General features: G+C 38.3%; 1 protein-coding gene across 5 annotated transcripts; it reads right to left on the minus strand.

Annotated features, from left to right (window-relative positions):
• Positions 1-4,148: 4,148 nt before the first annotated feature.
• On the minus strand, positions 4,149-88,570 carry Mageb16 (MAGE family member B16). Of its 5 annotated transcripts, XM_063280035.1 has the most exons (6): positions 88,486-88,570; positions 36,552-36,608; positions 34,269-34,336; positions 32,257-32,334; positions 19,512-19,589; positions 4,155-5,716 (listed from the first exon to the last, which is right to left on the minus strand). In XM_063280035.1, the coding sequence occupies exon 6, from the start codon at positions 5,674-5,676 to the stop codon at positions 4,594-4,596; it is 1,083 nt and encodes a 360-aa protein (XP_063136105.1). In that variant the 5' UTR covers positions 5,677-5,716; positions 19,512-19,589; positions 32,257-32,334; positions 34,269-34,336; positions 36,552-36,608; positions 88,486-88,570; the 3' UTR covers positions 4,155-4,593. The 5 variants fall into 5 exon arrangements, with proteins under 5 accessions (NP_001020184.1, XP_063136105.1, XP_063136104.1 ...); XM_063280034.1 differs by lacking the exon at positions 32,257-32,334; XM_063280033.1 differs by lacking the exon at positions 32,257-32,334 and having other exon boundaries at positions 4,155-5,681; positions 88,486-88,568.
• Between the last annotated feature and the right edge of the window lie 55,609 nt (positions 88,571-144,179).

Raw genomic sequence — 144,179 nt, forward strand, 5'->3', positions numbered from 1 at the left:
ACTAGATCTAGGCCTCCCCACCTACACGTAGTTGATGTAAAACTTGGTCGTCATGTCTGTCCTAAACAACTGAAAAGGGGGCTGTCCCAAAGTTGTTTCCTACATGTGGGGCATGTTCTTCTAGCTGGGCTACCTTGTCTGGCCTCACTGGGAGAAGTATGCCTAGCCTCACAGAGACTTGAAGTCCCAGGTTTGGGTAGATATGGTTGGGGAGGGGGCACTACTAGCTCAGAAGAGAAGGGGAGGAGGATGGAAGAAGGATTGTGCCAGGGAGTGACTTGGGTGGGAGCAGTGAGCAGGATATAAAATGAATATGTAAAATTTTAAAATTAAATAAAAAAGAAAGGTGGAAAAAATTAGAGTACTATACATGATGCTTCTGAGTATGACTCTTCCACTGGGAACACTGTAAATCTTTCGAGTAGGATGACGAGAACTCCTGGCTAGTGTGTTGACCTCAAATTTTAATGAGAGCACACAAAAAGGAATCAAGAAAATACAAACATAAACAAACAAAAAGAAGATAAAGTTATTATAATGTACTAAGTAGCTGAATCTAGACAAAAGTATCATTCAGCTCCTTCAAATTCAGCTCTCAGAAACAATGATAAGGACAGAATTGTGTGTTAAAGAAGTCCATAGGAAATATTTTGATGGTGTTCAATAATTCTTTTCAATTTCTTTCCATCTAAGTTTAGTACTTCAGATTTAGGTCCAATTTATTACAACATACAGTTGTATAATGAATAATGAATAATGAATCAGGGGTTCATAGATGGGGTGGATATTGGTGTGTATCCACTCACAGCCTTGTGTCTGGGACTGAGAGGTATCTTAGCTGGTCAGCCTGCAGCTTTCCTACACCCAAACCACCAAGGGTAGCTCTACAGCACTGCCCTATTTGACTCACTCAGGTTCCTCAGCTGGGAGGTCCATACAAAGGAGGTATCTTTCCTTCTCTCAGGATCTTGGAGCCAGCTCACCTGTGCCATCACCACCAGGGCCTGCTCTACTGTGCTGCCCAGGCAAGGTGTAAGGCCTGCTCTGTTGATTCAAAGATGCAGGATCCCTATGACCCAGAACAACAAGAGGTATCCCAGTGACAAATCAGTATTTATGGTGTAGCAGAAGCCAGAGGCTTCAAACCGGATCACCACCAGGTCGTGCTCTACTGTGCTGTCCAGGCAAGGTGCAAGGCCTGCTCTGTAGATTCAAAGATGCAGGATCCCTATGACCCAGAACAACAAGAGGAATCCCAGTGACAAATCAGTATTTATGGTGTAGCAGAAGCCAGAGGCTTCAAACCAGATCAATGACTCATTGCAATGAACACTTACAGATAAAGATGTTTGGACAAAAGCATATATTGTGTGACACACTGTGACACACTGCTGTTTTCTTGGAAAGATATTTATTTTTGTTTTTACTTTTTCTTTTGTTTCATTTTGTTAGTTTTTTTTTCATTTGTTTTTTAATTTTTTTTTTGTTTTCTTTTGTTGAGGGTGATTGCAAGAGTGGTGGACTGGCAGCCAAATGGATTTGGCATGCATGATGTGAAAGCCTGAAAGAATGAAATGTTTAAAAATGAATCAGGAAACAGAAGACTGGGTAAATAGTATAGAAATGGGTCTAGAAGAATTAATATCAATGGTTCAATCTCAACCATTTCCGATACCAAGTTCTATGAGTATTAGGCGCTTCATTTGAGAGGGAATGTAGCAAATTCTGACTTGGTTTGGATTTAAAATATCACCTATGGTCTTGGGTTTTGAGTATTTGTTCCTTGTCTAGTGACACTGTTTTGAAAAGTTGTGGAACCATTCAGTGGTAAGATCTCACTGGCTAAAATAGACTGCTTTTTAGGTTATGGTCTGGCATGGTACTGGAATGTCTCTCAACTTCCTTGTCAGTTATCATGTAAACAGAAGCTGCCTTGAAAGAGCCAGAGTTGGGGCCAATCTGGGGCCAGTGGAAAAATCTCCACCACAAACCTCTAATCACAAGGACCCCTCCCTTCTCGGAAGAAAAAAGTTGATTTAGTTCCTGGAACATCTACAAGCCAAACTGTTACACAACCACCTGTGCTTCCAACTGACCCCCCCTTGTGAAAGTATTGAACTGAGTCCAATCTGAAAGTTGTTTCACCCCACCAAATGTGCATAGTACCCTGCCTAGTTACCATTGTCCAATTCTGCTCCAATCATTTGAATTCTGTCCCAATTGTTTGCAAGGTATATAACTCTGTTAGAATCTGCTCAGGGTTGCCTCCCCTTGAAGTGGGAGGACCTTGATTTGTTGGAATTAAACTCCTCTTGCTATTGCATCGAACACTGCATCTGTGAGTACTGGAAGAGTTTCAACTCGGACCTCAGCTTCATGTTCCTCCAGTCGTGGACAGAGTGAACCCACCATACCTTCCTCACTTCAGTAGATTGAAATCTCTTGTTTTTATTCTATATAACTTAGTCACACTGATGAAAAAGTAGCTAATATAAATGTTCTCATATATGTTTTCATGTAAAAGGGCATTATGAAAGCCTCAGACACAGTAGTTGGTATACTAGAGGTATTTAATAAACTGCAGGTATTAAAATAATTGTTTTGACCATTGACCTTACTCTTAGTTTACTATATGTAATTTTTAAAATAATCAATGTATCCCACAGAACATGAAGCTCTATAAGAAATGGAACATCACATAAACCAAAACAGTACTAAAAAAGCAAACCCTAGTAATTTTCTCCTGGGTGATATTACTCTTTGAAAATGGAGAAATGGAGATTCCACCTCACACCAGTCAGAAAGTCTAAGATCAAAAACTCAGGTGACCACAGATGTGGGTGAGGATGTAGAGAAGAAGAACACTCCTCCACTGTTGGTGGGATTGCAAGCTGGTATAACCACACTGAAAATCAGTCTGGCAGTTCTTCAGAAAATTGGACATAGTACTACCTGAGTACCCAGCTATCCCACTCTGTGGCATATACCCAAAAGATGCTCCAACATACAACAAGAACACATACCATTTGTGATATTTTTGTAATTGGGTTACCTCTCTCAGGATAATATTTCGTAATTCTATCCATTTGCCTATGAATTTCATGAAGTTATTGTTTTTAATAGCTGAGTAGTACTCCGTTGTGTAAATGTGTATTTTTTGTATCCATTCCTCTGTTGAGGAACATCTGGATTCTTTCCAGCTTCTGGCTATTAAAAATAAGACTTCTAAGAACATAATAGAGCATCTTTTGTGTATATGCCCAGGAATGGTATCGATGGGTTCGTAGGTCTGAGAAACCTCCAGACTGATTTCCAGAGTGGTTGAACCAGTTTGCAATTCCATCAACAATGGAGGAGTGTTCCTCTTTCTCCACATCCTTGCCAGCATGGGTTTATTTTTAATGATGTAAAATTTCCTACAATTTTGACAAAGAAAAACTCTTCACTCTTTGTCTAAATCAGAAAAAAAGTTTATTATTTCTATTTTTATTAAACTAATAAGCATTAATTAGTATATATAATTCAAATCATACTATTCTATTTAAAATGTCTCTTAAATAGCTTACTTTTTGATTTCACCCCTCCTGGATAATGAGTGCTACTGATTAATCCCGGGGATTATCTACTGAGTCATCCAGTGCCTTCTGAGTCTCTTATTGTTACCTATAAAAATATCCTCAATATTATTTGCAAATAAAGCCTTAGTCTATTAGCAACATTAGACTGCACAGTTGTAGGAGTCACAGACGGACACTTACAAGCAAAATCACAAAGTAACTGGTACAGAGTTTTACATTCAATTTTTGAATGTCAGCTGTGGGATATAGCATGTGTAGGTCTTACTAAATCCTAATTCTCTCTACCTTAAAGCTTAATTTAAAATTAAAACTCTGAGGGCATTCACATTACCTTAGCTGTATTTTTCATCTTCAGGACATTTACACTTAACAGGATCATAAGGATTGATTTACCTGTAAATAGTATGTTTCATTTGTCTTTAACTTATTAGAAGATATACTACCATAATCAACACATTTGTAAGAAAACAGACTACAGGTTGTATAATCTAGAACCCTAGGTAAAGTAAAATTATCGTTGAAAAATAATAAATGACCAAATAAAGTTTGGGTAATAAAAGAGAGCTCACATTGAGGTAAAGTTTCTTGAATTTTATTAGCCTTGGCAACTATAAAGTAAACAACTCCACATAAAGCATGAAATTTTACTAAAAACGGAAAGGTACAAAGAACATAATTAGAACAAAGTTGTTTAAAATTTAGAATCTTAGAAAATACATATTTTACTACTCTAGATAATGCGCAGATAGATGGTATCATTTCCCAATTAGTTTTATGTCATGACAAAGCTCTTATTATTAATTTATGAATGGAATTAAGTGGAGATTTTGAGACTAAACAACAATGCTTTTAAGTGCAATTACATTCAAATATAAAGGGTAAACAATGAAAGAAAAATAGCATGGTACTTATACAAATTAGAACTATGCAGATAAGACTCTCCCTTCTCTAAATATCTACTTTAACTCTAAAAATTCTGTGCAAACTATACAGAAGTAATCTATCTCTTATTGTACTAGATGTGAGGGACATTGCTGCCCATGTCACTAGAACTTTCACCAGAAGCAGAACTCGGGCCAGCTTGTTCTAAAATCATGGCAAGGGTTCTCTCTTCTTCTTCTATCAGAGCCTCTTCATACTGAGAAGGGAACACAGTAGGGTCTGACCCATGAACCTTGGCCACAAACTCTAACACTTTCATCTTACTAGTTTCAGCTTTAGCCCGTGGCCCCCACACATATTCATACTGTATGGGATCACTATTGGCTATTGGCTGGTATGCCAGGTATTGCTCCCTCACAAAGTCATCAGTTAGCAGCTCTCTGGGGTCCCCAAAGATGAAATGATTCATTCCAGCATAGATTCCCATTGGATTTAACACTTCCCAAATCTCCTCTTCAGTTGCACGGTTGCCCTTCATGAAGACTACACCCAGGATGAGTATCAGGAGACCAGTCTTAGGAAAGCTATACTCATCAGCTCTCATCCCATCATAGGTGAGACCTAATTTGATAAAGAGAGCATAGAAATGGTTGACAGGATCTACTTCCCTCACTTCAAGCCCAAAGACCATTTCCATGCGCTCAGAAGCTCTCATGAGGATTTCATGAAAATGATGTTCATCTTCTCTGACAATGAGTGTCATTATATCGTTCATGCTCATCATCTCTTTCACCTGATATTTGTACAGCATATAATTCACCAAGAAATTAACTTTCCCATCTATGGTCATCACAGGTAAATCTGGCTGATCTGGTGGAATGACTGAGTTACCCTGCATTTCTTTGTTACCAAGACCCTTGGCAGACTCACTTGAAGAGACATAGGGATGCTGAAGACCCCTAGAAGTACTGGGTGTCTCATATGCAGGATCTTCCTGGTTGCTAGCAGTAAGAAGTTGAGAGGAGGAACATGGTTCTTCCATATCCTCAGGGACCTGGGTCTCTTCACTGGTATGGCCCTTCAGACTACTAGCCATAAGATGAGATGAGGAACATGGCTCCTCAACATCGCTGGAGGCTGGTGCAACCTGTAGGTTCTGCATCTCTTCACGGGTATGGTCGTGGTCAGCTGCATATTCTGGATTCTTCTGAGACATGGTGACTGAGTAGACAAGAAGGCAGCAATGAGGAATCACTCTTTGAAAGAGAAAGGGAGGATGTGAGGGTAAACAGCTAGTAAATCACTTCCAGTTATGATGATAAAAACTACTTCCGCCTTATGGCTGAGAAGCACCTAAAGAAATGTTCAACATCTTTAGTCATAAGGGAAATGCAAACCAAAACAACCGTGAGATTCTACCTCACACCAGTGAGAATGGCTAAAATCAAAAAACTCCAGCGACAGCAGATGCTGGCGAGGATGTGGAGAAAGAGGAACACTCCTCCATTGTGGGTGGGGTTGCAGACTGATACAACCATTCTGGAAATCAGTCTGGAGGTTCCTCAGAAAATTGGACATTGAACTGCCTGAGGATCCAGCTATACCTCTCTTGGGCATATACCCAAAAGATGCTCCAACATATAACAAAGACACATGCTCCACTATGTTCATAGCAGCCCTATTTATAATAGCCAGAAGCTGGAAAGAACCCAGATGCCCTTCAACAAAGGAATGGATACAGAAAATGTGGTACATCTACACAATGGAAATCAAAAACAATGACTTTATCAAATTCATAGGCAAATGGATGGAACTGGAAAGTATCCTGAGTGAGGTAACCCAATCACAGAAAATCACACATGGTATGTACTCATTGATAAGTGGATATTATCCCAAATGCTCGAATTACCCTAGATGCACAGAACACATGAAACTCAAGAAGGATGACCAAAATATGAATGCTTCACTCCTTCGTTAAAAGGGGAACAAAAATACCCTTGGGAGGGAATAGGGAGGCAAAGTTTAGAACAGTGGCAGAAGGAATGCCCAATCAGAGCCTGGCCCACATGTGGCCCCTACATATACAGTCACCAAACTAGATAAGACAGATGAAGCAAAGAAGTGCAGGCTGACAGGAATCGGATGTAGATCTCTCCTGAGAGACACAGCCAGAATATGGCAAATACATAGGCAAATGCCAGCAACAAACCATTGACCTGAGAACGGGACCCCCGTTGAAGGAATCAGAGAAAGGACTGGAAGAGCTTGAAGGGGCTCGAGACCCCATATGAACAGCAATGTCAACCAACCAGAGCTTTCAGGTACTAAGCCACTACCTAAACACTATACATGGATTGACCCTGGGCTCCAACCTCATAGGTAGCAATGAATAGCCTAGTAAGAGCACCAGTGGAAGGGGAAGCCATTGGTCCTGCCAAGACTGAAGTCCCAGTGAACAGAATTGTTGTGGGGAGGGCAGTAATGGGAGGAGGATGGGGAGGGGAACGCCCATATAGAAGAGGAGGGGGAGGGGTTACGGGGATGTTTGCCTGGAAACCGGGAAAGGTAATAACCATTGTAATTTGAGTAAGAAATACCCAATTTAATGGAGAAAAAATGGGGGAAGGGAGGAACATATTCATAGGAGGGGATATGGAAGCAAAGTTTAGAGTAGTGACTCAAGAAATGGCCATTCAGAGCCTGACACACATGTGGCCCATATATATATATATACAGCCACCACAACTAGATAAGATTGATGAAGCTAAAAAATGCATGCTGAAAGGGACCGGATATAGATTTCTCCTGAGATCCAGAGCATGTCCAATACAGAGGTCAATGCTAGCAGGAAACCAGCTAATTGAGAACAGGACCCCCCATGGAGGGAAATTAGAGGAATTATTGAAAGAGTTGAAGGAGCTTGCCGTCCCATATAAACAACAATGCCAAGCAACCAGAGCTTCCAGGGACTAAACCACTGCCAAAGGACTATACATGAACTGACCCAGGGCTCCAACCTCATATGTAGCAGAGAATAGCCTTGTTGGGGCACCAGTGGAAGGGAAACCCCTTGGTCTTGCCAAGGTTGGACCCCCAGTGCAGGGGAATATGGGGGAGGGCAATAAGGGAGATATATAGGGGGAATACCCGTATGGGGAAGGGGGAGGGGAGGGAATGGGGGCTTATGTACAGGAAACCAGGAAGGGGGATAACCTTTGAAATATAGGTAAAGAAATATATAATATAATAAAAAATCTACTTCCAGCAGACTTGTGAAAATTATGTAATAAAGGTTTACAGGGAAGTCATGATATGGGAAAAGAAAAGACCTGCTGAGTGCTAGCCAACCCAACATGAAATTATCAGAGTGCAGAGTAGACACATATTTGGCTTTGTAGTACTCACTCCTTTTTTAAATGAAAAAAAAACAAGTTCTATAATCTCTACAAGTTTAATCAACATGAAATATTGCAGGCTTAAGCCATAAGTCTTTGCCATAATAAAACCTTTCCCCAATAAAGGTATGTATGAAATTCTATTTGTAGGTGATGAACCAGACAGATAGCTGCTAATATGGGGAAATTAAATTTTCTTTAAGGTTATAACACTTGGTAGGTTGACCATAATCTGGTAGATGGCCACACATACTCAAAACTACATGGAAAGTACAGAGTACTTAATAGGTTAAACAAGACAAAACAAGTGGGGTAGGGATGGAAGGAGGTTGGATCTAGGAGAAGTTGGGGAAAGGGGGTGAATATGATCAAAAGTCTATGAAAATTTCAAAGAATAAAAAAAATCTTCCCAAGACCAAAATTGTAAGGCCCCTGCTTATTAGAAAATCCTCTAGGCCAAAGGCAGGAACTAAAGACCACAGATTTTCATGGTCTCTCTCTCTCTCTCTCTCTCTCTCTCTCTCTCTCTCTCTGTGTGTGTGTGTGTGTGTGTGTGTGTGTGTGTGTGTGTGTGTGTGTGTGTGTGTGTGTGTTTTAGTGGTGATCTCCTCAATGCATAGGGGCCTAACTTAGAACCAAATAGCAGGTTTGTCTTCTTCATTGGAAGTTTATCTATGTCAAAAGGTGACTACTGACTCTCTTACATCCCAGTGAGCTGTTCTGACTTTGACTATCTGATTTGAGTTATCTACAGGAATAAACAGAGTACTAATCTCTTAATAATATTTGAGACCCCTTCCTTTTGTTGAACTACTGTTCTATCATACCAAATACAGTGTCCTTATGAATACAAAGGAGGAACTTAAAGCCATTCAATTTGTCTAAGTTTTTCCTTACTACAATTTGTTACAACAGTGAGACATTACTCACTTTTGGGTATCTATCTGCCTCAATAATTGTCCTTTCTTTTTCCATTGTAAGTGTCTGGGATATGATATAATTTTCTTACAGCAAAATTTTTATTACCATATCTTCAATCAACAGGAAAAAGGAATCACTATATATCACACTCTGGCAGTCTTACCCAGAATCTCCTCAGGCATGTCGTGAAACTGTGCAGTGCTATGTTAATCCAGATATTCTGATACCATTGGGCCCTTAGTAAAATGTTTTATTTGGAATACTGATTGAGCTATACTTTCTACATTGTGATAGCTATCAGTTCAATTCCCTGCCAGAATCAGATTTCCTGTCCTCAGACAACTGTGGCTAGGGGTATAAGAAATATCTCTGGCAAAACCCAGCTTACCAACAGAATATGCCATATCTTGGATATCTATGCACTTGGAAGGGTAGTTCTCTCTGATTTCTTTCAGGGTCCAGCCTTTGATTTTGGAAGTTTACAACATTTTATGCTACCTTATGTGACATGTATCTATGACAACAAACCTTTCCTCTTAAACCTCCAGTTAGGAAGAAGATGAACTCTTATCAAAACCTAACATCTTGACAATATTATTAGTTTTCTTTGGACTCTTCTCTCCTATGAGTAAAAGCCTTAGTCTAATCTGTGTTTCAGTCTAGATTGTCCTAGTAGTGCTTGTCTATAAATCTCCATCTTAGCCTGAGACTGCCATTCGAACAAATATATTAATTTCTGAGTCAGGAAAATGAAAAGAGAGTAATGAAATTCCAAGTGTCATTTGTTCAAGAAATCAAAATTTGGCTCTGTACCCAAATCCCATGGGCGAGAGACCTGGACTCTCAGAAGGGTAGACAATCTTGAGAGTTCAGGGGAGACTGCCACTTCTGCCCACATTCCTGACCCAAGAGGAACCTGCCTAGTACCCTCTGAATACAGGAAGATAGGAGCAGTCAGTGGCAGAACCCTTCAGGTTTCTGCCTGGACCAAGAGCCTAAAGCCCTTCACCAGGAGCAGAGGTAAGACCAACTCTTCTCCTCTAAATGACCTGCCGGGAGGCTTCATGATACATAAGCCCAGGAGTAGCTATCAGGCTCCTAGATCTGGCCGAAAGAAAGTAGGTCTACTAGGAGTGTTGAACCACAGGCTTACAGGAGGGTCAAGCCACTGTCAGAGACAGCAAGACAAGCTAACAACAGAGACAACCTGATAGCAAGAAGCAAGCACAGGTACCTAAGCAATAGAAACCAAGACTACTTGGCATCATCAGAGCCCAGTTCTCCCACAAAAACAAATATTGGAAATCCAAACACACTGGAAAAGAAAATTTTCAATTTAAAATTGCATTTTATGGGGATGATGCAGGACTTTAACAAAGACATAAATAATTCCCTTAAAAATACAGGACAGGGTTGGGGATTTAGCTCAGTGGTAGAGCGCTTGCCTAGCAAACGCAAGGCCCTGGATTCAATCCCCAGGAAAAAAAAATACAGGACAATACAGGTAAACAAGTAGAAGCCCTGAAAGAGGAAACACAAAAATCCCTTAAAGAATTACAGGAAAACACAGACAGGTAAAGAGATTGAACAAAACCATCCAGAATCTAAAAATGGAAATACAAACAATAAAGAAATCACAAGGGGAGACAACCCTGGAGATAGAAAACCTAGGAAAGAGATCAGGAGACTTAAAAGCAAGCATCACCAACAGAATACAAGAGATAGACAAGAAAATCTCAGGGGGAGAAGATACCATAGAAAACATTGATGCACCAGTCAAAGGTAATGTAAAATGCAAAAAGATCTTAACCCAAAACATCCAGGAAATCCAGGACACAATGAGAAAATTAAAACTAAGGAAAATAGGTATAGAAGAGAGTAAAGACTCCCAATATAAAGGGCCTGTAAATACCTTCAACAAAATTATACAAGAAAACATCCCTAACTTAAAGAAATTAATGCCCTTAAACATAAAAGAAGCTTACAGTGCACCAAATAGATTGGGCCAGAAATGAAATTTCTCCTATCACATAATAGTCAAAACCCCAAATGCACAAAATAAAGAAAGAATATTAAAAGCAATAAGGGAAAAGGTCAAGTAATGTATCTTTATACAGAACTATCAGAACTACACCAGAGACTATGATAGCCAGAAGATCCTGGGCAGATGTCATACAGACACTAAGAGAACACAAATGCCAGCACAGGCTACTATATCCAGCAAAACTCTCAATTAACATAAGTAGAGAATCCAAGGGATTCCATGATAAAACCAAATTTACACAATATCTTTCCAAAAATCCAGTCCTACAAAGTATAATAAGTGGAAAACTTCACCACACAGAGAAAAAATACACCCTAGAAAAAGAAAAAAAAAGTTATCTCCTTGCAATAAACCAAAACAAGAGATACACAAACCTAATTCTACCTCCAACAACAAAAATAACAGGAAATAACAATGACTGTTCCTTAATATCTCTTAACATCAATGGACTCAATTCCCCAATAATAAGACATAGACTAAAGAATTGATATGTAAAGAGGACCCAGCATTTTGCTGCATACATGAAACACACATCAGTGAGAAAGATGGACACTACCTCAGAATAAAAGACTGGAAAACAATTTTCCAAGCAAATGCTCCCAAGAAACAAGACATTCTAATATTGAATAAAATGAATTTCTCAAGCTAAAGTTATCAAAAAAGATAAGGAAGGATAATTCATATTCATCAAAGTAAAAATCCACCAATATGAACTCTCAATCCTGAATATCTATGATCCAAATGCAAGATCACCTACATTCATAAAAGAAATCGTACCATAGCTCAAAGCACACATTGTACCTCACAGAATAATAGTAGGAGATTTCAACACCCCACTCTCATCAATGGACAGATCATGGAAACAGAAACTAAACAGAGATGTAGAGAAACTAAGAGAAGTTATGAACCAAATGGATTCAACAGATATTTAAAGAACATTTCATCCTAAAACAAAAGAATATACCTTCTTCTCATGGTATCTTCTCTAAAACTGACCATATAATCAGCCACAAAACAGGCTTCAACAGATGGAAGAAGATTAAAATAATCCCATGCATCCTATCAGATCACTATGGACAAGGATGGTCTTTAATGACAACACAAATGACAGAAAGCCCACATACACACAGAAGTTGAACAATGCTTTCCTCAATGATAAATTGGTCAGGGAAGAAATAAAGAAAGAAATTAAAGACTTTTTAGAAATTAATGAAAATGAAGGCACAACATACGCAAATTTATGGGACAAGGTGAAAGCAGTATGGAAAGGAAAACTAATAGATCTGAATGCCTCCAAAAAGAAACTGGAGAGAGCATATATTAGCAGCTTGACAGCACACCTAAAAGCTATAGAACAAAAAGAAGCAAATGCACCCAATAGGAGTAGAAGGCAGGAAATAATCAAACTCATGGGTGAAATCATCCAAGTAGAAACAAAAAAGAATCAACAAAACCTGGAGCTGGTTCTTTGAGAAAATCAACAAGATAGATTAATTCTTAGCTAGACTAACCAGAGGCCAGAGAGAACGTATGCAAATTAACAAAATCAGAAATGAAGAGGGAAACATAACATCAGAATCTGAGGAAATTTAAAAAGTCATCATATCCCACTAAAAAGTCTATTCTCAACACACCTGGAATATCTGGATGAAATGGCCAATTTTCTAGACCAATACCAGGTACCAAAGTTAAATCAGGATCAGATAAACCACCTTAAGCAATTCTATAATTCTTAAAAAAAAATAGAAGTAGTTATTTAAAGTCTCCCAACCAAACAAAAATCCCAAGATCAGATGGGCTTAGTGCAGAATACTACATCATTGAAAATCTCATACCAGTGCTGTCCAAACTATTCCACAAAATAGAAATGGAATGAACACGACCCAATTCCTTCTAAAAAGCTACAATTATGCTTATCCCTAAACCACATAAAGACCCAACAAAGAAAGAGAACTTCAGACCAATTTCCCTTAAGAATATTGACACAATATTCAGTAAAGTTCTCAAAAATGGAATCCAATAACACATCAAAAAGATCATACATCATGATAAAGTAGGCTTCATCCCAGGAATCCAGGGTGGTTCAATATACGGAAATCCATCAATGTAATCCCCTATGTAAACAAACTCAAAAAAATGATCATCTCATTAGATGCTGAGAAAGAATTTGACAAAATTCAAAACCCTTTCATGTTAAAAGTCTTGTAACAATCAGGAATTCAAGGCCAATAACTTAACATAGTAAAAGAAATATACAGCAAACCAGGAGCCAACACCTACCTAAATGCAGAGAAACTTGAATCAATCACACAAAAATCCTGGACTAGAAAACGCTGTCCACTCTCTCCCTACTCATTCAATATAGTTTTCAAAGTCCTAGCCAGAGCAGACAACAAAAGGAGGTCAAAGGGATACAAACTGGAAAGGAAGAAATCAAAATAACACTATTTGTAAATGATATGATATTATACTTAAGTGACCCCAAAAGTTCCACCAGAGAACTACTAAGCCTGATAAACAACTTCAACAAAGTGGCTGGGTATAAACTTAACTCAAACAAATCACTAGCCTTCCTCTACTCAAAGGATAAATAGGTTGAGAAAGAAATTAGGGAAATGACACCTTTCCCAATAGTCCCAAATAACAAAATAACTCTATATGAGCAAGCAAGTGAAATATTTATATATATATCAAGAACTTCAAGTGCCCGAAGAAAGAAATTGAAGAAGATCACAGAAAATGGAAAGACCTCCCATGCTCATGGATTGGCAGGATTAATATAGTAAAAATGGTCATTTTGCCAAAAAGCAATCTATAGATTCAATGCAAGCCCCATGAAAATTCCAAGTCAATTCTTCAAAAAGTTAGAACGAGCAATTTGCCAATTCATTTGGAATAATAAAAACCTAGTATAGTGAAAAATATCCCTAACAATAAAAGAACTTCTGAAGGAATCACCATCCCTGACTTCAAGCAGTATTACAGAGTAATAGTTAGAAAAACTCTATGGTATTAGTACAGAGATAGGCAGGTAGATCAGGGGAATAGAATTCAAGACCCAGAAATGAACCCACATACGTATGGTCACTTGACCTTTGACAAAGGAGCTAAAACCATGCAATGTAAACAAGATAGCACTTTCAACAAATGGTGCTGGTTCAACTGGAGGTCAGCATGTAGAAAAATGTAAATCAACTTACTTTTATTGCCTTGTACAAAGCTTAAGTCCAAGTGGATCAAGGACCTCCACACAAAACCAGATACACTCAAACTAATAGAAGAAAAAGTGGGAAAGAGCCTCTAGCACATGGACACTGGGGGAAATTTCCAAAAAAAAAAAAAAGGTTTATGATGTACGCTCAAGAATCAACATATAGGACCTCATAAAACTGCAAATCTTCTGTAAAGCGAAGGACACTGTCAATAGGACAAAACGGCAACCAATAGATTGGGAAAAGATCTTTACCAATCCTACATCTGATAGAGGGATAATATCCAAAATATAAAGGCCTCAAGAAATTAGACTCCAGAGAGCTACATGACCCTAAAATGGAGTATAGAGACAAAGAACTCATGGCTGAGGAACATCAAAGGACTGAGAAGCATCCAAAGAAATATTCAACACTGTTAATCATCAGGGAATTGCAAATCAAAACAATCCTGAGATTCCACATTACGACAGTCAGAATGGCTAGGATCAAAAACTCAGGTGACAACAGATGTTGACGAGGATATGGAAAAAGAAGAACACTCCTCCATTGTTGGTGGGATTGCAGACTGGTAAAACCACTCTGAATCTGTAGATTGCTTTTGGTAAAATGGCCATTTTTACTATATTAATCCTGCCAATCCATGAGCATGGGAGATCTTTCCATCTTCTGAGGTCTTCTTCAATTTCCTTCTTCAGTGTCTTGAAGTTCTTATTGTACAGATCTTTTACTTGCTTTGTTAAAGTCACTCCGAGGTACTTTATATTATTTGGGTCTATTATGAAGGGTGTCGTTTCCCTAATTTCTTTCTCGGCTTGTTTCTCTTTTGTATAGAGGAGGGCAACTGATTTATTTGAGTTAATTTTATACCCAGCCACTTTGCTGAAGTTGTTTATCAGCTTTAGTAGTTCTCTGGTGGAACTTTTGGGATCACTTAAATATACTATCATATCATCTGCAAATAGTGATATTTTGACTTCTTCTTTTCCGATCTGTATCCCCTTGACATCCTTTTGTTGTCTGATTGCTCTGGCTAGAACTTCAAGAACTATATTGAATAAGTAGGGAGAGAGTGGGCAGCCTTGTCTAGTCCCTGATTTTAGTGGGATTGCTTCAAGTTTCTCTCCATTTAGTTTAATGTTAGCAACTGGTTTGCTGTATATGGCTTTTACCATGTTCAGGTATGGGCCTTGAATTCCTATTCTTTCCAGGACTTTTATCATGAAGGGGTGTTGAATTTTGTCAAATGCTTTCTCAGCATCTAATGAAATGATCATGTGGTTTTGTTCTTTCAGTTTGTTTATATAATGGATCACGTTGATGGTTTTCCGTATATTAAACCATCCCTGCATGCCTGGGATGAAGCCTACTTGATCATGGTGGATGCTTGTTTTGATGTGCTCTTGGATTCGGTTTTCCAGAATTTTATTGAGTATTTTTGCGTCGATATTCATAAGGGAAATTGGTCTGAAGTTCTCTTTCTTTGTTGTGTCTTTGTGTGGTTTAGGTATAAGAGTAATTGTGGCTTCGTAGAAGGTATTCGGTAGTGATTCATCTGTTTCAATTTTGTGGAATAGTTTGGATAATATTGGTATGAGGTCTTCTATGAAGGTTTGATAGAATTCTGCACTAAACCCGTCTGGACCTGGGCTCTTTTTGGTTGGGAGACCTTTAATGACTGCTTCTATTTCCTTAGGAGTTATGGGGTTGTTTAACTGGTTTATCTGTTCCTGATTTAACTTCGGTACCTGGTATCTGTCTAGGAAATTGTCCAAAGCAATCTACAGATTCAATGCAATCCCCATCAAAATACCAATCCAATTCTTCAAAGAGTTAGACAGAACAATTTGCAAATTCATCTGGAATAACAAAAAACCTAGGATAGCTAAAGCTATCCTCAACAATGAAAGGACTTCAGGGGGAATCACTATCCCTGAACTCAAGCAGTATTACAGAGCAATAGTGATAAAAACTGCATGGTATTGGTACAGAGACAGACAGATAGACCAATGGAATAGAATTGAAGACCCAGAAATGAACCCACACACATATGGTCACTTGATTTTTGACAAAGGAGACAAAACCATCCAATGGAAAAAAGATAGCATTTTCAGGAAATGGTGCTGGTTCAACTGGAGGGCAACATGTAGAAGAATGCAGATCGATCCATCCTTATCACCCTGTACAAAAAGCTTAAGTCCAAGTGGATCAAGGACCTCCACATCAAAGCAGACACACTCAAACTAATAGAAGAAAAACTAGGGAAGCATCTGGAACACATGGGCACTGGAAAAAATTTCCTGAACAAAACACCAATGGCTTACGCTCTAAGATCAAGAATTGACAAATGGGATCTCATAAAACTGCAAAGCTTCTGTAAGGCAAAGGACACTGTGGTTAGGACAAAACGGCAACCAACAGAATGGGAAAAGATCTTTACCAATCCTACAACAGATAGAGGCCTTATATCCAAAATATACAAAGAACTCAAGAAGTTAGACCACAGGGAAACAAATAACCCTATTAAAAAATGGGGCTCAGAGCTAAACAAAGAATTCACAGCTGAGGAATGCCGAATGGCTGAGAAACACCTAAAGAAATGTTCAACATCTTTAGTCATAAGGGAAATGCAAATCAAAACAACCCTGAGATTTCACCTCACACCAGTGAGAATGGCTAAGATCAAAAACTCAGGGGACAACAGATGCTGGCGAGGATGTGGAGAAAGAGGAACACTCCTCCATTGTTGGTGGGATTGCAAACTGGTACAACCATTCTGGAAATCAGTCTGGAGGATCCTCAGAAAATTGGACATTGAACTGCCTGAGGATCCAGCTATACCTCTCTTGGGCATATACCCAAATGATGCCCCAACATATAAAAAAGACACGTGCTCCACTATGTTCATTGCAGCCTTATTTATAATAGCCAGAAGCTGGAAAGAACCCAGATGCCCTTCAACAGAGGAATGGATACAGAAAATGTGGTACATCTACACAATGGAATATTACTCAGCTATCAAAAACAACGAGTTTATGAAATTCGTAGGCAAATGGCAGGAACTGGAAAATATCATCCTGAGTGAGCTAACCCAAACACAGAAAGACATACATGGTATGCACTCACTGATAAGTGGCTATTAGCCCAAATGCTTGAATTACCCTAAATGCCTAGAACAAATGAAACTCAAGACAGATGATCAAAATGTGAATGGTTCACTCCTTCTTTAAAAGGGGAACAAGAATACCCTTGGCAGGGAAGAGAGAGGCAAAGATTAAAACAGAGACTGAAGGAACACCCATTCAGAGTCTGCCCCACATGTGGCCCATGCATATACAGCCACCCAATTAGACAAGATGGATGAAGCAAAGAAGTGCAGACCGACAGGAGCCGGATGTAGATCGCTCCTGAGAGACACAGCCAGAATACAGCAAATACAGAGGCGAATACCAGCAGCAAACCACGGAACTGAGAATAGGACCCCCGTTGAAGGAATCAGAGAAAGAACTGGAAGAGCTTGAAGGGGCTCGAGACCCCATATGTACAACAATGCCAAGCAACCAGAGCTTCCAGGGACTAAGCCACTACGTAAAGACTATACATGGACTGACCCTGGACTCTGACCTCATAGGTAGCAATGAATATCCTAGTAAGAGCACCAGTGGAAGGGGAAGCCCTGGGTCCTGCTAAGACTGAACCCCCAGTGAACTAGACTGTTGGGGGGAGGGGGACAATGGGGGGAGGGTGGTGAGGGGAACACCGATAAGAAAGGGGAGGGGGGAGGGGGATGTTTGCCCGGAAACTGGGAAAGGGAATAACACTCGAAATGTATATAAGAAATACTCAAGTTAATAATTAAAAAAAAAAACCACTCTGGAATCAGTCTGGAAGTTCCTCAGAAAATTGGACATTGTCCTAACTGAGGACCCAGCTATACCTCTCCTGGTCATATCCCCAAAGGTTGCTCCAACAAACAACAAAGAGTCTCGCTCCACTATGTTCATAGCAGCCATATTGATAATAGCCAGAAGCTGGAAAGAACCCAGATTTCCTTCAGAAATGGATGCAGAAAATGTGGTACAGCTACACAATGGAGTACTACTCAGCTATCAAAAACAATGACTTCTTGAAATTCTTAGGCAATTGAATGGAACTAAAAAAAAAATCATCCTGCATGACGTAACCCAATCACAAAAAACACATATGGTATGCCCTCACTGATAAGTGGGTATTAGCCCCAAATCTCTCATTACCCAAGATAAAATCCACAGACCATATGAAACTCAAGAAGAAGAACAACCAAAGGGCAGATGCTTAAGTCCTTCTTAAAACACGGAAGAACAATATTCATAGGTGAAGATATGGAGACAAAGTTTGGAGCAGTGACTGAAAGAATAGCCATTCAGAGCCTGCCCCACCTGGGTGGTGTGTGTGTGTGTGTGTGTGTGTGTGTGTGTGTGTGTGTGTGTGTGTGTGTATTAATAAATTCAAGAAGTGCATCCTGACAAGAGCCCGATATAAATGTCTCCTGAGAGGCTCAGGCAGAGTGTGAGAAATGCAGAGGTGAATGGTCACAGCAAACCACTGAACTGAGACTGGGGTCCCCATTGGAGGAATTAGAGAAAGGATTGAAGGAGCTGAGGGGTTTGCCACCACATAAGAACAATAATACCAACCAACCAGAGCTCCCAGGGACTAAACCACTTCCCAAAGACTACACATGGACAGACCTACAGCTCCAGCTGCATTTGTAGCAGAGGATGGCCTTGTTGGGCACCAATGGTAGGAAAAGCCCTTGTTCCTGCCAAGGCTGGAACCCCCAGTGTAGGGTATTGTCATGGTGGGGGCGGGGCAGGAAGGGGGTGTGGCTGCGGAGGAGGGCACCCTGATAGAAGAAGGGGGAGGAGGATGGGATAGGGAGCTAATGTATTGGAAACTGGGAAATGGAATAAAATTTGAAATGTAAATAAAAAAGAACCAATAAAAAAGATTAGAAGAGAATACATAGTGATAATAATAATAGCACGAATCTCCATATAATTTAAAGGAACAACTGTGACTATGTTTTTCTGATGTTTAAAATTACTACACAGTTCTACCAGAATTAGTTTCAATATTTAAACCAGCTTTGTGATACCCATAGAGAATCTAAATAAAGAATATTGTTTTAGTACCTAAAAAAACAATTCAAAATCTGAAGACCAGAATGAAGCATGTGAAGTTACTAACTATAACAAATTAACTTCTTCAATTTTTATTCAATGCCTACAATCACTTAGTAAGCAGAAGGCTCTTTGCTGTTGCTAGTCTGTTATTTTCTTCTTGTACTAACTGCTCATGTATTAGGAAACAAAAGAATGTAAAAAGGCATCCTTCATTATGTGTGTTCCAGTATCTAAGTTCTAACATTATAGGTGCATATTGCAAGGCCACCTGTGTTCTAAAGTGGTTAAGTCTTTAAATGCTAACTTAGAATACTTACCTTAAATTTGGAAAGCACCTTGGTGTCTTCCCTTTTAATTGTCTGGTTCTAGTGCTTCCAATCAAAGGCAACAGCTCACTGAAAAAGAAGAAAGAAAGTTATGGTATAAAGCATGTTCTTTGTAGATGCTCCTTCCAGAGTTCTTCTAGGGTTAAGCAAATAGCCAAAGAAAAGTACCTTGGTAAGCATTTCTTTTTGAGAATGTAGTTCATGTGGATTTATATCTTTCAAACAGAGTTTCCTTGGATATTCACATGGCCTATGGTCTTAGTCTAGAACTTATAATCTCATTATAGTGTATCATTCCAAATAAATATCATGAAATAGTTGTCCCAGTTTGCTTCTTGAATGCTGTAATAAAATACTGACCAAAGGCAATTTAGGAGGAAAGGGTTTATTTCATCATGCAGGTTAAAGTACATCACTGAAGGAAGTCAAAGGATGAACTTAAGGCAGCTATCTGGAGGCAGGAACTAAAGCAGAAACCAAGGAGGAATATTGCTTATTGCCTTCCTACTTCTGGCCTTTTGATGGTCTTAATCAAAATGTCCCACACAGATTAATGTATTCCAATGCTTAGTCACCAGGGAATGGCATATTTGAAATGATTAGAAGGTGTGTACTTGTTAGAGGAAATGTGCCATTAGGGATGGATGGACTTCAAGATTTCAACAGCCCATGACAAACTCATAGTCTCTCTCTGACTATGGATCAGGATGTAACTCTCAGCTACTGCTCCAGCATCTGCCTTCATGAAGCCATGCTTCCCACCATGATCATAATGGATTAAACCTCAGAAACTTTAAGCAAGTCTCAAAGTAAATACATCTCTTAGAGGACTGACTGGGTCATACTGTTTCTTCACAACAGAATAGTGACTAAGTCATAAGGTGGTACTAGGGAATGGAGTATTGCTATGTCAGGCTTGACCATGCTGCTTGTTGGCAGAATGTGGACTTTGGGTCTTTGGATTAGAAAAGTAGTTGAATGTTTTAAAGGGAGCTTAATGGATCATACTAGTAGAAGCATGGAAGACAGAGATGCTTAGACCAGGGTAGATTATGATAGCCTGGTTCAAGATGTTGCAAAGGAGAAAACATTACTAAGTGCCTTGAAACAAACCACTCTTGTGATATTTTGACAACAAATGTGAATACATTTGCCCTTGTCCTAAAAATGCATTTTGTATTATGATATGGCTATAAAACGATAGGGCAGCAGAACATGGAGGTTTAAATAAAAATGGTACCTATCTATAGGTTCATATATTTGAATATACAGTTCCATATTGATGGAAGTGTGTCTCTGGGAGTGGCCTTTGAGGTTTCAAAAGCTCATTTCAAGCCCATAATCTCTTTCTGCCTATGCTTCAGGATGTAGCTCTCAACTACTACTCTTGTGAAGCAGTAGAGGCTTCTTGCCATGATGATAATAGAGTAAATATGCGATACTGTGAGTCAGCCCTAAAGAAATATTTTCTTTTATAAGAGTTGCCTTGGTTATGGTGTCTCTTCATAGTAACAGAATAGGGAATGAGTTAGGTCTGCTCCAGGAATAATACTACTTAAAATGGGATGGGACATGCTATATCAATTAACCATTAATAAAATGCCACACAGAGGTATTATAAAGGAATAATGGGAAAAATAGGGTAGTAATTTTATCTGGTAAGGGAGAAGAAAAGGCAATACAGAGGGAGAGAGGGAAAGAAATGAGAAAAAAACATTAAGAGGAAAAAATGAAAATTACACAGGGAAACATTATTTTATGGTAACTTAAAACACACACACACACACACACACACACACACACACACAAATTTGAATAAAATTATGCTGTTAGGTTGAAAATGGTTACTCCAAGAGTCACAAATTACCTTACAGACCATGCTCTATTTTGTGACATATAATGCAGATAACAATCACTCTAAGAGCCACATACTATCTAAACCCTAGTACTGTGCATGTAAAACCTCTCTGTGAATTTAGGTGAAGGAGGTCTATGAGATTCTAAAACAACATTATTCTCATTTCTCCTTTCTCCTTTCTCCTTTCTCCTTTCTCATTTCTCTAGTCTGCTAGTACTTGAAAGTAAATCCTTATTGCTAAAAACACTACACAATTTAGATGCACAATATGGAGGAATTGAGCAGCATCTGATCTATAAGCCTCCTACTTGAGGACTAATTCTCATGTTATCCAAAGGTACAGTGCTAGGTGCCAAAGGGTAAAAGCAATTGAATAGTTCTATGTAGTTGTAAATTCTAGGAACTTCAACAATGACCAGCATCACAAGCTATATCTAAGGGTGCAATAGTGACACATATTTTGGCAGTAGTCAATAGCAAACTAATAGGACAAAAGACTACTCAAAAGGAGGGAATTTATAACTGGTATCATAAAGCTTGACAACTACCCATAGCTGGTGAGGGTATGGACCCTAGAAGATTAATTGCTTTTCTTCCTTGGTATTCTTACTAGTGTCACTTTCCTAAACCACTAAAATTCTCAACTGTAGTCTGTCTATGCTTATCCCCACAGGTAATTGTACCACTTTCCTTGATTTTACAAGAGAAAATCAGAGAAATCCTTAACTGGCCAAAATACATTCATACAAAATGTCCCAAAACAATTCATAGTGTGGTGTCTAGCTCCAACTGATACATTTACAACATAATCAATAAACCTAAGCCTCAGAGAACTTTGAAGAAAAGGAATAGAAAAATTCTAATAGACAGAGATAGAAGGACTCTCTTATGTTCAAGACTACCAAGTTGGTCTACAGAAGCCAAATATAGGCAATCCCAAACTACAAGGTAGGAACCTATCAAAAACAAAACCAACCAACCAACCAACCAACCAACCAAACAGGGAAAAAGCCCTAAGGAACCTATCACTATTTGAAGAATTATTGCTAACTATTGCTAACTAGAGATGGAAAAGTCAGTTTTCTTCTGGGAAGTGGGCCCTGAGAGACCATATCCATATTTCAGTAGATTGTCCAACACTCATACACACATGGGGAGCATGAACTTTGACTATTAAAATGATGGAGAGGTGCTATGTTACAAGAAGTTTGAGGGCAGAGGTATAAAGTAAGTTCCTATTGTTTAAGACAGAATGCACTTCACAAGGACCCAGCAATGTCATAGCTGGAATAGACCTGAGGACTGGTTTTCATATTGCCAGAAGGCCCCATGCAATTATCCAAAGGGAAGGGTAAACAATAGTCCTACCCTGCTATGATGCCTATGAACCACAATCAGCACAAAATGATACCCCTAAATGTTCAGTAGTGGCACATATACTTTACACTAGCCAACAGCTCTCTAATTGAACTTAAGGCCCACCGAACAAGAGGAAAGCCAGGCCCGAAAACATAGAAAATTCCCCAGTGATAGTGAAGTCATCAATATTGGAAGAGAACATACAACTACTTGTTTACTAAGCTAGCATAATTACTAAGAACAATTTTAACATTTCTCCTTATACAGACTTTAAGTGTTATCTTCATGCATTAACAAGGACACTTATTTTTGCAATATATGGAAAACAACAATACAGAAAACTCCAACCAATGAAAATGCAGAGGTGTGGCACTTAGTGACAATATAAACATCTATAAACACTCCTGCACCTAAATCTTAGGGAGCATTGTGGAGGAGGGGAAAAAAGACTCTAAGAGTTAGAGGATCAGAGAGTTTTCTGTAGGATTTTATCTCTTACTAATGTCAGAGAGCCATAATTCTCACCAATATGACTGCTCAACATGAGCTGAATAAGGATGACACCAAAAGACATACAGAAGTGAGTGAAGAAAAGCCTATGAGGCCCCACCATTACACAAAGAACTTAAGGTGATAAAGGAATGCTGCACAAGAGAAATCCTCTTCCCCAGGGAACAGTGTATTAATTGGTTTTCCAATTCTAATCTGTAAGTGCTGAAAACATACAAACCAAGTAACACAGAGATTAAGTAGATTATATGTTTTGGAATGCATATATATATATTGCAGTAATTAACAAAAAGAGAGGCCAGGGATTTGAAAGAGAATGAGGAGTGTTAAATGGGAAAGTTTAAAGAATGGAAAACAAGAAGTTGGGAGGGAAAAGTGGTGATAGAGATGTGAGCAGAATTAAGTGTTTGGGTAATGGGAGGTAAATTTGACCTAATCATATTATATCTAGCAATGAATGTTAAACAAATTTTTAAAAAACAACATTCAACACCTCCCCCAAAGACCATAATTCTCTAATAAACTCTGGAAAGCTATGTTGGAGTGATGATTCAGTGGTTAATGAGTAGTTTTTTCCTAGCACCTATAGAGTTTGTGAGCAAAAGGCCTATGTAGCTCTATTTCCAGATCTGACATCTCTTTTGGTATTTGCTGATAACTACACACATATTCATATATATATATGACATCCATGCATATAAAAGTACACATCAACAAAACACACACACACACACACACACAAAGTACACATAATTAAGATTTTTTTGACTTGTTTTTTGTTTTGTTTGGTTTGGTTTTTGTTTTGTTTTCGAGACAGGATTTCTCTTTGGAACAACCTAGGCTATCCTGGAACTCAGTCTGGACAGGAGGCTAGTCTTGAACTCACCTGCCTCTGCTCCTCAAGTGCTGTGATTAAAGGCACTTGCCACTACCACCTGGCTAAATAAATCTGTTTTAAAAACAACAAACACTAAAATGTCGTTTTGAGACATTAAGTATACTGAACAAACCAAATCAGAGTATATTGTGGCTACTTCCAGCAGACATAACACAAACTATTCACTTCGGGCAGTATCTTGACTTCTATAATCATTAAACCTCCTATTCTCCCTTAGTTGCACCCATTACTGATTTCATCTGACTAAGGCCTCCGTTTTCTCACAGTGCATCCTGCCCCAAACACTGTCCTGGCTACACTATTACCATGCAAAAGCAGATTCCTTAATATTTCCTCCAAAGGTTCTTTCTAAGGATAGATACGTCCTTTGTTTGAAGCAAGATCTCCAAGTCAAATCACACCTCTAAATTTGTATTTTATCCCAGGCCAAAGAAGGCTGGATGAGGTCTAATGGCAAAAGCGAAATTCTCATCTGTGCCTTGAAGGTCTCTGTTCAGTGTGGTATAACCCCCTATACCCTTATTTAGAATCATATTTTTAACAATCAGCAGTACCTGAGACAACTCTTCTTCTTTCAACTTTTCTGTATACCAGCTTCGGTAGTCACACTTCGTAACGTCACATCCGGTTTGCAGCAACATTAATACGCATGCTCCTGGGTTCCCTAACAGAGATGTTCCTTTTCTTCTGCCTTATCACATGGGCTTCTGAAAAGCCCTAGGATTTTATTTCTGTTAGGCTGGGATTGGCCCCTTGTGCAAGTATATCTGAAAGGATGTTTGGACTCAAGAGTCACTCTGTAGTAATTTACAAAGGAGACACAGCCATGGTAAGTCACTGGCAGATTTCTTTATATGTCTTTCTTTGATAATGGTAATAATCTTTAGTTCATTCTTTTAATGATTCTTCATTGTGCCTTTAACTTTTTTGATCTTATAGGTAGAGATTAATGGGAAATGCAGCTTCTCCCTTCTAACAAAGTTTTGACTAGTTACTCTATTGCTTCAGAAATTGTATTGTCAACTTTGGCCACAATTTGAGAAGGGATAGTAGAATAAATAGGTAGACATGTACCATGATAGTGGGGGAGTATCATCTACAAAATATACTGATATATTTATTCATTCTTTTCATCTTCCATATTTACTCCTTTGTGTAAACTTTATTATAAACATACTTTTTACAGGTTGAAGACTGAGATAATGATTTTATGAGGTATGGTCATTTTTGCTAGTGATTTCCCATATATAGATGATCATCATTGCATTTAGTATTTTCTCTCTTTATTATTCATTCCATTAACTTGTTTTCTTTTTCCTATCACCCTGGGCTATTTCTAAGTTTAGTTTTGAAAAATAGGATTAGCACTATACATATATTTTTACCCCCAGACTTCAATGAACATCATGACATTTCATATTTTTATATTTTAATTATTTTTCTAATTATTATAATTGACATATTAGAAAAAGTAAATTGCAACCTAACATAATACACTTTTATTATGAGGAAGGGATAGGGACTTCACAAGAAGCCTACAAAATCAACTAAAGTGGACCCTTGGGGGTTCTTAGAGATGGAACTGCCAAAGAGTGAGGATGGGCTAGACCTAGAACTCCCCCAGCATATATGTAGTAGACTTGCAGCTTGGTTTTCATGTGGGTTCCTCAACAACTGGAGTGGAGGCTTACCCTGACTGTGTTGACTATATACAGATCCTGTTCCTCTAATTGTGCTATCTTGTCTGGCATCAGTGGGAGAGGATGTGCCTAGTCCTGCAGTGAATTGATGTGGCAAGTGGGTTGGTACTGATGGAGGACCTCCCCCTTCTCAGAGGTCAGGCAGAGGTGGGCAGTGACCATATGAAGGGGAGACTGGGAGGAGAGTGGGGACTGCAATAGGGATGCAATGAAAATTAATTAATTAATTAATGTAAATAAAAAAATAAGGAATTAAGGTAGAAAATAAGTTCTACACATAGCAGTGAAAATTGGAAACACATAAAGCTCAATTTATTGTAAGAGTGAGCACAAAAACCTCAATATATAAGACATTCTATGTACTGTCATGAGTGATGGGTACCATAACTAGTTCATTCTTCTTTTTTAAAAGATCTAGTTATCATTTAGATGTCAGAGAATCTATAAATTTAGTATCAAATATTATTTAATAAAGGACTTATCCGAATAAAGATGAAATACAAATTTAAGGAGATTAACCAATTAACTTAGAGACATTCATGAATTGAAGTGAGAAAAATAATTCATAAGCTAATCAATTTATAGTAAATATGTTTTAGGCACTGGAGAGATAGTTCAGTGGTTAAGAGCACTTGTTTTGCTTGCAGAATACCTAAATTTGGTTCACATTACCCATATGGTGGTCTATAATTACCTCTAAGTTCAGTTTCAAAAGATTTGCTGCCATTTTCGGGTCATTGGGGTCACCAAACTCATATTGTGCATACAATTAATATGCAGATATAAAATTCATATACAAAAAGTAAATAAATCTAAAAAGAACATAAAAGGAATAGAAAACAAAACAAAAACCCATGACACTCATATATTGTATAGAATTATTTAAAATTTTTGTATTAAGATTTAATAGTGGCGGGGCTGGGGATTTAGCTCAGTGGTAGAGCGCTTGCCTAGGAAGCGAAGCGCAAGGCCCTGGGTTCGGTTCCCAGCTCCAAAAAAAAGAAAAAGGAAAAAAAAAAGATTTAATAGTGGCTAAAGACATGTCCTATCAAATATTTACATTGAACATTTTATGAATATAGGGAATTAATATAAAATAGAGGTAGGCAAAGATAATATGAATTAGAAGAATCCACACTATCATTAAACTCAAATAGAATTTATTTGCAGACATTATACTAAAATCTATTAATGTATTGAAGGCATTTTAAACATTATTGTCTTTAAAATCTGCACACAAAATTTAGTGTTTGCCGAAGCAATACATAGGATAAAATTGAATTTATAAATATATAAAATATAAAATCAAATAGGGCAGAACAAGTGTAAGAACTCTAGAACAATTATGTACCTTATATTTAAATTACTAAAGAACTGACAAACAGGACAAATGTTACAGATTTCTAGAATGTTCAATAAACAAGTTAGACCATACCAAATTTAATCTGGTGATATCCTTAAAATCAATATATTGTTATTTGAGAATACTTTTGATTAGAATCATGATTGAAAACTATCTTTACAACACATAAATCTATTACAGGTCAATTCAAAACCTAATTTTATGTTATTTCATCTAAAAATTTATATACTTACATTAATAGGATATAATGCCACATTAAGAAAAATATGTTAACAAAACCAAGCAACCATTATTTATTCATGTTTAAAAGGTATGTAAACAAATCAGAAAAGGATATCTATGAAAAGCTATATGAAATATAATACATAACATGGAAATACTGCATTGAAGATTATCTTTCTAGTTAATATTATATTTCTTCTTAATAAACTAGCAAACAAATGAAATGTGTTATGTTTGAAAAACACATTAATATAATTTGTATATTTATATGTATAAGTTTATATGAAGAAAATATATTCATGATAAATAGTTAATAATGAGAAGACCTGAAAGCATAGAATCAATATGTAAACACTTGGGGACAGCAAACAAAATAAAAATAAAGTTAAATAAAATATAACATCCACATTACTATAAAAATCTGGTGTTTAAAACTAAATATACTAATATAATCTTAAATGTGTTTGTGATGAAATGACTCCAGTATTTTTACAATCGAACCTGAGGGGAATTAAAATTAAATAGTCTACCTGTCAACAAAATATTCCTCTATTTAGAACTTCACTGATTTCTTCATTCCTTAGAAATTTTATCTATTATTTTCACATACTTTTATTTCCTATGAATTGGTTTCCTCTGCCTACATAAAAATATTGTCAAACATTTGGTGACTAGCAGCCAGTGGTGGAGCAGGTCTTTAATTTCAAGACTTGGTAGGCAGAGGCAGGCAGGCCTTTGTGAGTTCAAGGCCATTCTGGTACACAGAACAAGTTTCAGGACAGCCAAGGTTGCACAGAGAAAAAAGAAAATAAAGCAAAGATACATACATACATATATACATACATACATACATACATACATACATACATACATACATAGATTACTGAAGCCACATGAATGTTTTTCCTTAGAGTTCCAGAATTTAGATATCAAAAAAAAATTTAAAATATGAAAATGAAAATGTTAGTTGAATTGGATCTTTCTTCAGGCTCTGGAATAGAATCTATTGCAAGCTTTGTTCATGCCTTCCCATAGTTTGCCTGTATCTATTCTTACACCATTTCAAGCTCCTAACTAGTATACATTTTAATAATTTGAATACCTTTTATAATAAGCCAATTCTTCTTTCTTTGTTAATAAAGCTGGTATTTGCTATTCTTGGCCATTCAAAAGTCAACATAAATTGTAGACTTGGCTTATATGAACTAATGCATTCATGTCATATGTATAGACATGTACAAATAAACCTCTGTCTCCAAAGTGCTGAAAATAAAGCCATGCTCCACCACTGCTTGCTAGTCACCAAATGTTTGTTAATATGTTTATGCAGGCAGAGGGAACAAATTCATAAGAAATAAGACATTATGAGCTTATTCTGCAGATCTAAACTTGCCTGAACCCTGATAAACTTTTCTCTGATGTCTGTAGTGAATTGACTTGTGAGATAACATTTAGGATCATCTTCTGAAATTGGTCCCCTTACTCTGCAATTAAAGGGACTCAAGGTGTCTTTCATTGCCTTCAAGAAGTCCATGTTCTTCCCCACTGTCCAGTTGAGTTTTCCTGTCTCGTAGTGGCAAGCAGGACCCAGTCTCCACTGCAATAGCAACCAATAACTCTGTGGAAGCTTTAGAAACTCCTATCATCTTTACCAATCCTACAACAGATAGAGGCCTTATATCCAAAATATACAAAGAACTCAAGAAGTTAGACCGCAGGGAGACAAATGACCCTATTAAAAAATGGGGTTCAGAGCTAAACAAAGAATTCACAGCTGAGGAATGCCGAATGGCTGAGAAACACCTAAAGAAATGTTCAACATCTTTAGTCATAAGGGAAATGCAAATCAAAACAACCCTGAGATTTCACCTCACACCAGTGAGAATGGCTAAGATCAAAAACTCAGGTGACAGCAAATGCTGGCGAGGATGTGGAGAAAGAGGAACACTCCTCCATTGTTGGTGGGATTGCAGACTGGTACAACCATTCTGGAAATCAGTCTGGAGGTTCCTCAGAAAATTGGACATTGAACTGCCTGAGGATCCAGCTATACCTCTCTTGGGCATATACCCAAAAGATGCCCAACATATAAAAAAGACACGTGCTCCACTATGTTCATCGCAGCCTTATTTATAATAGCCAGAAGGTGGAAAGAACCCAGATGCCCTTCAACAGAGGAATGGATACAGAAAATGTGGTACATCTACACAATGGAATATTACTCAGCTATCAAAAACAATGACTTTATGAAATTCGTAGGCAAATGGTTGGAACTGGAAAATATCATCCTGAGTGAGGTAACCCAATCACAGAAAAACACACATGGTATGCACCCATTGATAAGTGGCTATTAGTCCAAATGCTTGAATTACCCTAGCTGCCTAGAACAAATGAACCTCAAGACAGATGATCAAAATGTGAATGCTTCACTCCTTCTTTAAAAGGGGAACAAGAATACCCTTGGCAGGGAATAGAGAGGCAAAGATTAAAACAGACACAGAAAAAACACCCATTCAGAGCCTGCCCCACATGTGGCCCACACATATACAGCCATCCAATTAGACAAGATAGATGAAGCAAAGAAGTGCAGGCCGACAGGAGCCGGATGTAGATCGCTCCTGAGAGACACAGCCAGAATACAGCAATACAGAGGCGAATGCCAGCAGCAATCCACTGAACTGAGAACGGGACCCCCGTTGAAAGAATCAGAGAAAGAACTGGAAGAGTTTGAAGGGGCCCGAGACCCGTTATGAACAACAATGCCAAGCAACCAGAGCTTCCAGGGACTAAGCCACTACCTAAGGACTATACATGGACTGACCCTGGACTCTGACCTCATAGGTAGCAATGAATATTCTAGTAAGATCACCAGTGGAAGGGGAAGCCCTTGGTCCTGCTAAGACTGAACCCCCAGTGAACTAGATTGTTGGGGGGAGGGTGGCAATGGGGGGGATGGGGAGGGGAACACCCATAAGGAAGGGGAGGGGGAGGGATTAGGGGGATGTTTGCCCGGAAACTGGGAAAGGGAATAACACTCGAAATGTAAATAAGAAACACTCAAGTTAATAAAAAAAATATAAATAAATAAAAAACAATATCAAAAGACTATACATGGATTGACCCAGGGCTCCAACTGCATATGTAGCAGAGAATAGCCTTGTTGGGTCACCAGTGGAAGGGGAAGCCCTTGGTTCTGCCAAGGTTGGACCCCCAGTGCAGGGGAATAAGGGGGGCAGTAAGCAGTAAGGAGGAGGTATGTTGGGAATACCCATATGGGGTAGGGGGAGTGAAGGAGCATGGGATAGGGGCTTCTGGACAGGAAACCGGGAAGGGGAATAAATTTGAAATGTAAGTAAAGAAATATATCTAATAAAAAATTAAACAAAAAAACAAAAAACAAAAACAAAACAAAACAAAACACTCCTGTCATATGATACCTGGTATCAACAGTTCTGTGGGGAACTTCTCTATCTGGGCCTACTTTTGGATTTTTAGTCTGCACTAAAGGTATTCACCTTGGGCCCATGTAAAGTTCCAGTGCCTTTGTTGATCAGTGACTGCATCTTTGATGGTCATCATTTTTATTTCTTTTATTGAAATTAGGTTTATTTTTTTCATGCAACAATTAATGATTATAGTTTCCCTTCTCTCTACTTCTAGTTTTTTTCTCACCCCCCACCACCACTTCCCTCTAGATACACTCACTTGCTTTCTCTCATTAGAAAAGAGCATGTCTCTAAGAAACAGCAACCAAACATCTCAAAATAAAATAAGATGAGATAAAACTATCGTATTAAAGTTATTTATTTGGCATCCCAACAGGAGAAAACATGTCCCCAGAGACAGCACAAGAGTCAGAGATCCACTTGTTCTCATACTCAGGAGTCCCCCACCCCCCCAAAAGAAGCCCACTAAGCTAACAGCTATAATATATATGTAGAGGACCTGGTACAGATCCATGTAGACCATGTGTTAGCTGTTTTTGTCTCTGAGTTCATATGCATCTTGCTTAAGTCTTTCAGTGGACCTTATTCTCCTAGTGTCCTCCATCCGTTCTGGTTCTTACACACTTCTGTTCTTCCTCCCTGGTATTCTCTGAGCTCTATGGATAGGTATTTAATGGATACATCCCATTTAGATTCTCTCTGAATCATGTATGGTTGGGAGATGACTTCCTGAACTGCAGGCACTAAGATCCACAATTAATCAATGATACTGATGAAATTGCAAAGCTACTGTAGAACAAAGGACAACATCATTCAGGCAAAGTTTCAGTTTACAGATTGGAAAACCAACTCCAAACCTAATAGAGATCTATTATCCAAAGTATATTAAAAGAAACTCAGATAATTACATATCAAAGAACAAATAATTCAATTAAAAATGGAGCATACTGAGAATTCACAATAGAGGAATCTCAAATGCCCAAGTAACATTTAAAGACATGTTCAACATCCTTAGCCATTAGTGAAAGCCAATCAAAACTACTTTGAGATTCCATCTTACACATTTCAGAATGGCAAAGATCAATAACAGGTGACAGCTCATGATGGTGAGGATGTGCATCAAAGGAAACATTTTTCCATTGCTTGTGGGAGCACATACTTGTACAACTACTATGGAAATGAATGTGAGGGTTCCTCAGAATGATGGTAATCAACTTACCTCTAGCCACAGCTATACCAGTCTTGGGTATAAAACAAACTCATCTTACCACAAGGACGCTTGCTCAACCATGTGCATAGTGGGTTCATTCCTAATACTCAGAACCTGGAAAGAACCCATATGTCCCAAAACTGAAGAATGAATAAAGGAAAATTACATACTATCATATTGTGTAAATCAGCTCCATGGGAACAGATGTAGAGTCCCTCAGCAAAATACTAGGTGGAGCTCAGGGAGTCCTATGGAGAAGAGAGAGGAGGAATTGGAGGAGCCAGAGGGTTCAAGAACACCACAAAAACATCACCCACAGAATCAATGGACTGAGACTCAAGCAGGCTTACAGAATTCAGGGAACCTGCATGGATCTGACCAAAGCCTTCTGTACATATTGTTATTGTTATAGAGCTTGGTGTTCTTGGGAGATTTGTAACAGTAGAAGCCAAGGCTCTCTCTGACTCTTTTGTTTGCCACCAGGATGCCTTTCCTCCTCCTCTATTGGCTTTGAGGTTAGAATATGGGCCTGGTCTTATTGTTGCTTGTTATTCTGCATTTAGTTGATGTCCATGGGATTTCTGCTTGCTTTCTGAGGGGAGGTGGAGGGACCATGGACCTGGGGGAAAGGGGATGAGGGACAGGGAGACTAGGGAGTGGAGAAAAACAGAAACTGCAGTCTGAATGTCATGTATGAGAGAAAATTAAAAAAGGGGGATAGAAAGTAAATTTAAAAAAACAAAAATGTGCTAAATTTATACAATGGAGTATTTATTACTTAGTGGTTAAAAAATGACATCATGAAACTTGCAGGCAAATAGAACTACAAAAAATATCATCCTGAATGAGGTAACCAAGACCCAGAAAGATAAATATGGTATGTATTCACATATAAGTGTATATTAACAGTTAAACACATAATAACCAAGCTACAATTCATAGAACCAGAATGGTTAGATAAAAAGAAAGGGACTGGGGGAGACACATGGATCTCCATGGGAAGGGGAATAGAATAGATTTTACTTGCAGAGTGGGGGAAGGTGGGGATAGAAATGGGAGGATCTGGTTGGGGAGATATAGTGTAGAGGGAAAGAATTTGGGGGAATGAATGGGAATTAAGGGGCATCTGAAAGATGATATGAGAATCTACTGCAGTGAAAATTTTTTCCAAAATATATGAAGGTGATTCTTGGGGTCTGTTAATGATGGAGTATGCAACGTCACAACAGGCCATCTCTTGTCACCAAATGAGACTTTCACTAGTAGGATGAGTTAAATTGAATTGATTTGTTGGGCACAGGGCCCCATGGAAATCCCTGAAATAACTAGACTATTGCTAAGACAAAGAGCTGCTCTCTGAAACCTGACAATGGGGCTCTTTTGTGGAGGACAATACCCATACAACTCATTGAACATGGAGAAGTTGAGCTGATATGTAATGGATCCTTCACCCCTACATTCTAGTTTCTTTAGTGCAGGAAGGTACTTTGCAGGGTACAAAAAGAGAAACATAAACACCAACCCAGCACAAAGCCTTTGACCTATAATCTGTACTACCTGCAAAATATGTTAGGGTTGAACTTGTGGTAGTAGGCAACACAGGTCTAATTTGACATAAGGCCTACTCTTCAAGAAGGAACCCATTCCAGATACTGTTTGGGTAACTAAGAACCAGAAATGAGATAGCCAAGAGACCTACTGTAAAAGCAAACAAATACTATGAATCTAAAAAAGTAATAATAGAGTAACTCCAAATGATATCCTACTATCCTCATAGATTAGTGCCAGTCATCATCAGAGTTGCTTCCTCTGGCAGCAGATGGGAACAGATGCTGGTCACCTTTTAAGATATGATACAAAGAAAATAAAAGGATTTTCAGACACAGTACTAGAGTAACAATTTGTTGTTGTCTCTACTCAAACTGAGACATCCATTAACTTTCACTGAAAGTTTCTGATTCACTACTGTTTTTTTCTCCTTCTCTTGGCCAGTGGCCTAATCCCTCATATTAAGTAAGGCCCATACCTTTCTGACAAAGCTCTTTTATCAATGTGATGTATTTGTCTCATCTGGTTCTATTTCTCCCCGATTTCCAATACTCATAAGAGTAGATATGTCAAATTATCATATGGTTTCTTCTGTCCTAAGACAGAAAAAAAAATAAGGAGCCAAAGGTTTTACCTGTTTGATGACTGAAAAGGAAATTATCTTTCTCTGCCAACTTCGAGGAATTTAATTCAGCAAACAATCTAGAAGAGTTTCAAAGCAGATTATTATTCAAATGATTCACTATGATTTGCATCTCTACCGCTACGACCATTTTAATATGAAGAGATTCCTGTAGTTCATCTAATTTCCACAAATTATAAAATAATAATATATTGTTTCAAGTTTCTAATATTTATGATGATTTTTATAGTACCAACAGAAAATGGAAATATTCCATTTCAAAAAAAACTTGCTTAGTTATAGTAACAGACAATCTACATAGTCAGATTATATTCTGTCAATATATATTCATAAAGATATATGTGATGATGAAATGATGACTTCATTAAGAATGTATAGTAACAATCTTGTAGCAGTGCATATTGGTATATACCTGGGATTGTAACACATAAAGAGAAAAGAATGATGAATCCAAATTTGATTATAGCCTGTACTACATGGTGAAATTCAAGCTGGTTTCATTGACCATCTCTTCTCCTTATCCAATTGTTTATCTTTCTTGCCCCATTTGTCCACTCCCATATCACAGTTGTCTCCCTTAAGCGCCCATGTACACATATTCAATTTTCTACCCCTGCTCTTTCATATTTCTTCTCCTTACCATACTCACATTCATCTCTTTTAACATTCCCACGGATATATAGACATGTACACAGACAAAAAGATGGCTTTGATACACATTGCGATCTAGGGGCTGCCAAAGAGAAATGGAGGAATGGGGGAAGAAGGGATGGAGCAGGAGGGAGAGAGAACATGCAGAGAGATAATGGTAACTAAACAGACACAACATGAATATGAAAAATAGGACACTATAGAGATACCTCTAGAAAGTATGGTAATATTTGACAACTGTAGTACAGGATAGGAGAAAAGCTGTAAAATGTTATCTTGACATGACATGTCTGTTACATACTCCTTCTTACAGAAGCTGTGATTACTTGCACAAGACTTATGTAATATTAGCCAATAAAGATTCCAGCATGGGGGCTGGGGATTTAGCTCAGTGGTAGAGTGCTTACCTAGGAAGCGCAAGGCCCTGGGTTCGGTCCCCAGCTCCGAAAAAAAGAACCAAAAAAAAAAAAAAGATTCCAGCATGGATACATGGATAGTGGAAGGCCTCATGACACTCCACCCTAGCTGGGAAGCTTGCCAATTGATGGCTTCAGGGGAAGGAAAATCTCTCTTTTTCTCAGACATGGGCAATGATAGATTCCCCATATACCAGTAGATAAACTCACAGCCATATGAACAGCACTACTTGGAGTCAGTGGGCTTGAAAATAGATATTTATAAACGGAGGAAATGCAGTTGGAAAGGAGACATGGAGGTTTCCTGGGAGAAGATGGAGATGGAGAATGTGAGGTAGTAATGATCAGTAATTATATGTATGTGTGAAATTTTCAGAGGATTAACAGTGAAAAATTATAATAAAGTACTAATAAAAACATTTAAAAAGTAAGAAAGAAAGGCATTATCAATTCAGAGAGGTGGATTTTTATAACAATTCAGTATTGAAGATCCATTAGAGAAAAAAAACTGAATTGTAGCTTAACCCTTACATCTTTTATATAATTAAATTGAAACAGCATGTATATCCATGTAAAGCATTAAATTACAAAGCTTTTCCAAGACAATATAGGACAATATTTTGAGGACCTTTGATTTGATGAAGAGTTTTTAGACATATACCATAAACATACCCCATACAATTGTTAACAAAGACTTCATTATTATTAGAACCAATTTTTTGCTTAGTCTTCTCAACACAAAATAAAATCAACTGGTTGTGTAAAGATGTTTCTAAGCTATGTTTTAGAAAAACCCTTAAAATGGAAGAGGGAAAACAACAAATTAAAATGGGAGTGTAGTTGAGTGAGTGCTTAGCCTGAGCTATTGTATATGTTCTAGGCCAAGCTTCACTACCCACACCCTTCCTCGTGGCAAAAAAGGCAAAAGCCAACAGCAACATTTTACTGAAGAAGATATATAGCCAGAAAATAGACACATGGAAAGAAATACAACTCTATTAAATAGCAGATAATTGATAATTAACAACAATTATGAAATGCCACAGCATGGATATTAAATGTAAATAAATAATAAAGATATAATGCCAAATAGTCAATAATAGTACAAAGAAATTAGATTACCAATAAATGTCAGAAATATAATATTGTTCAGTAAAAATAGTTGGAACTTTTAAAATGATGAAGCAAACTTCAAACATCAACTCACCAAGCAGCACAGCAGTTGCAGTTCTGTACGCTTAGCCCAGAAAATAAGACCTTATATCTGCAAAGAAAAAAATCTTCTACATAATTGTTCGTGGAAACTTTGTTTATAAAAGCACAAAGTAGAAACAAGCAAGATATTTCAACAATGGGCGAATGATTTAGCAAACTGTAGGACATTCATACCATGAGATAAGAAGAGACAAAATGTTGGTACATGCAGACAAATGTTTCAGTAAAATCTGGGACATTCAGACCATGGGACAAGAAGAGACAAACGATATAAAGCCAAATTGTATGGAGCTCAAGGCCATCCTACTGAGTAAAAACAAACTCGTTTTCAAAAGTTCCTATACACTTAAGATTCCATGTTTTATAACAGTCTCCAGAGGATAGAATGATAGAAATATAGAACATAATTTATGTTTGTTACATAATAAGCATTGGTGGGAAGAAGGGAGTAGGTGTTTCTGTTAGAGGGGTAGTATTTGGGACTTGTTAAAAATTTTTAATGAAATGACGGTCATGCAGATAAACACATGAGAAAAATTCCTTGATCTCAGCAAATACATTTTAGTAATGCTATTTTCTTTGTTATTTTAGTTCTTTTTGATGGAGTCTCTGACATCAAACTAGTGGAAATCTCCTTCAGCTACCCATGCCTCACAGGTATGAGACACTATGGCCACCAGTTTCCAGGATTGGATACTATACTCTAGTTAGGAATTATGCTCTAGTCAGGCTTAGTTAACAACCTATCATCTTGTGGGACTTGTACAAAAATTCAGAACTCTCATGCTGTAAGTTAGACTTACAGATCTGTGAGATAATGCATGATATTTGTCTTAAGACATTACGCTTATGCTATTTTGTTATTGAAACAATTGAAAATTATACATATATACAATTACTTCATGTTCTTATCTCATAGTACATGAAACATAAAATTTATTTAAATAAAAATTGTTTCTGCTTAGTGTACATTTCTGCTATAGAATTTGTTGAGCCAAAAATTGTATTAACTGGGGAAACATGGCCATACTATTTTATATGTTTGTATGAAAAAAAATTTATAAACCCAGTATAATGCACAGTGAATATAAACCAAGAATAATCCTATTCATCGACCATTTTTCTATTAACTAATGAATACAAAATAAAATTAAAGTAGATTCATAATATCATCATCATTATAGAATTAAAAAAATAATATTTTAGCAATGATTGCTGAAATGAAAAGGAAAGACAAAGATGATACTAGAAAATTCCCTATAATCTATTTTACCCCAGCTACTACTATTCTCCATCTTCCACATGCTTGTGGGTATCTCCACTCTTGTTCAGAAAACTTTAGGTAGAACACTAGAGCTGTTTAAAGTGTAAAGTGACTGATAATCTGTTTTTTGTAGACAGGCCCATAGTTAGTGCCCATATAGTGTGAGATTATGCAATCATTGTTTTCTTGCCTAGAGAAACAAAGCAAGGAAACAAACAAACCCACCTTTTGGTATAATTTAAGTTCCAGTGAATCCTATAAAATCAGGTTTAGACCAAGACATTGACTGAAATGTCACCTTTATTTCTTGTAACTGGTTGGTGCCTTGCTTACCCCAACACACACACAGACACCCTCCCCTCATTTTCTAAATTTACAAGCATTTTAGAAGATAAATTTTATAACACAAAATTCTCATTTTTACATTATGGTAGGAAAATGTATAATTGTTCCTTATGAGAGGTAGCAAATGATTGAGCCAACCAATATCAAATGGTTATTAAAGAATGAAGAAAACTAAAAATTCAAGTAATGTCTTACTTTATATATTGAAATATAATTAAAATGTTCAAATACTTTTAACAAAAATACAACTCAGTTACTGAAGATAACATCTAATTTCAGATGTTACTCAGAATAAAAAATAAACAATGCATACAAACTTTACTTGATCATGTTCTTCTATGGAGCACAAAACCAAGGACAGCATGTTTTTGAGTTAAGGTGACTTGTTTTAGTTTTCAAATCATGGAAGACCCAAAAGGGTCAAAACCACAATGCAAATACTGTTAAAATGAAGATGTTGCCTTTTTGCATATATGACAAATATGTAAAGCCCCCTGGCCTTATATTGCCTTAAAGATTGGAAAGAACCTGAATCTTCAAGGTTTTCATTATTGTTGTTGATTTTTTCTTTGTTTTTTCCACAAAGGAGCATTTTGACCATCAGGAAATGTAGCTATCAAGATACAACTATAATGTTCTTGGTTACATCACATCTTATTCTCTGTATCTATGGTAGCAAAAATATAGAAGATTGTGTGATAGGGACTTTAAAAATATAATGGTAATGGCTCTGGACTAGCGATTCAGTCTAGATACTGAGTACCTAACATGTACTATCTCATTTCCAGAAATCAAGTTCAATCTTCGTGAAACAAAACTATGATTTTAGTCATTGTGTGGGAATTATTCACTTACAGATTTGCTGTAATACTCTGAAAATTTGTAGAGCAGTTTCAACCTATTTAGGCAATAGTTACTATTTGCCATGACATTTTTTGATTTATTTTTATTATATAAATTATAAGAAGCTAATTAAAGAATGATAGTTCAGGACTATTGAAGATAACTTATCATGGACTATGAATCAAAATTAAGACAAATGATTAGCACATACAATGGGAAAATGGAAATTTTTCAACTATTTTGTTTATAAAAATTTAAATTATTTATTTAAAATTTTTCCATAACACTATAAATTTTAACAAAATGTGTTGTTTGGACTTTTCTTTGGGAAACATAAGGAAAGTCAACTTACTCCAGATGCAACACTCAAAACAGACCAAAGAAAAGTATTGACTTTACACCAATATTGAGTATGGTGAATGAATCAGGTTAGGTGTTACTGAAGCATGTGAGACCCCAAAGTAGGCACTACCAAAATGTTTCACCCTAGCATGGGCAGCAACTTTCTCACACTGCAGACAGTCCAGGTTCAGTAACCCTTCCACACCTTATGAACTCGGCTAGCATCTCGTGAAATCCCATGTAGCTGAGGCAGAATTACATACAGCTGGCATGGTGATGCAGCAATCAGGTAGCAGAAATTTCAGGTGATGAAGATTATTATCTGATGAAGATAATAATGCTTGTTATGCTTTGAGGGCAGTATTTGCAAGAACAGTTTTAGAGAATATTTTATTTAAATGATTTTATGAGTATAATTGTAGATAAATATTTTAAATATCTCATTTTAAACATATCTCTCAATATTTTTGATCACATAAATATTTCAGTTTTGGCCAAAAATAAGGTGTCCTACATTTTGGAAATACTTATTTTAATGAATAAAAATATAAGTGAAATTTTCCCAATAATGGTGTAACTCTTAACTTTTTTTATAATTTTTAGTTTTTTTTATTAATTATTTTATTTATTTACATTTCAAATGTTGTTCCTCTTCCTGGTCTTCCCTCCATGAACCCCCTACACCACTCCTGTTCTCCTTTGTTTGTAAGAGGGTGCTACCACATCTATTTCATCCCTGTAGTATGCCCCTTCTCTAGGGCATTAAGCCTTCACAGGACCAAACATATCCCGACACTGATGCCAGATAAGGCACTCCTTTACTACATATGTAGTAGGAGCCACAGACTAGCCCCTGTTTTCTCTTTGGTTGGTGGTTTAGTCTCAGGGAGTTCTGAGGTGTCTGGTTAATTGATACTGTTGTTCTTTCTATGCGGTTGCAGTCCTCTTCAGCTCTTTCAGTTCTTCCTCTAACTCTTCCATTGGGGTCCCTGAGCTCAATCCAAGAATGGGCTGGGAGTATTCGCATCTGTCTTATTAGCCAGGTGCTGGAAAAGCCTCTCAGAATTATGAATTGAATTATTTAGTTTCTGGAGTCTAACTCCTTGAGTTCTTTATATATTTTGGATACTAGCCCTCTATCAAATGTAAAGAGCTTTACCAATCTGTATGTTGCCTTTTTGTCCGATTGATAGTGTGCTTTTGCCTTACAAAAGCTTTTCAGTTTCATGAGATCCCATATATAAATTGTTGACCTTAGAGCGTGAGACATTGGTGTTCTGTTCAGGAAAATTTCCTCTGTGTCAGTCAATGTATTCAAGACTATTTCTCCCTTTCTCTACTATAGTCAATGTTTCTGGTTTCCTGTGGAGGTCCTTGATCCACTTGTACTTAAGCTTTATACCAGGAGATAAAACAGATCAATTTGCATTTTTTTTTACCTGCAGACCATCAGTTAGACCAGCAACACTCGTTGAAAATCCTGTCTTTTTCCATTGTATGGTTTTAGGGTCCTTGTAAAAGATCAAGTGTTCATAGGTGTGTGGTAATATTTCAGGGTCTTCAATTTTATTCCACTGATAGATCAGTCTGTCTCTGTATCAATACCATGCAGTAGTACAGCTTAAGGTCAGAGATGGTGATTTACTCAGTTCTTTTATTGTCGAGAATTGTTTTCACTATCCTGGGGTTTTTTGTTATTCCATATGAAATTGAGAATTGCTCTTTCTGTTTATAGAATTGACTTGGAATTTTGATGGCAATTTCATTGAATCTCTAGATTGCTTGTGGTAAGATTGCCGCATTAATCCTACAGATCCATGAGAATGGGTGATCTTTCCATCTTCTGAGATCTTCAATTTCTATCATCAGGGACTTCATTTCTTGTCATACAGATCTTTCACTTGCTTGGTTAGAGTTACATCAAGATATTGTATATTATTTGTGACTATTGGGAAGTCCATTCTTTTCCTAATTTATTTTGCAGCCAGTTTATCGTTTGTGAAGATGTAGGGTACTGATTTATTCTAGTTAATTTTATAACCAACCACTATGAGGAAGTTGTTTATCAGGTATAGGAGTTCTCTGATAGGATTTTTGGGGTAACATACATACTATCCTACCATCCCCAAGTAGTGATATCTTTACTTCTTCCTTTCTAATTTGTATCCCTTTGACCTTTCTTTGTGTAATTGCTCCAGCTACAACTTTGAACAGATAGACGAGAGAGAGAGAGAGAGAGAGAGAGAGAGAGAGAGAGAGAGAGAGAGAGAGAGACCTTGTCCTTGATTTTAGTGGGGCTGCTTCAAGCTAATCTCTATTTAATTTGATGATGGCTGTTTGTTTGATGTATATTGCTTTTATTATGTTTAGGTATGTGCCTTGAATTCCTGATCTTCTACAAATTGTAACATGAACAGGTGTTGTATTTTATCAAAGGATTTTTCAGCATTTAATAAGATGAACATATTTTTTCCTTTGAGTTTGTTTGTATACGGGATTATGTTGGCAGATTTCTGTATATTGAACCATCCCCAAACCATGGAGTGAAGCCTACTTGATCAGGGTGAATGATCATTTTGATGTGTTCTGGGATTCAGTTTGTGAGAATTTTATTGAGTGTTTTTGCTCTTTAGTTAGTTTGGCTAAGGGTTTATCTATATTGCTGTTGGTTTTTTTTTCCCCAAAGAACCATGTCTTAGTTTTGTTGATTCCTTGTATAGTTCTCCTTGATTCTAATTGGTTTATTCTAGCTGCAGATTATTTTCTGCTACTTCTCTTGGGTGTGTTTGCTTCTCTTCATTCTAGAACTTTCACTTGTATTTTAATTTTTCTTTTATTTTTTCCTTTTTCTTTTATTTTTTAATTTAAATTTAATTTTTAATTGTTATTTACTTATTTCAATTTTATTTTAATCTTTAACATTTTTATTTTTAGTATTTTATTATTATTTTCAATTTTTGTTTTATTTTTATATCATTTTTATTTTATTTTTAAATTTTTAGTTTATTTTCAATATTATTGTAATTTTTACTATTTAAAATTTATTATTACTGTTATTAATACTTATTTTATTGTAATATCTTCATGATTTTCAAATTGTTCTTTAAGGAAATATGCTTCTAGGCGCTACAGGTGCCTTTATTAGCCCTCAAGTTATTTTGCACTTATTTCAATACTAATATTATAGGCATGAAAGAAACTTCTAAATATTACATCCTTAAATATTTGTTTATATGTGGTCAAGGTGCAAATACCACTACATGCCTGTGGAGGTCAGAAGACAACTTTAGCAGTTAATTTTCTCTTTCTACAACATGGGTCCCTGGAAATAAATTCAAAGGATTTTCATTGGGTTTAAGGCCAAAATAAAAGAACACAAAAAAATGTTTTGTTGTGAAGTATTTTTTGTTCCTAATATGATTTCAATGAAATCTTTGCTAAGTATATCCAAAATAGTAGATGTAGCAAATTTACCATTTCTCTTATTTTTAAAAATGGTAGTACAATCAGCAGAGGGTTGATACTCTGCATGTCTTTATACACCAAAAGAAGTATTGTAATAAATTACCTAAACAGGCAAATACCTTTAAGTGTCATTTTAAGGATGCCAATTCATGGTCTCATAATTAATAGATGAAATCATACTGTAAATATTGTGGAACTCTGAGTAACTTTTGGTTAAGTAGTATATCAAACCACCACCACTAACACCCCCACCCCCACCCCCACCATCACCACCAGAGACCAACAATACACTTATGCATTGCCTCTAGTAAATGGTTTGGGATGAAAACACTTTTGGTTTTCTGAAAATGTAAACCTACAGCTTTTCAGCTTGAGGTGTTTTCAATTAACATTGACAATTTTTTGATAATTGAGCACATTGATGTCATTGTTTTATGCAAAATGGAGAGAAAGATCATTTATAGTCCGTAAAACATGCATACAGCTCCTTTGCTTTCTTGCTATTGCCCTCCTTTACCCCTTATCTTCCCATTACCTTTCCCCTTCTCTCTCCACCTGCTCATGGTTGACCTCTACTCCACTACTTCGCCTCTCTCTCTCTCTCTCTCTCTCTCTCTCTCTCTCTCTCTCTCTCTCTCTCTCTTCCTTTCTCTGCCTTTATTACCCTCTTAAATCCCCTCCCCATGCCCTGAATAAACTCTACTCTATGCTAAAACAATAACAACAACAACAAAAACCAATGCATACTATTTCAAGCCTTAGTACAGAGTTTTGCACTATCTTTTACATATCAGCAGAGGAAAAATGGATCAACTATAGATGCTTCTTTAGTAAAGTTTTCTAGTCATAAAAAGAAAGCATTATAATGCTTAGCAAGGTACTGGAATAGAATAGATTTGAATGTCTATTCAGAGCCTGCCCCATATGTGGCCCATACATATACAGCCACCCAATTAGATAAGATGGATGAAGCAAAGAAGTGCAGACCGACAGGAGCCGGATGTAGATCGCTCCTGAGAGACACAGCCAGAATACAGCAAATACAGAGGCGAATGCCAGCAGCAAACCACTGAACTGAGAATAGGACCCCTGTTGAAGGAATCAGAGAAAGGACTGGAAGAGTTTAAAGGGGCTCAAGACCCCATATGAACAACAATGCCAAGCAACCAGAGCTTCTAGGGACTAAGCCACTACCTAAAGACTATACATGGACTGACCCTGGACTCTGACCTCATAGGTAGCAATGAATATCCTAGTAAGATCATCAGTGTAAGAGGAAGCCCTGGGTCCTGCTAAGACTGAACCCCCAGTGAACTAGACTGTTGGGGGGAGGGCGGCAATGGGGGGAGGGTTGGGAGGGGAACACCCATAAGGAAGGGGAGGGGGGAGGGGGATGTTTGCCCGGAAACCGGGAAAGGGAATAACACTCGAAATGTATATAAGAAATACTCAAGTTAATAAAGATAAAAAAATGTGATGACAAATTAAACAAATAAAAAATAAAATCCAACTGGAAACAGGGTCTCACAGTTGCTGTTACTGAGATTACTGCTTCTAGTCTTGGAATTTGGACAAGGACCCCTTAAATATGATAAGCCATTAAATAAAAATAAGTTGATTATGGGATTGTGTTGATGTAGTGGGTAAAAGATATGACAAAAAGTATGAACCAATCATTTTGCGAGGCCATCTCAATAAATTTATATGATTGTGTGGCTTTGGGAACCATATCAGTATTTATATTTGGAAAAGTGGGACTTACCATATTTTATTACAAACAAGATAATGAAATAGCATATTAACCATATCATCAACATGAAAAATTCATATTATTCACAATCACAGAGTAAAGATATCTTTCATTGTGAAAGGTTAAAGTATTTCTGTAAAGAGAAAAAACCCTTTCAATTGTGTTGAGCAAGATACAGAGGGTGATTTATGAATGAACAGAACCCTATTTATCTGTGCATATTCACCAGAAGCCTATGATAAGCTATTACTTGTTTGTAAAGTATAAATAACATGATTTATGAAAATCATGCAAGAATACGGTTGGTTTTTTTTTTTTATTAACTTGAGTATTTCTTATAGACATTTCGAGTGTTATTCCCTTTCCCGGTTTCCGGGCAAACATCCCCCTCCCCCCTCCCCTTCCTTATGGGAGTTCCCCTCCCAACCCTCCCCCCATTGCCGCCCTCCCCCCATAGACTAGTTCACTGGGGGTTCAGTCTTAGCAGGACCCAGGGCTTCCCCTTCCACTGGTGCTCTTACTAGGATATTCATTGCTACCTATGGGGTCAGAGTCCAGGGTCAGTCCATGTATAGTCTTTAGGTAGTGGCTTAGGCCCTGGAAGCTCTGGTTGCTTGGCATTGTTGTACTTTTGGGGTCTCGAGCCCCTTCAAGCTCTTTCAGTTCTTTCTCTGATTCCTTCAATAGGGGACCTATTCTCAGTTCAGTGGTTTGCTGCTGGCATTCGCCTCTGTATTTGCTGTATTCTGGCTGTGTCTCTCAGGAGCGATCTACATCCGGCTCCTGTCGGTCTGCACTTCTTTGCTTCATCCATCTTGTCTAATAGGGTGGCTGTATATGTATGGGCCACATGTGGGGCAGGCTCTGAATGGGTGTTGCTTCAGTCTCTGTTTTAATCTTTGCCTCTCCCTTCCCTGCCAAGGGTATTCTTTTTCCTCATTTAAAAAAGGAGTGAAGCATTCACATTTTGATCATCCGTCTTGAGGTTCATTTGTTCTAGGCATCTAGGGTAATTCAAGCATTTGGGCTAATAGCCACTTATCAATGAGTGCATACCATGCATGTCTTTCTGTGATTGGGTTAGCTCACTCAGGATGATATTTTCCAGTTCCAACCATTTGCCTACGAATTTCATAAACTCGTTGTTTTTGATAGCTGAGTAATATTCCATTGTGTAGATGTACCACATTTTCTGTATCCATTCCTCTGTTGAAGGGCATCTGGGTTCTTTCCATTTTCTGGCTATTATAAATAAGGCTGCGATGAACATAGTGGAGCACGTGTCTCTTTTATATGTTGAGGCATCTTTTGGGTATATGCCCAAGAGAGGTATAGCTGGATCCTCAGGCAGTTCAATGTCCAATTTTCTGAGGAACCTCCAGACTGATTTCCAGAATGGTTTTACCAGTCTGCAATCCCACCAACAATAGAGGAGTGTTCCTCTTTCTCCACATCCTCGCCAGCATCTGCTGTCACCTGAGTTTTTGATCTTAGCCAATCGCACTGGTGTGAGGTGAAATCTCAGGGTTGTTTTGATTTGCATTTCCCTTATGACTAAAGATGTTGAACATTTCTTTAGGTGTTTCTCAGCCATTCGGCATTCCTCAGCTGTGAATTCTTTGTTTAGCTCTGAACCCCATTTTTTAACAGAGTTATTTGTTTCCCTGCAGTCTAACTTCTTGAGTTCTTTGTATATTTTGGATATAAGGCCTCTATCTGTTGTAGGATTGGTAAAGATCTTTTCCCATTCTGTTGGTTGCCGTTTTGTCCTAACCACAGTGTCCTTTGCCTTACAGAAGCTTTGCAGTTTTATGAGATCCCATTTGTCGATTCTTGATCTTAGAGCATAAGCCATTGGTGTTTTGTTCAAGAAATTTTTTCCAGTGCCCATGTGTTCCAGATGCTTCCCTAGTTTTTCTTCTATTAGTTTGAGTGTGTCTGGTTTGATGTGGAGGTCCTTGATCCACTTGGACTTAAGCTTTGTACAGGGTGATAAGCATGGATCGATCTGCATTCTTCTACATGTTGCCCTCCAGTTGAACCAGCACCATTTGCTGAAAATGCTATCTTTTTTCCATTGGATGGTTTTGGCTCCTTTGTCAAAAATCAAGTGACCATAGGTGTGTGGGTTCATTTCTGGGTCTTCAATTCTATTCCATTGGTCTATCTGTCTGTCTCTGTACCAATACCATGCAGTTTTTATCACTATTGCTCTGTAATACTGCTTGAGTTCAGGGATAGTGATTCCCCCTGAAGTCCTTTTATTGTTGAGGATAGCTTTAGCTATCCTGGGTTTTTTGTTATTCCAGATGAATTTGCAAATTGTTCTGTCTAACTCTTTGAAGAATTGGATTGGTATTTTGATGGGGATTGCATTGAATCTGTAGATTGCTTTTGGTAAAATGGCCATTTTTACTATATTAATCCTGCCAATCCATGAGCATGGGAGATCTTTCCATCTTCTGAGGTCTTCTTCAATTTCTTTCCTCAGTGTCTTGAAGTTCTTATTGTACAGATCTTTTACTTGCTTGGTTAAAGTCACACCGAGGTACTTTATATTATTTGGGTCTATTATGAAGGGTGTCGTTTCCCTAATTTCTTTCTCGGCTTGTTTCTCTTTTGTGTAGAGGAAGGCAACTGATTTATTTGAGTTAATTTTATACCCAGCCACTTTGCTGAAGTTGTTTATCAGCTTTAGTAGTTCTCTGGTGGAACTTTTGGGATCACTTAAATATACTATCATGTCATCTGCAAATAGTGATATTTTGACCTCTTCTTTTCCGATCTGTATTCCTTTGATCTCCTTTTGTTGTCTGATTGCTCTGGCTAGAACTTCAAGAACTATATTGAATAAGTAGGGAGAGAGTGGGCAGCCTTGTCTAGTCCCTGATTTTAGTGGGATTGCTTCAAGTTTCTCTCCATTTAGTTTAATGTTAGCAACTGGTTTGCTGTATATGGCTTTTACTATGTTTAGGTATGGGCCTTGAATTCCTATTCTTTCCAGGACTTTTATCATGAAGGGGTGTTGAATTTTGTCAAATGCTTTCTCAGCATCTAATGAAATGATCATGTGGTTCTGTTCTTTCAGTTTGTTTATATAATGGATCACGTTGATGGTTTTCCGTATATTAAACCATCCCTGCATGCCTGGGATGAAGCCTACTTGATCATGGTGAATGATTGTTTTGATGTGCTCTTGAATTCGGTTTGCCAGAATTTTATTGAGTATTTTTGCGTCGATATTCATAAGGGAAATTGGTCTGAAGTTCTCTTTCTTTGTTGTGTCTTTGTGTGGTTTAGGTATAAGAGTAATTGTGGCTTCGTAGAAGGAATTCGGTAGGGCTCCATCTGTTTCAATTTTGTGGAATAGTTTGGATAATATTGGTATGAGGTCTTCTATGAAGGTTTGATAGAATTCTGCACTAAACCCGTCTGGACCTGGGCTCTTTTTGGATGGGAGACCTTTAATGACTGCTTCTATTTCCTTAGGAGTTATGGGGTTGTTTAACTGGTTTATCTGTTCCTGATTTAACTTCGATACCTGGTATCTGTCTAGGAAATTGTCCATTTCCTGAAGATTTTCAAATTTTGTTGAATATAGGTTTTTATAGTAAGATCTGATGATTTTTTTAATTTCCTCTGAATCTGTTGTTATGTCTCCCTTGTCATTTCTGATTTTGTTAATTTTGACAGAGTCTCTGTGTCCTCTCCTTAGTCTGGCTAACAGTTTATCTATCTTTTTGACATTCTCAAAGAACCAACTTTTGGTTCTGTTGATTCTTTCTATGGTCCTTTTTGTTTCTACTTGGTTGATTTCAGCTCTGAGTTTGATTATTTCCTGCCTTCTACTCCTCCTGGGTGTATTTGCTTCTTTTTGTTCTAGAGCTTTTAGGTGTGCTGTCAATCTGCTGACATATGCTCTTTCCTGTTTCTTTCTGCAGGCACTCAGCGCTATGAGTTTTCCTCTTAGCACAGCTTTCATTGTGTCCCATAAGTTTGGGTATGTTGTATCTTCATTTTCATTAAATTCTAAAAAGTTTTTAATTTCTTTCTTTATTTCTTCCTTGACCAGGTTATCATTGAGTATAACATTGTTAAATTTCCACGTATATGTGGGCATTCTTCCCTTATTGTTATTGAAGACCAGTTTTAGGCCGTGGTGGTCCGATAGCACGCATGGGATTATTTCTATCTTTCTGTACCTGTTGAGGCCCGTTTTTTGACCAATTATATGGTCAATTTTGGAGAAAGTACCATGAGGAGCTGAGAAGAACGTATATCCTTTTGCTTTAGGATAGAATGTTCTATAAATATCCGTTAAGTCCATTTGGCTCATGACTTCTCTTAGTCTGTCGACATCGCTGTTTAATTTCTGTTTCCATGATCTGTCCATTGATGAGAGTGGGGTGTTGAAATCTCCCACTATTATTGTGTGAGGTGCAATGTGTGTTTTGAGCTTTAGTAAGGTTTCTTTTACGTATGTAGGTGCCCTTGTATTTGGGGCATAGATATTTAGGATTGAGAGTTCATCTTGGTGGATTTTTCCTTTGATGAATATGAAGTGTCCTTCCTTATCTTTTTTGATGACTTTTAATTGAAAATTGATTTTATTTGATATTAGAATGGCTACTCCAGCTTGCTTCTTCTGACCATTTGCTTGGAAAGTTGTTTTCCAGCCTTTCACTCTGAGGTAGTGTCTGTCTTTGTCTCTGAGGTGTGTTTCCTGTAGGCAGCAGAATGCAGGGTCCTTGTTGCGTATCCAGTTTGTTAATCTATGTCTTTTTATTGGGGAGTTGAGGCCATTGATATTGAGAGATATTAAGGAATAGTGATTATTGCTTCCCGTTATATTCATATTTGGATGTGAGGTTATGTTTGTGTGCTTTCATTCTCTTTGTTTTGTTGCCAAGACGATTAGTTTCTTGCTTCTTCTAGGGTATAGCTTGTCTCCTTATGTTGGGCTTTACCATTTATTATCCTTTGTAGTGCTGGATTTGTAGAAAGATATTATGTAAATTTGGTTTTGTCATGGAATATCTTGGTTTCTCCATCAATGTTAATTGAGAGTTTTGCTGGATACAGTAACCTGGGCTGGCATTTGTGTTCTCTTAGGGTCTGTATAACATCAGTCCAGGATCTTCTGGCCTTCATAGTTTCTGGCGAGAAGTCTGGTGTGATTCTGATAGGTCTCCCTTTATATGTTACTTGACCTTTTTCCCTTACTGCTTTTAATATTCTTTCTTTATTTTGTGCGTTTGGTGTTTTGACTATTATGTGACGGGAGGTGATTCTTTTCTGGTCCAATCTATTTGGAGTTCTGTAGGCTTCTTGTATGTCTATGGGTATCTCTTTTTTTAGGTTAGGGATGTTTTCTTCTATGATTTTGTTGAAGATATTTACTGGTCCTTTGAGCTGGGAGTCTTCACTCTCTTCTATACCTATTATCCTTAGGTTTGATCTTCTCATTGTGTCCTGGATTTCCTGTATGTTTTGGACCAGTAGCTTTTTCCGCTTTACATTATCTTTGACAGTTGAGTCAATGATTTCTATGGAATCTTCTGCTCCTGAGATTCTCTCTTCCATCTCTTGTTTTCTGTTGGTGAAGCTTGTATCTACAGCTCCTTGTCTCTTCTTTTGGTTTTCTATATCCAGGGTTGTTTCCATGTGTTCTTTCTTGATTGCTTCTATTTCCATTTTTAATTCCTTCAACTGTTTGATTGTGTTTTCCTGGAATTCTTTCAGGGATTTTTGCGATTCCTCTCTGTAGGCTTCTACTTGTTTATTAATGTTTTCCTGTGTTTCCCTAAGTGTGTTCATGTCTTTCTTGAAGTCCTCCAGCATCATGATCAAATATGATTTTGAAACTAGATCTTGCTTTTCTGGTGTGTTTGAATATTCCATGTTTGTTTTGGTGGGAGAATTGGGCTCCGATGATGGCATGTAGTCTTGGTTTCTGTTGCTTGGGTTCCTGCGCTTGCCTCTCGCCATCAGATTATCTCTAGTGTTACTTTGTTCTGCTATTTCTGACAGTGGCTAGACTGTCCTATAAGCCTGTGTGTCAGGAGTGCTGTAGACCTGTTTTCCTCTCTTTCAGTCAGTTATGGGAACAGAGTGTTCTGCTTTCGGGCGTGTAGTTTTTCCTCTCTACAGGTCTTCAGCTGTTCCTGTGGGCCTGTGTCTTGAGTTCACCAGGCAGCTTTCTTGCAGCAGAAAATTTGGTCTTACCTGTGGTCCCGAGGCTCAGGTTCGCTCGTGGGGTGCTGCCCAGGGGCTCTCTGCAGCGGCAGCAACCAGGAAGACCTGTGCCGCCCCTTCCGGGAGCTTCAGTGCACCAGGGTTCCAGATGGTCTTTGGCTTTTTCCTCTGGCGTCAGAGATGTGTGTGCAGGGAGCAGTCTCTTCTGGTTTCCCAGGCTTGTCTGCCTCTCTGAAGGTTTAGCTCTCCCTCCCATGGGATTTGGGTGCAGAGAACTGTTTATCTGGTCTGTTTCCTTCAGGGTCCGGCGGTGTCTCTGGCAGGGGTCCTGCCGCTCTTGTCTCCAAGGAGAAAATTATAATTCATCTCTGTCTTCAAAATCACATGGTGATGAATATGTGTTCTTTGGTTGTCTATGATTTCTTTTAACAGAATGGAAGAGGGATTCTACATCGAATTTCCAGTAACAAAAGGCACATAACACTTTCGTATGCATAATACTTTCAACATTTAGGAATTATTCAATCATAATGTTAAAATAGCAGTGAAAAGTATATCATTTACTATAATATCAGTATATGTAAGCTTTTTAATGAAAAATACAATGAAACTATGGTCACATACAGGGAATGGGAACATTAAAGGAATTGCTCCATGCTATTGTTCAGATTTTTCTGTTGAGTATCCTTGAAGATAGTCAGTTTTAAAGCCTGAAAAATGAACAACCTTTCTTTAATGGCAGTTATTTGAGGCAGTTATTATAGCCCAAGTTGAACTCAATAATTTTAAATGATTGTTTTGCTTCAGACTTATGGCATTTCACACAGTCACAGTGTCAGAGATCAGTAGAGATGAATGTTTATGCGGCTTACAAAAAACATCAACAAGACTCAGAGATAGAAATGACTGAGGCCGTTCTGATACTGATTAGAATTTCAAAATGTCCATTTTATATTCAAAGAGACAGTGCAATCTCAGCAGTTCCCAAGAACTTTCTTCTGAACTTATCTCATGCATATTCAAATGCTGTCTTCTACACTGGCTTGGAACATTTGTAGTGAACTCCTTGTTCTCTGGTGTTTCCCACTTCAGTTTCAACATTGGTGCTGAATCACTGTTCTTGTTCAAGGTAAAGTTGAATCAATTTTTAGATAACGAAAAATGAGAAAATGTTCTCTTAGATATCTGTTATAGGATGTTTTGTTACACAGAGATAGGATAGGGGTGTTCTGTGTCTCAGTGAGACAATGCTTAAATGTGTTATTTTTTTTTTACACTCCAGATTTTATTCCACTCCTAGTCTACCCTCTGACTGTTCCACATCCCATGCCTCCTCCCCACACCCCCTGTCAACATGAGGTTGTCCTGACACCATCTACTCCACCAGACTTCAAAACTCCCTGGGTCCTCTAGTCTCAAGTTCTTTTAAAAATACAGGACACATCTTTAAAGCTAACATTTTTTTTTGTAGATCATAGATGGATAGATTTTCTTTTTTCATCCATTCAGTCAGGTTGTGTATTTTGAAGATGAGGTCATTAAGTTTTAAAATTATTATTGAAATGTGTTTGCTAATTATAGAGAGCATGTTGTTGATTGTTGATATCATTTGTGTTCTTAGTGGTACTTTTGTGATTTAGTGACTATGAGTTTTTATTTCTTCCTACAATCTCTTGGATATGCTCATTTCTTTTTTTTTTTAGCCTGACATATTGCTTCTTATATTTTCTTTAATCTTTTGGATATAAATTTTATGCTATTTATGTGGTAGAAAGTTTTTCTTTCTCCTTTAACTGTGGCAGATTATTATATTAGTCTAGGCTGGCTTTCATAGTCTTTTAAGACTTGGAGTGCATTACTCCAGACCCTTATGGCTTTCAAGGTTTCCTTAGAGAAGTCAGCTGTTATTCTTATGGGCTGTCCTTTATATTTGACTTGTGTTTTGTTTTTTTTTTTTTCTTGTAGCTTTCAAAACACTTTGTTTTTAGTACACTTTATGTTTTAATTATGAAGTGTTATGGGTATTCTTTTCTGATCTAGCCTTTTTGTGTTCTGGGTGCTTTTGTGTACTTATTTCTATGAAGTACATTTTTCTATGACCTTTTTGAAGAACCTGAGCTTTTTATCATTCATCTATGACTTTAATTCAAAGATTTCATCTGTTCATGGTATTCCACATTCCCTGTGTATTTTTTTTTCTTGTGTGTGTCTTTACATACGCTTGTATTGCTAGCTTATTTAGTCGAAATCCTCTGCTATATCTTCAGTCCTGATAGTCTCTCTTCTGCCCTATTCATGCTATTTTTAAAACTTTTATAGTTTTCTAGTTTTGTTATTGGTTTTTCAATTACATCTTTATCTCAGCTTGAGTTTTCTTCAGTGTTTATCTTTATTGGATTCCATTTACAAGTCCCGCGATTGTATTGATCCTTTCTATCAGCCTTATGCTTATGTTTTCTTGAACATCACTCAGGCATTTATTTTCCTTTAGTTCGCTTTCCTTTATTGAGATGTTACTTTGTATCTTTTTTAAACTTCCTGAGTTCTTTGAAAAAGTTTATGGTTTTTCTTTAAATATTGGTTCCTGAGGTCAGAGTAATTCTTAGCGACAAGCATTTCTATATGAGTGGTAGGTTTTAATGAAGCTACAGGCTTGATTTTTCATATTGTCTATATTTTCGCAATAGATCTAGGCATGCAAACTGTATTATTTATATGTCTGATACAGGCAGAGCAGGTTGAGCATAAAAGGGAATGTGCAGCTGGATTGAACTGTCTTAGAAAGAATGAAGTTAAGTAGAAAGAGGGTATTGTTCTTTTCTGCAAGATGTTAATCCTGGTCCAAGACTGGATTGTAGAGGTATTCTGCTTGGGTAGAGAGGTTGCATATATCTTGAGAGAGTTCTGTTGGTTGAGGGGCTTTCAGTGTGGGGTCATGGCAGAAACCTATAGCTTGGTAGCAGTGTAGGCAAGTCTGGCCAGACTAAGCCAGAGCACTGGATATGGGACTGAGACAAGATCAAGCCAGTGGCAGAGGGTGTATAGAGGGGAGAGCCAGGAAGACTCTTTACTGAATCCTATATCTGGGGACACTATGTACTTCAGATAGAGACCTCCAAGGACTCTGAACTGAGGACCAGCTTTCATGGTATCAAAAGGCACTATGCATGCTTCTAAATAACAGAAGTAACCAATAGTCCTTCCCAGCTATGTTGCCTATGAGTCACAATAATGACCACCATGGCATGATAACATATATATATATAATCATAGCAGTAACCAACAGCTCTCTAATTGGATTCACTAATCAGTTAATGAGACAGAAGGTGTTCCTAGTCCTGAAAATGTAGACAATTATGCAGGAATAGTATAGTCCTTAGAGAAAAATCTACATTCATTATTTCACTAAGTCAGCAAAATCCTTATTTACTTTCTAAATATTTGTTTTTATAGTCCTTATAAAATAGTCTTAATCTGTCATCAAGGAAATTTCTCTATGCAATATACAGAGACCATTACTGAAAATCACAGCCAATCAAAATGCATAGATGTGAAGTCCAGTCCTAACAGATAAACGAAGTTCTATAAACAAATCTCACGCCTAAGGCACTCTGATAATTGCAGAAGAAGGGGAAGAAGATTACAAGAGCCAAGGGAACAGGGGTTTTGCTGTGAGACTGTATTTCTCATTCGTTTCAATCAGAATTTATTTCTATAAAGTCTCACCAACATGACTGCCTTAACAGGAGAAACAACAATAGCCATGCCCAAGTGGAGAAATTGTTATGCCATAAGACATTAATCATCAGTGAAGATTATTTTGTTAATATCAGGATTCACAGAATTAGTATAATAAATTTTAATATATTTTCAAGTAAATGTACAAATGTCTCCATAGTAATAGTATATTTAATTTTATTTAGATATTAAACTATAATTCTTAATGGGACTTCATATCCATTTCACAATAACAATCTCTAATGTTGTGTTTTCTAACACAACATTAATTGTGTAACAATTAAAACAATATTTTTTAGACTAGGGTTTTACTGTGTATCATTAGCTTGTCTAGAAATTTCTTCATAGGCCAGGTTTCTCTCAAACTCAAAAGATTTACCTGTTTCTGCCTCATAAATAATGGCATAAAATATGTGTACTACCACACCTGGCCTTAAAGATATTAATTTTGTTGGTCTAATTTTAAACTCTAATAGAGCTCGAATAATAATTCAATACATTAATAGTAAATGTATTAGCTTTCTTTTTACTACACAAAAATACACAAAAACATAATGAATAGCCCTAACAGCAAATAAACAGAAGAGTTGGCTAATGTTCATCATGGAAGGGATGTCAGAATCAAGAATAGGAGGTGATTGATCATATCACATTTGCAGTCAGAAAGCAGAGATGAATACTGGCCCTCAGGACTCATTTCTTTTTCTATTCATTCCAGGACACCCATCCATAGAATGGTGTGCCACTTATGTTTAGGATGGGTCTCTGACACATCAATTCAGTAAATCTATAAATTCCTTCATAGGTCTTTCCACATGCATATTTTATAATGCTTCTAAATCCCAGCCAATTGAAAGTCAAGATTAAATATTATATTTGATCTTGATATCCTCTTGATTTATTCATGATTTCATTACTCATCAATTGTCTTATTTATTAGACTTATGTGTCACTAAATGTAAACTTATAAATTAACTTTAAAGCACATTGTTGAAATTTATGACTTCACTCTAATCACAATATCCTTTCTCTCTGGATATAAGTATAATTTATTCCTGTATAATTTCCAAAATTGAAAGTGCTTAGATTTTACTATACATAACACTACGAGAGGCTTACTTACATTTGTTACTTAAATACATTTGACTTAGGCACTGAGATTAGGTTTTTGATATATTTTCTATAAAACAAAATATTAATCAGTTATCCTTGCAATCCTATTAAAATGTAGTTACACTTAAAAAACGATGCTACTTTCAATCCCCAGTAAAAGTAAATGATATGCTTTATAATTAATAGTTGTTTGTAATGAGTTATGGTTCTGTTACTCATGAAATTATTGTGGTTTGTGGTTGTGGAAAATAAGAGATTCTATCTTTTCAATCCGTGTAAGTTTCATTTCATATATGACATGAGAGAATTGATACATTAAAAAGAATCTAGTCGTAGAAATGTGCTCATTTTTCTGACATTTAGCATAGATAATGGAAATAATTTTTCCAAATGAAAAAAAATGAACATTGACAATATTGCTACCTGAAATATATAGTTGGCCCTTGACATAGCCATTTATAAATCATATATGAAATCTATAGAAATGTCACTGAGTTTAACTTCATGCTAAGGTAGTGACATAGTAGGAATATGTGAAATGCAACCCAAGAATCACCGTATTTCATATAGTTGTGTAGATATTTACCTCCAAGGATAAAGTGGTAGAACTCATTCATTATGATACTCAGTGTTAGTTTGATATGGGGAATATAGAAACAGAATGTTGACATGCTTCATTGAACATAGAAAAGTTGACTAGAATTAAGGCTAGACATTTTGAAAAAGAAGATATGAAATGCAAAGATTGAATTCACTTCTTCATTCATCCAAAATAATACACTGGCTCGAGTATGTTGAAGATCACATATGAGGTCTGTGGCTAGCATTTATAAATAAATTACGTTTATTAGCTATATGGCAAGTTTGATGAAAATGAAAAAAAGTAACAGTTGGTCTCTAATTCTACAAAGACTAAGAAATCATGGGGGAAGGTATTCTGAACTGAAGATAAGCTCTATTTTCTTAAATTAAATTTATTTAGAGGACATGCTAATACTCATCCTTTTATGTGTCAAGTTACTGTGATAATTAGTACCACCTGAAAACCCAACAGAAAAATAACTTATACTTACAGTTTAACATTAACTTAAAACACTCGTAGTGCTTCTAGCTTGTCTGAACTACCTGTCATTCCTTACCAATATATAGTAGTCATACTATCTCAACTTCCTGGGAGAAGGGTTGCCTTTCTCAAGGAAAGAAATACAGATCTGTGATACTGAAACAGCTACCAGCTTTAGAACATTTGCAATGGTGTTATGGAGTCCTATTTAAGCTCCATAATTCATCTTTAATGTAATATATCACAAGTGCTTATTAAATCTATTCATGTAATTTACCCAGAAATATCCACTGCATTCCTTATTTTTCTCTTCCTGGGACAGATTTCATATGACACTGAATTCTGACTTCAGAATCCTTAATTTATGTCTTTGGATTTAAGTTTTCACACAATGACTGTCATAGGCTCTTGGCAAAGTTGCTCACACTAGCTGAAGTTATCTTTGGCCTTATTCCAAACACCATGCTTCTAAAACAAAGGAGTAATATTGTGCTGACCTCAGAATACTAAAGCCTATCCACAAATACTCTGTTATTATTGAAAACATCATTTTAGCTTTATTTGAATGAGCTTGTAATATGAGTTGCTGTTCACACTATTTATATAACAAGACAACACAAACTAGTTAATTGTGACAGAACATTTTCTCATCCATTGTTGAAGTACAGTTTTAAATATTTCATTAAAATCTCAATAATTCTGTAGGATAGTAGCATATATTACTTTGTGATAGTAACATGAAAATTTGTGAAGGTAAATATTGAAAATATTTGTAAAAATAGAAAGTTTTCCTATTTTTTAACTAAATTTCAACCTTAATGATTTTTTGCTTTCAGAGATAATACTTGTACACACTATACTTTATTTCTAAAATGTTGATTTCAGTTTTATTAGTTATCTTAATAAATTGAAAGCAATTTAGTTGTCAATTAGTAGAAGAATGATTAAATTAATTTTGGCAAATATAATAAATGTATGAAAAGTACTATTTATAAATTTTGATACTGAAATTAATTAAATGTCTTATTATAAGTAACATCATTTTGAGTAATCCCTCCAAATGATAAATATTCAAGTTACTTTTATAGAACAGATAATTTAGTTGGTTTTGTTTGTTTGTTTTTTCCATTTCTGGTTTTATTTTGAGAGAGGATCTTACTTTTATGGCTTGTTACTCATTAATGTATTCCATGGTAGACTGGAAATTGGAGATCCATTTTCTTCTATCTCTGTCTCCAAAATTCCGGGATTAAGGGCATACAACACCAAGCCCAGCTATATACTGTTTAATTCCTTAAATCTCTACCCCAATCCTCCATTCTGAAGATTTTTATTGGCTCATTAAGAAAGAGAAAGAAGAATCTATTTAACTATTCAGCAAAGATGGGAGAACATGTAGAGTATGGGTCTATGACAGTATTGGTGGCCTACCTGTCTTATTGGTTCAGGCTTGCTTCTCCTCATTGGAAGTGTATTTATATTGAGATGAAAAATAAAAAGGAATGAACTCACTAATCTTAGCCAAAAGCTTTATAATGGAAAATCTATGTTCATCTTTCTGGTTTCTTCTGGGTACTTTAATGGAAAGGGAGCCCCTTTAAACTCTTCCAGTCCTTTCTCTGATTCCTTCAACGGGGGTCCCGTTCTCAGTTCAGTGGTTTGTTGCTGGCATTCGCCTATGTATTTGCCATATTCTGGCTGTGTCTCTCAGGAGAGATCTACATCTGGTTCCTGTCGGCCTGCACTTCTTTGCTTCATCCATCTTATCTAGTTTGGTGGCTGTATATGTATGGGCCACATGTGGGGCAGGCTCAGAATGGGCGTTCCTTCAATCGCTGCTGTAAACTTTGCTTCCATATTCCCTCCTATGGATATTCTTTCCCCTTTTAAGAAGGAGTGGAAGCATCTGCATTTTGATCATCCTTCTTCTTGAGCTTCCTGTGGTCTGTGGATTGCATCTTGGGGTAATTTGAGCTTTTGGGCTAATATCCACTTATCAATGAGTGCATACCAAGTGTGTTTTTCTGTGATTGAGTAACCTCACTTAGGATGATATTTTCTACTTCATTTCATTTGCCTATGAATTTCATGAAGTCATTGTTTTTGATTGGTGAGTAGTACTCCATTGTATTCATGAATTGGACTCAAGATTTTCAAAAATATACAAACAGAAATTTGGGTTGGTAAGGGAAAGTAGAATATGTCCAACTGCATATGTAGCAGACAATAGCTTTGTTGGGGCACCAGTGGAAGAGGAAGCCCTAGGTCCTGCCAAGGTTGGACCCCAGTGCAGGGGAATGTGAGGGGAGAGCGGTAAGGGATATGGATGGGGGAACACCCATATGGGGGAGGGGGAGGGGATGGGGATTTATGTATAGGAAACCGGGAAAAAAGGGAATAGCATTTTAAATGTAAGTAAAGAAAGATATATATATATATATATATATATATATATATATATATATATATATATCTTTGGAATCTTCTAGAATAGTAAGTTTCCATATATCTTTTTAAAAGGTATTCAAAGTTAGTTTTTCTTCCCCAACCCTCTGCAACCTGCGTTCACCCCATTTAACCCTTCCTGTTGCATTATTTCCCCCATTCCATTTATACCAGTCTGTTCTACACTTCCTTGAGTGTTCTTTGCACCATGCCCTTTACTAGTTTCCTGACTTATATACATATTCCAAAGGAAAGATTCATAGCTAAAATTCCAGAGTTCCTATCTAGAAATGTTAGAAAACTTGAGATGTTTCTCTTTGTGATATTGAGTTACCTTAGAATGATTATTTCCAGCTCCTTTAACTTATCTGTGAATTCAATAATTTCATTTTTCTTAATAATTGAAAACTATTCTGTCATTTTAATGTACCAGATTCTCATTATCCATTCATTAGTTTTGATGGGCAGCTAGGTTATTTCTATTTTCTGACTGTTGTAAGTAGCACTGAGCTTGGATGAGTAAGATATTTTAAAATTTTAATATTTCTTTTGAGATAGAAAATAATTGGAAATTTCAGATATTATTGTAATTTAGAAGCCTTCTTTCATGTCATTTAACACATAAATTCTAGGATTTACACAACTAGCGTGCCAGATACATGCACAATGAGAAAATAATGTGATAATTCTATTTGTGATGATTTAAAGAACTAGATAAAAATAAAAAGAGAAACCTTTGATTGCTTTTAGTGATACAAAGAATGGTTCATAGACAGTGGCAATGGTTAACAATATGATTCCTGAAAAAAAGAAATTTTCATGTAACTAAATTCTGCTCCATTGATGTAGATAGTGTTAGAAAGCATTTCTTAAAATGATTATTTTTCTCAAACTAGTAAATGCTTTCATATTCTCTCACTTTTAGAAAAAGTAAAAGTAAAACCTTGGAAAATATTTAGTTTGCTCAAATAAGAAAACACACAACTCTGAAATATATCGTATTCATATGTTATCTATTTCTTCATAAATTTAGAACAGTAACTGCCTTAAATTATGTTCAAAGTATAATTTATAATAGTTCAAGTTACAAGGTGTGAATCCACACACTGAAATACAGTATTTGTACAGAGATAATTAAATAGCTGCTCTAAAAATATGAAAAATATTATATGTCCTGATTTAGTGCCTAAGTCTTACAGTCATACAGCTACCGTTATAAAAGTAAGTTTAGTTTTTAGTAAATCATCCTGTTTCTTTTTTCTTTTCTTTTTTTTTTTTTATTAACTTGAGTATTTCTTATATACATTTCGAGTGTTATTCCCTTTCCTGGTTTCCGGGCAAACATCCCACTAATCCCTCCCCCTCCCCTTCTTTATGGGTGTTCCCCTCCCCATCCTCCCCCCATTGCCGCCCTCCCCCCAACAATCTAGTTCACTGGCGGTTCAGTCTTAGCCGGACCAAGGGCTTCCCCTTCCACTGGTGATATTACTAGAATATTCATTGCTACCTATGAGGTCAGAGTCCAGGGTCAGTCCATGTATAGTCTTTAGGTAGTGGCTTAGTCCCTGGAAGCTCTGGTTGCTTGGCATTGTTGTACATATGGGGTCTCGAGCCCCTTCAAGCTCTTCCAGTTCTTTCTCTGATCTGTTTCTTTTTCTTTTATTAGTCATATTAGTTATGTAAGTCTTGCCTTTAATATGTTACATACATTATTCTCTGCTTTTTGAAAGCCACGTGGAAATACATTATGAATTACATATATCTGAAAATAAAATCTCAGTTTTAAACAACAGACATGTAATTGAAGTGAAAATAAATTAGAAGTGAAGGAACTGAAGTTGAAGCTTAAAGAAAAGAATCCCAGAAGCCTGTGAAACTTAACTAAGTCGACTATATATTTGGTTTGATTTCCCTACACTTCCAGGAAGGAAGTCATTTGGGATTCATTGGGACTACACAAGTTTTTGAAAAGTATTGCTCTCATCATTCCTTAGAATGACATTCTGAAGAATGTCACTAATATTTTCTTCCAAATGTCTTTAGTATTAGCATGTAAGGTATTGTTTTTAAAAATATGTCATGACTGAAAAATATTCTAATGTCTTAATTGAAATCCATATGACACTTTTCACAAAAGTAGAAAAGACCTTCCTGAATTCATGTGGATTCACGAAACACACACAATATACAAAGAAAGATTTAAAAAGAACAAGAAGCTACAGAGATATTATGTTATCTTACTTGAAAGAACACTGATATACTCTAATGACCAACATCATATGATATTAGCATGATAGAATCAAAAGAACATGAATAAACTAAAAGCACAGTGGTGAAGAAAATGGGTATCTTATAGAAAATAATAGTATTAAGAGTAAAGGTGTAGCATTTTATTTAATACCATTGGTTAAATGAGCGCTTACCATGCATGATGCTTAGGTACAGTATCTTCACTTAAATTTTTATTAGACAAAGAACAATATTGAACCACTGAGTCATTTATTTAAAATCTCAGATTAAAGAATTAACAAAATGAACTTGCCTGTTCTGAAAGATTTTTTCAAATTTTTTACTGTGTACTTATATGTTTGTCAGTATAGCTAATTAATTGAATTATCATTAAATTACATAAACATTATATGTTTGCCACTATAACTGTGTAAACATTATATATGTTTGCCCGTATAGCTAATTAACTATACTTATTATATTACTTGCTAGTGTAGGCAATTGAGCTAAATATATAAGGCTTACAAGAAAATATATAAATATATCAATAACACAGGCATGGGTAACTGTATCATATATATGTTATTGCTTCTCAAATTGATATGAAAGTGTTGGTTGGAGAAAACTGTCTTTTCACCTTACTGTGTGATGTTTCCCTTTGGTAGAGTGACCACGTCAAGAAAAGTGTTATTTTCAAAAATGCACAACTCTTCTTTGTAGTCTTTTTCCTCTTTTCTTTATTCTTCTCTCATATTTTACATCCCAACTGCACCCTCTCCTCCTTCCTCTCCTTCCAGACCCTCCCACAACCTCCCTCTCGAGGAGTCTTAAGCATAATGTCAATCTGGTAGATTTTAAAACTACTTCTCATTTAGATTAAGAACTTTTAAATATATTCTTGTTAAGGTTTACATTTTCCTGGAAATTTTCTCATGAGTCTGTATTGGAATATTTGTTTCAAACAATTCTTTTTAGAACCTGTTGAACAAAAATTGATTCAGACTTTCCAGATGAGTTTGACAATATGTGATTCAACTCCAGACATAAGCATTTTTTTCTTCGGTACAGAATTTGATTTTTTTTCTACTGCAAAACTCTGAAATACAATTGAGACAAAATTTCTGTTCTTATGCTCTTTGATCTATTACAATTATAAATAAATTGCTCATTTCAGTGTGGTTTTTATGGAATCCTGAACATTTATATTGTCACCATAAAATTAATAATTGACATTTATTACATACATGAACTATTGCGAAATTTGTAGTTTATAAACTCTTAATTAGCTATTATTAATACTGTATATATACTTACTTTAAATTTACATACTGTTTTAGTTTATTTAGCTGATTAATTTACATTACTCATGTTTTTATTAAAATCCATCAGAGTATAGTTATTAAGTTCATATGCATAAAAAAGGAATAAATTTGTACCTAATGGTATTAAATTTTAAGTATATTTATCTCATTTTTAAAGTAATGCTTATGACTTAAAAGAACATATGAGACTTCTGGTTTCTGGATGCGCCCAGAACTGAACTGAACCTGTACCACAGCTCCCTGCACCCAAATCAAGTGGGAGAGAGAGCTGGACCCTCGGAAGTGAGGACATTCCTGAGAACCCAGAGACAAAACCTTTCTGCCCAAATTCCTGACCTAAGAGGAAACCGCTTAATGCCATCTTGTGCCCCTTGGGCATAGGGACCTAGGAACAGTTAGGGGAAGGACCCTTAGGGTTTTTGCCTGTGCCAAGAACTGAAAGCTAGTACCAGGAGTGCCTATTCACCTGAGAGCAGAGGTAAGACCAACTTTTCTTTTCCAAGTGACCTGCCTGGTGGACTCAGACCACACATGGCAGAAGTCCTCTGGGACAGGACTCTTCTGGATTCTGACTGTGCACAGAACTGAACTGAACCAGGACCACAGCTCCCTGCACCCAATCACCATAGGGGAGAGAGCTGGACCCTCAGACATGTTGGTACTCCTGAGAACTCAGAGGAGACAAGTAGTTTCTGCCCACGTTCCTGTACCAAGAGGAAATCCCTTAGTGCTATCTCTGCCCTCTGGGCACAGGGACCTAGGAAGAGCAGTCAGGGGCAAGACACTTCCGGTTTCTGCCTGCATCAAGAGTTGGAGCCGGTTGCCAGGAGTGCCGACCCACCTGAGAGCAGAGTTCTCTGTTACCAGATCTGAAAGAAAATAGGTCTACAGGAATGCTGACACACAGGCTTACAGGAGAGCCAAGCCACATTCAGTGTCAACAAGACAAGCCAACACCAGAGACAACCTGATTATGAGAGGCAAATGCAGGAACCTAGGCAACAGAAACCAAGACTTGGCATCATCAGAGACCAGTTCTTCCACCAAAGCAAATATTGGATATCTAAACACACTGGAAAAGCAAGATTTTGATTTAAAATCACATTTTACGATGATGATGGAAGACTTTAACAAGGACATAAATAACTACCTAAAGAAATACAGGACAACACAAGTAAACAAATAGAAACCCTTAAATAGGAAACACAAAAATTCCTTAAAGAATCCCTTAAAGAATTATAGGAAAACACAACCTAACATGTGAAGGAAATGGACAAAAACATCCAGAATTTAAAAATGGAAATAGAAACAATAAAGAAAGCACAAAGGGAAAGAACTCAGGACATAGACAGCCTAGGCAAGAGATCAGGAATCATGGATGGATGCAAGCATCACCAACAGAATACAAGGGATAGAAGAGAAAATCTCAGGGGCAGAAAATACCATAGAAAACATTGACACAACCATCAATGATAATGAAAAATGCAAAAAAAATCCTAACAAAAAACATGCAGGAATCCAGGACACAATGAGAAGATCAAATCTAAGGATAATAGGTATAAGAGAGTGAAGACTCCCAACTTAAAGGGCCAGTATATATCTTCAACAAAATTATAGAAGAAAACTTCACTAACCTAAAGAAAGAGGTGCCCATAAACATACAAGAAACCTACAGAACTCCCAATAGATTGGACCAGAAAAAAAATTCCTCCCATCACATAATAGTCAAAAAAACAAATACAAAAAACAAAGAAAGAATTTTAAAAGCAGTAAGAGAAAAACGTCAAGTATCATATAAAGGCAGATCTATCAGAATTATACCATACTTCCCACCAGAGACTATGAAAGCCAGAAGATCTTGGGCAGATGTCATACAGAATCTAAGAGAACACAAATGCCAGTCCAGGCTACTATATCCAGCAAAACTCTCAATTAACAAAGATAGAGAAACCAAGATATTCCATGACAAAATGAAATTTATACAATATCTTTCTACAAAACCAGCCATACAAAGGATAATAGATTGAAAACTCCAACACAAGGAGGGAAACTACAGCCTAGAAAAAGCAAGAAAGTAATCTCCTTGTAACAAGAGAAAAGAAAAGAGACACAAACATAATTCATCCTCAAACAAAAAAATAACAGGAAACAACAATCACTATTCCTTAATATCTCTTAATATCAATAGACTCAATTTCCCAATAAAAAGACATAGACTAAGAGACTGGATACGTAAAGAGGATCCAGGATTTTGCTTTATACAGGAAACACATCTCAGAGACAAAGACAGATACGACCTCAGAGTAAAAGGCTGGAATACAACTTTCCAAGAAAATGGTCCCAAGAAAAAAGCTGGAGTAGTCATTCTAATGTTGAAAAAAATCGATGTTCAACCAAAAGTCATCAAAAATAGTAAGAAGGACACTTCATATTCATCAAAGTAAAAATTCACCAAGATGAACTCTCAATCCTAAATACCTATGCTCCAAATAAAAGGGCAACTACACTCATAAAAGAAACCTTACTAAAGCTCGAAGCACACATTGTAACTCAAACAATAATAGTAGGAGTTTTCAACACCATACTCTCATCAATTGACACATCATGGAAACGGAAATTTAACAGAGACATAGAGAAATTAACAGAAGTTATGAGTCACATGGACTTAAAATATATTTATAGAACATTTTATCCTAAAATGAAAGGATATACCTTCTTCTCAGCACCTCATGGTACCTTCTCCATAACTAACCTTATAATCGGTCAAAAAATAGGCTTCAACAGATACAGGGAAATAAAACATCTTATGCACCCTATCAGATCTCCACCGACTAAGGCTGGTCTTCAATAACAACAAAAATGACAGAAAGCCTACATATACATTGAAGTTGAACAACATTCTACTCAGTGATAACTTGGTCAAGAAAGAAACAGATTAAAGACTTTTTAGAATTAAATGAAATTTAAGGCACAACATATCCAAACTTATGCAACACAATGAAAGCAGCGCTAAGAGGAAAACTCATAGCTCTTAGTGTCTCCAGAAAGAAACTGAAGAGTGCATATGTTAGCAGCTTGACAGCACACTTAAAAGCTCTAGAACAAAAGGAAGCAAATATACCCAAGAACAGTAGAAAGCAGGAAATAATCAAACCCAGGGCAGATGGAAACCAAATTAAAAAAAAAGACTATACAAAGAATCAACAAAACCAGGAGCTGTTTTGTTGATAAAATCAACAAGATAGATAATTCCTTAGCCAGACTAAGCAGAGGGCACAGAGGTGTGTTCAAATTAATAAAATCAGAAATGAAAAGGGAGACATAACAGAATCAGGAAATTCAAAAAAATCATCAGATCCTACCACAAAAGCCTCTACTCAAGCAAATGGGAAAATCTGGAGAAAATGGACAATTTTCTAGACAAATACTAAGTACCAGAATTAAATCAGGGTCAAATAAACCATCTATACAACCCCATAATTCCTAAAGACATAGAAGCAGATATTAAAAGCCTCCCAACCAAAAAGAGCCTAGGAACCTATGGTTTTAGTACAGAAGTCTATCAGACCTTCATAGAAGACCTCATAGCAATACTGTCCAAACTATTCCACAAAATAGAAACAGATGGAGCTCTGTCAATTCCTTCTATGAAGCCGCAATTACACTTATAGCTGAACCACACAATAACCCAACGAAGAGAACTTCAGAACAACTTCCCTTATGAAATTGACACAAAAGTACTCAATAAAATTCTTGCAAACTGAATCCAAGAACACATCAAAACAATTATCCATCATGATAAAGTAGGCTTCATCCCAGGGATGGATGCAAGGATGTTTCAATATATGGAAATCCATCAATGTAATCTACTATATAAACAAACTAAAAGGAATAAAAAAAACACATGATCATTTCATTACATGCTGAGAAAGCTTTTGAACAATTCAACATCCCTTCATGATAAAGTCCTGGAAAGATCCAGAATTCAAGGCCTATACATAAACATTGTAGGGGCTGGAGAGATGGCTCAGTGGTTAAGAGCACTGACTGCTCTTCCAGAGGTCCTGAGTTCAATTCCCAGCAACCACATGGTAGCTCACAACCATCTGTAATGAGATCTGATGCCCTTTTCTGGTGCATCTGAAGACAACTGCAGTGTACTTATATATAATAAATAAATAAATCTTTAAAAAAATAAACATTGTAAAAGCAATACACAGGAAACCAGTAGCTAACCTTAAACTAAATGGAGAGATACTTGAAACAATCCCACTAAAATCAGGTACTAGACAATACTGTTCTGTCTTTCCCTGCTTATTCAATATAATTCTTGAAGTGCTAGCCAGCGCAATCAGACAACAAAAGGAGGTCAAAACTATACAAATTGGAAAGGAAGATGTCAAAATATCTTTATTTGCAGATGATATGATAGTATACTTAGTCACCCCAAAAGTTCCACCAGAGAACTACTAAGCCTGATAAACACCTTCAGCAAAGTGGCTGTGTATAAAATTAACTCAAACAAATCAGTAGCTTTCCTCTACTCAATGTATAAACAGGCTGAGAAAGAAATTAGGAAAATGACACCCTTCACAATGGTCTCAAATAATATAAAATACCTCAGTGTGACTCTAACCAAGCAAGTGAATCATCTGTATGACAGGAACTTAAAGTCTATGCAGAAAGAAGGTGAAGAAGATCTCAGAAGATGGAAAGACCTCTCATGTTCATGGATTGGCAGGATTAATATATTAAAAATGACCATTTTGCCAAAAGCACTCTATAGATTCAATGCAATCCCCATCAAAATTCCAACTCAATTCTTCATAGAGTTAGAAAGAGCAAGTTGGAAATTCACTTGGAATAACAAAAAACACAGGAAAGCAAAAATTAGCCTCAACAATTAAAAAAAAATCTGAGTAAAACACCATCCCTGACCTCAAGCAATATTACAGAACAATAGTGATAAAAACTGTGTGGTATTGTTACAGAAACAGGCAAGTAGATCAGTGTAATAGAATGGAAGACCAGAAATGAACCCACACACCTATGGTCACTTGATCTTAAACAATGGAAAAAAGATAGCATTTTAAACAAATGGTGCTGGTTCAACTGGAAGTCAGCATGTAGAAAAATGCAAATCAACCCATTCTTATCACCCTGTACCAAACTTATGTCCAAGTGGCTCAAGGACCTCCACATAAAACCAGATACACTTCAACTAATAGAAGAAATATTGGGGAAGATTTTCAATCATATGGGCACTGAACAAAATACCAATGGCTTATGCTCTAAGATCAAGAATGGACAAATGGGATCTCATAAAACTGCAAAGCTTCTGTAAGGCAAAGGACACTGTCATTAGGACAAAATGGCAACCAACAGATTGGGAAAAAAAGACCTTTACCAATCCCATATTTGATAGAGTGCTAATAGCCAATATATTCAATGAACTCAAGAATGTACAGCCCAGAGAATCAAATCACCCTATTTAAAATGGGGTACAAACTAAATAAAGAATTCTCAGATGAGGAATATCAAATGGCTGAGAAGTACCTAAAGAAATGTTCAACATCCTTACTCATCAGGGAAATGCAGATCCAAACAATCCTGAGATTCTACCTCACACCAGTCAGAATAGCTAAGATCAAAAACTCAGGAGACAATAGATCCTGGTGACGATGTGGAGAAAGAGGAACACTCCTCCATTTTTGGTGGGATTGTAAGCTGGTACAACCACTCTGGAAATCAGTCTGGAAATTCCTCAGAAAACTGGACATAGTACTTCTTGAGGACCCAGGTATACCACTCCTGGGCATATATCCAAGAAATGCTCCAACATATCACAAATGCACATGCTCCACTATGTTCATAATAGCCATATTTATAATAGCTAAAAGCTGGAAAGATCCCAGATGTTCTTCAACCGAGGAATGGATACAGAAATTATGGTACATTTATAATGGAGTACTACTCACCTATGGAAAACAACATCTTCATGAAATTTATAGGCAAATAGATGGAACTAGAAAATATCATCCTGAGTGAGGTAACCTAATCACAGAAAAAACCATATAGTATGCACTCACGCATAAGTGGATATTAGCCCAAAAGCTTGAATTACCCAAGATACAATCCAACAACCACATGAAGCTCAAGAAGAATGATTACCAAAGTGCAGATGCTTTATTCCTTAAATGCGAGAATAAAAATATTCATAGGAGGGGGATATGGAGGCAAGTTTGCAGCAGAGCCTGCTCCACAGGTGGCCCATATATATTCAGCCTGCAAAACTAGATAAGGTTGATGAAGCTAAGAAGTGCATGCTGACAGAAACCGGATACAGATATCTCCTGAGGGACACAGCCAGAGCTTGTCAAATATAGAGGGGAATGCTAGCACCAAACTATTGAATTGAGAATGGGATCCCTGTTGGACAAGTTAGAGAAAGGATTAAAAGAGCTGAAGGGGCTTGCAACCCCAGAAGAACAACAATGCCAACCAACCAGGGCTTCCCAGGGGAAAAAAACACTATCCAAAGACTTTACATGGACTGACCCATGGCTACAGCTGCATATATAGCAGAGGATGTCCTTTTTTGGGCGCCAAAGGAAGCAGAAGCCCTTAGTCCTGCCAAGGTTGGAACCCCAGTGCAAGGGAATCTTGGGAGCAAGTGGGGAGTCAATGGGGAGGGGAACACCCTTATAGAAGAAGTGGAGGAGGAGGGATTAACGGGCTTATGTACAGGAAACGGGGAAAGGGAATAACATTTGAAATGTAAATAAAAATATGCAATAAAAATTAAAAAGATGAACATGTGAATTTTGAATATAAGAGCAAAGATTTGTAAGCCAAATTACTTTATCATTCTTATGAATTTTAAAGTATAGAAATATAAGACTAGTGTATTTTAATTTCTTAAAGGAAATTATATTGAGTTCAATACTTTTTAGGACTTCATACATTATATATGTTATGCAGTATTTGATATCTATGACAGTTGTTGGAGTCGGCATGAACACAGATTCAAGTTTTTATCTTTAATGTGCCTTATTAAATGCTCATATTATGCAGGGCTAGGGAATTTAAAACCTTGCTTTCTCAATTGACTTTAAAAAGTAATAAATCTCAGTTTCTGTTTTATCTTTGTCCCTGCACATCTTGGTCAGGACACATTTTGCATTGAAGGTTTTCTGGGTTGGTTTGTTTTCTTATCCCTCCACTGAGACTTCTGCCTGGCTATAGGAAATGGACACTTTATGATCTATGTCCCATACTGCTAGGAGTTTCAGCTAGAGTGATCCCTATAGACCCTTGGTAGACTCTGTCCCATCCCAGGTCTCTGGTATGTTGTAGAAATCCGCCCCATCTTCTCTCTTCCCTGCTCTCTTTACATATGATTTTCCCCCTGCCCTGTTCCCCTCCCCATTCCTTATTCCACCCAGTTCTTTCTTTCACCGATCTCCTTCTGAGAAAGATTCAACCATCCTCACATGGGCCCTCCTTGCTATTTGGCTTCTTTGGGTCTGTTCATTATAACATGACTATCCTGTACTTGATGGCTAATATCCACTTCTAAGTGAGTACATACCATGCATGTCCTTTTGGGTCTGGGTCACCTCATTCAACCAATGACTCTCCAAAATTGAGACCCATCCCATAGACAATAACCAATCCCTAAAATTATTAATGACATTCCGTTATGCTTACAGACAAGAACCTAGCATAACTGTCCTAAGAGAGGCTCCACCCAGCAGCCATTGGAAAAAGATGGAGATAGCTACACCCAATCATTAGATGGAACTTGGGAAGTCTTATGGAAGAGTTGGGAGAAGGATTAAGGGACCTGAAGAGGACAGATACTCCACAGGAAGAACAAAAGAAGTCAGCTGATTTGGACCCTTGGGATCTCTCAGAGACTGAAATTCCAACTAAAGAGCCAGCACAGACTGAACCTAGGTCCCCTATACTTATGTAGATGATGAGCAACCTGGTCTTTATGTAAGTCTCCCAACAACTGGAGCAGAGGCTGTTCCTGAGCCTGTTGCCTGCATGCCTGTAGGTCCTGCACCTCTAAATAGACCCCCTTGTCTATCCTCAGTGGGAGAGGATCTGTTAGTCCTACAGTAACTTAATCAGATGTGGGGGATTGTTATTGGGGAGTGACCTCCAGAGGGGTCGTCCCCGTCTCAAAAGAGGAGAAGGTGGAATGAAGGATGAATTGCATGAGGGGTACGGGGTGGAAAAGAAGGGCTGATATTTGGTTGTAAAGAGAATAAATAATTTTTTAGAAAAGCAATCCCTGAAAAATCTTAAATTCATACATTGACCAAGTGGGGCATTATATGCATCAGAAATATGAGATTCTTGATAGCTTTGTTACCTATTTGAAGCTATCAGATGGTATGACCAATACTCTTTGGTAAAGTGATCAAGAAATCTAACTCTTCAATTCTTTACTTTTTCTTGATAAACTCTTGTCTTGCAATATTTTAATTTTGTTTTTGATAATTAACAGTAATAAATATGAAACATGCCAATCTTAAAAGCAATGATAAAGATATTTGTGAGCAATAATAATGAAAATTTTGGTTCACTTTATTAAAGTTTAAACTAGATATATTTTCATGCTTTGAAATACAATTCAGAAGGAAGCCCAAATTGTAATCCAACTCAAGGGGAGGCCCAACAGCCTGACACTATTACTGATACTGTGGTATACTTACAAAGAGGAACCTAACATGACTGCCTCCAAAAGGTCCAACAAGCAGTGGACAGAATCAGATGCAGATATTTACACCCAGTCAATGGACAGAAGCTGGTAATGACTGTGGTAGAATTGGGGAAAAGCTGGAAAAAGCTGAGGAGAAGGGCGACCCTGTAGGAGGACCAGCAACTCAACTAACTTGTAGTGCTGAGATCTCTCAGACACTGAGCTACCAACCAGGCAGCTACACCATATGATATGAGGCCCCTGACACATATACAGCAGAGGATTGTATGGGGTCTTGACTAAGTGAAAGAAATTACACCTAACTCTCTTGAGGCCCTTTTAGAGGTGGAGGCTTTGGGTCTGATTTATTCAGACTCAAAAGGACATGTATGGTATGTTCTCACTAATAAGTGGCTATTAGCTTTTAAAAAAGTGCACAATACTCAAGATGCAGTCCAAAAACTCAAAAAGTTCAACATGCTGAAGGGCTCAAGTTAGAGCGCTAAAGTCCCACTTGGAAGGGAGATGAAACCAACCACAAAAGGGGAGGGAAGAAGGGACCTGGGAGGGAAAGGGGATGGGATGGGGTTGGAGGGATAGGTGAATATGAGTTAGCATTGGTTAGATTGAAAGGACTGAAGCCCTAAGGGCCAGAAGAAAGAACAGAAACAGGCAACCTCAGGAGGTAGGAGATTAGGAGGACCCTCCAGAATGTACCAGAAACGTGGGAGGTGAGAGACTCTCAGAACTCAAAAGAAGGGACCCTAGATGAAATGCTCTACAGTGGGGAGAGGGAACTTATAGAGCCAAAATCCAGCAGAAAGACAGGGCATCAAATGAGGGATGGTGTTGCTGTCCCACAGTCAAAACTCTGACCCATAATTGTTCTTGTCTGAAAAAAAAACTTCAGAGATGGAAATGGAGAAGAGCCTGAGAAAAAGAAGGTCCAGTGACAGGCACAATGGGGTATCCAGTTTAACGGGAGGTCCCAAGGCTTGATACCATTACTGAGGCTATGGAGAGCTCATAAAAAGGGACCTATCATGACTGCCCTCTGAAAAACCCAACAAGCAGCTAAAAGAGTCAAGATGCAGATATTTGCACCCAAACCAATGAGCAGAAGCTGCTGACCCCTCTGGTTGAATTAGGCAACAGCTAGAGAAAACTGAGGAGGAGGATGACCCTGTAGGAGGACCAGCAGTCTCAATTTACATGGACCCTGGAGATCTTTCAGACAATAGATCACCAACCAGACAACATACACCAGCTGATATGAGACCTCCAATGCATATACAGCAGAGGACTGCTGGGACTGGTTTCATTAAGAGATGTACCTAACCTTCAAGAGACTGGAGGACCCAGGAAGTTTAGAGATCTGATGGGGTGGGGACATCCTTGTGGAGACAGGGGGCATGGAGGAGTTATGGGATGTGGATCAGTTTGAGAGTGGAGTACAAAAATAATAAATAAATAAATAAATAAATAAATAAATAAATAAATATCTTAAAAAGAAACTTGAGGCCCCAGGGAATGGAGAGGTCCGCTGGGGTGGGGGTGGTTGTTGGGATGGTGGGGAAATCCTTTTGGAGATGGGAGTGGGGAGGAGTTATAGGATGTGGAAAAGTCAAAGGACAGACTTGGAGGGGGAAAATTTGGACTGTAACAAATAGATTTAAAAAAACCAAAAAGCAAAAATGAATACAATTCAGAAATTATGTCTTCCAGATATTTGACAGGTTTCTAACATAAGTTTTCATATAAAAATGAAATTCATAAGTATAAAAGCAATTATCATATAATTTTTGCTAGGAAAGAATGGACTGAAATACTCATCTAAAATAATTACAAACTCAGCATAATGTACAACTTAAGGAGTGTGTCTACTTAAGATATAGTGAATATTCCTTTGCATAAAGACTTAGAGTTGCATATGTAGTACTAAACTTTTTCAGTTCTCTCCTGCTTTCCACAGATAAAGGCAAAATAAAGATGCATAGACACTGAGTACAGGAAAAGGGAGAACAAGTTCAAATGTAAGGCAATCAAGCTTCTGCAGATTTACTATCAAAAGAATAACCCAGAGCCATTCATTTAAAGTATTGAAGAGTCACTGTTATGTACTTCTGTGAAAATAGTCTGCCAGATCAAAAGCAAGGATGATACTTTAAAAGTCAAAAGCTGAAAAGGTTTTCAATGAAAAAACGCTGGTAATTTCTATAAACCATTGGCATATATCAAACTGTTACTGCTGAGCTGCAAATCTGTGTGTTGAATGGAGATAAGATAGTTACTGGCTAACAGAAAATTCTTTGCTTTTAAGCATATTTCCTCTTTCTCCTGAGGTCTTGAAGGTTTGCTTTATGAAACCTCTGCCTTTTGGGGCATGTAGCAGAAAATATCTATGTCTTTGTTCAAAGCTCAGTAGAGGTTTCCATAAGTCAATCCATTATTGCCACCTTTCATAGAAAAGGGCATGTCCAGGACTCTCTTCTTTTGAGAAATCTTCGCAGAAACAACATCCTTCTGAATAATAGCCCTGAATATAGTGATCTAAGTGGATCACTAAACATGGATGGAAATTAGACTGAAATATTGCTTCATTCATTTAAAAAACTAAATGCAATCAAGGTTTTATGGATGAAGGAGTGTTAAATCACTGGGCAAGGTATGAAAATGGAGGTCTCTTCCTTGAATTTACATAAATATTTTCCTTCCCATCAAAGTTAATCTGACATTTCATTCATGTGGCACCATAGACATAATGAGGCTTTTTTTTTTTTTTGGAGCTGGGGACCGAACCCAGGGCCTTGCTCTTGCTAGGTAAGCGCTCTACCACTAAGCTAAATCCCCAACCCCATAATGAGGCTTTTTGATGGCTGAGTATGTCTCATAATTTAATATTTAGTAAGGGTACATAATCATATTTAATATAATACTTTAATATCTGCTTATGAAAAACATTCTAGAATCACACAAAAGAAAGAAAGGCAAATTCTAAATCATGGCTAGAGATGAAATATTCCTTATATTAGTATATAATTATATCAATTGTAACTAATACTACTACTTCAGGAAATGTTTAAACTTCTGTACCTGCATTCAGGTGTACGAGTTATGCCTATGCTCTGTGTACTTGGGAGACTAAAGCAGGAAGATGGCTATTTGTTAGTTGAAGGTCAGACTCAGCTCTAGGACTTCAAATACTAGATAAGGCACTGTCTCAACAAAATAAATCAACAAAACCAAAAAAGTACAAACACAAGTTTATATGTGATTGCATTGTTTTGTTATGCTTTACAAATATTCGAGTACCCTTTTCAGGCACATAGTGATATTGTAGCAGGTTTGTGTAAAAACACAACGTATTTAGCAAAAATCACGGGAGAGGCAATATTATCAGGATTCTGTCTCTTCTCATAGTTACAAGGACAACACATGAGAAGCTAAGTCTATTTCAGAATAAATTTTTGAGTGCATATTCTCTATGATGAACATAAAACTGTGATCATTAAGTAAATTATACTATGATACTGTGTGGCTAACTTAGAATTTTGATTGTGATTATATTACCAAGCCTTTATTTTTCTTCTCAGAGTAAACTAGGTCAATGTATCCCAAACATTCCTATTTTTTCTTCTCAAAGGTATCTTATGATATATAAATTAGCTTATAAGTGTTATTAAAACAGGATAGGAATTATTCTAAATGCCACTATAAGTAAATCATAAAATAGGTGGTCAGATTTATATTTATCATAAATTTTAATAGGTGAAAATATAAAACAGTTGAATAAGAAAGAACAGTTAATTTTTTATTCTACTCAGTCCAATAGGAATTAGCTAGCAGAGATCAGCATAGAGTTAGGCTTTAACCAAAATCATAAATACAAGACTGGATAAGCAGTTCTCTGCACCCAAATTCTGTGGGAGGGAGAGCTAAACCCTCAGAGAGTCAGACACGCCTGGGAAACCAGAAGAGACTGGACTCTGCACACACATCTCGGATGCCAGAGGAAAACACCAAACGCTATCTGGAACCCTGGTGCACTGAAGCTCCCAGAAAAGGCTGCGCAGATCTTCCTAATTGCTGCCACCACAGAGAGCTCTTGGGCAGCACCCCGCGAGAGAACTTGAGCCTCAGGACCACAGGTAAGACCAACTTTTCTGCTGCAAGTGACCTGCCTGGTGAACTCAAGACACAGGCCCACAGGAACAGCTGAAGACCTGTAGAGAGGAAAAACTACACGCCCGAAAGCAGAACACTCTGTCCCCATAACAGGCTGAAAGAAAACAGGAAAACAGGTCTACAGCACTCTTGACACACAGGCTTATAGGGCAGTCTAGCCACTGTCAGAAATAGCAGAACAAAGTAACACTAGAAATAATCTGATGGCGAGAGGCAAGCGCAGGAACACAAGCAAGAGAAATCAAGACTACATGGCACCATTGGAGCCCAATTCTCCCATCAAAACAAACATGGAATATCCAAACACACCAGAAAAGCAAGATCTACTTTCAAAATCATATTTGATCATGATGCTGGAGGACTTCAAGAGACATGAAGAACTCCCTTAGGGAACAAGTAGAAGCCTACAGAGAGGAATCGCAAAAATGCCTGAAAGAATTCCAGGAAAACATAAATAAACAAGTAGAAGCCCATAGAGAGGAGACACAAAAATCCCTGAAAGAATTCCAGGAAAACATAAATAAACAAGTAGAAGCCCATAGAGAGGAGACACAAAAATCCCTGAAAGAATTCCAGGAAAACACAATCAAACAGTTGAAGGAATTACAAATGGAAATAGAAGCAATCAAGAAAGAACACATGGAAACAACCCTGGATATAGAAAACCAAAAGAAGAGACAAGGAGCTGTAGATACAAGCTTCACCAACAGAATACAAGAGATAGAAGAGAGAATCTCAGGAGCAGAAGATTCCATAGAAATCATTGACTCAACTGTCAAAGATAATGTAAAGCGGAAAAAGCTACTGGTCCAAAACATACAGGAAATCCAGGACTCAATGAGAAGATCAAACCTAAGGATAATAGGTATAGAAGAGAGTGAAGACTCCCAGCTCAAAGGACCAGTAAATATCTTCAACAAAATCAGAAGAAAACTTCCCTAACCTAAAAAAAGAGATACCCATAGGCATACAAGAAGCCTACAGAACTCCAAATAGATTGGACCAGAAAAGAAACACCTCCCGTCACATAATAGTCAAAACAACAAACGAACAAAATAAAGAAAGAATATAAAAAGCAGTAAGGGAAAAAGGTCAAGTAACATATAAAGGCAGGCCTATCAGAATCACACCAGACTTTTCGCCAGAAACTATGAAGGCCAGAAGATCCTGGACTGATGTCATACAGACCCTAAGAGAACACAAATGCCAGCCCAGGTTACTGTATCATGGAAAATTCTCACTTAACATAGATGGAGAAACCAAGATATTCCATGACAAAACCAAATTTACACAATATCTTTCTACAAATCCAGCACTACAAAGGATAATAAATGGTAAAGCCCAACATAAGGAGGCAAGCTACACCCTAGAAGAAGCAAGAAACTAATCGTCTTGGCAACAAAACAAAGAGAAGAAGAGCACACAAACATAACCTCACATCCAAATATGAATATAACAGGAAGCAATAATCACTATTACTTAATATCTCTCAACATCAATGGCCTCAACTCCCCAATAAAAAGACATAGATTAACAAACTGGATACGCAACGAGGACCCTGCATTCTGCTGCCTATAGGAAACACACCTCAGAGACAAAGGCAGACACTACCTCAGAGTGAAAGGCTGGAAAACAACTTTCCAAGCAAATGGTCGGAAGAAGCAAGCTGGAGTAGCCATTCTAATATCAAATAAAATCAATTTTCAACTAAAAGTCATCAAAAAAGATAAGGAAAGACACTTCATAATCATCAAAGGAAAAATCCACCAAGATGAACTCTCAATCCTAAATATCTATGCCCCAAATACAAGGGCACCTACGTACAAAAAAGAAACCTTACTAAAGCTCATAACACACATTGCACCTCACACAATAATAGTGGGAAATTTCAACACCCCACTCTCATCAATGGACAGATCATGGAAACAGAAATTAAACAGAGACGTAGACAGACTAAGAAAAGTCATGAGCCAAATGGACTTAACGGATATTTATAGAACATTCTATCCTAAAGCAAAAGGATATACCTTCTTCTCAGCTCCTCATGGTACTTTCTCCAAAATTGACCATATAATTGGTCAAAAAACGGGCCTCAACAGGTACAGAAAGATAGAAATAATCCCATGCGTGCTATCGGACCACCATGGCCTAAAACTGGTCTTCAATAACAATAAGGGAAGAATGCCCACATATACGTGGAAATTGAACAATGCTCTACTCAATGATAACCTGGTCAAGGAAGAAATAGAGAAAGAAATTAAAAACTTTTTAGAATTTAATGACAATGAAGGTACAACATACCCAAACTTATGGGACACAATGAAAGCTGTGCTAAGAGGAAAACTCATAGCTCTGAGTGCCTGCAGAAAGAAACAGGAAAGAGCATATGTCAGCAGCTTGACAGCACACCTAAAAGCTCTAGAACAAAAAGAAGCAAATACACCCAGGAGGAGTAGAAGGCAGGAAATAATCAAACTCAGAGCTGAAATCAACCAAGTAAACAAAAAGGACCATAGAAAGAATCAACAGAACCAAAAGTTGGTTCTTTGAGAAAAGAAGATAAATAAAGATAGATAAACCCTTAGCCAGACTAACAAGAGGACACAGAGAGTGTGTCCAAATTAACAAAATCAGAAATGAAAAGGGAGACATAACTACAGATTCAGAGGAAATTCAAAAAATCATCAGATCTTACTATAAAAGCCTATATTCAACAAAACGTGAAAATCTACAGGAAATCGACAATTTCCTATACAGATACCAGGTACCGAAGTTAAATCAGGAACAGATAAACCAGTTAAACAACCCCATAACTCCTAAGGAAATAGAAGCAGTCACTAAAGGTCTCCCAACCAAAAAGTGCCCAGGTCCAGACGGGTTTAGTGCAGAATTATATCAAAACTTCATAGAAGACCTCATACCAATATTATCCAAACTATTCCACAAAATTGAAACAGATGGAGCACTACCGAATTCCTTCTATGAAGCCACAATTACTCTTATACCTAAACCACACAAAGACCCAACAAAGAAAGAGAACTTCAGACCAATTTCCCCTATGAATATCGGCGCAAAAATGCTCAATAAAATTCTGGTAAACTGAATCCAAGTGCACATTCAGAACAGTCATCCATCATGATCAAGTAGGCTTCATCCCAGGCATGCAGGGATGGTTTAATATACGGAAAACCATCAACGTGATTCATTATATAAACAAACTGAAAGAACAAAACCACATGATCATTTCATTAGATGCTGAGAAATCATTTGACAAAATTCAACACCCCTTCATGATAAAAGCCCTGGAAAGAATAGGAATTCAAGGCCCATACCTAAACATAGTAAAAGCCATATACAGAAAAACCAGTTGCTAACATTAACTAAATGGAGAGAAACTTGAAGCAATCCCACTAAAATCAGGGACTAGACAAGGCTGCCCACTCTCTCCCTACTTATTCAATATAGTTCTTGAAGTTCTAGCCAGAGCAATCAGAAAACCAAAGGAGGTCAAGGGGACACAGATCGGAAAAGAAGAAGTCAAAATATCACTATTTGCAGGTGATATGATAGTATATTTAAATGATCCCAAGAGTTCCACCAGAGAACTACTAAAGCTGATAAACAACTTCAGCAAAGTGGCTGGGTATAAAATTAACTCAAATAAATCAGTAGCCTTCCTCTACACAAAAGAGAAACAAGCCGAGAAAGAAATTAGGGAAACGACACCCTTCATAATAGACCCAAATAATATAAAGTACCTCGGTGTGACTTTAACCAAGCAAGTAAAAGATCTGTACAATAAGAACCTCAAGACACTGAAGAAAGAAATTGACGAAGACCTCAGAAGATGGAAAGATCTCCCATGCTCATGGATTGGCAGGATTAATATAGTAAAAATGGCCATTTTACCAAAAGCGATCTACAGATTCAATGCAATCCCCATCAAAATACCAATCCAATTCTTCAAAGAGTTAGACAGAACAATTTGCAAATTCATCTGGAATAACAAAAAACCCAGGATAGCTAAAACTATCCTCAACAATAAAAGGAGTTCAGGGGGAATCACTATCCCTGAACTCAAGCAGTATTACAGAGCAATAGTGATAAAAACTGCATGGTATTGGTACAGAGACAGACAGGTAGACCAATGGAATAGAATTGAACACCCAGAAATGAACCCACACACCTATGGTCACTTGATTTTTGACAAAGGAGCCAAAACCATCCAATGGAAAAAAGATAGCATTTTCAGAAAATGGTGCTGGTTCAACTGCAGGTCAACATATAGAAGAATGAAGATCGATCCATGCTTATCACCCTGTACAAAGCTTAAGTCCAAGTGGATCAAGGACCTCCACATCAAACCAGACACACTCAAACTAATAGAAGAAAAACTAGGGAAGCATCTGGAACACATGGGCACTGGAAAAAATTTCCTAAACAAAACACCAATGGCTTACGCTCTAAGATCAAGAATCAACAAATGGGATCTCATAAAACTGCAAAGCTTCTGTAAGGCAAAGGACACTGTGGTTAGGACGAAACGGCAACCAACAGATTGGGAAAAGATCTTTACCAATCCTACAACAGATAGAGGCCTTATATCCAAAATATACAAAGAACTCAAGAAGTTAGACCGCAGGGAAACAAATAACCCTATTAAAAAATGGGGTTCAGAGCTAAAAGTAGAATTCACAGGTAAGGAATGCCGAATGGCTGAGAAACACCTAAAGAAATGTTCAACATCTTTAGTCATAAGGGAAATGCAAATCAAAACAACCCTGAGATTTCACCTCACACCAGTGAGAATGGCTAAGGTCAAAAACTCAGGGGACAACAGATGCTGGCGAGGATGTGGAGGAATAGGAACACTCCTCCGTTGTTGGTAGGATTGCAAACTGGTACAACCATTCTGAAAATCAGTCTGGAGGATCCTGAGAAAATTGGACATTGAACTGCCTGAGGATCCAGCTATACCTCTCTTGGGCATATACCCAAAAGATGCCCCAACATATAAAAAAGACACGTGCTCCACTATGTTCATTGCAGCCTTATTTATAATAGCCAGAAGCTGGAAAGAACTCAGATGCCCTTCAACAGAGGAATGGATACAGAAAATGTGGTACATCTACACAATGGAATATTACTCAGCTATCAAAAATAACGACTTTATGAAATTCGTAGGCAAATGGTTGGAACTGGAAAACATCATCCTGATTGAGCTAACCCAATCACAGAAAGACATACATGGTATGCACTCATTGATAAGTGGCTATTAGCCCAAATGCTTGAATTACCCTAGATGCCCAGAACAAATGAAACTCAAGACGGATGATCAAAATGTGAATGCTTCACTCCTTCTTTAAAAGGGGAACAAGAATATCCTTGGCAGGGAAGAGAGAGGCAAAGATTAAAACAGAGACTGAAGGAACACCCATTCAGAGTCTGCCCCACATGTGGCCCATACATATACAGCCACCCAATTAGACATGATGGATGAAGCAAAGAAGTGCAGACCGACAGGAGCCGGATGTAGATCGCTCCTGAGAGACACAGCCAGAATACAGCAAATACAGAAGCGAATGCCAGCAGCAAACCACTGAACTGAGAATAGGACCCCCGTGGAAGGAATCAGAGAAAGAACTGGAAGAGCTTGAAGGGTCTCGAGACCCCATATGTACAACAATGCCAAGCAACCAGAGCTTCCAGGGACTAAGCCACTATCTAAAGAGTATACATGGACTGACCCTGGACTCTGACCTCATAGGTAGCAATGAATATCCTAGTAAGAGCACCAGTGGAAGGGCAAGCCCTGGGTCCTGCTAAGACTGAACCCCCAGTGAACTAGACTGGTGGGGGGAGGGCGGCAATGGGGGGAGGGTTGGGAGGGGAACACCCATAGGGAAGGGGAAGGGGGAGGGGGATGTTTGCCCGGATACCGGGAAAGGGAATAACACTCGAAATGTATATAAGAAATACTCAAGTTAATAAAAAAAAATGGGGTTCAGATCTAAACAATGAATTCACAGCTGAGGAATGCCGAATGGCTGAGAAACACCTAAAGAAATGTTCAACATCTTTAGTCATAAGGGAAATGCAAATCAAAACAACCCTGAGATTTCACCTCACACAAGTGAGAATGGCTAAGATCAAAAACTCAGGTGACAGCAGATGCGGGCGAGCATGCGGAGAAAGAGGAACAGTCCTCCATTGTTGGCGGGATTGCAGACTGGTACAACCATTCTGAAAATCAGTCTGGAGGTTCCTCAGAAAATTGGTCATTGAACTGCCTGACGATCCAGCTATACCTCTCTTGGGCATATACCCACAAGATGCCCCAACATATAAAAAAGACACGTGCTCCACTATGTTCATCGCAGCCTTATTTATAATAGTCAGAAGCTGGAAAGAACCCAGATGCCCTTCAACAGAAGAATGGATACAGAAAATGTGGTACATCTACACAATGGAATATTACTCAGCTATCAAAAACAATGACTTTATGAAATTCGTAGGCAAATGGTTGGAACTGGAAAATATCATCCTGTGTGAGCTAACCCAATCACAGAAAGACATACATGGTATGCACTCATTGATAAGTGGCTATTAGCCCAAATGCTTGAATTACCCTAGATGCCTAGAACAAATGAACCTCAAGACGGATGATCAAAATGTGAATGCTTCACTCCTTCTTTAAAAGGGGAACAAGAATACCCTTGGCAGGGAATAGAGAGTCAAAGGTTAAAACAGAGACTGAAGGAACACCCATTTAGAGCCTGCCCCACATGTGGCCCATACATATACAGCCACCCATATAGACAAGATGGATTAAGCAAAGAAGTGCGGACCGACAGGAGCCGGATGTAGGTCGCTCCTGAGAGACACAGCCAGAATACAGCAAATACAGAGGTGAATGCCAGCAGCAAACCACTGAACTGAGAATAGGACCCCCGTTGAAGGAATCAGAGAAAGAACTGGAAGAGCTTGAAGGGTCTCGAGACCCCATATGCACAACAATGCCAAGCAACCAGAGCTTCCAGGGACTAAGCCACTACCTAAAGACTATACATGGACTGACCCTGGACTCTGACCTCATAGGTAGCAATGAATATCCTAGTAAGAGCACCAGTGGCTGGGGAAGCCCTGGGTCCTGCTAAGACTGAGCCTCCAGTGAACTAGACTTTTGGGGGAGGGCGGCAATGGGGGGAGGGTGGGGAGGGGAACACCCATAAGGAAGGGGAGTGGGGAGGGGGAGGGGGATGTTTGCCTGGAAACCGGGAAAGGGAATAACACTCGAAATGTATATAAGAAATACTCATTAATAAAAAATAAATAAAAAAAACAAAGGCTTAGACATAATTATCAGAGTTAAGTCACTTTTATGATTTATTCTATAAAACTTTTCTGAATAGAGATGAAAATTTAAACAAAATCATAAATATATCAGTTATGCAAGAAAAGGAGTTTCCTGAAAAATTTCAAGCATAATTTGCTAATTTTATCTGTAGTATTTAGTTATGTGATCATCCAATGCCTACATGTGTGGTGCTATATAAACCACAATTATTAAAGGAAAATGTAATGTAACTATGAATAGGCTTAGTTGCAGAACTGGCATTGAGTACTTTATCACCAAGTAGAAGAAAAAACTAAGCTATATTAATGTTTGCCATTGTACAAACAGGCATGGATTTGATATATTACCCTATATGGGAAAGTGTTTGGTAATTTAATTGGAGAACTGCTATTAAGTAAACAGAATTTAATAAAGGAGATAATTGTTGAGTAAGATGATCATGTGTGATGTTCTTTTTGCCCACATAGTACTCTGTTGGTTTACTTATTACATGAAAATTGGGACTTGAAATGATATGGGAACTTGATTATTAGAATGTTAAGGGAGATGAAGAAAGTTTCCTACTAAGAAAGGACTGAAGGATCTAAAGGGCTTTTCAACCCCAAAGGAAGAACAATAATATCAACTAACCAGATAGCCCCAGAGCTCCCAGGGACTAAACTACCAATCAGAGAGTACACCTGGAGGGACCCATGACTCCAGCTGCTTATGTAGCAGAGGAAGTCATTGTCTGACATCAGTGTGAGGGAAGGCCCTTGGTCCTGTGAAGACTACATACCCCAGGGTAGGGGAATGCCAGCTCAGGGAGGCAAGAGGGAATGGGTGGGTTGGTGGCTGGAGGAGATCCCTCATAGAAGAAGCAGGGAAGGGTATGAGATGGGGGATTTCCAGATGGGAAACTTGGAAAGGAGATAACATTTCAAATGTAAATAAAGAAAATAACCAATAAAAGAAAAGAAAAAAAAAGAGAGGAAACATGAAAAAGGGGAAGAACAGAAGCAATATGAAGAATGCATGCCATCCTAGTTTTATCTTCTTGCTGTTACAGCTAAAATTCTCCAGTCAAAAGCAGCTTGAGAAGTAACAGGTTTATTTAAACTTCAGATAATAGTTTATTAGAGTGAAAATTCAATCAGGAAGTGAAACAGAAACCATAGAGGATAGCCCTCTTTCTGATGTATTCTTTGCTTTCATATATGCCAGAGCCCACCAGTATAGGGATGGTGATACACAGTGTTCTGGTCACTCCCATATCAATCATCAATCAAAACAACTTGTTAGAGATGAGGTCATGAATCATTGTTGTTGAGACCATTCTTGAGTTGAGGTTCCTTCTTCCTAGGTTTCTGTGGCTTATGTCAACTCAACAATGAATACTAACCAAAGTACATGCAAAATATAGATTAAGAGGATCACATAAGAGTGTAAATGAAGGCTGTAACACAGTTGAAGTGTTTCTCATTCTTCTTTTAATCATTTCCTACAGATCTCCAGTTTACATTAGAAAGGGTGCTTGGAGTCTTCATAATTCATTATTGTATCTCAGTCAATTGATAAAGAGCCCAATGGGAATACTTCAATGAGTGCTAATTCCTACTAAAATGTTATTGATTTGATTATTGTTTGAGTGTCCTTTCCAAAATTCATATAATGGAATATTGCTTTTTATGATAGCAATACTGAGGGACAGTTCATCACTTAGTAGATTTAGTGCTGAGGAATATTATATATGTTACTGCTTTCAGAGTTGATACAGAATGCTTTTGTTAATTTTTCTTTTAAGAGTCAATTACTATAAAAACAAAAGACTTGTCCCTTAATTTTCCTCTGACACCTATCTCACTACTGGTAATTGTCTCTATTACATGTGTACCCACAATTAGTCATAGAAGTTATGTAGAGATTAAGCAAATGGGACTGCATGGTCTCAAATTTTAAAGCTGACAACTGCTAGTAAAGAAAATAACTTCTTTTGATTTATTTATTTCCTAGGCTCAAATATTTTACAAGACCAAAACCAAAAATGAATTCCTGCAAAAAACTGGAGTCTAGCAAAACCTTCATTATACTACACAGAATAGTTAATGTCTGTTGGAATTAAGTGAGCTGCAGGAAATCACAAGTGAGGCATGTATGCTACTTGTATGGTTTACTTTCTTCTTATATGTTAGGGTTTCTTAATATTATAGCAGTATCACCAACTTCATTGTCAGTTTCAGGAATTTTATATCTTCTGAATATATAACACATAAGGAATACAGGGTAAGTAATAATAAAATATATCAAAATTTATACCTCATTAGGAAAATTGATAAGTTAATCTAATGTGAGGCCTAGAAAAAGTTTCATACTGATGATAAATATGAACTTGTTGCAAGGAATCTTCACTAAATATATATAATATATATTATATATATTATATTTGACATAAATATAAAGTTTGATACAAATATTCCTTGGTGACAAAGTTAACCATATTGATTAGGAAATACTGCATTGGTGTCAAAGATCAATGAAAATAAGTTGGCCTTTTTTCCCATTCAAACTCACAGGTTTAATGTGTTCTTATGTTCCAGATTAAGTGAAAAGCTCTTGTATTATTCAACCTTTCAGAGGAATCATAGTTTGAAATTCAGCACAAATATTATTATCATTTGGGCTGTGGTTACAGTCTGTTAATTCCTGGATTCCTAGAAAGTGGTATGTTTTATATTTTTTTCTTCTCATACTACTTTCCATGAAATTTAATATTGTTGTATATCAATAAAATATTTGGCATAGTACTTTTTATTAACATTAGTTCATTGCTTAATTTATAGACTTAGGAAACTCAATCAGGAGAAGAAATTTTGAAGACAATTATTTCCAAATAATTTTTGTGACTTTTAAATAATCCTTATATAGTAGTGCTTGGCTTTACAAACTTATCAATATACAATCCTCAATTCTCAGGGTTTTCCTTACTTTGTTTTTACAAAATAGCAGTCAGTATTATTAATTCAGCTTCCTACTTTCCAAAGTTGTCTGGGGTGGGGAATGTTGGTTTTTAATCTATCTCCTGAAAGGCTCTGCCAGACCATGACAAATATAGAGCTGGATGCTCACAGCCAACCATTGGACTGAGAACTGGTTCCTGATTGGAGGAACTAGTGAAAGGATTGAAGGAGCTGAAGGGGCTTGTACCCCCATAAGAACAACAATACCAACCAACCAGAGATCCCAGGGACTAAACCACTACCCAAAGAGTACACATGGACAGACCCATGGCTCCCGCTGCATATGTAGCAGAGGATGGCCTTGCTGGGCACCAATGGGAGGAAAAGCCCTTTGTTTTGCCAAGGCCGGACCCACCAGTGTAGGGGAATGACAGGGAGGGGAGACAGGCAGGGGTGAGTGGTTGAGTGGGGGGAAGGGGATAATATTTGAAATGTAAATAAAACAGATAGTCAACAACATCTTTCATTTTTTTTTAAATAGAACTTTTAGAGTACTCTTAGGTTCACAGTAAAACTGAGAATAAAGTACAATTTTCTCTTGGATTCTTTGAGTTCACAAAAGCACAGCCTGTACTGGTATCAGCATCCTGTACTTACCACAGTGATACATTTATCACTACTGATTAAACTACAGAGACACACCTTTATCATCTAAAGACAAGAGTTTAAAGAGTTGCTCTTGTAGGCTCTGCTGGAGCCTGACAAACACAGAGGTGAATGCTAGCAGCCAACATAGAACTGAGAACAGGGTCCTAATTGGAGGAGTTAGAGAAAGGATTGAAGGAGCTGAAGGGGCTTGAGACCCCATATGAATAACAATGCCAACCAACCAGAGCTTCCACGGACTAAACCACTACCCAAAGACAATACATGGACAGGCCCATGGCTTCAACTGCATATGTAGCAGAGGATGGCCTTATTGGGCACCAATATAAGGAGAAGCCCTTGGTTCTGCCAAGGCTGGACCCCCCCAGTGTAGGGGAATGTTAGGGTAAGGAGGCAGAAAGGGATGGGTAGGTGAGTGGGGGAACAATCTTATAGAAGAAGAGGGACGGGCAGGGTATAGAGGGTTTATGGATGGGAAACGGGCAAAGGGGATAACGTTTTATATCTAAATAAATAAAAAAAATCTAGAAAAGAAAAAGAGTTTTTCTTATAAATTCATTACACTTTGGTTTAGATAGATGTATAATGATAGGTTTTGACTGTTAAAATGGTTGTGTTCTTTTTATTCTCTCTGTAGTTTTTCATTTCCAAAATGTCAGAGATGGAATCATGTACTGGGTAGTACTTTCATTTTGACTTCTTTCAATTAGTACTGTGAACTTAAGATCCTCATATGTCTGTCTTTCTGTGATTTTTATAGCCTTTTCTTTAGCAACCATAGCTATATTAAGAAACTATTGCTGAAGAGAGTACACATTTTAGCCAAAGAATATAGAGACACGAATAACAAACTGACTGAGACCTTCACCCACTGCTGTCTTCCTCTCATAATACAGGCTGCTGGGACAGAAAAGACAACAGTGGGCTTAACCAGAACTGGACCCTGGATGTTACACTACTAACCTACCAGGCAAGATACTTCTATTAATAGGATAGTAGCATAGGCTAGGTAACAAAATTCTGGTTGGATTGGAGACCTACTTAATGAGAGCAATTTAATGCTTGGCAATGTAATCCTGGTCAGAAGTCCACGGCTGGGAACATTATAGGCCCTAGTGTAGAACTTACTATTGTTTTTTGCTAAATGATCATGCTGTCAAATGGCCTTCTAAATATGTATGGTTTTATGTTTGTACCCATATACCTGGTCTTCTTCCATAGGTTTCAACCAGCCTTGGCATATCAAGATATAGTTAGTGTAGGTGCATCTTCTCCTTTTGAAGCCTCAAAAGAGGCAGCCCAGTAAGAGGAAGGGTCCCAAATTCAATCAACAGAGTCAGAACAGGCCCCTGATCTCACTGTTTGTAGTCACACATGAAGACCAAGCTGCACGACCATTACATATATTACAGAGGGCCTAGGACAGTCTAATGCATGATCCATGGTTAGGAAGTTCAGTCTCTGTAGGCCACTGTGAGCCTGTGTTACTTAAATCTGTAGGCTGTTCTCTCAATTTCTGCTCCAGATTTTCCCCTATACATCTTCTAGGCAGTACAAATTGTAGGTCAAAGGTTTTGTGACTAGGTTGGTGTCGCAGTCCCTCTACTGGAAATCATGCCTGTTTACAGGCTCCTTATCTCCCATTTCTAGGAGTGTCCTGGGACTTTCCATTTTCCTAGGATTCTAGCTCACCTAGTACATACCCCACCCCTCAATTCTAATTGTTTCTCCCAGTACCCTTCCCCTCAGTCCTGGCACTGATCCCTCCGGTTCCCATGCTTAACCCTACCCCAATTCAGTCCCATCCCTCCATCCACCCACAACGTCTATTCTATTTCTGCTTCTCAGTGTCCACTTTCGAGCCCTCTCTGCTACTTAGTTTTCTTTTGTATGCGGACGATATCAACGATTATCCTTACTTTATCATTAATACCCACTTATAAACGAGAACATACCGTGTTTTCGTTCTGTTTCTTTGCCGGATCCTTCTTTGCTCAAACCAGAGGTCCTGTTGTATCTGCGTTGAGCGCACTAGTGACTGGCTTGGGTCTGCTTTTACCCTCAGGGTACTCAGGCACCTTTGCACACTGGGCTGGACTAGAAAGAATGAAGTTTAGCCGGGCGGGTGGGTTAGACAGGATCTTGGTCTGTGTGACCTCAGGATAAATAGCCTTTTAAGGAGATGGTTGGGGGTTAACAGGAGAAATATAAACCTTGGGAAGTGAGTAGGGGTTTGGGAGAAGAGTGTATCATTGGCTGAAGCTGAGGTGCTTGGAATGCGTCATTTGCATGAAGAGGAATTCCAGGTGTTTGCTAGACTTCTCCATACTGGAATAGAGGAAGTTTAACCTGAAACCTGGCCACTAAGCTTTGAGACCGCCTAAGGGAAGGGTGGTGGAGGTGGGGGTTGTAAGGCTTACTGTGCTGAGGCAGGAAGGAGCAGAGCAAGGAGGAAAGGATCCTAACTCTTGCTAGTCACAGGACAAGATTTTCAAAGTTTGGATAAGTCTCGACCTCACTCTTGCTCCTGACTAGCACCCCAATTTGCATGGCTTTCTGGCTTCACAGGTCTGGGTTACCTCACTTAGGATTATCTTTTCTACATTCATCCAATTGCCTGCAAATTTCATGATGTCATTATTTTTTTTCTGTTTATAAACATTTTATATTATTTATTGAGGTCTAGAATATATAATTAAATGGGATATTTATGCAAGATTGCAACTTGGAGACAAAGTCATTCCCCCCACCCCATCTTCTCCATTATCATTATACATTCAAAGATTGATAGAAAAGTTTTGTTTCCTGTTTTAAAAAACTTTTTAAATTTTTAAAATATTTTTCTTTGTTTGAGGAATAGTGTGGCAGACTCTGTGATTACAAAGGTTCAATTCTTTTTTTTCTTTTTTTTTTTTATTAACTTGAGTATTTCTTATTTACATTTCCATTGTTATTCCCTTTCCTGGTTTCCCAGCCAACATCCCCCTAACCCCTCCACCTCCCCTTCTATATGATTGTTACCCTCCCCATCCTCCCCCCATTACCACCCTCCCCCCCCCCAACAATCAGGTTCACTGGGGGTTCAGTCTTGGCAGGACCAAGGGCTTCCCCTTCCACTGGTGCTCTTACTAGGCTACTCATTGCTACCTATGAGGTTGGAGCAGAGGTTCAGTCCATGTATAGTCTTTCGGTAGTGGCTTAATCCCTGGAAGCTCTGGTTGGTTGGCATTGTTGTTCTATGGGGTCTAGAGCCCCTTCAAGTTATTCCAGTCCTTTCTCCGATTCCTTCAACAGGGGTCTCGTTCTCACTTCAGTGCTTTGCTGCTGGCATTCGCCTATGTATTTGCTGTATTCTGGGCGTGTCTCTCAGGAGAGATCTACATCTGGTTCCTGTCGGCCTGCACTTCTTTGCTTCATCCATCTTGTCTAATTGGGTGGAAGCCTTACTACTACTACTTCTTCTTCTTCTTCTTCTTCTTCTTCTTCTTCTTCTTCTTCTTCTTCTTCTTCTTCTTCTTCTTCTTCTTCTTCTTCTTCTTCTTCTTCTTCTTCTTCTTCTTCGTCTTCATCTTCGTCTTTGTCTTCTTTGTCTTCTTCATCTTCTTCTTCTTCCTCTTCCTCTTCTTCTTCTTCTTCTTCTTCTTCTTCTTCTTCTTCTTCTTCTTCTTCTTCTTCTTCTTCTTCTTCTTCTTCTTCTTCTTCTTCTTCCTTCTTCTTCCTTCTTCTTCTTCTTCTTCTTCTTCTTCTTCTTCTTCTTCTTCTTCTTCTTCTTCTTCTTCTTCTTCTTCTTCTTCTTCGTCTTCTTCTTCTTCTTCTCCTTCTCCTTCTCCTTCTCCTTCTCCTTCTTCTTTTTTTTTATTAACTTGAGTATTTCTTATTTACATTTCGAATGTTATTCCCTTTCCCGGTTTCCCGGCCAACATCCCCCTCCCCCCTCCCCTTCCTTATGGGTGTTCCCCTCCCCAGCCTCCGTCCCATTGCCGCCCTCCCCCCAACAATCTAGTTCACTGGGGGTTCAGTCTTAGCAGGACCAAGGGCTTCCCCTTCCACTGGTGATCTTACTAGTATATTCATTGCTACCTATGAGGTCAGAGTTCAGGGTCACTCCATGTGTAGTCTTTAGGTAGTGGCTTAGTCCCTGGTAGCTCTGGTTGCTTGGCATTGTTGTTCATCAGGGGTCTCGGGCCCCTTCAAACTCTTCCAGCTCTTTCTCTGATTCTTTCAATGGGAGTCCTATTCTCAGTTCAGTGTTTTGCTGCCGGCATTCGCCTCTGTATTTGCTGCATTCTGGCTGTGTCTCTCAGGAGCGATCTACATCCGGCTCCTGTTGGCCTGCACTTTTTTGTTTCATCCATCTTGTCTAATTGGGTGGCTGTATACATATGGGCCACATGTGGGGCAGGCTCTGAATGGGTGTTCCTTCAGTCTCTGTTTTAATTTTGCCTCTCTATTCCTTGCCAAGGGTACTCTTGTTCCCCTTTTAAAGAAGGAGTGAAACATTCACATTTTGATCATCCGTCTTGAGTTTCATGTGTTCTATGCATCTAGGGTAATTCAAGCATTTGGGCTAATAGACACTTATCAGTGAGTGCATACCATGTGTGTTTTTCTGTGATTGGGTTACCTCACTCAGGATGATATTTTCCAGTTCCAACCATTTGCCTACGAATTTCATAAAGGCATTGTTTTTGATAGCTGAGTAATATTCCATTGTGTAGATGTACCACATTTTCTGTATCCATTCCTCTGTTGAAGGGCATCTGGGTTCTTTCCACCTTCTGGCTGTTATAAATAAGGCTGCAATGAACATAGTGGAGCACATGTCTTTTTTATATGTTGGGGCATCTTGTGGGTATATGCCCAAGAGAGGTATAGCTGGATCCTCAGGTACTTCAATGTCCAAATTTCTGAGGAACCTCCAGACTGATTTCCTGAATGGTTGTACGAGTCTGCAATCCCACCAACAATGGAGGAGTGTTCCTCTTTCTCCACATCCTTGCCAGCATTTGTTGTCCCCTGAGTTTTTGACCTTAGCCATTCTCATTGGTGTGATGTGAAATCTCAGGGTTGTTTTGATTTGCATTTCCCTTATGACTAGGGTGTTGAACATTTCTTTTTTTTTATTAATTTGAGTATTTCTTATATACATTTCGAGTGTTATTCCCTTTCCCGGTTTCCGGGCAAACATCCCCCTCCCACCTCCCCTTCTTTATGGCTGTTCCCCTCCCCATTCTACCCCCATTGCTGCCCTCCCCCCAACAATCTAGTTCACTGGGGGTTCAGTCATAGCAGGACCCAGGGCTTCCCCTTCCACTGGTGCTCTTACTAGGATATTCATTGCTACCTATGAGGTCAGAGTCCAGGGTCAGTCCATGTATAGTCTTTAGGTAGTGGCTTAGTCCCTGGAAGCTCTGGTTGCTTGGCATTGTTGTACATATGGGGTCTTGAGCCCCTTCAAGCTCTTCCAGTTCTTTCTATGATTCCTTCAAAGGGGATCCTATTCTCAATTCAGTGGTTTGCTGCTGGCATACGCCTCTGTGTTTGCTGTATTCTGGCTGTGTGTCTCGGTTAGAGATCTACATCCAGCTCCTGTCGGCCTGCACTTCTTTGCTTCATCCATGTTGTCTATATGGATGGCTGTATATGCATGGGCCACATGTGGGGCAGGCTCTGAATGGGTGTTCCTTCAGTCTCTGTTTTAATCTTTGCCTCTCTATTCCCTGCCAAGGGTATTCTTGTTCCCCTTTTAAAGAAAGAGTGAAGCATTCACATTTTCATCATCTGTCTTGAGTTTCATTTGTTCTAGGCATCTAGGGTAATTCAAGAATTTGGGCTAATAGCCACTTATAAATGAGTGCATACCATGTGTGTTTTTCTGTAATTGGCTTACCTCACTCAGGATGATATTTTCCAGTTCCGATCATTTGCCTACGAATTCCATAAGGTCATTTTTTTTGATAGCTGAGTAATATTCCATTGTGTAGATGTACCACATTTTCTGTATCCATTCCTCTGTTGAAGGGCATCTGGGTTCTTTACATCTTCTAGCTATTATAAATAAGGCTGCAATGAACATAGTGGAGCACATGACTTTTTTATATGTTGGGGCAACTTTTCGGTATATGACCAGGAGAGGTATAGCTGGATCCTCAGGCAGTTCAATGTCCAATTTTCTGAGGAACCTCCAGACTGATTTCCAGAATGGTTGTACCAGTCTGCAATCCTACCAACAATGGAGGAGTGTTCCTCTTTCTTTTTTTTTTTTTTTTTATTAACTTGAGTATTTCTTATATACATTTCGAGTGTTATTCCCTTTCCCGGTTTCCGGGCAAACATCCCCCTCCCCCCTCCCCTTCCTTATGGGTGTTCCCCTCCCAACCCTCCCCCCATTGCCGCCCTCCCCCCATAGACTAGTTCACTGGGGGTTCAGTCTTAGCAGGACCCAGGGCTTCCCCTTCCACTGGTGCTCTTACTAGGATATTCATTGCTACCTATGGGGTCAGAGTCCAGGGTCAGTCCATGTATAGTCTTTAGGTAGTGGCTTAGTCCCTGGAAGCTCTGGTTGCTTGGCATTGTTGTACTTTTGGGGTCTCGAGCCCCTTCAAGCTCTTCCAGTTCTTTCTCTGATTCCTTCAACAGGGGACCTATTCTCAGTTCAGTGGTTTGCTGCTGGCATTCGCCTCTGTGTTTGCTGTATTCTGGCTGTGTCTCTCAGGAGCGATCTACATCCGGCTCCTGTCGGTCTGCACTTCTTTGCTTCATCCATCTTGTCTAATTGGGTGGCTGTATATGTATCGGCCACATGTGGGGCAGGCTCTGAATGGGTGTTCCTTCAGTCTCTGTTTTAATCTTTGCCTCTCCCTTCCCTGCCAAGGGTATTCTTTTTCCTCATTTAAAGAAGGAGTGAAGCATTCACATTTTGATCATCCATCTTGAGTTTCGTTTGTTCTAGGGATCTAGGGTAATTCAAGCATTTGGGCTAATAGCCACTTATCAATGAGTGCATACCATGTACGTCTTTCTGTGATTGGGTTAGCTCACTCAGGATGATATTTTCCAGTTCCAACCATTTGCCTACGAATTTCATAAACTCGTTGTTTTTGATAGCTGAGTAATATTCCATTGTGTAGATGTACCACATTTTCTGTATCCATTCCTCTGTTGAAGGGCATCTGGGTTCTTTCCAGCTTCTGGCTATTATAAATAAGGCTGTGATGAACATAGTGGAGCACGTGTCTCTTTTATATGTTGAGGCATCTTTTGGGTATATGCCCAAGAGAGGTATAGCTGGATCCTCAGGCAGTTCAATTTCCAATTTTCTGAGGAACCTCCAGACTGATTTCCAGAATGGTTTTACCAGTCTGCAATCCCACCAACAATGGAGGAGTGTTCCTCTTTCTCCACATCCTCGCCAGCATCTGCTGTCACCTGAGTTTTTGATCTTAGCCATTCTCACTGGTGTGAGGTGAAATCTCAGGGTTGTTTTGATTTGCATTTCCCTTATGACTAAAGATGTTGAACATTTCTTTAGGTGTTTCTCAGCCATTCGGCATTCCTCAGCTGTGAATTCTTTGTTTAGCTCTGAACCCCATTTTTTAATAGGGTTATTTGTTTCCCTGCGGTCTAACTTCTTGAGTTCTTTGTATATTTTGGATATAAGGCCTCTATCTGTTGTAGGATTGGTAAAGATCTTTTCCCAATCTGTTGGTTGCCGTTTTGTCCTAACCACAGTGTCCTTTGCCTTACAGAAGCTTTGCAGTTTTATGAGATCCCATTTGTCGATTCTTGATCTTAGAGCATAAGCCATTGGTGTTTTGTTCAGGAAATTTTTTCCAGTGCCTATGTGTTCCAGATGCTTCCCTAGTTTTTCTTCTATTAGTTTGAGTGTGTCTGGTTTGATGTGGAGGTCCTTGTTCCACTTGGACTTAAGCTTTGTACAGGGTGATAAGCATGGATCAATCTGCATTCTTCTACATGTTGCCCTCCAGTTGAACCAGCACCATTTGCTGAAAATGCTATCTTTTTTCCATTGGATGGTTTTGGCTCCTTTGTCAAAAATCAAGTGACCATAGGTGTGTGGTTTCATTTTTGGGTCTTCAATTCTATTCCATTGGTGTATCTGTCTGTCTCTGTACCAATACCATGCAGTTTTTATCACTATTGCTCTGTAATACTGCTTGAGTTCAGGGATAGTGATTCCCCCTGAACTCCTTTTATTGTTGAGGATAGCTTTAGCTATCCTGGGTTTTTTGTTATTCCAGATGAATTTGCAAATTGTTCTGTCTAACTCTTTGAGGAATTGGATTGGTATTTTGATGGGGATTGCATTGAATCTGTAGATTGCTTTTGGTAAAATGGCCATTTTTACTATATTAATCCTGCCAATCCATGAGCATGGGAGATCTTTCCATCTTCTGAGGTCTTCTTCAATTTCTTTCCTCAGTGTCTTGAAGTTCTTATTGTACAGATCTTTTACTTGCTTGGTTAAAGTCACACCGAGGTAGTTTATATTTTTTGGGTCTATTATGAAGGGTGTCATTTCCCTAATTTCTTTCTCGGCTTGTTTCTCTTTTGTGTAGAGGAAGGCTACTGATTTATTTGAGTTAATTTTATACCCAGCCACTTTGCTGAAGTTGTTTATCAGCTTTAGTAGTTCTCTGGTGGAACTTTTGGGATCACTTAAAAATACTATCATGACATCTGCAAATCGTGATATTTTGACCTCTTCTTTTCCGATCTGTATCCCCTTGATCTCCTTTTGTTGTCTGATTGCTCTGGCTAGAACTTCAAGAACTATATTGAATAAGTAAGGAGAGAGTAGGCAGCCTTGTCTAGACCCTGATTTTAGTGGGATTGCTTCAAGTTTCTCTCCATTTAGTTTAATGTTAGCAACTGGTTTGCTGTATATGGCTTTTACTATGTTTAGGTATGGGCCTTGAATTCCTATTCTTTCCAGGACTTTTATCATGAAGGGGTGTTGAATTTTGTCAAATGCTTTCTCAGCATCTAATGAAATGATCATGTGGTTCTGTTCTTTCAGTTTGTTTATATAATGGATCACGTTGATGGTTTTCCGTATATTAAACCATCCCTGCATGCCTGGGATGAAGCCTACTTGATCATGGTGGATGATTGTTTTGATGTGCTCTTGAATTCGGTTTGCCAGAATTTTATTGAGTATTTTTGCGTCGATATTCATAAGGGAAATTGGTCTGAAGTTCTCTTTCTTTGTTGTGTCTTTGTGTGGTTTAGGTATAAGAGTAATTGTGGCTTCGTAGAAGGAATTCGGTAGTGCTCCATCTGTTTCAATTTTGTGGAATAGTTTGGATAATATTGGTATGAGGTCTTCTATGGTTTGATAGAATTCTGCACTAAACCCGTATGGACCTGGGCTCTTTTTGGATGGGAGACCTTTAATGACTGCTTCTATTTCCTTAGGAGTTATGGGGTTGTTTATCTGGTTTATCTGTTCCTGATTTAACTTCGATACCTGGTAACTATCTAGGAAATTGTCCATTTCCTGAAGATTTTCAAATTTTGTTGAATATAGGTTTTTATAGTAAGATCTGATGATTTTTTGAATTTCCTCCGAATCTGTAGTTATGTCTCCCTTTTCATTTCTGATTTTGTTAATTTGGACGCACTCTCTGTGTCCTCTCGTTAGTCTGGCTAAGGGTTTATCTATCTTGTTGATTTTCTCAAAGAACCAACTTTTGGTTCTGTTGATTCTTTCTATGGTCCTTTTTGTTTCTACTTGGTTGATTTCAGCTCTGAGTTTGATTATTTCCTGCCTTCTACTCCTCCTGGGTGTATTTGCTTCTTTTTGTTCTAGAGCTTTTAGGTGTGCTGTCAATCTGCTGACATATGCTCTTTCCTGTTTCTTTCTGCAGGCACTCAGCGCTATGAGTTTTCCTCTTAGCACAGCTTTCATTGTGTCCCATAAGTTTGGGTATGTTGTATCTTCATTTTCATTAAATTCTAAAAAGTTTTTAATTTCTTTCTTTATTTCTTCCTTGACCAGGTTATCATTGAGTAGAGCATTGTTCAATTTCCACGTATATGTGGGCATTCTTCCCTTATTGTTATTGAAGACCAGTTTTAGGCCGTGGTGGTCCGATAGCACGCATGGGATTATTTCTATCTTTCTGTACCTGTTGAGGCCCGTTTTTTGACCAATTATATGGTCAATTTTGGAGAAAGTACCATGAAGAGCTGAGAAGAAGGTATATCCTTTTGCTTTAGGATAGAATGTTCTATAAATATCCGTTAAGTCCATTTGGCTCATGACTTCTCTTATTCTGTCGACATCACTGTTTAATTTCTGTTTCCATGATCTGTCCATTGATGAGAGTGGTGTGTTGAAATCTCCCACTATTATTGTGTGAGGTGCAATGTGTGTTTTGAGCTTTAGTAAGGTTTCTTTTACGTATGTAGGTGCCCTTGTATTTGGGGCATAGATATTTAGGATTGAGAGTTCGTCTTGGTGGATTTTTCCTTTGATGAATATGAAGTGTCCTTCCTTATCTTTTTTGATGACTTTTAGTTGGAAGTTGATTTTATTTGATATTAGAATGGCTACTCCAGCTTGCTTCTTCTGACCATTTGCTTGGAAAGTTGTTTTCCAGCCTTTCACTCTGAGGTAGTGTCTGTCTTTGTCTCTGAGGTGTGTTTCCTGTAGGCAGCAGAATGCAGGGTCCTCGTTGCGTATCCAGTTTGTTAATCTATGTCTTTTTATTGGGGAGTTGAGGCCATTGATATTGAGAGATATTAAGGAATAGTGATTATTGCTTCCCTTTATATTCATATTTGGATGTGAGGTTATGTTTGTGTGCTTTCATTCTCTTTGTTTTGTTGCCAAGACAATTAGTTTCTTGCTTCTTCTAGGGTATAGCTTGCCTCTTTATGTTGGGCTTTACCATTTATTATCCTTTGTAGTGCTGGATTTGTAGAAAGATATTGTGTAAATTTGGTTTTGTCATGGAATATCTTGGTTTCTCCATCAATGTTAATTGAGAGTTTTGCTGGATACAGTAACCTGGGCTGGCATTTGTGTTCTCTTAGGGTCTGTATGACATCAGTCCAGGATCTTCTGGCCTTCATATTTTCTGGCGAGAAGTCTGGTGTGATTCTGATAGGTCTCCCTTTATATGTTACTTGACCTTTTTCCCTTACTGCTTTTAATATTCTTTCTTTATTTTGTGCGTTTGGTGTTTTGACTATTATGTGACAGGAGGTGTTTCTTTTCTGGTCCAATCTATTTGGATTTCTGTAGGCTTCTTGTATGTCTATGGGTATCTCTTTTTTTAGGTTAGGGAAGTTTTCTTCTATGATTTTGTTGAAGATATTTACTGGTCCTTTGAGCTGGGAGTCTTCACTCTCTTCTATACCTATTATCCTTAGGTTTGATCTTCTCATTGAGTCCTGGATTTCCTGTATGTTTTGGACCAGTAGCTTTTTCCACTTTACATTATCTTTGACAGTTGAGTCAATGATTTCTATGGAATCTTCTGCTCCTGAGATTCTCTCTTCTATCTCTTGTATTCTGTTGGTGAAGCTTGTATCTACAGCTCCTTGTCTCTTCTTTTGGTTTTCTATATCCAGGGTTGTTTCCATGTGTTCTTTCTTGATTGCTTCTATTTCCATTTTTAATTCCTTCAACTGTTTGATTGTGTTTTCCTGGAATTCTTTCAGGGATTTTTGTGTCTCCTCTCTATGGGCTTCTACTTGTTTATTTATGTTTTCCTGGAATTCTTTCAGGGATTTTTGTGTCTCCTCTCTATGGGCTTCTACTTGTTTATTTATGTTTTCCTGGGATTCTTTCCGGGATTTTTGCGATTCTTTCAGGCATTTTTGCGATTCCTCTCTGTAGGCTTCTACTTGTTCTCTAAGGGAGTTCTTCATGTCTTTCTTGACATCCTCCAGCATCATGATCAAATATGATTTTGAAAATAGATCTTGCTTTTCTGGTGTGTTTGGATATTCCAAGTTTGTTTTGATGGGAGAATTGGGCTCCGATGGTGCCATGTAGTCTTGGTTTCTGTTGCTTGGGTTCCTGCGCTTGCCTCTCGCCATTAGATTATTTCTAGTGTTACTTTGTTCTGCTATTTCTGACAGTGGCTAGACTGTCCTATAAGCCTGTGTGTCAGGAGTGCTGTAGACCTGTTTTCCTCTCTTTCAGTCAGTTATGGGAACAGAGTGTTCTGCTTTCGGGCGTGTAGTTTTTCCTCTCTACAGGTCTTCAGCTGTTCCTGTGGGCCTGTGTCTTGAGTTCACCAGGCAGCTTTCTTGCAGCAGAAAATTTGGTCTTACCTGTGTTCCCGAGGCTCAAGTTCGCTCGTGGGGTGCTGCCCACGGGCTCTCTGCAACGGCAGCAACCAGGAAGACCTGTGCCGCCCCTTCCGGGAGCTTCAGTGCACCAGGGTTCCAGATGGTCTTTGGCTTTTTCCTCTGGCGTCCGAGATGTGTGTGCAGGGAGCAGTCTCTTCTGGTTTCCCAGGCTTGTCTGCCTCTCTGAAGGTTTAGCTCTCCCTCCCACGGGATTTGGGTGCAGAGAACTGTTTATCCGGTCTGTTTCTTTCAGGTTCCGGCGGTGTCTCAGGCAGGGTTCCTGCCGCTCCTGGGCCCTCCCCCACGGGAGCCCAGAGGCCTTATACAGTTTCCTCTTGGGCCAGGGATGTGGGCAGGGGTGAGCAGAGTTGGTGGTCTCTTCTGCACTGCAGCCTCAGGAGTGCCCACCTGACCAGGCGGTTGGGTCTCTCTCTCACCGGGTCTGGGAGCAGAGAGCTGCTGTGGGCCGGGATCCGCGGGTTTGGGACTTCCGGTAAACACAGAACGTGCACGGTCCTAGGTCCTAGAGAAATTCTGCTTCCGTGTGTCCCAAGCTCACCAGGCTGCTTTCTTGCAGCAGAAAATTTGGTCTTACCTGTGGTCCCGAGGCTCAGGTTCGCTCCGTGTTCCTCTTTCTCTGCATCCTCGCTAGCATCTGCTGTTACCTGAGTTTTTGATCTTAGCCATTCTCACTGGTGTGAGGTGAAATCTCAGGGTTGTTTTGATTTGCATTTCCCTTATGACTAAAGATGTTGAACATTTCTTTAGGTGTTTCTCAGCCATTCGGCATTCCTCAGCTGTGAATTCTTTGTTTAACTCTGAACACCATTTTTAATAGGGTTATTTGTCTCCCTGCGGTGTAACTTCTTGAGTTCTTTGTATATTTTGGATATAAGGCCTCTATCTGTTGTAGGATTGGTAAAGATCTTTTCCCAATCTGTTGGTTGCTGTTTTGTCCTAACCACCATGTCCTTTGCTTACAGAAGCTTTGCAGTTTTATGAGATCCCATTTGTTGATTCTTGATCTTAGAGCATAAGTCATTGGTGTTTTCTTAAGTGTAGAGGGCCGCAATAACATTTGCCACCACAAGATGGCACTGGCTTCCACTGCGCCCCACGTGGTAGGCCAAGATAGTTTCGCCATTACAAGATGGTGCTGGCCTCCGCCTCGCCAGCCGACTTCCTTTCAGGTAGTTAACTGTGTGCGCATGTGCAAGAGTGCCTTCGTGCCAGGTCTTTGCCCACTCCAGGGTGTGCCTAGTGAGATCATGGGTAAGTGACCAATCAGGTGTGGATGCGCCGTGATAGTGTTTTATAAGCAGCGCCGTTCTGGGCCCCAGTCTCTCCTCTTCAAGATGTAATAAACACTTTGCTTCAGAAGGATCCCGGTGTCCGCGTGTTGTTCCTGCTGGCGGGAGGATAGCACGGGACAGTTAAGGAAATTTTTTTCCAGGGCCCATGTGTTCGAAATGCTGCCCTAGTTTTTCTTCTATTAGTTTGAGTGTATCTGGTTTGATGTGGAGGTCCTTGATCCACTTGGACTTAAGCTTTGTACAGGGTGATGAGCAAGGATCGATTTGCATTCTTCTACATGTTGCCCTCCAGTTGAACCAGCACCATTTGCTGAAAATGCTATCTTTTTTCCATTGGATGGTTTTGGCTCCTTTGTCAAAAATCAAGTGACCATAGGTGTGTGGGTTCATTTCTGGGTCTTCAATTCTATTCCACTGGTCTATCTGTCTGTCTCTGTACCAGTACCATGCAGTTTTTATCACTATTGCTCTGTAATACTGCTTGAGTTCAGGGATAGTGATTCCCCCTGAACTCCTTTTATTGTTGAGGATAGTTTTAGCTATCCTGGGTTTTTTGTTATTCCAGATGAATTTGCAAATTGTTCTGTCTAACTCTTTGAGGAATTGGATTGGTATTTTGATGGGGATTGCATTGAATCTGTAGATCGCTTTTGGTAAAATGGCCATTTTTACTATATTAATCCTGCCAATCCATGAGCATGGGAGATCTTTGAATCTTCTGAAGTCTTCTTCAATTTCTTTCTTCAGAGTCTTGAAGTTCTTATTATACAGATCTTTTACTTGCTTGGTTAAAGTCACACCGAGTTACTTTATATTGTTTGGGTCTATTATGAAGGGTGTCATTTCCCTAATTACTTCTCGGCTTGTTTCTCTTTTGTGTAGAGGAAGGCTACTAATTTATTTGAGTTTATTTTATACCCAGCCACTTTGGTGAAGTTGTTTATCAGCTTTAGTAATTCTCTGGTGGAACTTTTGGGATCGCTTAAATATACTATCATATCATCTGCAAATAGTGATATTTTGACTTCTTCTTTACCGATCTGTATCCCCTTGATTTCCTTTTCTTGTCTGATTGCTCTGGTTAGAACTTCAAGAACTATATTGAATAAGTAGGGAGAGAGTGGGCAGCCTTGTTTAGTCCCTAATTTTAGTGGGATTGCTTCAAGTTTCTCTCCATTTAGTTTAATGTTAGCAACTGGTTTGCTGTATATGGCTTTTACTATGTTTAGGAATGGGCCTTGAATTCCTATTCTTTCCAGGATTTTATCATGAAGGGGTGTTGAATTTTGTCAAATGCTTTCTCAGCATCTAATGAAATGATCATGTGGTTTTGTTCTTTCAGTTTGTTTATATAATGGATCACGTTGATGGTTTTCTGTATATTAAACCATCCTTACATTCCTGGGATGAAGCCTACTTGATCATAGTGGATGATTGTTTTGATGTGCTCTTGGATTCGGTTTGCCAGAATTTTATTGAGCATTTTTGCGTCAATATTCATAAGGGAAATTGGTCTGAAGTTCTCTTTCTTGTTGGGTCTTTGTGTGGTTTAGGTATAAGAGTAATTGTGGCTTCATAGAAGGAATTCGGTAGTGCTCCATTTGTTTCAATTTTGTGGAATAGTTTGGATAGTATTGGTATGATGTCTTGCATAAAGGTCTGATAGAATTCTCTACTAATCCCGTCTGGACCTGGGCTCTTTTTGATTGGGAGACCTTAAATGACTGCTTCTATTTCCTTAGGAGATATCGGGTTGTTTAACTGGTTTATCTGTTCCTGATTTAATTTCGGTACCTGGTATCTGTCTAGGAAATTGTTCATTTCCTGTAGATTTTCAAGTTTTGTTGAATATAGGCTTTTATAGTAAGATCTGATGATTTTTTGAATTTCCTCTGAATCTGTAGTTATGTCTCCCTTTTCATTTCTGATTTTGTTAATTTGGACACACTCTCTGTGTCCTCTCCTTAGTCTGGCTAAGGGTTTATCTATCTTTTTGATTTTTTCAAATACCAACTTTTGGTTCTGTTGATTCTTTCTATGGTCCTTTATGTTTCTACTTGGCTGATTTCAGCTCTGAGTTTGATTATTTCCTGCCTTCTACTCCTCCTGGGTGTATTTGCTTCTTTTTGTTCTAGAGCTTTTAGGTGTGCTGTCAAGCTGCTGACATATGCTCTCTCCTGTTTCTTTCTGCAGGCACTCAGAGCTATGAGTTTTCCTATTAGCACAGCTTTCATTGTGTCCCATAAGTTTGGGTATGTTGTACCTTCATTGTCATTAAATTCTAAGAAGTCTTTAATTTCTTTATTTGTTCCTTGACCATGTCATGGTTGAGTAGAGCATTGTTCAACTTCCATGTATGTGTAGGCATTCTTCCCTTATTGTTATTAAAGACCAGCTTTAGCCCGTGGTGGTCTGATAGCACGCATGGGATTATTTCTATCTTTCTGTACCTGTTGAGGCCCGTTTTATAACCAAATATATGTTCAATTTTCGAGAAAGTACCATGAGTTTGTGAGAAGTAGGTATATCCTTTTGCTCTAGGATAGAATGTTCTATAAATATCTGTTAAGTCCACTTGATTCATGACTTCTCTTTGTCTGTCTACTTCTCTGTTTAATTTCTGTTTCCATGATCTGTCCATTGATGAGAGTGGGGTGTTGAAATCTCCTACTATTATTGTGTGAGGTGCAATGTGTGTTTTGAGCTTTAGTAAGGTTTCTTTTATGTATGTAGGTGCCCTTGTATTTGGGGCATAGATATTTAGGATTGAGAGTTCATCTTGGTTGATTTTTCCTTTGATGAATATGAAGTGTCCTTCCTTACCTTTTTTGATGAATTTTAGTTGAACATTAATTTTATTTGATATTAGAATGGTTAGTCCAGCTTTCTTCTTCCGACCATTTGCTTGGAAAGTTGATTTTCAGCCTTTCACTCTGCGGTAGTGTCTGTCTTTGTCTCTGAGGTGTGTTTCCTATAGGCAGCAGAATGCAGGGTCCTCCTTACATATCCAGTTTGTTAATCTATGTCTTTTTATTGGGGAGTTGAGACCATTGATGTTGAGAGATCTTAAGGAATAGTCATTATTGCTTCCTGTCATATTTATGTTTGGATGTGTGGTTATTTTTGTGTGTTTTTCTTCTCTTTGTTTCGTTGCCAAGACAATTAGTTTCTTGCTTTTTCTAGGGTGTAGCTTGCCTCTTTTGTTGTGCTTTACCATTGATTATCCTTCGTAGTGCTGGATTTGTAGAAAGATATTGTGTAAATTTGGTTTTGTCATGGAATATCTTGGTTTCTCCATCTATGTTAATTGAGAGTTTTGCAGGATACAGTAACCTGGGCTGGCATTTGTGTTCTCTTAGGGTCTGTATGACATCAGTCCAGGATCTTCTGGCTTTCATAGTCTCTGGGGAAAAGTAAGGTGTGATTCTGATAGGTCTTCCTTTGTATGTTACTTGACCTTTTTCCCTTACTGCTTTTAATATTCTTTCTTTATTTTGTGCATTTGGTGTTTTGACTATTATGTGTCGGGAGGAGTTTCTTTTCTGGTCCAATCTATTTGGAGTTCTGTAGGCTTCTTGTATGCCTATTGGTATCTCTTTTTTTAGGTTAGGGAAATTTTCTTCTATGATTTTGTTGAAGATATTTACTGGTCCTTTGAGCTGGGAATCTTCACTCTCTTTTATACCTATTATCCTTAGGTTTGATCTTGCCATTGAGTCCTTCATTTCCTGTATGTTTTGGACCAGTAGCTTTTTCCGCTTTACATTATCTTTGACAGTTGAGTCGATGATTTCTATGGAATCTTCTGCTCCTGAGATTCTCTCTTCTATCTCTTGTATTCTGTTGGTGAAGCTTGTATCTACAGCTCCTTGTCTCTTCTTTTGGTTTTCTATATCCAGGGTTCTTTCCATGTGTTCTTTCTTGATTGCTTCTATTTCCATTTTTAATTCCTTCAGCTGTTTGTGTTTTCCTGGAATTCTTTCAGGGATTTTTGTGATTCCTCTCTGTAGGCTTCTACTTGTTTATTTATGTTTTCCGGCATTTCTCTAAGGGAGTTGTTCATGTCTTTCTTGACATCCTCCAGCATCATGATCAAATATGATTTTGAAATTCGATCTTGCTTTTCTGGTGTGTTTGGATATTCCGTGTTTGCTTTGGTGGAAGAATTGGGCTCCGATGATGCCATGTAGTCTTGGTTTCTGTTGCTTTGCTTCCTGAGCTTGCCTCTCACTATCAGATTATCTCTAGTGTTACATTGTTCTGCTATTTCTGACAGTCGCTACACTGTCCTATAAGCCTGTGTGTCAGGAGTGCTGTAGACTTGTTTTCCTGTTTTCTTTCAGCCAGTTATGGGAACAGAGTGTTCTGCTTTTGAGCGTGTAGTTTTTCCTATCTACAGGTCTTCAGTTGTTCCTGTGGGCCTGTGCCCTGAGTTCACCAGGCATGTCACTTGGAGCAGAAAAGTTGGTCTTACCTGTGGTCCCGAGACTCAAGTTTGCTCGTCGGGTGTTTCTTATGAGCTCTCCCCAGGGGCAGCAACCAGGAGGATTGGTGCCGCCCTTTCCAGGAGCCCTGGTGCACCAGAGTCCCAGATGGCATTTGGTGTTTTCCTCTGGAGTCAGAGATGTGGGCAGAGTGTAGTCTCTTCTGGTTTCCCAGGCGTGTCTGCCTCTCTGAAGGTTTTCTTCTCCCTCCCACGGGATTTGGGTGCAGAGAACTGTTTATCTGGTCAGTTCCTTTAGGTTCCGGTGGTGTCTCAGAGGCCGTGGACTTGCTGCTCCTATGCCCTTATCCAAGGGAACCCAGAGGCTGTATACAGTTTCCTTTTGTGCCAGGGATGTGGGTAGGGGTGGGCAGTGTTGGTGGTCCCTTCCACTCTGCAGTCTCAGGAATGCCCACCTGTCTCCGCGGTGATCTCTCTCTCCCACGGGGCTTGGGAGCAGTCATCATTATTTGTAATAGCTGAGTAATACTCCATTGTGTAAATAAATGTACCATATTTGCTTTATCCATTCTTTAGTTGAAGAATATCTACCTTTCTTACAGTTTCTGTCTATTATGACTAAAGCTGCTATGAACATAGTTGAACAAATGTCTTTGTGGTATGGTGGAGTATCCTTTGGGTATATGCCCATATGTGGTATAGCTGGGGACACACATTTATATTAATTCCTCATTCACCAAGGCTAAGGGAATACCAGGAAAGTGAATGTAGAAAGAATAAAACAAAGAATAGGAAGAAGTGCTATGAAATACTATATTGTGGATATCACCATCATGATTTCACAGTTTTCATGGTTGTCAGCACAAAAACATACAAGATCAAGCCAGACAAATTCATGGCAAAGGTGGGGGTAGATGATTCCCAGGCCTGATATTTTACTCATGAGATTTTTGAAGTATAAAGTTGTAGAACAGGAAAAATAATTCTTTATTGAAGATATGTGACCTGAGAAGTTTCCTATGCTACAGTGGAGACCTCATATCTATACACATAATGAGCAGTACTAATTAGACTTAGTAGGTAATTAAAAAAGAAATGAAGTTGAGAAGTATATGAGAGGGACACAAAGGAGGGATAAGAGGGGGAAAATGGGGGTACACATTGCATTTTATTGTATAGAGGTACAAAATCCTCAAAAATAAGTGTTAACAGCTACACAGGCTTCTTTTCCATTAGACAGTAAAGCAAAGGAATCAAGAAAAATTAAGTGCCTTTATCTGACAATCCTAATTGCTGGTTAATTAGAATATCATGCTTCTCCAGAGCATCATTATAAAAAAATGGCAATGGAGATATATATAAATTAAATTTATATTAAACATGTTTCTCATTGCAATGACAAAATATCTCACAGCAATCATTTATGAAAGAAAAGTTTATATGGTTCAAAGTTTCAGATTTTAGTTTCTTAAACTAGATGATGTGGTGGAGCCATTCTATTTTGAAGAAGCAGGTGGCACTGATTAGAAAGAATAGGGAAACTATACTCTGTAACAGTCCAAAGCAAAGTCTTCCAAGTTCTGTCTCTAATAATCTATTTCTACCAGCCAGGCCTTGCCAACTGAAGAGTTCACATCCTTCAAAATAGTCCGACAAGCCGGAGAGTGAGTATTTAAAACAGAAAAAGAGTAGAATATTTCAGTCCAACATATAAGAACTCTAATTTTTCTATCTCCTGTAAGTTTTGCCTCCTCTACAAATACTGAAATGTCATATTATCTTCTCTATGACATTATGTTAAGATGTACATAAGATCTAAAAATAAATGTCAAAGTGTGCTTTATATTACAGAAAATGTCATCCATACTGACAGTCAGAAAGCCTAGGAATAGAAATACAGATAATCAACATGGTAGCATATATTACCTTATAAATAAGATATGATATCTATAAAAATGAAGAAAATGAAATTTTTGTGAGAAAAGATTTCTTTACTTGGGAATAAACAACAACACTGCAGTAAGAAAAAAACTAATATACATGTAATAAAATAATATTTCATTTTGATTTTTCAGAGAGTATATTAAGCAAACAGTACTTCTAAGACCAACTACTAATCGACAACTTGTGCAAACTGATGAGCAGTCCTCAGGGAAGAATAATTTGTCTAAATGTTTAGTCCTGAATAGTATATCACCTTTCAAAGTAGGTAGATGCTCTAACATTTTCAACATGTAACCAATATAGCTAAGAAAGTCTTATTTTAATTTTTCAAGAAAAACATATGAAAATCACAAACTTATGGAAGAGAAGTTTCCAAAAGCTGAAATTCTAGAAATTTTGTTGGGAGAAATACCTATTCAGTTCTAAATAGAGACCATCTGATTTTGAGTCAGTGGATTGGGTTTATAAATGCTAGAACATTTGAATTTTTATGCATTCTTTAAAAGTACAATCATGAAATTTATTAGCAAACAGGTAGAATTGTAAAATATCATCCTGAGTGAGGTAACCCAGACCCATAAATATACACAAGGCATGAACTCACTTATAAGTGGATATTAGTCATAAAGTACAAAATAACCATGTTACAATCCACAGATCTAAAGAAACTAAATGACAAAGAGGGCCCAAGGGAGGATACTTGAATCTCACTTAGGAGAAATAAAATAGACCTCAGAAATTGATGGAGGGAGGGAATTAGGCGGAAAGGGATAGGGAGGTAAATAAGGGGGGTTTAAATGTGAAGCGAGTGGTGGGGAGAAAAGGCTAGGAAAAAGAATGGAAATCAGTGTGGGGGCATCTCTGGGACCTTAGAAGGAGGAGGTACCAGGGAGTCTATGGGGGGTAGCCCTAGCTGAGACTCCTAACAGCAGGGGATGTGGAACCTGAAATGGATAGCTCCTGTGGCCAAGCAGGACTTACAGTGGAAGGAGGGGGACACCAATGCAGCCACAAAACCTTTGCCCAAAATTTGTCCTGCAGATGTGCAGGGGAAAAAATGGAGCAGAGATTGAGGAAATGGCCAATCAATGACTGCCCTACCTTGACACCCATCCCAAGGTCAAGAGAGCCAAACCCTAACAGTATTGTTTTTTTTTTTATTAACTTGAGTATTTCTTATATACATTTCAAGTGTTATTCCCTTTCCCGGTTTCCGGACAAACATCACCCTCCCCCCTCCCCTTCCTTATGGGTGTTCCCCTCCCAAACCTCCCCCCATTGCCACCCTCCCCGCATAGTCTAGTTCACTGGGGGTTCAGTCTTAGCAGGACCCAGGGCTTCCCCTTCCACTGGTGCTCTTACTAGGATATTCATTGCTACCTATGGGGACAGAGTCCACGGTCAGTCCATGTATAGTCTTTAGGTAGTGGCTTAGTCCCTGGAAGCTCTGGTTGCTTGACATTGTTGTACTTTTGGGGTCTCGAGCACCTTCAAGCTCTTCCAGTTCTTTCTCTGATTCCTTCAACGGGGGACCTATTCTCAGTTCAGTGGTTTGCTGCTGGCATTCGCCTCTGTATTTGCTGTATTCTGGCTGTGTCTCTCAGGAGCGATCTACATCCAGCTCCTGTCGGTCTGCACTTCTTTGCTTCATCCATCTTGTCTAATTGGGTGGCTGTATATGTATGAAACCCTAACAGTATTAATGATACTCTGTTATACTCACAGACAGAAGGGGCTAGCATAACTGTCTCCTTACGGGAGTCATCCAGCAGCAGATGGAAACAGATGTAGAGACCAACAGCCAAACAATAGGCAGAGCTCCAGGAGTCTTGTGGAAGAATAGGGGGAAGGATTCAGGGAGCTGGAGGGGTCAAGGACAAAAAGAAACCTACAGAGCAAACTAACCTGGGCCCTTAGGGGCTCACAGAGACTGAAAACCCAACCAAAGATCATGCATGGGCTGGACCTAGGCACCCTACACATATGAAGCAGATATGGTCTTTATGTGAGTCCCCCAACAATTGGAGCAGGAGCTTAATTCTCTTCCCTGCCTATAGATCCCTTTTCCCTAGCTGGACTGCCTTGGCTGGCCTCAGTGGGAGAGGATGTGCTTATCTGACCCTGGTTGGGTTTTCTGAGAAGGGGAGGGAGGAATAGAAGGAGGGAGATGGGAGGGCAGGACTGGGAGGAAAAAAAGGAGCAAGGTTGTGATCAGGTTGTAAAATGAATGAAAATGTATTGAAAAAATAAAAAATCCATGATTTTTTTTAAGAGTTAAAAGTAGAACAACTGGGAATCTGGTGTGATAATGTCACTCGCAATTTTCTTGTTGAAGACTGTTTTGTCATTGATTTTCTTTTGTATTTCCATATGATTTTTTGTTTTTTAAATTAATTATTTTAATTATTTACATTCAAAATATTCCCCCTTCCTGTTTCCCCCTACACAAGTTTCTTCATCATATCCCCCCTCTCCTTTGCTTTTGAGAAGGTGCTCCCCCACCCACCCACACCCATTTTAACCTTGGCCAGCTGGCATATCCCTTACCTGGGACAATAAGTTTCTAGAAGATTAAACACATCCTTTCCTGCTAAGGCCAGAAACAGAAGTCCTCTGTTACATATGTAGCAGAAGACACAAACCACCTCTTTGGTACGTGGCTTAGTCTTTTGGAAACATGAGGAATCTCTGAGAACTCTGAGAGGTTCAGGTTAGCCTGTTTTTACTTGTTCATTTGTGAGGGCTTTTTTTTTATTTTTGCATTTTATTTACTCTTCTCTTATATAATACATCTGAAGTTTCCATTCCTCCACTCCTCATAGTCCTCTATATCAACTACCCTTTTTCCGAGATCCATGTACCTACATTCCAAAATATAGAGACTTACTGTTATGAATTTCCTTTTAGCACAGCTTTCATTGTGTACCCAATGTATGTATATGCTTTGCATTCATTTTCATTGGATTATAGGAAGTCTAATTTCTTTATTTCTGTTTCTACCCAGTGGTCATTCTGTAGAGAGTTATTCATATTTTATTAATTTGTAGGCTTTCTATTGTTGAAATCCACCTGTAATCTATAGTGCTGTGATATGATGCGAGGTAGAGTGACATTTCAATTTTCTTGTTCCTATTTAGACTTGCTTTGTGAATGAGTATGTGGTCACTTTTGGAGAAAGTTCTTTAATGTGCTTATGAGAAAATATGTTTGAGAGAAATGTTCTGTAGATATAGGTTAGGTTTGGCTCATAATTTCTGTTAGCCCTGGTATTTCTCTGTTTAGTTTTTGTTTGCATGAGCTGTCCATTGGTGAAAATTCACATAATTAAGTCTCCAAATCCCATGGGGGAGATAGTTGAACTTCCAGAAGCTTTGACAATACTGAGAGCTCAGGGGAGACCATCACTTCTTCTCACATTCCTGGCCCAAGAAAAACCTGCATAGTGACCTCTGGATACAGGAAAATAGAGTAGTTAGTGGCAGGAACCTAATGGTTTCTGCCTGTGCCCGAAACTGAACTCAACCAAGTGCTAGAGTTCCCTGGACCCAAATCCAATAGAGGAGAGAGGTAGACCCTTAGAAGTGTGGACAATTCTGAGAACCCAGAGGAGACAAATACTTTCTGCCCAGATTCCTGACTCAAGAGGAAATCGCCCTAGTGCCCTCTGTGTCTTCTAGGCACCGGGACCTAGGAACAGACAGGGCAGGACCCCTCAGGTTTCTGCCTGCTCCTAGAGCTGAAAACCAGTCACCAAGAGCTCCTACATACCTGACAGGAAAGGTAAGACCAACTCTTCTACTCCAAGCAACCCACCTAAAGGCTTCAGGTCACACAAACTGAGGAGCAGCTCTCTTTTTCCAGATCTGGCTGAAAGATAATAGTTCTACAGGAGTGCTGACAGACAAGCTTAAAGGATAGCCAAGCCACTGTCAGAGACATAAAGAAAAGCTAACACCAGAGACAACCTGATGTTGGGAGGCAAGATAAGAACCTAAGCAACAGAAACCAAGACTACTTGGCATCATCAGAGTGCAGTTCTCCAACCAAAGCAAATACTGGATATCCAAACACACCAGAAAAGCAAAATTTGGATTTAAAATCACATCTTTTGATGATAGAGGACATTAGGAAGGACATAAATGAAAGTCCCTTAAAGAAATACAGGACAGCACAAGTAGATAAGTAGATGCTTTAAAGAAGAAACTCAAAAATCCCTTAAAGAATTATAGGAAAGATAGGAAAGCACAGCCAAACAGGTGAATGAATTGAATAAAACAGTCCAGGATTTAAAAATGGAAATAGAAACTATAAAGAAAGCAGGAAGGGAGACAACCCTAGAGATAAAAAACTTAGGAGAGAGATCAGGAGTCATAGATGTAAGCAGGATCAACAGAATACAAGAGATAGAGTTAAGAATCTCAGGGGCAGAAGGTACAATAGAAACCATCTGTGCAAACATCAAAGATAATGTAAAACGCAAAAACATCCTAGCCTAAAACATACAGGAAACCCAGGACACAATGAGAAGATCAAACCTAAGGATATAGGTACAGAAGAGAGTAAAGACTCCCAACTTAAAGGGCCTACAAAATTATAAAAAAAAAAAAATTCTTCCTTAACCTAAAGAAAGAGAAGCTCATAAAGATACAAGAAGCCTACAGAACTCCCAATAGATTGGACCAGAAAAGAAATTCTTCCTGTCACATAATAGTCAAAACATCAAATGCACAAAACAGATTAACAGCAGTAAGGGAAAATGGTCAAGTATCATATACAGGCAAATTTATCAGAATTACAATAGAGTTCTTACTGGAGACTGTGATATCCAGAAAATCCTGGGCAGATGTCATACAGACAATAAGAGAAGAAAAAAAAAAAAAAACAGCCCAGGCTACATTCAATTCAAGTAGATGGATAAACCAAGATATTCCATGGCAAAACCAAATTTACACAATATCTTTCTAAAAATTCAGCCCTACAAAGGATAAAAGATGGAAAACTCCAATGCACCTTAGAAAAAGCAAGAAAGTAATCTTTAAAGGAAACCAAAATAAGAGAGACACACAAACATAATTCCACCTCTAACAACAAAAATAACAGGAAACAACAATCACTATTCCTTAATATCTCTTAACATCAGTTGACTCAATTTGAAAAAAAAAAGACATAGACTAACAGACTGGATACATAAAGATGACCTAGAATTTCAGTTCATACAGGAAACACACCTCAGAGACCAAGACAGACACTACCCGAGAGTAAAAGGCTGGAAAATAACTTTCCAAGCAAATTGTCCTAAGAAACAAGCTGGAGTACTCATTCTAATATCGAATAAAATCAACTTTCCACCAAAAGTTATCACAAAAAGACAAGGAAAGACACTTCATATTCATCAAAGGAAAAATCTACCAAGATGAATTCTCAACCCTGAATATCTATGATCCAAATGCATGGGCACCTACATTCATAAAAGAAGCCTTACTAAAGCTCAAACTACATATTGCCCCTCACATCATAATAGTAGGAGATTTCAACACCCCACTCTTATCAGTAGACAGATAATGGTAACAGAAATTAAACAGAGACAGAGAGAAACTGACAAAATTTATGAATCTAATGGACTTTAACAGATATTTGTAGAATATTTCATCTTAAAACAAAAGAATATATCTTTCTCTCAGCACCTCACAGTACCTTCTCCAGAATTGATCACACAATCAATCATAAAACAGGCCACAACTGATACAAAAAGATTTAAATAATCCCTAGCATCCTCTCAGATCACCATGGACTTCAATGTTGGTCTTCAATATCTACAAAAATGACAGAAAGCCAACATATATATGGAAGTTGAAGAACACTCTTCTCAATGATAACTTGGTCAAAGAAGAAATAAAGCAATGAAAGACTTTTTAGAATTTAATGAAAATGAAGGCACAACATACCCAGATTTATGGAACACAGTGAAAGCAATGCTAAGAGGAAAACTCATATCTCTGAGTGCATCCAAAAAGAAACAGGAGAGATCATACATTAGCAGTTTGACAGCACACCTAAAAGCTATAGAACAAAAAGAAGCAAATACAACCAAGAGGAACTAATCAAACTCAGGGCTGAAATCAACCAAGGAGAAACAAAAAGGACTATACAAAGAATCACAAACAAGGAGCTGGTTCTTTGAGCAAATCAACAAGATAGATAAACACTTAGCCAGACTACTCAGGGAGAAAAGAGAATTTTTCCAAATTAACAAAATCAGAAATGAAAAGGGACACATAACAACAGAATCTGAGGAAATAAGAAAAATCATTAGGTCCTCCTACAAAAGCCTATATTCAACAAAACTGGAAAATCTATAGGAAATGGATAATTTTCTAGACAGACACCAGGTACAAAAGTTAAATCAGGATTAGATACACCATCTAAACAATCCCATAACTCCTAAAGAAATGGAAGCAGTTACTAAAATTCTCCCAACCAAAAAGAGCGCAGGACCAGATGGGTTTAGTGAAGAATTCTACCAGACCTTCATTGAAGACTTCATACCAACACTGTCCAAACTATTCTACAAAATAGAAACAGACAGAATACTAACCAATACTTTCTATGAAGCTACAATTACACTTATACCTAAACTACACAAAGACCCAACAGAGAACTTGAGACCAATTTCCCTTATGAATATTGATGAAAAATTACTCAAAATTCTTGCAAACTTAATCCAAGAACACATCCAAATGATCATCCATCATGTTCAAGTAGGCTTTATCCCAGGGACACTGGGATGGTTCAATATCCCGAAATCCATCAATATAATCCACTATATAAACAAACTCAACAAAACAAAACAAAACAAAACAAAACACATGATCATTTCATTAGATGCTGAAAAAGCATTTAACAACGTTCAGCAGTGCTTCATGATAAAAGTCCTGGAAAGACCAGGAATTTAAGGCCCATACCTAAATATAGTCTAAGCAATACTCAGCAGACCAGAAGCCAACATCAAACTAAATGGAGAGAAATTTGACTCTCCCTACGTATTCAATATAATACTAGAAATCCTACCCAAACAATCAGATAATAAAGGGAGGACAAAGGGATACAAATTGGAAATGAATAAGTCAAAATATCACTATTTGAAGATGATATGATAGTTATACTTAAGTGACCCCAAAATTTCCACCAGAGAACTACTAAGCCTGAGAAACAACTTGGCTGGGCATAAAATGAACTCAAACAAATCAGTAACCTTCCTCTACTCAAAGGATAAACAGGTTGAGAAAGAAATTAGGAAAATGACACCCTTCACAATAGTCCCAAATAACATAAAATAACTCAGTGTGACTCTAACCAAATAAGTGAAAGATCTGTATGACACGAATTTCAAGTCTCTGCCCCATATGAACAACAATACCAATCAACCAGAGCTACCAGGGACTAAGCCACTACCCAAAGACTATACATGGACTGACGCTGGGCTCCAACCTCATAGGTAGCAATGAATAGCCTAGTAAGGGCACTAGTGGAAGGGGAAGACCTTGGTCCTGCCAAGACTGAACACCTAATGAATGTGATTTTGGGGGGAAGGTGGTAATGGGGGGAGGATGGGGAGGGGAACAATCACATAGAAGGGGAGTGGGAGGGGTTAGGGGGTTGTTGGCCTGGAAACCGGGAAGGGGAATAACATTCAAAATGTAAATAAGAAATACTCAAGTTAATAAAGATTAAAAAAAAGAATTTCAAGTCTCTGAAGAAAGAAATTGAAGATCTCAGAAGGAGAAACTCCCATGCTCATGGATTGGCAGGATTAATATAGTGAAAATGGTCATTTTGCCAAAAACAATCTACAGATTCAATGCAATCCTCATCAAAATTCCAAATCAATTCTTCATAGAGTTTGAAAGAGTATTTTGCAAATTCATTTGAAATAACAAAAAAAAACCCAGGATAGCAAAAACTATCTTGAACCTCTGGGGGAATAACCATCTGTGAACTCAAGCAGTATTATAGAGCAATAGTGACAAAAACTGTATTGCATTGGTACAGGGACAGGCAGGTTGACCAGTGGGATAGAACTAAAGACCCAGAAATGAGCCCACATGCCTATGGTCACTTGATTTTTGAACAAGGAGCTAAAACAATTCAGTGGAAAATGATAGCATTTTCAACAAATGGTTCTGGCTCAACTGGAGGTCAGCATGTAGAAGAATGCAAATCGATCCATTTTATCTCCCTGTACAAAGCTTAATTCCAAGTTAATCAAGGACCTAAACATCAAACCAGATATACTCAAACTAATAGAAGAAAACCTGGGGAAAATTCTAGAGCACATGGGCACTGGGGAAAATTTCCTGATCAAAACACCAATGACTTTTGCTCTAAGATCAATAATGGACAAATGGGACCTCATATAACTGCAAAGCTTCTGTAAGGAAAAGGACACTGTCATTAGGATAAAATGGCAACCAACAGATTGGAAAAAGATCTTTACCAATCCTACATCTGATAGAGGGCTAATATCCAAAATATACAAAGAACTCAAGAAGTTAGACTCCAAATAGGCAAATAACCATATTGAAAATGAGGTACAGAGGTAAACAAAGAATTCTCAGCTGAAGAATATAGAATGCTTGAGAAGTTTCTAAAAAAATGTTCAACATCCTTGGGAAATGGAAATCAAAACAATCTTGAGATTCCACCTGAAGCCAGTTAGAATGGCTAAGATAAAAACCACAGGTGACAACAGAGGCTGGCAAGAATGTGGAGAAAGAGGAACACTCCTCAATTGTTGGTACAACAATTGGAAAGTGGTACAACCACTCTGTATTCCTGTCTAGCGTTTCCTCCTAAAATTGGACTATACACTACCTGAAGACCCAGCTATACCTCTACTGAGCATATACCCAAAAGATCCTCCAACATGCAACAAATGCACATGCTTCACTATGTTCATAACGTCCTTATTTTTAATAGCCAGAAGCTGGAAAAAACTAGATGCCTTTCATCAGAGGAGTGGATACTGAAAATTTGGTACATCAACACAGTGGATTACTACTCAACTATCAAAAATAATGGATTCATGAATTCATAGGCAAATGAATCCAACTAGAAAGTATCATCCTGAGTAAGGTAACCTAATCACAGAAAAACGCACATGATATGCACTCACTGATAAGTGGATATTAGCCCCAAATCTCAAATTACCCAAGATACAATCCATAGACCATATGAAGCTCAAGAAGGATGACCAAAGTGTGGATGCTTCACTCCTTCTTAAAAAGGGGAAACAAAAATATTCATAGGAGGGGATATGGAGAATAGACTCAGGGAATGGCCATTCTGGAACTCCCCTACATGGGTATACAGCCCATATAGATATACAGGTGCCAAAACTTGATAATATTGAGGAAGCTAAGATTGATGGTAGGAGCCCAATATAGCTGTCTCCTGAGAGGCACAGGCAGAGCATGTCAAATACAGAAGTGAATGTTAGCAGCAAAACATTGAACTGATAATGGGATCCACTTTGGAGGAATTAAGAAAAGATTGAAATAGATGAAGGGCCTGCAACCCCATAAAAACAACAATGCTAACCAACCAGAACTCCCAGGCACTAAACCATTACCCAAAGGCTTATACATGGACTTAACCATGGCTCCAGCTGCATATGTAGCAGAGGATGGCCTTGTGGGGAACCAACGTAAGGAGAAGCCCTTGTTTCTGCCAAGGCTGAACCCTTACCCCCTCCATTGTAGGGGAATGTTGTGTGGGTGTGAAGGGGGAGTTGTTGGGGAGGGGAACATCCTTATAGAAGAAGGGGAGCTTATGTCTGGGAAACCGGGAAAAGAAATAACATATGAAATGTAAATAAAAAATATCCAATAAAACCTTAAGTATTGAAGTCTCCAACTCAAGATGCCTCATCAATAAGTATTCTAAGTTGTTGTGATGTTTCTTGTACAAACATGGATGAGCTTGTGCTTGGGCCATAGACATTAAGAAATGAAATGTCATCTTAATGGATTTTCCTTTAATGATATGAAATTAAAATTTAATCACATGAAATAATATTAAAAGCTTTGAGGGAAAAAGACATATATATATATATATATATATATATATATATATATATATATATATATATATATATTGGCACATCTGGTTGAATTACACCTCACTCCTCAGTGGAGACTTGAAAATCCAGAAAGGCCTAGAGTGGAGAGTGGAGTCATATTGAAATGTCTTCTCCTATCTCTTTTGATTAATTTTGGTTTCTATTATATTTTATTAGATATTACAATGGCTGTGCCAGCTTGCTTGTTAAGTCCCTTTTCTTGGGAAATCTTTTACTAACCTTTCACTCTGAGCTAAAATGTTTGACATTATTGTGTTTTCCTTCTATGTAGCAGAAGAGTAGATCCTATTTCACATCCATGACATTAGTCTGTGTTCTTATTGCTGGTTGATACCATTGGAATTGAGAAATATCAATGACCAATGATTGTTAATTCCTGATTTGTTTTTAATATTGTCTTGTTTGTGGAGGAAGTAGTGTGGTGATTGAGGTGTTGGTGGTGTTGGGGTGTGTGTGTGTGTGTGTGTGTGTGTGTGTGTGTGTGTGTGTGTGTATGTGTGTGTGTGTATGTGTGTGTGTGTGCATGTGCGTGTATGTGTGCATGTGTGTGTTTGTGTGTATATCTTTCTTTTTATTTTACTTATGTGAGATTATTTTCTGTGTTTTTATAGATGGAGTTAGCTTCCTTATATTAGAATGTTCTTTGTAGTACCATCTGTTGGGATGGTTTTCTGGATAGATATTGTTTAAATTAGACTTTATCCTGGGGTGAATTACTTTTTATCTATGGTGGTTGAAAAATTTGCCTGCTTATACTTTATAGATTCTCACAGTAAGATCTTTTTCCAGACCCTTCTGGATATTTGAGTCTCCATTGAGTAGTGAGGTATAATTCTACCAAGTCCTTATATGTTACTTGGTCTTTTTTTCCCTTGCAACTTTTAATATTTTTCTTTGTTTTGTATGCTTATTGTTTCAATTATTATGTGGTAACTGAAGTTTCTTTTCTGTTCCACTGTATTTGCTGTTCTGTAATCTTTTTGTACCTTTATAGGCATGCCCTTCTTTAGGTTGGTTAACTTTCTTTTATGTTTTTGTTAAAAATATTTTTCTGGGCTTTTGAACCAGGATTCTTCTCCTTCCACTAGTTTTATTATTCTTGGGTTTGTTGTTTCATAGTGCCCCAGATTTCCTGAATGTTTTCTAGTAGGAAAATTTTGGATTTAATATTTTCTTTGTCTCTACTTCTCCTCTCCTATATTTAATACCTGAGATTCTTTCTTATGTCTCTTGTATTCTATTGGGGATGCTTGCATTTGTAGTTCCTTTTCAGTTACCTAGATTTTTCATATATAGAATTCCCACTTTTAATATTTTCTTTGTTTCTTCTATTTCCATTTCTAGGTCTTGAACAGTTTTCTTTTTTCATTTCCTTCAACAGTTTATTTTTTTCTATGCTTTTTGGCATTTTTAAAAAAGAGATTTATTCATTTTATCAAATTTTTGTTTGTTCTTTTTCTTGATTTTATTCAAGGATTTGTTCATTTCTTCTTTAAGGACCCCAATCAGTTCCATAAAGTGAGTTTCATGGTCATTTTCTTATTCTTCACCTGCATTATAATATTTGCTCTAATAGGATAGCTGGGCTGGTGACATATTGCTGTAGCTATTCTTGATTGTTTTCTTATGCTGGCATCTACACATTTTGGCTTAAGGTGATTATTGGTTTATATGGCAATTTCTATGTTTGTCTCTGTTGAATGTTTTCTTCCTTGGTTTCTGTATCACTTCTAGTCTTTTGGTTAGTGTGGCCTATGGTTGAGCAGGGGATCTCTGTCAAAGTTGGGTGTTGGGACACAGTGACAGGGATGGTTTGTGTAATTGTGTATATAGATTGTGGCACCAAATGAGTGAAGGTATGCACAGGCAGATAGCCAATTTGAATTTCTTGTGGTCAGTGTGCCTTCTGCTTCTGTTGAGTATCTTTGCTGCAGCTGGGGCATAGAACATAACAACAAGGAAGGGAGGGTGGATGGGATATAGGTTGGATAGACAAATTGTGGGAGGCCTATCTAGATTTCTGAAGCCAGAGTGATCCCTCACCAAGCAGGGTGTCTCTTCTAGAGCTTGAACTTGAAGCAGTCATTGAGCAGGGGAAGGAGAATTTGGGATAGGGTGGGCAGACGCTGAGAGTATTGGGTGGGAATCTGCAGGTAGATGGCCTACTGGAGTTCTGGAGGCTATAATGGGCTCTGTCTAAGTTGGGAGGCCTCTGTCCAAATAGCAGTTTAGAACATGGTAACGAAGAGGAAACAAGGAATTCGATTTGAGGCTGAGTATACAGGCACAGAGAGAGGTGGGGGGTAGTGGTCTGAGGATGGACAGCCTACCTGGAGTTCTGGAGGCCAGCATGGCCTCTTCTTGAGGCTGGGGCCATCATCTGATTCTGAATAGGGTCTTTTATATCTTGAATATTATCATCTATACTTAAGGATTTTTTGACATTTTTCTTTTCAATTTATATCCTCTTTATCTCTTTCAGTTGTCTGTTTTGCTCTGCTAAATGTTCAAATATTTTTGTTGAATAGATGTGGAGAAAGTAGACATCTTTGTTTTGTTCTTGGTGTTTTTAAAATAATGCTTTGAATCTCTCTCCTTTAGGATGCTGTTTTTGCTGTAAATTGCCTTTATTTTGTTGAGGTAAATTGCCTTTATTTTGTTGAGGTATGTCCTTATCTGTGGACTAAGGTATGTTGGATTTTGTCAAAAGTCTAGACTGCAGCCAATTACAAGACCATGTGGTTTCTGTTCTTTAGTCTATTCATGTGGTGGATTAAATGTATTGATTTATGTCAGAATACAGTCAAGGGAATAATGCATGGTGAACAATACCTTGATGAACTGTGAGAAAGGCAGAAGACTTTTTATCTGAGGTGCATTCTTTTCCTAATTGTTCTTGGACATGATTTCATGCCTCCTGTAATAAACATTTACATTGAGTATATAAGATATGTTTATTTTTTTCTTTTCCTTTTTTTCCAGAGCTGGGGACCGAACCCAGGGCCTTGTGCTTGCTAGGCAAGCACTCTACCACTGAGCTAAATCCCCAACCCCAGATATGTTTATTTTTGTTGAATGATAGCTATAGCATCCAGTCCTGTCAGTATACCCTGAATCTATATAGACTTCTGTTTTTCTTTCATGCTTTCCAAGATACAATCTATAGTATATGCCATACAATTACGTTTAAATTGGTTTGTCCTGAGAAAGTTCTGGAAAAGGGGTGTTCTGTTATTATCTAGCATGCACATATCTATTTATATGTTTTTCTGATCTGAAACAACCTTCACTGGACCATTGCTTTCTTTGTTATATTAGTGAATAAAAGTACACTAAAGCTGAAGTAACATTGTCTACAGCATTAGACTATAGTCCTCCTAATCTTTCAAGTCCTCAGATGCTAGGTCTAGCAGACAAAATCTGAATAGGAAATCCACAGATTTACATAATGTGTTAGAACATAGCTGCTTTTTCTGGCATCAGTGGGAGAGAAAGTACCTGGCTCTGCAGAAACTTGATATACACAGGGTTGGGGGAGACACAGTAGTGGCCTATACACTCTCATAGGAGAATGGGAGTGGGAATGAGGGAAGGATCTTGTGAAAAGGGGACTGGGAGGGGAAGGAACAATCAGAATATACAAGTAATAAATAAATACAAAAATTTAAAAAAGAGGGAAAATAAGGCAAAGAGTAACAGGGAAAATTGTCCACAGTTGATCTATTACAGGTCAAATACATACTGATGAACTCACACACATGGTCCACATATATGAATGTCTCTGTGTATTTCTCTCTGTCCCTGTCTCTCTCTTTCTTATGCCCATGTGCATGCACAGAAGCATGCTTGTGTGCATATGCACATGCATGCGCGTGCACACACACACACACACACACACACACACACACACCACAGTAACACACATATTTTGTTTTAGTCCTTGTGGTAGAGTTCTTGTTGAACATGCATGAGGCCCTGGTTTTAACTCACAGTACTTGGAAAAGTGTCTTAAATTATGTTTAATTACAATAAAATGTTTCCTTCTGTTATGTTGTATGACTTTAAAAATTAACTAATTTCACTTTTTTAATGACATAGTACTTAATGAGAGTTGCACTTAATTCACATATTAATCTGAAAAACTATTTCATTTAGTCCACTGAGATTGAAAATTCATTAAAAAAAGCTATTTTCAAATTTATTTAATTAACACATATGACACTGATGTTATTTATATACTACAACCCCTCCTCCCCCCTAAAAAAATATAGAATGAAATTCTGGAGTATAAACTGATGAGGTTAAGAATCTTTGGGAAAAGATCTTTACTAATCCTACAACTGATAGAGGGCTTATATCAAAAATATACAAGGAACTCAAGAAGTTAGACTGCAGGGAGACAAATAACTCTATTAAAAATGGGGTTCAGAGCTAAACAAGGAGTTCACAGCTGAGGAATGCCGAATGGCTGAGAAACACCTGAAGAAATAAATGTTCAACATCTTTAGTCATAAGGGAAATGCAAATGAACAACCCTGAGATTTCACCTCATACCAGTCAGAATGGATAAGATCAAAAACTCTGGTGACAGCAGATGCTGGCAAGGATGTGGAGAAAGAGATAAACTCCTCCATTGTTGGTGAGATTGCAGAATAGTAAAACCATTCTGGAAATCAGTCTGGAGGTTCCTCAGAAAATTGGACATTGTACTACCTGAGGACCCAGCTATACCTCTCTTGGGCATATACCAAAAAGATGCCCCAACATACAACAAAGACACATGCTCCACTATGGTCATAGCAGCCTTATTTATAATAGCTAGAAGCTGGAATGAACCCAGATGCCCTTCAAAAGAGGAATGGATACAGAAAATGTGATACATCTACACAATGGAATATTACTCAGCTATCAAAAACAATGACTTTACAAAATTCATAGGCAAATGGATGGAACTGGAAAATATCATCCTGAGTGAGGTAACCCAATCACAGAAAAACACACATGGTATGCACTCATTGATAAGTGGATATTAGCCCAAATGCTCGAATTACCCTAGATGCACAGAACACATGAAACTCAAGAAGGAGGACCAAAATGAGAATGCTTCTCTCCTTCGTTAAATGGGGAACAAGAATACCCTTGGCAGGAAATAGTGAGACAAAGTTTAGAACAGAGGCAGAAGGAACACCCATTCAGAGCCTGCCCCACATGTGGCCCATACATATACAGCCACCAAACTAGATAAGATGGATAAAGGGAAGAAGTGCAGGCTGACAAGAACCGGATGTAAATCTCTCCTGAGAGAGACAGCCAGAATATGGCAAATACATAGGGAAATGCCAGCAGCAAACCACTGAACTGAGAACAAGACCCCCATTGAAGGAATCAGAGAAAGGACTGAAAGAGCTGAAGGGGCTTAGGACCCCATATGAACAACAATGCCAACCAACCAGAGCTTTCAGGGACTAAGCCACTACCCAAAGACTATACATGGACTGACCCTGGGCTCCAACCGCATAGGTAGCAATGAATAGCCTAGTAAGGGCACCAGTGGAAGGGGAAGCCCTTGGTCCTGCTAAGACTGAACCCCAGTGAACGGGATTGTTGTGGGGAGGGCAGTAATGGGGGGAGAATGGGGAGGGGAACACCCATATAAAAGGAGAGGGGGAGGGGTTAGGGGGATGTTGGCCTGGAAACCTGGAAAGGGAATAATAATTGAAATGTAAATAAGAAATACCCATGTTAATAAAGATGGAGAAAAAAAAAAGAAAAAGAATCCAACCTAGTACTGTTTTGGAGACATTTTATCTTAGGACCTTGCTTTGCTTTACTGTTACTATGGTTTAGTGAGAGACCTAATTTTCCTACTCTAGCAGGTTATATCTGGCAAGAAACAGTTATTTGTTGTTAACTAGCTGCTAGGCATTGTAAAACTGTCTAAGTATTTAGGTAACTATTTTCAGTCTTCAAGTTATTTAACAATTTATTATTCAGTATAAGCAAAGATATATCCTCACGTCTGGTAAATGCTTTAATGAATGCATAGAGAATTATCGGAGCAGAATGAATACTTCCTGCCTTTGAAATGACCTACTATGTTTTAGTTTTCTGTTTTACAGCTTGAAAACACATATGGATTATTTCATTGTCTCTGGGAGTCAGGAATCCAGGCATAAGTAATGGATAACACAAATGGATAACACAAAATTTCCACTTTACAATAAAAAAAAAAAGAGGCCAAGGCTGAATTCTTCTACATAGATCAATATAGGAAGAACATTCTTCCAGGTTCCTCAGAATTTGAAAGAATACATTAATGTGTGCTTGTGGGATTCCAGGGTCCTTGATTTTTCTAGGTTTTGTAACGAACAGAGTAACTCCAGGGCAAATGTTTTTGACCATTGCTCCTTGGAGAATTGTCACTCTTATATATGCACCTGAGCAAGGAATATCTGGTTCCTAGAATATAGCCTTAGATGCATCAAATATACATTTACCATCTCAAATATATGTGAAATGAAATAATTATGATTTGAATTTATCTAGTATATAGGATAATTCATATAAAATTATGTAGTATGCATAATATATAAAATGATCTTAATTTTATGCTTAAATTACTACTTTAAAATATTTTTTGGAATAAAAACAATTATTTATTGTCTGTTAAAGAAGTATTTGATTTTTTTATTGGATTTTATTTTTACATTTCAAATATTATCCCTCTTCCTGGTTTCTTATCCATAACCCCCTATCCCATCCCCTCCCCCTTCTTCTATGAAGGTGTTCCCCCACCAACCACCCACCCCTTCCTGCCTCCCTGCCCTGACATTCCTCTACATTGGGGGCTCCAGTCGTGGCAGGACCCAGGGCTTCTCCTCCCAAGGCCATCCTCTGCTACATATACAGCTGGAGCCATTGGGGCTGTCCATGTGTATTCTTTGGATGGTGGTTTAGTCCCTAGGAACTCTGGTTGGTATTGTTGTTGTTATGGGTTTGCAAGCCCCTTTCAGCTCCTTCAATCCTTTCTCTAATTCTCCCAACTGGGAACCTATTCTCAGTTCAATATTTTGCTGCTAGCATTTACCTCTATATTTGTCATGCTCTGGCAGAGGCTCTCAGGAGACAGCTATATCAGGCTCCTATAAGCATCCACTTCTTAGAAATTAACAATATCATCTGGGTTTGGCTGTGTGTATATGGGGTGGATCCCCAGGTAGGGCAGGCTCTGAATGGCCATTCCTTCAGTCTCTGATCCAAACTTTGTCTCCATATCTCCACCTATGAATATTTTTGTTCCCCCTTTTAAGGACTAAAGAATCCCCACTTTGGTTGTCCTTCTTCTGGAGCTTCATGTGGTTCATGGATTGTTTCTTGGGTAGTTTGAAGTTTTGGGCTAATATCCACCTATGAGTGAGTGTATACCATGTGTGTTTTTCTGTGATTGTATTACCTCACTCAGGATATTTTCTAGTTCCATCCATTTGCCTATGAATTTCATGAAGTCACTGTTTTTGATAGCTGAGTAATACTTCATTGTGTAAATGTATTGCATTTTCTAAATCCATTCCTCTGTTGAAGGGCATCTGGGTTCATTCCAGCTTCTGGATATTATACATAAGGCTGCTATATTTAGTGGAGCATGTGTCTTTGTTGAGCTGAGTATTTGATTTTTAGAAAATAGAGGGAAGTCCCACACCCGCGGATCCCGGCCCGCAGCAGCTCTCTGCTCCCAGACCCGGTGAGAGAGAGACCCAACCGCCTGGTCAGGTGGGCACTCCTGAGGCTGCAGAGTGGAAGAGACCACCAACACTGCTCACCCCTGCCCACATCCCTGGCCCAAGAGGAAACTGTATAAGGCCTCTGGGCTCCCGTGGGGGAGGGCCCAGGAGCGGCAGGACCCCTGCCGCAGACACCGCCGGACCCTGAAGGAAACAGACCGGATAAACAGTTCTCTGCACCCAAATCCCGTGGGAGGGAGAGCTAAACCTTCCGAGAGGCAGACAGGCCTGGGAAACCAGAAGAGACTGCTCCCTGCACACACATCTCGGACGCCAGAGGAAAAAGCCAAAGACCATCTGGAACCCTGGTGCACTGAAGCTCCCGGAAGGGGCGGCACAGGTCTTCCTGGTTGCTGCCGCTGCAGAGAGCCCCTGGACAGCACCCCACGAGCAAACCTGAGCCTCGGGACCACAGGTAAGACCAAATTTTCTGCTGCAAGAAAGCTGCCTGGTGAACTCAAGACACAGGCCCACAGGAACAGCTGAAGACCTGTAGAGAGGAAAAACTACACGCCCGAAAGCAGAACACTCTGTCCCCATAACTGACTGAAAGAGAGGAAAACAGGTATACAGCACTCCTGACACACAGGCTTATAGGACAGTCTAGCCACTGTCAGAAATAGCAGAACAAAGTAACACTAGAGATAATCTGATGGCGAGAGGCAAGCGCAGGAACCCAAGCAACAGAAACCAAGACTACATGCCATCATCGGAGCCCAATTCTCCCACCAAAACAAACATGGAATATCCAAACACACCAGAAAAGCAAGATCTAGTTTCAAAATCATATTTGATCATGATGCTGGAGGACTTCAGGAAAGACCTGAACACACTTAGGGAAGCACAGGAAAACATTAATAAACAAGTAAAAGCCTACAGAGAGGAATCGCAAAAATCCCTGAAAGAATTCCAGGAAAACACAATCAAACAGTTGAAGGAATTAAAAATGGAAATAGAAGCAATCAAGAAAGAACACATGGAAACAACCCTGGATATAGAAAACCAAAAGAAGAGACAAGGAGCTGTAGATACAAGCTTCACCAACAGAATACAAGAGATGGAAGAGAGAATCTCAGGAGCAGAAGATTCCATAGAAATCATTGACTCAACTGTCAAAGATAATGTAAAGCGGAAAAAGCTACTGGTCCAAAACATACAGGAAATCCAGGACTCAATGAGAAGATCAAACCTAAGGATAATAGGTATAGAAGAGAGTGAAGACTCCCAGCTCAAAGGACCAGTAAATATCTTCAACAAAATCATAGAAGAAAACTTCCCTAACCTAAAAAAAGAGATACCCATAGACATACAGGAAGCCTACAGAACTCCAAATAGATTGGACCAGAAAAGAAACACCTCCCGTCACATAATTGTCAAAACACCAAACGCACAAAATAAAGAAAGAATATTAAAAGCAGTAAGGGAAAAAGGTCAAGTAACATATAAAGGGAGACCTATCAGAATCACACCAGACTTCTCGCCAGAAACTATGAAGGCCAGAAGATCCTGGACTGATGTCATACAGACCCTAAGAGAACACAAATGCCAGCCCAGATTACTGTATCCAGCAAAACTCTCAATTAACATTGATGGAGAAACCAAGATATTCCATGACAAAACCAAATTTACACAATATCTTTCTACAAATCCAGCACTACAAAGGATAATAAATGGTAAAGCCCAACATAAGGAGGCAAGCTATACCCTAGAAGAAGCAAGAAACTAATCGTCCTGGCAACAAAACAAAGAGAATGAAAGCACACAAACATAACCTCACATCAAATATGAATATAACGGGAAGCAATAATCACTATTCCTTAATATCTCTCAATATCAATGGCCTCAACTCCCCAATAAAAAGACATAGATTAACAAACTGGATACGCAACGAGGACCCTGCATTCTGCTGCCTACAGGAAACACACCTCAGAGACAAAGACAGACACTACCTCAGAGTGAAAGGCTGGAAAACAACTTTCCAAGCAAATGGTCAGAAGAAGCAAGCTGGAGTAGCCATTCTAATATCAAATAAAATCAATTTCCAACTAAAAGTCATCAAAAAAGATAAGGAAGGACACTTCATATTCATCAAAGGAAAAATCCACCAAGATGAACTCTCAATCCTAAATATCTATGCCCCAAATTCAAGGGCACCTACATATGTAAAAGAAACCTTACTAAAGCTCAAAACACACATTGCACCTCACACAATAATAGTGGGAGATTTCAACACCCCACTCTCATCAATGGACAGATCATGGAAACAGAAATTAAACAGTGATGTAGACAGACTAAGAGAAGTCATGAGCCAAATGGACTTAACGGATATTTATAGAACATTCTATCCTAAAGCAAAAGGATATACCTTCTTCTCAGCTCCTCATGGTACTTTCTCCAAAATTGACCATATAATTGGTCAAAAAACGGGCCTCAACAGGTACAGAAAGATAGAAATAATCCCATGCGTGCTATCGGACCACCACGGCCTAAAACTGGTCTTCAATAACAATAAGGGAAGAATGCCCACATATACGTGGAAATTGAACAATGCTCTACTCAATGATAACCTGGTCAAGGAAGAAATAAAGAAAGAAATTAAAAACTTTTTAGAATTTAATGAAAATGAAGATACAACATACTCAAACTTATGGGACACAATGAAAGCTGTGCTAAGAGGAAAACTCATAGTGCTGAGTGCCTGCAGAAAGAAACAGGAAAGAGCATATGTCAGCAGCTTGACAGCACACCTAAAAGCTCTAGAACAAAAAGAAGCAAATACACCCAGGAGGAGTAGAAGGCAGGAAATAATCAAACTCAGAGCTGAAATCAACCTAGTAGAAACAAAAAGGACCATAGAAAGAATCAACAGAACCAAAAGTTGGTTCTTTGAGAAAATCAACAAGATAGATAAACCCTTAGCCAGACTAACGAGAGGACACAGAGAGTGTGTCCAAATTAACAAAATCAGAAATGAAAAGGGAGACATAACTACAGATTCGGAGGAAATTCAAAAAATCATCAGATCTTACTATAAAAACCTATATTCAACAAAATTTGAAAATCTTCAGGAAATGGACAATTTCCTAGACAGATACCAGGTATCGAAGTTAAATCAGGAACAGATAAACCAGTTAAACAACCCCATAACTCCTAAGGAAATAGAAGCAGTCATTAAAGGTCTCCCAACCAAAAAGAGCCCAGGTCCAGACGGGTTTAGTGCAGAATTCTATCAAACCTTCATAGAAGACCTCATACCAATATTATCCAAACTATTCCACAAAATTGAAACAGATGGAGCCCTACTGAATTCCTTCTACGAAGCCACAATTACTCTTATACCTAAACCACACAAAGACCCAACAAAGAAAGAGAACTTCAGACCAATTTCCCTTATGAATATCGACACAAAAATACTCAATAAAATTCTGGCAAACCGAATTCAAGAGCACATCAAAACAATCATCCACCATGATCAAGTAGGCTTCATCCCAGGCATGCAGGGATGGTTTAATATACGGAAAACCATCAACGTGATCCATTATATAAACAAACTGAAAGAACAGAACCACATGATCATTTCATTAGATGCTGAGAAAGCATTTGACAAAATTCAACACCCCTTCATGATAAAAGTCCTGGAAAGAATAGGAATTCAAGGCCCATACCTAAACATAGTAAAAGCCATATACAGCAAACCAGTTGCTAACATTAAACTAAATGGAGAGAAACTTGAAGCAATCCCACTAAAATCAGGGACTAGACAAGGCTGCCCACTCTCTCCCTACTTATTCAATATAGTTCTTGAAGTTCTAGCCAGAGCAATCAGACAACAAAAGGAGATCAAAGGGATACAGATCGGAAAAGAAGAGGTCAAAATATCACTATTTGCAGATGACATGATAGTATATTTAAGTGATCCCAAAAGTTCCACCAGAGAACTACTAAAGCTGATAAACAACTTCAGCAAAGTGGCTGGGTATAAAATTAACTCAAATAAATCAGTTGCCTTCCTCTATACAAAAGAGAAACAAGCCGAGAAAGAAATTAGGGAAACGACACCCTTCATAATAGACCCAAATAATATAAAGTACCTCGGTGTGACTTTAACCAAGCAAGTAAAAGATCTGTACAATAAGAACTTCAAGACACTGAGGAAAGAAATTGAAGAAGACCTCAGAAGATGGAAAGATCTCCCATGCTCATGGATTGGCAGGATTAATATGGTAAAAATGGCCATTTTACCAAAAGCAATCTACAGATTCAATGCAATCCCCATCAAAATACCAATCCAATTCTTCAAAGAGTTAGACAGAACAATTTGCAAATTCATCTGGAATAACAAAAAACCCAGGATAGCTAAAGCTATCCTCAACAATAAAAGGACTTCAGGGGGAATCACTATCCCTGAACTCAAGCAGTATTACAGAGCAATAGTGATAAAAACTGCATGGTATTGGTACAGAGACAGACAGATAGACCAATGGAATAGAATTGAAGACCCAGAAATGAACCCACACACCTATGGTCACTTGATTTTTGACAAAGGAGCCAAAATCATCCAATGGAAAAAAGATAGTATTTTCAGCAAATGGTGCTGGTTCAACTGGAGGGCAACATGTAGAAGAATGCAGATCGATCCATCCTTATCACCCTGTACAAAGCTTAAGTCCAAGTGGATCAAGGACCTCCACATCAAACCAGACACACTCAAACTAATAGAAGAAAAACTAGGGAAGCATCTGGAACACATGGGCACTGGAAAAAATTTCCTGAACAAAACACCAATGGCTTATGCTCTAAGATCAAGAATCGACAAATGGGATCTCATAAAACTGCAAAGCTTCTGTAAGGCAAAGGACACTGTGGTTAGGACAAAACGGCAACCAACAGATTGGGAAAAGATCTTTACCAATCCTACAACAGATAGAGGCCTTATTTCCAAAATATACAAAGAACTCAAGAAGTTAGACCGCAGGGAAACAAATAACCCTATTAAAAAATGGGGTTCAGAGCTAAACAAAGAATTCACAGCTGAGGAATGCCGAATGGCTGAGAAACACCTAAAGAAATGTTCAACATCTTTAGTCATAAGGGAAATGCAAATCAAAACAACCCTGAGATTTCACCTCACACCAGTGCGATTGGCTAAGATCAAAAACTCAGGTGACAGCAGATGCTGGCGAGGATGTGGAGAAAGAGGAACACTCCTCCATTGTTGGTGGGATTGCAGACTGGTAAAACCATTCTGGAAATCAGTCTGGAGGTTCCTCAGAAAATTGGACATTGAACTGCCTGATGATCCAGCTATACCTCTCTTGGGCATATACCCAAAAGATGCCTCAACATATAAAAGAGACACGTGCTCCACTATGTTCATCGCAGCCTTATTTATAATAGCCAGAAGCTGGAAAGAACCCAGATGCCCTTCAACAGAGGAATGGATACAGAAAATGTGGTACATCTACACAATGGAATATTACTCAGCTATCAAAAACAACGAGTTTATGAAATTCGTAGGCAAATGGTTGGAACTGGAAAATATCATCCTGAGTGAGCTAACCCAATCACAGAAAGACATACATGGTATGCACTCATTGATAAGTGGCTATTAGCCCAAATGCTTGAATTACCCTAGATCCCTAGAACAAACGAAACTCAAGACGGATGATCAAAATGTGAATGCTTCACTCCTTCTTTAAATGAGGAAAAAGAATACCCTTGGCAGGGAAGGGAGAGGCAAAGATTAAAACAGAGACTGAAGGAACACCCATTCAGAGCCTGCCCCACATGTGGCCCATACATATACAGCCACCCTATTAGACAAGATGGATGAAGCAAAGAAGTGCAGACCGACAGGAGCCGGATGTAGATCGCTCCTGAGAGACACAGCCAGAATACAGCAAATATAGAGGCGAATGCCAGCAGCAAACCACTGAACTGAGAATAGGTCCCCTATTGAAGGAATCAGAGAAAGAACTGGAAGAGCTTGAAGGGGCTCGAGACCCCAAAAGTACAACAATGCCAAGCAACCAGAGCTTCCAGGGACTAAGCCACTACCTAAAGACTATACATGGACTGACCCTGGACTCTGACCCCATAGGTAGCAATGAATATCCTAGTAAGAGCACCAGTGGAAGGGGAAGCCCTGGGTCCTGCTAAGACTGAACCCCCAGTGAACTAGTCTATGGGGGGAGGGCGGAAATGGGGGGAGGGTTGGGAGGGGAACACCCATAAGGAAGGGGAGGGGGGAGGGGGATGTTTGCCCGGAAACCGGGAAAGGGAATAACACTCGAAATGTATATAAGAAATACTCAAGTTAATAAAAAAAAAAAAAAAAAAAGAAAATAGAAACAACCTGTCTAGTACTTTTGACAAAATCTTCTGCATCCCTTGTTTATATTTATAATATATATTCTTAAATCCTAAGGTTAATCCACAACAACATATTAAAGAGGACTATTTTGCTCTTTATTTCTATATTGTAATATTAATGTGGTACACATTGCTTCATAATAGTAATACATTCTGAGAACCGTGTCATTAGACAGTGTCTTATATGAACATTATAGAAGTACTTATATGTTAGAGCCTGCTACACACTTAGGTTTTGTGATATGACTCATTACTCCTCAACTACAAATCTATAAAACATTATTTTAATACCAAATAGCAAAGGGAGATATAATATATTGACAATTATTTTGCATCTAAACATATCAATACATAGACAAGTTACATTAAATTTAAAGCATAAAGATTCTAAGTGCTGTCTCTGTCTATGGCACTGTGAATAGTCTGTAGAAAGGAAGTTTTTCTGAGTAAGTCAGTGAGTGAAGAATGAATGTGAAGACCTAGGACGTAATTCTGCAACAGGTTTATAACTCTCAGGAGAATAACACACAAAAGAGAAGCTATTTAATAGTGCAGGGAGAGAGAGTGAGTCAGTCAATGGGGAGTTAGTGCAGTGAATGTAGTGCAGTGAGCAAATAAATTTTCTGGGAAAAGATGTTAAAAGGGCCTCCTATGAATACTATAAAGCATTTACCCAAGGTGTGATACTATACTCAGTTTTGTGTTCACTGTGGTACCAAAGTTGTGAAACTCTCTGTCTAGAACTAAATCAAATTGGGAAATCAATAGTTATTGCTGGCTGTTCACTGCAATGGACCTAGGGTCTGTTAATCTTATTTGTCTTCTCAAAGAACCGGCTCTTAAATTCATTAGTTCTTTCTCTTGTTGTCTTTATTTCGATCTCCTTAATTTCTCCTCTGATTATTTTTTATTTTTTATTTCTGTTGGTTGGCTTGAGATTTATTTTTATACTTTTTTCCATTAGAAAATGTTTTTGTTCAATTTCTTCTGATCTTAGTTTCCCCTCTCTTAACTCCTACCCCAGATTCTACACACACCCACACACCAAATCCGTGCTCTTTCTGCCTCTCTCTTCAGAAAGGAGGAGCAAACAAATCAATAGAAAAACTTGAATTGAAAAGAGAAAGTACAACACACACACACACACACACAATCCATTAAAACCAAAATCAGAATGCATAATATACAATCAAAACACCAAAAGACAAAAATAAAAAGAGACCAAGCAAAGTAATATGAGACAAAAATTTACAAAAATACCACTAAGTTCCTCACGTGTTCTCAATTTATTTCTGGCTATGAGGACTACCTTGACATGTTAAACGACATGTATAACATGTATACATATCTAGTGAGACTCCACTGGAGAAAAGTAGTATTCTTTGCAAGTGATTGTTAATCGGAGACATCTTTTTAGTCCATTTCCCCTTCTTACAACTTGAATCTCATCTTGCTTGAACCTGTATAGGCTCTCTGCATGCCGCTATAGTCCCTGTCAGTTCCTACATATATCAGTCCTATTGTATCTAGAAGGTCTTGTTTTATATATGTTTTCCATTTCCACTGCTTCTTACAATATTTCTGCTCCTATTTCAAAGTGTTCTCTCATCTCTGAGGTGAAGTATTTGGTGGAAACATCCTATTTAGGACTGAGTACTCTAATATCTTTCTATCTCTTTCTCAGCACATTGTCTAGTTGTAGATCTCTGTGTTAATTCATATCTATTGCAAGAAGAATCTCTGATGATGGCTGAATGAGGCACTCATCTATGGGTATAACAGAATATCTCTCATTAGGGTTCATTTTATTGCTATATCTCTTTATCAGAACAATAGTATTTGGGTTTCCCCTAAGCCCGTGGCCTAGCTTAATTTAGGTTCATGGCCACCACAGAAATGCCAGGCATGTGTACCATGTCAGGAAGTGAACCTTAGATCCAATTCGAGTATTTAGTTGCTCCCAAAATTTGTATGATCATTGCACCAGCATGTCATGTAGGCAGGTAATTGTTAGATACATGGTTTGTAGCTGGGTTATGTTAAATATAAGGCGCCCCTTGTTCAGTCTAGCTGCTGGTAACGAGTGATCATGTCTGAAGTAGGCATTAACAAGAACCTGAAAGCTTTGCCTTGGATCCTGAAGGAAGGATCTCCCTGTTGCTTAGACATTCACAGTTTCTAAGGAAGGGACAGCACAGAGTGAGGAAATGTGGGGCTAAGGGTGCCAGGTGAGCAGGCCTGCTAGCAAGCAAGCTGCAGGCTGTCTGCAGCGGAGAAGCTCAGGCAAAATCAGCATAAGAGGAGTTTCAAGGTGATGAGGCCGGCCAGGGCTGATGCTTTGACAACAAAAAGATATTGGAGAGTTAGTAAAAATTCCCGTTGCTGCCTTTAGTGGCTAGACCTTCAACACTTGCTCACAGGAGAGCATTCATTAAAAGAAGTTCTTTGAGGGAGCCTGCCTTATCTGCTGGCCCTATTCCAAGAGAGGAGTTGGTCTCCAACATTAAGTCACCTTCCCCGTTAGTCATCATTGACATAGAGAGTGCCTCTGATCCTATCCCCACAGCAGTCAGTTCCTGTCCCTATGGTCAAAATGCCCCAAGTTGTGGGGCAGGGAGCCCTTAAAGTAGTTTCAGAAAGATTCTGCAGCAGACTGTGAGTAACTTTGTTTTGCCAGACAGAACAGGCTTTACTCTAGGTTGATAAGAGGAGAAAGTCTTGGCACCGGCTCTTCAGCTACTCCAACTGGAGGCTGTGGCCAAGGTCAGGATCAATGTTTTCTTTTCCATGGCCCTCTAACTCAGTGAGACAGGTTGGTAAAGGACTGTTACTGAAGTCCTGGAATTCAGAGGCACAGGAGAGCTATACTTCTATTAAAGATCAGTATTCCAGTGTTAGCAAACTCTATATTGGATATAAGAGGCAGGAAGCCGCGCTCAACTGTGTACACCTGCCTCAGGAATGACAGTGGAAAGTGTCCTTATAGCCAGTTATCTCTAACTATAGCTTACTCTCTGATACCTGGGGCTTCAGTTGGATAACACCCCCCTGGGCAAGCCCCCGTTCAATATTCAGATGCTATTTTCTCCTGGTCTTTTGGCTCAAGGTTGCCAGGCATGTCTGGCAGCCCGGAAGATACTTCCCCCCTAAAGCAGACAAACAATACAATTATTTTATCAGCCACTTGGCATCTAGCACTCAGGTCCTAACCATCTCTCCATCCTTTTGTTCTTAGTTCTTACTGGAAGCCTAGTGTCTTTCAGAGGCTGGGTCTCTTGAGAGGCAGAGCCACTGAGCTGACACTGAAGGGAGGTACTCCTTAAGGAGAATCTAAGTTCAGAGAGACAGCCGGTAACAGACTCCAGCTGCTCCTCTGCTCGCCTTTCTGTTTCACAGGCACAAAGCTTGCACTTATTTTTGCAATGGCCTTTTCATTCCAAGAAAGCTTCCTCATTTGTTTAGCTGTGTGACTGAATGCTATTTGTCACCTGACCTGGTTGTTCCACTATCTCTCACCAGGCCAACCCCTAGCTTTCTTGCCTGTGCCCCTTTCCTCTGTTCTTAAGAATTTTATCATCTAATACACTGTGTTGTTTTGACTTATAATATCTCCCATCCTACTAATATACATGTCCCAGATTCCCGTTGTGAAGGTTCTAATTCTAAAACAAGGGGATGGTGCATCCCCCTAAATATTAAATTTACCTCCACGGTTTGTAACCTGGATTGGACATGTGGATATACTTGGGGTCTTAGAATGTTACAATCAGGTGCTGATACAGGGATTATATTTACCATAAAATTGTTAAAAGAACCTGGACATTCTTACTCCCCCGCTTCTGGGCACTGATCCAAAGAAGGAGACCAGGGAGGCACTGAACTTGGTGCAGGGCACACACGACTTCATCTACAGCCTGCACTCCACCGACAGGAGCTGCTTGCTCCAAGAACTGCACCACTTCAAGACCATTGCCATCGCATAAGAAGAATTGGAAGCTCTGCCACCCACTCCAGGGCAGCTGAGATATGTGTTCTTCTACAATGCGATACCTTTTGTAGGGTTTGCATTTCTGGATAATGCAATTATGATTGTTTCAGGAACCCAAATTGAATTGTCTATTTGATTTATTTTGAGAATTTCAACAGTGTCAATCAACATGTTATCTTTTTCTTCTATGTATCAACATATTATTTAATTTTCAGTTATTGATACTGTACTGTACTGAGTTGGGGTTTGCTTATTTCTGACATAACATGCATGGGGTATCTATGTATGTCTTTATTTTTTTTCCTGATGGTTATAATTCAATGCTGAGATTTCTCCAAATTATTTAAGATGTTTAATATCAGTCAAAATTTTAATTCCCTGCCTGGTGGCATCCCTTCTGTGATATTACACGGTAAACATTTACAATCATATAAATTCATCCAATTTTTAAACTTCCACATCTATCCAAAATAGAACAGTATTTTAAGTATATCTGAATATTTTAACTTTGACCCACACTGTCTTTAAGAGTCAGAGGTTAATTAAAAAACAATTGTCTGGTCCCACTTTGATGTAAGCTTTATATACTAACAAGTGTGCTTCTTTCTGATTGGCTTTTTACCTTTAATTTCCCAACTTTGAACAATCACAGCGAATTCTGGTTTGTAAGAGAAAGGCAGTGCTTGGATACTTCCCGTGTCTTAGAATATGGTTAAAGAGAGATAAAAAAAAGTCAGAGAAGGCTTGGAAAAGAAAAAAATGAGAAAGAGAAAAAGCTGAGAAACCAATATCAAAATTGGTCTCTGTTGGACCCCCTAGTAGGCCTTCTGTTGATTGTATCTTTTGGTACTTGGACATTTAATCATTTAATCAGCTTTATTAAACAACAGGTAGTTAATATAGCAGCAAAACCTATTCAGGTGTGTTATCATAGGCTAGCTATGGAGGATGCTTTGATGATGGCCAAGCTCACCTACACATCTCCTCCCAAACCAGGCAAGGACATTTTCATCCTTCAGCCAAAATGAGGCCAACATTCTTTTCTGCCTGCTGTCCTGATGTCTTTGCTGAAACATCAATAAATTGTCACCCCTGCGCGCTGAGCTGGACAGTCAGTGACAGGTAAGAGAGTGATATATTCATGAATAAAGGGCCTAAGACAGGAGGGCCACCATTAGCTGCTGCCTTATCCCATGACGGACCCTGGCCACAAGATTCTCTTGGCCATGTGACAAATACCACTCCAACCTAAGAAAGACGCAGTTCCTGAGGCTCATTCCAGGATAGCATGGCCATTTCACCACCTTTTCATTTGACTATAAGGAAGGGGGAGATGTTAGCATCGATGCCCTTGAAGCCCTCCATCGTTGATGTTATTATTATGGTTAGAATTAAGTATGACTGAATTCATGGAAAATACCCAGCCAGCTTCAGAAGACTAATACAAATCTGGTGGTCAAAATAATAATCATATGATAAAGATACCCAATGTAACCTTTCTGAAAAACCAACATCCTGCTGACTAATAGATATGACAAACCTGTGACTTTTCTGACATCCTGTCAACATCAGCCTACTCCCTAACTACACGAATATTGTGTCCTTGGCCTGCATAAATGTTTCTTATTTCCCCCCTCCCTTTGTTATCCATGTTATGGTATAAATTCAGCCTTGGGGAAAAATAAAATTGTCGTCTTGATCAGACTCTTGTCTTGGAGTCCTTCTTCACATCCCTTGTCCCCCATTCTTTTCCACGTACCTTCAGACCCTGTCGCTTACAGGGTTACATGTATCTTCTAATAGTACACATAGTACCTTTCAGAACCATTAATAATAGAGACTAGTGATGAAATGTAAAGTTATGGCTTAGAAATTTATAGCTTAAATGTCTACATTTTTAAAACTTGGAAATAACACTAATAAGTGAGTTAATGATGCAACTCAAAACATTGTAAAATCAAGAACTATCCATTCCACATGCAGTAATTTTATCTTAGACAGACAATTTTAATTTTATAACAGGACTAACTCTTGCTAGGTGGGGGGTTTCTTTGTCACATCATATGTTGTGATTGCTTCAGTACATCTAACTTTGGATTTCAGTTGAATGTGTTATTATGGCTTTTTTATTTTTATAAGGAAACTCCTGAATATTAATATGTATCATGGGTAGCAAAGGAAAAATAGAAGATCACAATTCAGAAACTTGTATTAACTTTCTGATGATCACTGGTAAAATAGATTATATGAAACCTGATACTCATAAACCCCCCTCCCATAATGCTATAAAGGTGTTCCCCCTCCCCAACTACCCCCTTGCTACCTCCCCACCCTGACATTCCCCTACATTGAGGAGGGTCTTGCCAAGACTAAGGGCTTCTCTTCCTATTGGTGCCCAAAAAGTCTGTCCTCTGCTATATATGCAGCTGGAGCTACGGGGCTATCCATGTGTAGTCTTTGGGTAGGGGTTTTATCCATGGGACTTTTGGTTGGTTGGCATTGTTGTTCTTGTGGGGTTGCAAGACCCTTCAGCTCCTTCAATCCTTTCTTTAATTCCGCCAACCTTGTTCTCAGTTCTATGTTTTGCAGCTAGCATTCACCTCTGTATTTGTCATGCTCTGGCAGAGGCTCTCAGAAAACAGCTCTATCAGGCTCCTGTCAGCATGCAGTTCTTGGCTTCATCAATATTATCTAGTTTTGGTGGCTGTATATATATGGGGTGGATCCCCAGGTGGGGGTGGCTCTGAATGACCATTCCTTCAGTCTCTGCTCCAAACTTTGTTTCCATATACCCTCCTGTGAATATTTCTGTCCCCCCTTTTAAGAAGGACTGAAACATCCACACTTTGGCCGTCCTTCTTCTTGAGCTTCATGTTGTCTGAGGATTGTATGAATTGTAATTAGAGCTTTTGAGCTAATATCCACTAATCAGTGAGTGTATACCATGAGTGTTTTTTGATGATTGGCTTTCCAGTTCCATCCAATTCCCTAAGAATTTCATGTCATTATGTTTGATAGCTGAGTAGTATTCCACTTTGTAGATGCACCACATTTTATGTATCCATCCCTCTGTTGAAGGGCATCTGGGTCCTTTCCAGTTTCTGAATATCTATAAATAAGGCTGCTATGAACATACGGAGCATGTGTATTTGTTGTATGTTGGAGCATCATTTGGTTATATGCTCAGGAGTGGTGTAGCTGGGACCTCAAGTATTACTACGTCCAATTTTCTGAGAAACTTCCAGACTGATTTCCAGAGTAGTTGTACCAGTTTGCAGTCCCACCAAGAATAGAGTGTTCCTCTATCTTCACATCCTTGCCAGCATCTGTCAACACCTGACTTTTTGATCTTAGCCATTCTGACTGACTTGAGGTGGAATCTCAGGATTGTTTTGATCTATATTTCCCTGATGACTAAGGATGCTGAAAATTTCTTTAGGTGCTTCTCCACCATTCGATATTCCTCAGCTGAGAATTCTTTGTTTACCTCTGTACCCTATTTTAATGGGGTTATTTGTCTCCCTGCAGTCTAACTTCTTGAGTTCTTTGTATATTTTGGATATTATCCCTCTATCAGATGTAGGATTGGTAAAGATCTTTTTCCAGTCTGTTGGTTGCCATTTTGTCCTAATGACAGTGCCTTTGCCTTACAGAAGCTTGGCATCTATATGAGGTTGCGTTTGTTCATTCTTGATCTTAGAGCATGAGTCATTGGTGTTTTGATCAGGAAAATTTCCCCAGTGCCCATGTGATTGAGAAACTTCCCCACTTTTTCTTCTAATAGTTTAAATGTATCTGGTTTGATGTGGAGGTCCTTGATCCACTTGGACTTATGTAGAGGGCCGCAATAACATTCGCCACCACAAGATGGCACTGGCTTCCACTGCGCCCCACGTGGAAAGCCGGGATAGCTTTCAGGGAGTTAACTGTGTGCGCATGTGCCTTCGTGCCAGGTCTTTGCCAACTCCGGGGTGTGCCTAATGAGATCATGGGTAAGCAACCAATCAGGTGTGGATGCGACATGCTAGGGTGTATATAAGCCGCGCCATGCCGGCGCCCGGGCCCTCTCTCTTTAAGAAATAATAAACATTTTGGCTACAGAAGGATTCGTGTGTCCCGCGTGCATTTCCTGCTGGCGGGACGTTGGGCGCAGGACAGACTTAAGCTTTGTGCAGGGCAATAAAATTGGGTTGATTTGCATTCTTCTGTATGCTGACCTCCAGTGGAACCAGCACCATTTGTTGAAAAAGCTATCTTTTTTTCATTGGATGGTTTTGGTTCCTTTGTCAAAGGTCAAGTGGCTATAGGTATGTGGGCTCATTTCTGGGTCTTCAATTCTATTCCAATGATCTACCTGCCTGTCTCTGTACCAATACCATACAGTTTTTAATCACTATTGCTCTGTAATACTGCTTGAGTTCAGGGATGGTGATTCACCCAGAAGTACTTTTATTGTTGCTTAGTTTTCTGCTATCTTGGTTTTTTTGTTATTCAAATGAATTTGCAAATTGCTCTTTCAAACTCTACGAAGAATTGAGTTGGAATTTTGATGGGGATTGCATTGAATCTGTAGATTGCTTTTGGCAAAATGGCCACTTTTACTATATTAATCCTGGTAATCCATGAGCAAGAGAGATCTTTCCATCTTCTGAGATCTTCAATTTCTTTCTTGAGAGACTTGTAGTTCTTGTCATACAGATCTTTCACTTGCTTGGTTAGAGTCACACTGAGTTATTATATGTTATTTGGGACTATTGTGAGGCGTGTCATTTCCATAATTTATTTCTCATTCTGTTTATCCTTTGAGTAGAAGAAGGCTACTCATTTGTTTGAGTTAATTTTATGCCTAGCAACTTTGCTGAAGTTGTTTTTCAGGCTTAGTAGTTCTCTGGAAGAACTTTTGGGGTCACTTATGTATACTGTCTTATTATCTTCAAATAGTGATATGTTGACTTCTTTCTTTCCCATTTGTGTCCCTTTAAACTTCTTTTGTTGTCTAATTGCTCTGGCTAGGAATTTGAGTACTATATTGAGTAAGTACAGAGAGAGTGGGAAGCCTTGTCTAGTCTCTGATTTTAGTGGGATTGGTTCAAGTTTCTCTCCATTTAGTTTGATGTTGGCTTCTGGTTTGCTGTATATTGCTTTTATAAGGTATGGGCCTCGAATTCCTGATCTTGCCAAGACTTTTAACGTACACGGGTATTGAATTTTTTTCAAATGCTTCCTCGGCATTTAATTAGATGATCATTTTTTTCTTTCATTTTATTCATGTAGTGGATTTCATCAATGGATTTCTATATATTGAACCATCCCTTTATCCCCAGAATGAAGCTTACTTGGTCATGATGGATGATTGTTTTGATGTGACTTTGGATTCAGTTTGCAAGAATTTTATTGAATATTTTTGTGTCAAAATTTATAAGCGAAATTAATGTGAAGTTCTCTTTCTTTGTTGGGTCTTTGTGTCGTGTAGGTAAAAGCACATGTGTGGCTTCCTTAGAAGGAATTTGGTAGTGTCCCTTCTGTTTCTATTTTGTGGAATAGTTTGGAGAGTAGTGGTATGTGGTCTTTTATGAAGGCTTGATAAAATTCTGTGCTAAATCTATCTGGTCCTCAGCTATTTTTTGGGGAAAGTTTTAATAACTGCTTTTATTTCTTTAGTAGATGTAGGGATGTTTATGTTGTTTATCTAATCCTGATTTAACTTTGGTACCTAGAATCTTCTAGAAAATTACCCATTTTCTCCAGATTTTCCAGTTTTGTTACATATAGGCTTTTGTAGTAGGATCTGATGATTTTTTGAATTTCCTCAGATTCAGTTGTTATGTCTCCCTTTTCATTTCTGATTTTGTTAATTTGAACACACTCTCTGTGCCCTCTGGTTAGTGTGGCTAAGGGTTTATCTGTCTTCTTGATTTTCTCAAAGAACCAGCTCCTGGTTTTGTTGATTCTTTCTATAGACCTTTTTTTTTTTTTTTAACTTGGTTCCTATCTGCCCTAGATTTGATTATTTCCTGCCTTCTACTCTTCTTAGGTTTTTTATTTACTTTTGTTCTAGAGCTTTTAGGTGTGCTGTCAAGCTGCTAAAGTGTGCTCACTTCAGTTTCATTTTGGGGGCACCCTGAGCTATGAGTTTTCCTTTTAGCCCTGCTTTCATTGTGTCCCACAAGTTTGCATATGTTGTGCCTTCATTTTCATTAAATTCTAAAAGCCTTTTAATTTTTTTCCTTATTTCTTCCTTGACTAAGTTATTGAGTAGATGGTTTTTCAGCTTCCATGTATATGTGGGCTATCTGTCCTTATCATTGTTATTGAAGACCAGACTTAGTCCGTTGTGATCTGATAGAATGCATAAGACTATTTCTATTTTCCCGTATCTGTTGAGGCCTGTTTTATTACCGACTATATAGTCAATTCTGGAGAAGGTACCATGAGGTGCTAAGAAGAAGGTGTATTCTTTTATTTTAGGATGAAATTTACTATAAATATTTGTTTAATCCCTTTGGTTCATAACTTCTGTCAGTTTCTCCATGTCTCAGTTTACTTTCTGTTTCCATGATCTGTCTATTGATGAGAGTGGGGTGTTGAAATCTCCTCCTATTTTTGTGTGAGGTACAATGTGTGATTTGAGCTTAAGTGACTTTTCTTTTATGAATGTAGTATCCCTTACATTTGGAGCATAGATATTCAAGCTTGAGAGTTCATCTTACTGAATTTTTCTTTTGATGAATATGAAGTGTCTTGCCTTATTTTTTGATAACTTTTGGTTGAAAGTTGATTTTATTTGATACTAGAATGGCTATTCCACCGTGTTTCTTGAACCTATTTGCTTGGAAAATTGTTTTCCAGCCTTTTAGTTTGAGGTAGTGTCTTTCTTTGTCTTTGATGTGTCTTTCTTTTATACAGCAAAATGCTGCTTCTGCTTTATGTGTCCAGTCTGTTTGTATAATATCTTTTTATTAGGGAATTTAATCCATTAATGTTAAGAGATGTTAAGGAATAGTGATTGTTGTTTCCTGTTATTTTTGTTGTTAGAGGTGGAATTAAGTTTGTGTGTGTCTCTTTTGTTTTTGTTGCAAGGAGATTACTTTCTTGGTTTTTCTAAGGTGTAGTTTCCCTCTTTGTATTGGAATTTTCCATCTATTATCTTTGTATGGCTGGATTTGTAGAAAGATATCGTGTAAATTTGGTTTTATCATGGAACACTTTGGTTTCCCCATCTATGTTAATTGAGAGTTTTGCCAGATACAGTAGTCTGCGCTGGCCTTTTGTTCTCTTAGGGTCTGTATGACATCTGTCTCTAGGATCTTCTGACTTTCATAGTCTCTGATGAGAAGTCTGGTATAGTTATGATAGGTCTGCCTTTATATGTTACTTGATCTTTTTCCCTTACTGCTTTTAGTATACTTTATTTGTTTTGTGGGTTTTCTGTTTTGACTATTTTATGATGGTCAGAATTTCTTTTCTGTTCCAACTTATTGGGAGTTCTATAGGCTTCTTGTGTGTTTATGGCCATATCTTCCTTTAGGTTAGGGAAGTTTTCTTCTATAATTTTGTTGAAGATACTTACTGGACCTTTAATTTGGGAGTTTTTGCTCTCTTCTTTACCTATTATCCTTAGGTTTGATCTTCTTATTGTGTTCTAGATTTTCTGGATATTTTAGGTTAGGAGCTTTTCGTGTTTTCCATTATCCTTGATGGTTGTTTCAATGTTTTCTATGGTATCCTCTGCCCCTGAGATTCTCTTCTTTCTCTTGTATTCTGTTGATGATGCTTGTGTCTATGGCTCCTGATCTCTTTCTTAGGTTTTCTATCTCCAGGGTTGTCTCCACTTTCTGATTTCTTTATTGTTTCTATTTCCATTTTTAAATCCTGCATGGTTTTGGTCAATACATTCACCTGTTCGATGAGTTTTCCTGTAAGTCTTTTAGGGATTGTTGTGTTTCTTCTTTAAGGGCTTCTACTTGTTTACCTGTGTTGTCCTGTATTTTTCAAGGGAGTTATTTATATCTTTATCAAATTCCTCTATCATCATCATGAGATGTGATTTTAAATCCAAATCTTGCTTTTCTGTTGTGTTTGGATATTCAGTAGTTGCTTTGCTGGGTGAACTTGGTTCTGAGGGTGTCAAGTAGTCTTGGTTTCTGTTGCTTAGGTTCCTGCCTTGGCTCTCACCATCAGGTTGTCTCTGGCGTTAACTTGTCTTGCTGTCCATTACATTGGTGCCAGCACTCCTGTAGACCTGTTTTCTTTTAGCTAGATCTGGGAACAGCGCTGTCCTCTGGGTTTGTGTCACCTGAAGCCTCCTGGTGGGTTGCTTGGAGCAGAAGAGTTGTTCTTAACTGTGCTGTCAGGTGTGTTGGTGCTCCTGGTGACTGGCTTTCTGCTCTAGGCCTAGACACAAAACCTGAAGGGTCCTGCTCCTGATGGCTTCTATGTCTCTGTATTCAGAGGACACTATGCAGGTTCCTTTAGGGCCAGGGATATGAGCAGAAGTGGTGGTCTCCCCTGTGCTATCTCCACTTCTGCGAATCCAGCTCTCTCTCCCATGGGATTTGGGTACAGAGAGCTGTGGAACTGTTTCAGTTCAGTTCCAGGCACAGGCAAAAACTGCAGAGTTAAACTTTTAGAATGGATGTCATATGGTTTCTGTACCTCACTTAAAAATAGAATTTGCTATATATTTACTGGGTTCTCAAAATGGTAAAATGCTTTCCTTTGATTTTGTCTTTTCAAATTACATTCTACATCAAAGGAATTTGCATTTCAGGTTCATAAGAAACATTTTTAAATGTTAATTAGGCATCATTTCCAAGTGAATGAATGTAATAACTTCCTGGTCTAACATCAGCAGAATGGTAAGGATGAGAGTAATATTATCTTTTAGTACAAGCACTGTTTGCTAGGTAAATAATGTTCCCCAACAAAATGTCCATTTGCAAAGCACTTGTAATTTGGTGGTGTACCTTGTGGCCTGAACATATCTGTTAATTTCTATGACATATAAAAATTCTAAAAATAAAGGAAAAATTACCACTTTGATAGCAGAAACAGAGGTAATTGTTTTATAGAGTAATCAAGAAGTGTAAGTAGATATTTGTCAGTAATAGAGCTTGGGAGAGAGATGTGTTTAATAACAAAAGTATATAAGGAAAGCATGCATCAAATGTCACATATTCAAATGATTGAATCTGATAGATTTGTAGGCACTGACAAAAAAGTGGGATGAATGGTAGACAGATATTGAGGAAGGAAATGCATTTTTATCTAAATGTCATCATTATTAAAATATGAATTTACAAAAGGTATCAAATATAGGCAGCCTTGGGTTTTATCATTGTT

This window comes from Rattus norvegicus, chromosome X (genome assembly GCF_036323735.1).
Source record: "Rattus norvegicus strain BN/NHsdMcwi chromosome X, GRCr8, whole genome shotgun sequence".
Classification (NCBI taxonomy): Eukaryota; Metazoa; Chordata; class Mammalia; order Rodentia; family Muridae; genus Rattus; species Rattus norvegicus.

Bases quoted from the DNA above. Each gene is read 5' to 3' on its own strand.
- Mageb16 (NM_001025013.1), bottom strand. From the start codon at position 5,676: ATGTCTCAGAAGAATCCAGAATATGCAGCTGACCACGACCATACCCGT.